The 142,658-nt window shown below is 45.9% G+C and overlaps 4 protein-coding genes across 10 annotated transcripts; 2 read left to right on the top strand and 2 right to left on the bottom strand.

The window, feature by feature from the left end:
• The first annotated feature begins 13,499 nt into the window (after positions 1-13,499).
• On the top strand, positions 13,500-16,984 carry WNT8A (Wnt family member 8A). The gene is made up of 6 exons (XM_074156145.1): positions 13,500-13,570; positions 13,664-13,697; positions 13,912-14,050; positions 15,000-15,125; positions 15,253-15,395; positions 16,418-16,984. Exons 1-6 carry the CDS (start codon positions 13,500-13,502, stop codon positions 16,982-16,984), a joined length of 1,080 nt encoding a protein of 359 aa, XP_074012246.1.
• A 17,760-nt stretch (positions 16,985-34,744) lies between these two features.
• Positions 34,745-46,420, bottom strand: NME5 (NME/NM23 family member 5). 2 transcript variants are annotated; one of them, XM_074156415.1, is made up of 6 exons: positions 44,459-44,882; positions 43,294-43,460; positions 41,190-41,395; positions 40,701-40,801; positions 39,552-39,670; positions 34,745-36,478 (listed from the first exon to the last, which is right to left on the bottom strand). In XM_074156415.1, the coding sequence occupies exons 2-6, from the start codon at positions 43,420-43,422 to the stop codon at positions 36,392-36,394; spliced, it is 642 nt and encodes a 213-aa protein (XP_074012516.1). In that variant the 5' UTR covers positions 43,423-43,460; positions 44,459-44,882; the 3' UTR covers positions 34,745-36,391. The 2 variants fall into 2 exon arrangements, with proteins under 2 accessions (XP_074012516.1, XP_074012517.1); XM_074156416.1 differs by lacking the exon at positions 44,459-44,882 and adding an exon at positions 46,373-46,420 and having other exon boundaries at positions 34,761-36,478; positions 43,294-43,449.
• A 7,115-nt stretch (positions 46,421-53,535) lies between these two features.
• HNRNPAB (heterogeneous nuclear ribonucleoprotein A/B) lies at positions 53,536-81,218 on the top strand. Of its 6 annotated transcripts, XM_074156380.1 has the most exons (10): positions 53,577-53,730; positions 53,861-53,935; positions 54,026-54,164; positions 57,215-57,383; positions 57,468-57,626; positions 58,029-58,160; positions 59,886-59,994; positions 60,088-60,240; positions 60,319-60,403; positions 78,985-81,218. In XM_074156380.1, exons 2-9 carry the CDS (start codon positions 53,899-53,901, stop codon positions 60,387-60,389), a joined length of 969 nt encoding a protein of 322 aa, XP_074012481.1. In that variant the 5' UTR covers positions 53,577-53,730; positions 53,861-53,898; the 3' UTR covers positions 60,390-60,403; positions 78,985-81,218. The 6 variants fall into 6 exon arrangements, with proteins under 6 accessions (XP_074012485.1, XP_074012481.1, XP_074012482.1 ...); XM_074156378.1 differs by having other exon boundaries at positions 53,578-53,730; positions 53,861-54,164; XM_074156379.1 differs by lacking the exon at positions 78,985-81,218 and having other exon boundaries at positions 53,578-53,730; positions 60,319-60,981.
• Positions 63,055-72,064, bottom strand: LOC141469956 (5-phosphohydroxy-L-lysine phospho-lyase-like). Its single transcript, XM_074155807.1, has 13 exons — positions 71,984-72,064; positions 70,166-70,284; positions 69,160-69,319; positions 68,506-68,580; positions 67,566-67,653; positions 67,355-67,471; positions 67,048-67,130; positions 66,524-66,749; positions 66,096-66,250; positions 65,511-65,600; positions 65,160-65,290; positions 64,681-64,737; positions 63,055-63,240 (listed from the first exon to the last, which is right to left on the bottom strand). The coding sequence occupies exons 1-12, from the start codon at positions 72,040-72,042 to the stop codon at positions 64,685-64,687; spliced, it is 1,356 nt and encodes a 451-aa protein (XP_074011908.1). The 5' UTR covers positions 72,043-72,064; the 3' UTR covers positions 63,055-63,240; positions 64,681-64,684.
• Positions 81,219-142,658: the final 61,440 nt, after the last annotated feature.

Genomic DNA, 142,658 nt, shown 5'->3' with positions numbered 1-142,658 from the left:
AAGCAAACAGAGGTGGCCAAGAGACCAAGGGAATATGACTCAGCCCCTCACCCCTGCACACTTCGAGGTCGAAGAGCCTCTGACATTATTTAAATATCTACTTTGACGACTGTTCCTTCATGGAGAGAGCATTCAGAGACAGCGCTTAAAGCAACAGCACCTACTGGAAACTCATGTAATTAATACCGTTCGACCAGATTTACCCGTTATTTTTCCACAGGGTGATTTTTCAAGCACCAGATTGCACCCAGCGGGTAAACCCGCAGACTAGACTTTCTCCTTGTTTTTGCCAGGAGACGGCGTTTTGTTCCACGTGACGAGCTCCCTCCTTCTCTGCCAGTTCACAGCATCTGCCAACTCGCTCGGCGCAACACGCTGTAAATCACCGAGAAACCTCTTTGGCACAACTGAGCCAACGGCCGGTGTCGGTGCCCCCAACTTCTCCCAGAGACTCAAGGTCTGGGCTGTGTCCTCAAGCCTGCACTTGGCAGGAGGAAGGGAAGGAAGGAAGGTCTGGCCAGAGCAAGAAAACAACAGAGATGTTCTCCTCTGGTGTTTACACAAAGGATTAGCAGCCATGTGAGAGATCAGAGCACTGTCTGCAGCTCTGGAGACACCAAAGATGTCCAAACACTTGGCTGGGAGCGGCTCTTGGTGCCACTGCAGGGCTTGCTCTGCCCCCATGGAACCTCCTCCTCATCTAACTGTTTGCATTTAAAGCCTAGCACCGTAAACCCGAAGTCTCTGCACTTTTATTCACGTGTCTCACCCCACTGAAAGGCTACGTCATGTTCCCCATCCCTGGGTCTCACTGCAAAAGCCATTGATCCGCAGCAGATGCACACCAGGAAAAGCTCCTCAAGGTTAAAGGCCAGATCTTCCAACCTCCACCCACCTACCGCAGGTAGAACATGGCTTTGTGGTGGGGTTTGAGGACCGTTTCTTCTGCCGTTACCAGTTAAGAGAGTCTTAAAGTTCAAGACACGTAGTTAGAGTACCCCAATTTGGGAAGCGTCCCTCTCTGCTGCTGTGTGAAACCACTTTGGCCCAGGAACTGGATGGTGAGATTAACGTTTGCCAAGAGCAGGGATGGGTCTGGCTCCCTGTTATCTCAATCAAAGAGCACCACGGCCCTTATCTGCAGGGCAAGCTGGGGACACAGACCAGGAAGCCGCTCATCATTCAAGGTCGAGACAGTGAATTTTCATCATTCCAGTCATTACACTAAGGAAATATTTGTTCCCGCCGTTGGAAGGGAGCTACGAGAGAAGCCAAACCAAACACTTCACCCGCACCGAGGAAACACCTTCGGGGTGTTACCCTGCTCCTGACCTTCGCTCCCGGGAAGAACATCCTCCAGCGCCGAGGCTCACCGACAGCCAGCCAGTCCAGGAGCCGGGGTCCTTCCCCAGCTCCATGCTGGTGGGCAGCTGAGCTGCAGACAACCCCACCAGCAAACTCAACCAGCTCCAGGTGGGAAACTTAAATATTTTTGCTAATTAGCAACAGCCCTTTGCTGTTTAGCTCCTTTACATAACGAGATGTTACCTTGCAGCTGCTCCGAAGGGAAAACACCTTCCATGCTGATCCAGTTACAGCAAAAAAAAAATCATTATATGTCGCTAAACACCACCTTTCTCGGCATTGCCGTGAAGCCAACCTTGTGCCCCGCATCCTGGGGACAGGGCCAGCCTTCCCGGGATCCTGGCTGAGTCCACCCGCCCCTGTGAGTCACCTCTAATTGCTCTGCACAGTCGCAGCGAGCCCCAGCTGAGCAGGGGAAAGCTGCATTCCCGTCGTTATTATACAGAAGAGAGTTGATTTACTACATCTCGTTAGGCAGGCGTTTGATAACAGTGAGAGCCAGGGAGGATGAACCCCGAACACAGCTTTCCTAGGAAAAGGGCACGTGCGTGGTGCATCTCAGTTGGAGCCCAGCTAAAACCCCCTGGAGATCCTGCTGATCCCAGCTGAGATACCACAGACCGAGACCCAAAGCACGTGTGGGGGCTTTTTCCAAATATATCTGGGGGTTTCTCTCCTATGTGGGTCACCACTCCCATGGCTGCTGAGGTGTCTCACAGCAAATCCTTAGGTCCAGATCTGCAGCGATGAGGGCAACCAGCTTTGGGCATAGTCTGGTTTACCCCAATGTAAGCTGAGATGCTCATGCAAGGCCAAGGCTGGAGAAGTCTTAGCTTTGGGGAAAAGACCTCTGTGTGTTTCTGCTCTGCTGTTGGTGGTTCTCCTGACACAGCAGAGACCTCTCCTACTGAGTGAAGAGCAGGGAAAGAAACAACGTGTGGATAGGAGGGACACAAGCTCATCAGGATCAGGGGTCTGAGCTGCAGCCGGGTGGGAAGGAGGAGGTCGGGGGGCTGGGAGAGCAGCTGGGGAGGTGCCCACAGCAACAGAAGCTCGAGGCAGAAGAAGCCAGGGAGGCTCTCGTGCCTCTGCCCAGCTCCCCTCTTGTTTTTCCCAAAAACACAGGGTGAAAACAATAGTCTTTTAAAAAGCACTAACCTTCTGGTGCCAAGCTGGGGGAGCCTCCCACACCGCACACAGGCAAACAAAGCCGCTGTGTCCTCCCGGAGCCCGGGCACCGGCAGCCAGCCCTGGCTGCTCCACCGGCTCCCACCCAGCGGGTCTGTGGGTCCCCGGTGAGCTCCGGCTGTCCCAGCCCGATCTTGGGCACCCAGACGTGTCCCGGCAGCGAAACCTGCTCAGTTTTGAACATGAAACACGGCACGGGGAGGGTTGGGGCTGAGCCAGGGTATGTGGGAGCAGGTGTGCGTGTGTGCGGGGGTGTTTCTCCAGCTCAAACCCAACGCCGCTCAAACTGACAGCAGGGTAAGCTCTCGCTTCATCTTCTGCGGCAGGGATCTGTGCCGGGAAAGGCAGATCCGAGTATTTTTTGTCTTGTCAGAAGAGCTGGCTTGGGAAGGAACAGTTGCTGGGGATGGTTCACACACATCTTGTGTGCTGTGCTGACAACAGCTCTTGACAACTCCTACCATCAACTGCAAATCTCCCAACACTTCGTGTTTGCTTCGAGGCCCGGCTCCAGAACTCATTTGATCGATGGAGAATTGGGAAAATAGGAGCGGAGAGGGGAGCAAAAGGGGGTTTCTAGCCGAAGTCATCAGAGATATGAAAATGGGGTCTTTTAGGGCTCCAGCAGTAGGCAGTGAATGAAAAGAATGAATTTTTTCAAAATAAAAACAACAATCTCAGGAATTTTAAGCTGGTCTCGTGAATTTAGTGGCCAACTCAGTATTGAAACTTTTGGATTTGGCAACAAGCAAGGAGGAAAAAAATGATGTGTGACTCCAAGTGGGTGTTTTCAAACAGCATCTTGTTTGGGGAAAATAATCCCTCTTGGTTTGCTTTGTTTTCTCGTGATGCTAGAAATAATTCTCCTCCTCAGAGGGAAGAATTGGGTTTTTCTTTTCCTGTCTCACCATGGGAGCTACCCCAGGTCATGTCTGACCATGGCTGGTCCCCCCGTCCCTGCTCGCACCAGAGTCACCCCTCAAAGTGTTGAAGAAACCTGTGTGGGTCCTACATCACACATTTCATTTAGCAATGAAGAAATCAGCCGTGAGATGCTCTGGGTGAAGGCGCACCCCTCCAGGGCCAGCCCCAGGGCAGGAGATGGAGGCAGCAGGGATGCCCTGGGGCAACAGCATCACTCCTGGGACCCTTCTCTTCAGGAGGCAGGAGCAGCAATAGCTAATAGCGCTGTGATAGCTCCATAATGGCCTTATAATAACTCCAGCCTCTACACCGCTCCTCCTGACTGGTACCATTTTATTTTTGTCCTGTCCAGGCTCCTGTTCTGGTGGGAGCTGGGTAACCCAAGCCCATGGTGCTGCCTCATGCCAGCTCCAGCATGGACCTCACCTGGTACCAGCAAAGCTGGCAAGGGGTGAGGGTGTTTGGAGAGAGAAGGCATCAGACAACTTCTGTGCCAGCTCCAGTTCTCCCACGTTGGCAGACATCCCCAGTAACACTAATGACTTCGGTGGCATTAATCCAGGTTGAGATGGGGGCAGCTAGAATTACGTCAGCCTGGGTGCGGGAGGGCTGTGGGCACCACTGGAGAATCGCTCTTGCCCACCCAGCGCTCCCCACATCTTGGTCACACGGCAAAGGGAGGTGTTTGCTCTACTGAGGGCTCCAGAGCGGGGAAAACCTGGAGGAAACTGCTCCCAGCGTGAGCGAGCGGGGATTTGTCATGACCATACGGTAAACACGGACCTGCCCAGACATCCCCCTGCCGTGGGGCAGCCCCAGGGCAGCACGGCATGGCACGGCACGGCACGGCATGGCACGGCAATGGTGCTCCCTCCCTGGGGTGTGCCACCCAGCCTGGGTCCCTGCTGGCATCGCCTCTTCTAACACACCCAGCTGGAATTCACCGTGTCCCTGTTTTAACATACCCATTTTATTATCACGCTGCTTTACCATCCCGAGTGCAATGAGCACTTGGCCGGGGCTCCAATTTAATTTTACGTCTCTTTCAATGTGTTTCAAAAATACCCAGGGAATTGGAAATATCAGGACACCGGCGTGGCTGTATCGGCCGCAGGAATCTGCCTCCCTGTTCTCAATAGATAATTGAAGATTATTTCAAAAGGGAGCTGCCTCGACGTGAGCGTTGGCTCCTCACGGCGCTAAACCCAGCTTCATTTATTTTCTCGCTGCACAAAGGACTAATAAAGCTTTAACTTACCTGCTTTTATAAACTTTATGTGTGAAGCTTTCGGTGGTGCGTGGCCAAGGCGGAAATAAAGGAGCTTAACAGAAAATAGCACTCGATTCAAACTGGGCTAAAAAATATAAATCCCAGAGCCGTGCTCAAACGGCAGGGATGATGTTTCTCCCGGTAGCTCCATCGGTGACTTCAGTCTCCACGTCAGTGTGCACCGAGTCCCTGGAGAGGGGTCCTGCTTCAGGGGACAGTGAGGCACTTGGACCCCTGAAAAAGGGTGTGTTGTGCCTTAGGATTAACACACACGCCCCCGGGCAGCGCTAACTCCTGCAGGAGCCAAGCAGGAACCAAAACACCCGTGGGAGCAGGGCTGGGTTTGCCCACAGACACCAGGTGCCTCCCAGCGCTCAGGACCAGCAGCACCCCCCTTACCCCATGGTTAATCTATATTAACAATATATATTTTATATATATATATATATATATATAAAAATCCCCCACAACCGCACCGTGGGGGATTTGGGCAAGGTGGGTTGCCAGGGAGGAGAATCAGGCAGGATTTAGGAAACCTCTGCTCCGGGCTTGTCCCCTTGAGCAAGTCTCATCATCTCGTTACACTTCGGTTTCACCGTATGTGAATCAAGACCAGTGACACCAGTTTGAGAGACGGAGAGGGACTCTTTGTCAGGAAATGTAGTGACAGGACAAGGGGTGATGGTTTTAAATTGGAGGAGGGGAGATTTAGATTAGATATTAGGAGGAAATTCTTTCCTGTGAGGGTGGTGAGGCACTGGAACAGGTTGCCCAGAGAAGCTGTGGATGCCCCATCCCTGGAGGGGTTCAAGGCCAGGCTGGATGGGGCTTTGAGCAACCTGGTCTAGTGGGAGGTGTCCCTGCTCAGGGCAGGGGGGTTGGAACATGATGATCTTTAAGGTCCCTTCCAACTCTAACCATTCTATGATTCTATGACACCGCTTTGTGTGCAAGAGATGCTTGGGCAGCCCCATTCCATTCACATGGGCAGCAGAATTCCGGTGCAGCACAGAGTCCCTGAATACAGTCTCCTTTATTTCCCAATATTTACATGCAGACAAGCTTCCCTGTCCCTGAAAGAACATTTTGCTAAAATACTGCTCCTTTTTGCTCCAAGCATGGCCAAATCAACCAGAGAGCCACAGTACAGATATTTTTTTTCTCAATACAAGTTGAAAAACCCAGGGATGGGCCAGGAACCTGAGCAGCGAGCACCAAAAGACCACTGGAGGTGGTTGTGGCAGGTGGGATCACTGGGTGGTTTTTATCCCAGCTGTCACTTGAGCTGCTCAGATGGGGGGACTTTGCAAGCCTGTCCCATCCATACATATCCACCAGCCACCCCAGTGCTGGCGGTGTCCCAGCCTGCCACCGGACACAGGTAGGTGCTGGGTTGGACTGGGATGGGTGTGTGGTGCGGGGACGTCCCACAGGGGGGAGCCTTGTCACCAGCCTGCGGGGGACACTGCCCCGGGACACTGTCCCAGGCATCCCCGCCGGCCACTGCACCCTCTGCTGAGGCTGCACCGTTGTGTTTGATCCCGACGCTGTAGGTTTCGCTCCGTTTCCACCCTCTCCGAATTAACGGATGCAAAATGCACTGTTTTCATCCTCAAAGGGACTGGGCAAAACTCCCTCCAAAACTACCGCAGTTCAGGTTTTCTGGGGGAAATATGATCAAGGAAACCTGTTTTCAAAGGGTGTCACTGGAAAGAGTTCATCCCGCAGAGGGTTCTAACAGCTCTCTGTGCCTGGAGGATGCTGACAAGCTGGACCACTGAGCCAGATCCCCACTTTACACGTTCCCATCAGGTCAACTTTAAACCAAGCAGTAAAGACCTAAAACTGATTTAGTAAAGCCAGAGACATTGCCACGAGTTGTCACCTCACTCTCAACTCAGGTAACACTGGAGATGTCTCCTCCCACCTCAAAGATCAATTAATGCATGGCACTGCCTTCATCCACAGACTGATTAAAGTGTATAACCACGACATCGTTTCCATTAAGAAGTAGAAATGTGCAGCTTGACCCCTGTGAAAAGACTGGAAGGGCAAGAGGAGCTTCCTTGGTGGGGGGAGAAGAGCAAAGTGCCGGAGCCGCAGCGGGCACCATGGGGGGAGCGAGCCCCCCAGCAGCGCAAATTCCCCACCGCCGTCGTGGGGCAAAGCAGGTGCCAGAAGCAAGTTCAGTCTTGAAGAGCTTTTAAGGTTGCTCTCTGGCCCAGGATCCCCCAGAGGAAGCCTCAGCTTTCTGCACTCGGAATCACCTCTGCCCAAAGAAATAAAAACGAGTTTTAAGAAAATATTCGTAGCTCAAATCACCATTTTCTTCTGCAAGTCTCAAAGCCTCCCACACACGTGTGCAGGACACAGCCAGCATGGACACACGTATCCTCCAGCTCAGAAATTAAAATCCTTGGGCTTAATCTGCCCCCTGTGATACAAAGCGGATGGGGGACAGGAGGGGTGACAGAGCCACAGCCAGGAAGGCACAGTGCGAGGAACCGAGCTGGGAAAGGCTGGGGAGCATCACATGAGCCAGGGTGTAATCAGTTAATTTAACTCGAGTTTGGCCAGGAATGATTAAGAAGGAGGTGATAATTTTCCTCCGTATCAAGTGCCCAATCTCTTCCTGGACAGGCTTTTATCTGCTGAGGTGACACATTGCCAGGAGATCTGTTCCCCTCACGCAGATGCCCGGGCAGTAACCTATCTGCTGCACTAACACCGTTTTGCATGACACTTCCTTTAAAGGAGGAGAGAAAAACAAAACACTTGTCCCTGCTTTGTAACGCTGCCGTGTCAACAGCCCTGTAGGCTTTGAAGGACACACCTAAAGGAGGCAGGTGAGGTGAGGCTGATCAGGTCATGGAGATGCCTCTCCGAGGCCAAGTGGGTGGCCGAATCCTCTCTCCAGAGCCACTGAGATCTGAAGGTTGATCTAAACGTTGGTGTTTTACTCTGCCCCGCTTTTCTGGGGCAGCTTGAGACGCGGCAGGACCAAGTTCAGACACGTCATTGCCCACAAGTAGCTTTGCATTGATTTTGGATGCTGTGGAGATGGAGACACGGAGTGGCTACTGGAATTTAGGAAAATCAGCCAGGATGGACCAACAGCCCTTTCCCATGGGTAGATGTGAGGAAAAGTTATGCTCCGCTGGATGGGCCAGGAAAGTTTGAGGGGGAGATGTGACCTCCCTCGGCAGTAAAGAGGGGATGTCCCTGCCTGTGCCTCCGCAGAGGGACGTGCCAGAGCTTTTATCCAGACATTTGTCTCTGCAGGCTCCTCTGCTCATTGCCCCATGCTGGGAGGGTCAGGGAGGAGCCCTTGGGAGTCTGGAAACTGGTGAGGACAGGGAAACAGAGGCTTAGGAGGGGAGCGGGGAATTCACTGGAGTGAGAAGATAGTGGAAAAGCACAGCTTTAAAGCACACAATGCGAAACCAGGGGGAAGGAAGGGGAAGAGATGCCCTTTATCTGCTCGCGAGTGAAATAGCCATGTTCTTCCCATCAGCAACATCCTGGCCCGGCTCCTGGGCTGTGGTTGATGCCTCGAACACTCATGTGAGCTTCTGCCTTCAGCTCAGCAGCACCCGCAGCCTCCCCCAGACCCTCTGGCCAGGGGTCACAGCCCTCCTGGCTCACCCAGCGCTGACAAGTGGCCGTCCTGGCCAGACAAGCCACTCGGCTCCTCACCCCAGTGGCAAGGACGGCTGCTGTACGCTGAGGGTGGCGGTTTTCCCCAGGGAAATGGGCACTGCTGCTCACAAGGTGAACGGCCCCCTCCAGCCGCTGCCCCCGAGAGCAGAGGAGCTGCCCATGGGGATGGAGGGGCCTTGACTTGCCCCCCAACCCGTCCCTCTGCCCTGCCATGTCACAGCTATGCTCGCCCATCTTATTCCTGACACACGATGGGCAAATTAAATCTCGCCCCGGCTGCAGCTTGAGCCCTTTATTCCTTGCTCATGTGAAAAAAAAAAAAAATTATTTTTTTTTTTCATCCTTTTGCTCCTCCTCCTCTTTTTTAGCCTAAACCCAGCATCCTACGCACACAGCTCAGAGCTCTGCAATGCTGCTGGGCCATTTCTGTGTCGCTCAGCAGGATGTTACGCTTGTCCCAAATCACCTTGACAGCCCTCGCTGGGAAGTGTCCGTGTCCCCAGCCAGCTTGTGGCTGGAAAAATCAGAATTTCATTCTAAACCCAAATTTTTTGCCTCCTGGAACCAAAAGACGTAAAGCCCAAACTGTGCAACCTGGAATCTCCTGTGGTCCTGGATCCTTTGGCATCCTGATGGTCCTGTGTTGTGTTCCAGGGTGTGTTTCCTTCAGTAGCAGAGCCTCTTACCTTGGACGTGCTCGCTCCTGGCCTCTCTAGTGAAGTTCACTGCTCCCCCCATCACTCAGGCTGTGTTGGGAATCAGGATTAAAAATAAGACAAAAAACCTGGTTGCATCGGTACAACTAAGGGAGGACAAACTCCTGCGGGGAGACAGGAACTTTTCGGGATGACTTTGTCACTAGGAAAGCACACCTTACACCATCACGGCTGGACATTTTAACCTCGTTTTCGGTGAACATCAGGCCACTTCTAACTATGTGCCAAAAGAGGAACGAAGAGGACTAAGCCTGCGGGATAGGAGTGGCATAAAACCTGATTTCAGTTTCACCTCAATTACCATTCATTAATCAAAACATATTCGTTATACAGGCAAAATTCCCACCAGCATCACTGGGTCCAGGGCTGGGTTCCTGCTGGGAAGGGGGAGACCACACAGTGGGCAGAGCAATGAGGAATAAGGGAAAGTTGGGAAGGCTTAAAAAAAAACAACGAGAAACAATTCCTGTGTAGAGCTGAGCGTGCAGGAGGATTGCCCCACGGCTGCATCCTCCGTGACGGAGTATTTTGAGGCGAAGTGACAAGTCCCCTCTGCTGAGCGGCTGGCTGTGTACACACCAAGGACACGGCATCACCCGCGGGGGCTCAGGCGGCTTCCCGGGGCGAACGGTGCGGGAGAGCACCATAAAATATCCTCCACCTGGCCAGCGAGGGGGTGGCTTTCTAATTACCCAGGTGGATTTTTATTGTAACGAAGCCAGCAATGCAGGATTTGACGCTAGGGGTCTGAATGTGTCACCTGCCGAGGACAATTTAGCAAGTGGTCTGTGCTTTATGTTCCTGTTGTCTGCAGCCACGGGGCTCGCTGCCCCGACAAGCCGAGAGCCCGTCCCTGGGGGACTTGCCACCCAGCAGAGTGTGTGGCATTTATATAAATCAATTTATCTCATGTCTGCCTTCTCCTAAAACCCATGTTCTGATGGGAAGAGGGTTTTGCGGGTGCGTGGGGCTGTATATACTGTTACTGTCTCTTGACTCGGGGCAGATACCAAAATATTTTAGGATTTCGATCATCCTGTGAAAAGCACTGGCTGTCTGGTCACGCAGCAAGAACATAAGGTACAAAGCATCAATATTTTATCAGTAAAGCCAAGGGGCTCCAGCTGACGTTCAGGACACCGCTTTCCAAAGAGCCTCCCCCGCAACAGTGCCTGGAGCCAAGGCAAACTCTGGTGATGCCACCGCGTCGGGTGGCTGATGGCTCGCTCTGGGGTCCGAGGTTGCCCAGAATGACCAACGGTTTTCAGCATAAGCGGGTAAATTCAACAGAATTTTCCGTTCAGGTGTTATGCGGGGATTTTTTCCCCCATCCAAGACCAAACCGACAGCCGGTTTCTAGGCAGCAGGAAAGCCAAAGAGAAACCCCTTCAGCATCATTTCACAGACGGCATCTCCAGCTCAGGTGACACAGGCTGTGACCCCCAGGCTTTTCCCACGGGAGACAGGGCAGCACCCAGCCCCGTTGCAGCCCTCCTGAGCCCGGCCGGGCTGTGCCCGCACATGCCCTGCGACGTACGGAGCAAAGCACCAAAATCAGCTTCCGAACAGCTACGCCCAGTCCAGCTTTCCACTGATTTACCCGGAGATCTCAAGACCTCCCGGCTCCGTGCCTCAGTTTACCCAACTGTAAAACAGACACAGCTATATTTAATCTCTTTTACTGCAAAAGACATTGCATGAAGCGCTCTATAAGTGCAAAATTTACTAACACACCAAGATGAAACTCTGCTTTTGGCTAAGGTGGGAAAGTCCAGCAGCGATAGGACTGGGATCGTTGCAGCCCCATCGGTCCACCGGGCTGGATAACCTGGCTCCCGCTCACGGGGACCGAGCTGCAAACACAGAAAAAAAAAAACCCTTCAGCAGCCCGGCGAGGCTTGTCCCAGCACGCTGCTTCGTTTGCTGACAGCTAGCGCAAGTGACAACGTTACAAGTGACTTTTAAGATCCCTGGGACTTTAATTGGAAGGGACATTTTTAATAACCCGGGCAAATAGCTGTGTGGTCCTGCCAACGGCCGCCACTGCTCGCGGCGGAGCTTCACACCCAGCGACGCTGTTATTCTTCTGGCGTGTGATAGGAATATCGTGTGTGAACTGACAGAGCAGACATGCCAACTTTTCTTTTTTTAGCTGTACAAGCTCCCTCAGCTCAGACAAGGGGAAAAAAAAACAACACCACCACCCCCCCCCCAAAAAACATCAATATGCCCCCAGGGACAGCCAGACACAAGCCCAAAAATGACCTGCGTGCATATGGAAAACGCACAGCAGATTTCCCAACCTTACGCGTGAGCTTTAATCAATGAACATCACTGATCCATGGGAAACACTTTATTCCCAGTCGTCGTCCTTTGACAGCTCTAACAAGTAGGATCTGCTCGGGATGGTAACGATTAAAATGCTGACTCACAGAGGGTTTTGCCGTGCCGGCGGGACTAACACCAGCTTTGTGCTCACTTGGAAGGTATTTTGCATCCCTGCTTTTCAACCAATCTGCAATTTTAATGCTCTGGCTGCAAAGAGCTGTGTGCGGCTTTGCCCGACTGGCTCCAGGTTTCCCTTCTCCAGGGGCTGGAGGGAGAGGGCTCTCCTCTCGCTCGCACACATGCTGATGGGCAGCAGGACAGGGAGAGCCCCTGTGCCTTCTGCAGCCAGGAGCTCGTCTGCTTTGCTCCAGGGAAGCGGGGGGAGAGGAGCGAGAGCCCCCCCAGCAGCCTGGGACCTGAGCTGTGACCTGTAAACCCACGGGGCAGGCTGCTGGCTTTGCAATTCTCTCATGCATCTCATGGCAAGACAGCAAACTACTTTGCAAATGTCTTTAAGACGCAGGCTCCTGCCTGACCATAGCCAGGACTGCTCATCCAAGTGCAAAGATGGGATTTATCCCCATCCAGCCCCTTTTGCTCACAGCACAGCTTCCCCCCTCCACCAGGTACCACATGCAGTCCCATTCCCTTGAACCTCACATTTGCAGCCCCTTTGAGAGTCCTCCTGTGGTAGCAGTGATTAACGCCAGCAGAGCGGCATACCCAGGGGTCAGGTGGGGAGCAGAGAGGAGGAGGAAGAGGAGAAGGAGGAGGGCAGCGCTTCCGCCATGCCACAGAGCCAGTGCAGGGCAGATGCTGCACCTCGTGCCACGGGACAGTGGCTGGCAGAGCCAGGGGGCTGCTTGGCACTGCTGGCATGGCATGGTACAGCTTTCAGGCTGAGCACCCACGCTGTCCTGCTCAGCAGGCAGGATCCCTCCCCAGGGCGAGCCAGACCCCGGTTGGGACCATTCAGCCACAGGAAAACAGACCGAGAAGTTTCCATGAGCACCATCTCGCCTATTGCTCCACCCGCAGCTCCTTCCAGCCCTTAATGACATCGGCCCTGACTATCAAAAGGCTTTTTTGGGGTTTCCTCCGATAAGGATTTTCCTTTCCTGGGACCAGGCGATGGCTCAGCGGCGGTGGAGGCCCCTCGCTCCGCGCAGGGATGCGGGCAGTGCTCCTGCCTGCAGAGCCAGCCAGCCGCCGCGTTCTGCTGGGGCAGCCTTCACCGGAGGGAAATTGCTAACCCCAGAAAACTGTTCCCCTAATTACAGCGTTGGAGCATGAAGCAAACCACATAAATGATTCACACAGTGTTCCCAAGCTGCAGCCGCGTAAATTAGAGAGTTTTCCAAACACTCCCGAGCCGCGCACGCTGTTATCAGGATGGAAATGCAGAAAGTTTCATCATAAGGAGGCGAGGAGGGAAAAAAAGCCCTGCCGTTAACCGCATCGCTTCAAATCAAGAAGACCTGGGAGGTCTATCCCCTATAGATCTTTACAGAACGGTTGTTAAAACTCCTCAGGGAGTTCTCATAGGAGGGAGCAGGCAGATAGCAGGGGAACTATAGAAATGCGTCAGCTTGTTATTTCGGAGGGACGCGGGGACTGAGCCTCCGCTGGCAAGCGGAGGATGAAAAGGAGAAGGCAAGAGGACTCGGGGCCAAGAGAAAGGGATGGCTGGCGGTGGGGAAGAGAGTTAAAAGTGTCCCATTGTTAGGGAAGTTTGCTCTGCTTCAGACCATCCCGCTCCCAGGGACACCGCGCCGCCTTTTGAAGTGCAACCTTAGGCGGTGCCTTGTCACCCATTGGAGCGGGAGCTTTTTTACCACATTAAGTCATTGGGTAGCAAATGAATGGGGGGGTTTTGACTATTCACAACTTCACCTTATAAATATCAGGGTTGTAGGTTCCTGCTGCTTTCCTCCGTCCCGACAGCTCACCTTGGGAAGGAGCGGAGGGAGGCGGCCCTGCTCACTCGGAGACCTGTGGTGCGGAGAGACATCAGTGAAAGGGACCCAGCCCCGCTCCTTGTGACAGTCATGAAGGGAAGCACCTTCCTCATCCTCTCCATCGCAGGAGTCTACGGTGCTGTTCTCCACGCAGCAGCATGGTAGGGTCCAACTCATTGGAAAGGGCGCTTTTTTAAGGGATGCTCTTCAGCCTGCGGTAAACTCTGCAATTCATTTTCTTTTCTTTGTTTCAGGTCTGTGAATAACTTTCTGATGACAGGACCTAAGGTAATTAACACATGGACCGTCAGGAATTGAAGTAGAGCAATTTTGTTTTGCAAATGGGAAATAGGACTTTTCCAAGGAACCAGATCTCCCAGGGTGTATCGGCTCCAAGTCCTGCCGAGTAATGAGGGAAAGGACTCGCAACCCATTTATGTCCATTTCCGTTGATTAAATGGTAAAAGGCGGTGGATTTTAACGCGGCTGTTTCCCGTACCAGGCTTACCTGACGTACTCCAGCAGCGTGGCAGCCGGGGCGCACAGTGGGATGGAGGAGTGCAAGTTCCAGTTCGGGTGGGAGCGCTGGAACTGCCCTGAGAGCGCCCTGCAGCTCTCCACTCACAACCGGCTCCGCAGCGGTGAGTGCGCCGGTACCCGCCGGCACCGGCATCCCCATCCCGGGATGACTTTGGGTACGAGCAGGGATGCGCTCTGCAGAGAGCTGGGGCTGCTAATTAAACTGTTGGAGAAAGGTTTCTGCGTCCCAAATACCACGGTTAGGTTTTCTCCATATGTGTTAATAGGATGTAATATATAGAGCTAACATTTTTCTAGGAGTCCCAGGCGCTCTCTGCATCTCTGAGAGCTCGGTCCTTCCCGCAGTGCTGCTCCAGGGGCTTGCTCCCACCGCTTTGTGCACAGCATCCCAGGCAGTGCAATGCCAGAGGCACCTGAGCTTGCAATGGGGAGAAGAGAAGAAGAGAGAAACCGGAGACGTGCCCTAAGAAACTGCCTTCATAAGAAACTTGTGGATATATTTGAATACTGACTGCTTCGACAAGCAGAAATCTCTTTTTTCCCAGAGCAGCATCTCTATTTGAATCTGTTAGGAAAGCCAAAAAAGAAACTAAATTAGAAGTGTGGGTGCAGACAGCTGTTAGCACAGGTTCAACCACTGACTGAAACAAGATCAATGACGATTTTCCCCTGCAGGCAAGATCAAAGCATGAACATACCCCCCCCCGAGCAGGAAAGGACAGAGATGAACCGAGCGCCAGGTGAAGCAGGCGATAACCAGCCTTGGCCAGAGCAGGATTGGGCATTGCCTTATGATCCTGCTGCTGCCAAGAGACTATATCCCATACACAGACACCTGCATAGTATTATGCCAAATTGCTGAAACCCTTGATGCCGAAGCCTGAAGAGACCCCCAGTCACCAGCATTTAATTTCTGCAGCCCCTTACCTTTTGCACAAAGTGTTCTTTTGTGGGTTTTTTTTTTTCCCCCCTCTTCTTGTACCTTTTCCCCATAAACTGGGACAAATGTCTATATTTGCATGTGACAGCTTTTTTTCCCCTCTCCCCCAGCCACCCGGGAAACATCCTTTGTACACGCCATCAGCTCGGCCGGCGTCATGTACACCCTCACCAGGAACTGCAGCCTGGGAGACTTCGAGAGCTGCGGCTGCGACGACTCCAGGAACGGCCGCGTCGGTGAGCTGCCGGCTCCAGAGGGGCTGGCATCCTCTCTCCATCCCCACACACAGTCACCCCCTTCTCCCCCCGGGATTTCAGGGCAGAATTAGGTGGTTTGGTGCTTAGGGTGCGTCTGTTCTTGTAGGTGGCCGAGGCTGGGTCTGGGGAGGATGCAGCGACAACGTGGAGTTTGGGGAGAGGATCTCCAAGCTCTTTGTGGATGCTTTGGAAACAGGACACGATACCCGGGCACTGATTAACCTGCACAACAACGAAGTCGGGAGACTTGTAAGTCAAATTAATAATAATGATGTCTGTATTGAAAACAAAATCCAAGAGTCTGGTAGGCTGTTCAGGTCCCCCTCTCCAGCCCTCTCTGACAATCTAGACCCTGTAGCGTTTGCGCAGGGAAAAAAATACAGCCCGAATCTGTCCCTAAACCTGAGCCCAAGGAACTGCAGTAAGAGTTATTCCCACTTCCAGCTTCTGCATCTGTGTGTAACACGGTTAACTACTAGCACACACCTCTTACTCAGAGATGCAGGGGCTTGATACTCACCTAGCGCTTCTCTGGCCTGTAAAACAAAGCAAGAACCACCTTACTTTTCTCGCAATATGCATTATCCAAGCTCTTTGGCTGGGGAAGCCAGGTGTGAGCTGGCCCCGCTCGCAAGCCGGTTGCCAGACTCACGCCCCGCTCCCCGCCTGGGCCGGCGGAGGCTCTCAGCATCTTGCCAAACCTCCTTGTCTGTAAAAACAAGGACGGCAACACTTAACATACCTATCTCATAGGGCGTGTCGAGGCTTAATCTCACATAGATACCAGCGATTGGGACCTTATAAATACCAGAGGGAGATAGGTAGATAGTATCTGTGAAGTGCTTGGCCTGGAGGAGATGCAGAGAGGTTGGATATGATTATTCCGAAGCAGTTTCACACGTTTTTGAATGAAACCTCTGAGAGGGATGGTGGGTTGATGCTCTGATGAGCCAGGTGAGCTGCAGACTGGAACGGCGTGAGAAGGGCATGACCCGACAAATGCGCTTTTTTCCTGTCCTGGAGAAACAGCTCCTGCAAGGGCTGGAGACAATCGTTTGTGCCCACTCGTTATCTCTGTCCTTTTAATTAGCAAAAAAGGGCAGATGTTTTCCAGGAACTGAAATAAGAGCATCAGCCCGTGTCTTGGAAGGACCTGAAGTCATTCCCAGCATGAGCCGCTTTTGACCCGTTGCCCCCTGAATTAGAAGAGCCTGTTTTGGGGGTTTAAAGGACGATGTTCTGCTCCTAATTTCTCCACCTTTTCCACCAAGGCCGTGAAAGCCACGATGAAGCGGGCCTGCAAGTGCCACGGGGTGTCGGGCAGCTGCAGCATCCAGACATGCTGGCTCCAGCTTGCTGAGTTCCGCGAGATCGGCAACTACCTGAAGATAAAATATGACCAAGCCCACAAGCTGGAGATGGACAAGAGGCGGATGAGAGCCGGCAACAGCGCCGACAGCCGCGGGGCCACGGCGGAGACCTTCCACCACGTCCACGCCACGGAGCTGGTCTTCCTGGAGGACTCTCCCGACTACTGCACGAGGAACGCCAGCCTGGGCCACCACGGCACCGAGGGCCGCGAGTGCCTGCAGACCGGCAAAAACCTCTCCCAGTGGGAGAAGAGGAGCTGCCGGCGGCTGTGCACCGAGTGCGGGCTGCGGGTGGAGGAGAGGAGGACGGAGGTGGTGGCCAGCTGCAACTGCAAGTTCCACTGGTGCTGCACGGTGCGCTGCGAGCAGTGCCGGCAACTGGTGGCCAAGCACTTCTGTGCCCGCCGCGACACGGCCGCCACAGCCCCCAACCACATCAGGAGGAAAAATAAAGGCCATAAGAGATAGAGGAAGGCCGTGGGACCCGAGGAGGACGCTTTGGTGTCCCCAAGCTGGCAGAGCTGGGGTGGGAAGGAGCGTCCCCGGGGTCTGGAGGGCTGAGCGGGGCAGTGCACGAGGCGACGGAGCCTCCTGTGGACAGATGCTGTGAGATTAGGAAGCACGAGGCATGGGTGCTGAGGGACCACGGTCCTTCTTGCTTCCATGGTTTTTCCTCAGTATTTACCAATAGCATCTTTTCGGGAGTCACTTTATTTGTGTATTGGACAGATGGAAGGATTTCCGCTTTTTTGGTGGACTCAACCCTTTGTACCACCATGGTCAGCGGTGGGACTCCAGCCCCACAGCGAGTGAGGTGGGACGGGTGCTGTGGCCAAAAGTGGGTCCCGCTGGGCACCTCCATCCCCGGTGCGGCCGTTCCTGCACGGCAGATGCTCGGCAGCATTTCTAGGGGAAAACTTATGCACTTTCTGATGTGAGAGGAGGTTTTGCAGTGTCGAGGTGTGTACTACAACAACTGCAACCTTTTGAGGGCTTTGATAGGTTTACAGCCAGTGTTTACAGATTTCATTTCCCTCTTCCCCCCACCCCACCTTTTTAAATTTTGTATTTTGGTACCAGAACTCCTACGCCCAGTAGACAGTAGCTTCATGTGTTTGTACGGGATGAAATTAAACAGTTTACAATTCCTATACTTTTTTTTTTTTTTTAAATTAGCAGATAAGAATTCAGAATTCTTTATGCTTAATGTTGTTTTTTAATAAATTGTATTATTGCTTAGCACAATCTGTTTTCTCTCTATATTTTGAAGGTATCCCTCAAGAGGTAGACTTTGGACTGTATTTTGCAATAAACACCACAATGAAAAGGATTGGTTTTTTCTTTCTTTTCTGGGTCCCTAGCAGTCTGACTTTAGGTGCAAAATTGTCCCTTTCTGTGTAAAACCCGGCAAGATTTCTCATCATTCATCCAAAAGCCACTGAAGCCGGCAAGAAGGTTGTTCTCCTAGACCTCAATAAAAGTTGGCTCCAGCCTTCAGTCCCTGGAGGGTTTGCTTTAATACCTATCACTGTAATATCTAACCTTTTTCAAGTGCTGAGTACGCAGGCACTGCCCGGCTAAAGCCGATTTTGAAGCTCCCGATGCCTCTTTAATTTGCCGAGGCCCGACACCCCCCAGACAATGCGAGGCTGCCCCGCTTTGATGTGGAAAGCATCGGCACTTGCTGCAAAATTCTTGGAGGCACGAGAGGAGCCCTTTGAACTGGGGGCAGGAGAGAAAACTTGGGGATAGTTGTGAATGTGTCTGCTGGTTCCCTGCTGCTCCGGCTGCGAACAGCCCCACATCAGGCCAGGGAGGGCAAGAGGGGACACGGGCTGGTTGATGTGGTCCCAAGAGGGTCCCACTCTTCTCCTGGTGTCCCCAGGGCTGTATTTCAGCCCGGATTGCTCCTAGGAGTCACAGCGCTGCTCTGGAGGGAGCCAGGGCTGTGCTACCACCCGAACCCGGGATGCAGGGGTAAGGGATGCTCTACCAGGTTTGCTTTCCAGCCAGGGGAGGAGAAGGAGAGACAAGCCAAAAAAAAAAAAAAGCCAAAAAAAATAACACCTCACCAAAAAAACCCACACACACCACAAAACTCTACCAGCATTACACCCACACTACAAATGCTTTGATGCTATTTTATCCAGGTATCCCTACCACTCCTGGTGCAAACACAGCCTCGACACACACTCAAGCCAAATTGAGAAGCTCAAGATGTAAAACACACAACTCAGGAAGCACAACTGACTTCCATGCACTTATTTTTGCAAAGAATGTTTTCATGAAAGCTGGAAGAGCTACACGCGCCAGACATTGGTTTGAGGGGCTTTTTTTTCTGCCTTCAGAGTAGTTATTTCTAAAATTCTCATCACTAATAGGCCACAGCACCAAAGCAAAAAAAACAAACCACAATTTTCGCAGTGTTGCCACAACAGGATTTGCAAACCGCCAAAATTTAGGCTGAGCTGAAAATGATAAAAACAGACAAACAAAACTTCTTTACTGCATCTTGCGCGCTGGCTGGCTTGTCTGCACACACACACACAAAAAATAAAACCAGACTCTACTTTTGTAACATCTGCTGCTGCCCCTCTGAGCTGCCCCGGGCCATCACTCGGCAGCACCAGCCCCAGGAGCTGCAGGCACAAGGAGCTGCCAAAATCCCACAGAGCCACAAAGGGAGGTTACACAGAGCACAGGACGGTTGCTGCTGATGTACACTCAGAACAGGGAAACAGTATTTCACCAGGGTAGCCCCTGAGCACATATTAAAAACGTCTTGCTGTATAGCAATAGCAGGGTTAATAAACTGCGTGGGTAAATCCTGGGAGATGATGACACCCCCCCCCCCCCCATGAGCAGGCACGCTCAGGACATGCTGAGTATCTTACATGTCTCTCTGCAGCATCTTTTCAAACTAACATTACTGAAGAAAATAAGAAGTGACGTGTTGGCAGGTGCCCATAGCACCAAACCAGATACCTGTCCCGGGGAAAGGGGGTCTGGAGAGGAACAGAGGTGCTGCGGCAGAGACGGATCCTTCTCCCGCTGAACCCTCCCATTCCCACCCACCGGCAGCCAGGGGCTCACCGAGCCAGCACTCGTACCCACTGCATTGCATTTAAATGCTGGAGATGAACTGTTCTTCCTTGAGTTTGTCTAATTGCTTTTTTTAAGTCCATTTACATTTCTGGCACCCAGACTATCTAAGGCAACGAGCGTGTCTCATGCAAGAGCCAGAGACCAAATGCAAACTGAAGCAAACTCAAGAGAAAGTTACGTACCATCCCATGATACAAATTTCCATTCTCTTTTTATAGCTTGCAGAGATAATACCAAGACTGAACAAATACAAAAGACAACTCTACTGCTTAGAGCTGCACCTTGACAGAGATATTACAGTCCTGGAGAAGCTAAAGCTCTCTCATCCTCCCCTTGTTGCTTGGATACAAGTCATCAATTCTCACTACATTCACTACAAAACAATAGAAATTCAGGATCATCTTAATCCATCAAAGCAGTGTCAGGGAACCCCTACACCCCTGCCCACTGGTACTCAGTTCCTGTAACAACACACACACAAACACCATGTGCCCAGGGTGGCACAGGGCAATAAACCCCAAGGCTGCTGAAGAACACGATCCATCAGGCTGATTTCATCATTTCAGTCCTGATTTTACCTGGGCAGCAAACTCCTGCACAGCAGCTTTCAAAATAAATCACAACACACAGTCGAGCAAAGTCCCACCACCTGCCAGCTTGCAAAGGCCCATTCTCTAACCACAGCCAAAGAGCATTTGAAGGGAATGATGATGTCTTCAAACCTGAATGTGTTTACTCATGATTACCCAAAGTTACCCAAAGCCAACTCCAATTGGAGACACTGATCCCAACCACCTGTAACTCGCTGCTTGGAGGAAGGGATGGACTGGCCCTGTAAACCCATGAGGAGGAACATGGCTGCCATCCCGCAGTGATAGTAATGACCCCAGTTACAACAAAAAACTAAAAATCTCAATCAGGGCCAGGCGCTGTATGAACTCAACCCAAAATCCTGCCGCCTGTCCCCAAAGAGCTGTCGGTGCTGCTTCTCCCCTCTGGGGACACAAGATGGGGTATCAGGGATGCAGAGGACCTGTGCTGGGGATGCCCTTGAGCAGGCACACCCCACTGAGGAGCCTGAGAGGGGGGCTTCGGGCAGGGTTAGAGCTGCTTGGACAGTCCTGGAGCAGCACCTTTGTGTTTGAATGGCCTTTGCCAGAGCCGCTGCTCACGGGGCTCAGCCGTTGCTGTGGAAGAGTAGCCTCTGTGATAAGAAACCTGTGGGGCAGCAGCTGGATTGGCCTGAAATCACCATCAGCTTTGTGAAGGCTTACCACCACCTTCCCAGCCACGTATTTGTGCCTTTATTTTTGGAAAAGACTGGTTCGTATTTAATTTTTGATAAAAAAGGGAAACATTTTCATAGAATCATAGAATGCTTTAGGTTGGAAGGGACCTTACAGATCATCTAGTTCCAATCCCCCAGCCCTGGGAAGGGACATCTCCTGCTAGACCAGGTTGCTCAAAGCCCCATCCAGTCCAATCCTTCTAAATTAAGAAATAATACAGTCCAGCTATAGCTTTACCGCAGACCGGGACAGGTTTATGTCAGAGCTGCCTGCTGAGCTACTGATAGGGTTTCAGAAAATTAGTGTTGGGATATTCGTACCAGGATGGTGGCCCAGGCCCAGGAAGGTGTCCCTTCCTTCCCTGCAGGTTTTTCCTGACCTTCCCACCTAACGCAGGATCATCACTGTCCCCATTTCACCCATTGCCTCTTGGACTGGCCGTGCTGCCATCCTAGCACCCTCACTGGGAGCCGTGGCGAGTGCTCGACCACTGCAGTGACCACCGGCTTTTCTTCTTGTTTCTTCTTCCCAATGGGTGGAAACACCCCCACAACCTAATCCCCCTTCAGGCAGGAAAACAGGCACAACTCCATGCACGGTGTTGGCTACCGTCAGCTCCGTCGCTGCGTGGAGGAAAGGTGAAGCCCAGGAGCTCACCAGGCCAGCGCGTATTGATAGGGAGGGATGGTGCCTGCTTGGGGCGCGCAGTTCACAGGGAGGCAGGCGGCAGCACAGACCCCAGTGCCACCAGCATGGGAGGATGTCACCCAGCTCAGAAACGGGATCCGTGCTGTTGTTTTCACTCCTTCTCCCAGAAGAGAGCGCAGGGACGGCTCTGATGGAGAACTCACACCATCGTCGCTGGCCCTGTGCCTCCTCAGCTTCTCCCCGCAGGCTGGCACGGCCGTTTGTGCTCGGAGGCTGATGTACCGCGGTGAGCAACACCTGCCCCGGTCCCCCTCCCCTCGACAGGTCACGTTGCTGTACGGTGACTGTCAGCAAACCGAGAATCGAGTTTATTTAATTGGCAAAGTGCTTTGCTGTTGATTACAGAGGAGCGGGACAGCGTCTGCTTCATGTAGTGACAAGGGCGAGAGGGAAACGGAGCCAGGAAGGCTGCCCACTGCTAAGCTGCTCGCACAGATGATCTTTGCAAAGCGGTCTGGAGGAGGACGGATTTGGGGCCAGCGCTGCTCCTTCCCACCCCAGCTGGGGTCTGCCCTCTCCCCCCCACACCCCGCAGCAGCCCCACCAGCAGCCCTCCTTTACCCCAGCCCGCTTCGCTTCACTCCTTGCCGGGTGGATTACCTTTAATTTATGCCGCCAGTGCCCTTTCATGGATTATAATTCTGTATGAGATGTTTGTGCTGTATCCTCCCCCCGTATTAAAGTGTCAGGAGTATATCCCCAGGCCATCCATCTTCAACGCTTCCGCACGGGCTTGGCAATTCTCTGACATGAATATTATGGCTCTCAATGCAGAGTCTCCATCACTCAAGCTGACAAGTGTTAGAATCTCCTCTCTTCAACCGGGTAAGTGACCTTTTCATATGCAGCGTAGATTCCCGGTCACTCTGCATCTGGTGCAGTGAAACCAGTGAGGGCCAGCAATTCCCTAAAGTCTTAAAAAACAAGTCACAGGTCCTTTTCAACTTGCAAAACCAACCCTTAGCATGACAAAGTTAAAGGGCCTTAATCAGCCCCTGGTTAGCCCCTGCTAATGCCAGTCCTGTAGAGGAGGATGAAAAAGCATCTGTGCGATGCCTTCTGCAGGATTTATTGGCAGGATTTTCGGGGAAAGATGAGGAATTTGGGTGTCTGGCTTGCTGGAGTGCATAGGAAAGATTTTTGCGACCAGTTAGTGACTTTGAAACCTCAACTCTAATCTTAAGCAAGATTTTTTTTTTTAAGTGAGGTGCTTAAAGTTAGATCCCTGAACCACACCAGCCTGATTTTCAAAGCTGCCAAGCACCTGGGCTTTCCACACTGCGTGCAGGACCTTCCTTCTACCTGTTCCTTGAAAGAAGATTTAAGGGAGAAAACCCTTAAATCCCTTCCAGCTCAGACTGTCATAGTTGTGCTGCAGCCAGGACACTCCAGTCCATGTTGCTCGACAGAAAGAGACTCCCCTGGAACTGAACTCTGTGGCAATTCAAGTTCCATCCCTCCTACAAAATTTATGTTACCCCAAGTCTTTGGCTAAACGGGTGCCTATTTTTTCCCCTCTCTAGAGAGCAAAGGTACTTTCATAGCAGCTTCGCCACCTTCCCCCTGCAAAGCTCCCCGTGGTGGCTCATCGCCAGCTCAGCGCAACAGAAACTTGTTAACACCTTTTCAGCTCCCTCTTAATAAAGTCAAGGCAATTAACAGCTTCACTATTTACAAAACAAATCCTCTTTGCAACACCTGAGAAAAAGAGCTACAAGTGTTTCCCAAACATTTCTCAGTTGGGGAGAACACCTACAATAACTGTCTAAGGGGAGATGTTGCATCTGCTCTCCCTGGCTGGAAAGGACAAGTCCATATCCACCAGGAGGTCATGCCGTGCTTCCATCCAAGGGGCCTGACCAGGTCTGCTAGGAAAGTTTCTTATCCAAGGGTTACTCCAAGGAGAAAGAGGTGTAGAGGGAGCCAGGGTGTGAATTTATTGCCCACCTGCTTGTCCTTATTTCTGCTACAGCCACGTGTGCTGGTGTACAGGAGCCACTTGTGGGTAAGGTAGGTTGTTGCCCTCCAAAGATGTCCCCACGGGTGGCTGGGGGAGGAATGGGTAACGTACGGCAGATTTACACCTCTGCAGAGGGATTCACAGGCTCCCCCCATGTTTTTCTGGTTCCCTGCTCTCTCCTAGGATACATCCCATGCCCCCCACTTTGCAAGTCACTGCCCTGGCTTACAGTGCAGTAAATTCCCCCTTTTCAAACAAGCCCCAAGGGGATGAGCAATATAACAGAAGATTGATGGATTAAAGACAGTCAAATAAATGTAACTTTCAGTGTACTTTCAAAATTAATTCCTTCCTCCTCTTGTCCTCTCCCATCCCACTCTCCCTTCCTCCAAACACACACAGTGGCCCAAAATTCACAAATAAGAAAGATGGCGTGTTCCCTTATTAAACTACTATTTGAGTGTTGAGGTGACTGCTGGGACAACTTCACACAAGAGCACTCCCCGCCAGAGTGGGCTCAGTCCAAACACTTCCAGAGTTTAGAAAAGATCCTTTCTAAAGCCCATATTGTGTCTCAGACCCAAACTCATCCCTTGCGGAGGGTCTGAAACGCACAGAGGAAAGGAGAGGGAGTTGGTGGGAACTCCAGGCACAGTAAGGAGCAGAGGCTGATGACCACAGCCAGGAAATGTTCACCAAATGCAGCTAGGAGGCAAAGAAGAGTAGCAGTCGTGTGGGACGGGGCCAGAAAATGAAAGATAATGTCTAAATCTGTTGTAGAAGGAGAAATAGAGGTTTACAGGCAGAAGGACATGATGGGAAATAAGAGAGGGAGATATCAAGTAGTATTTTAGCTTTTCTTTTCTTTCTCTGTCTAGTCTTTCTTCAGTGTCCTATGCAACGTTAATCGAAGCCACCTGTGGGCACGTCCAGGAGAGAATAGCTCGTCAGGGGACATATGACCACAGAGCCTGTATGGACAGTATACGGCCCTTAATTTCCTCCTCTGATGCTTTCAATAGCTCATGGGATGCCATAAAAGATGATAATGACGAGGTCAGTGGGAAGACTGTAAAACAGTGGGGAGAGGCACAAGCGTTACCTCACTTGGGCTCAAACTCAGGCCACGGACGGACCGAGTTTGCTGGTTGCAAGCTCTTCTGCTTCAGCTGGTGGCTGTACCCCACGTCCCACCATACAGCCTGGCTGCCAGTGCCCAAAACTGCGCTGTGACAAGTTACAGGGGTCTGAAGCACTGGGTTGTGGGGTCAGTGGGGCTCTGGTCATTGATTTAGATCAAGCCTGACAGTTCAGTCGGACACAGGCAAGGACGAGGACAACAGTTCTCACCTTTCTTCCCAGTTCCACAGACTTCTCTAACTCATGACGCTATGGCACCTGGCTAGACACTTCTAGGGGATCATCCATTGAGAATATCACTGGAAACTTTAAACACAATAATTTCTGTTTCTCTCCCTTTTGCCCAGTGCCTTGAAGATAAACCTACCCTGAGCCAGATCTCCATCCCCACTCCTGCCAGGCAGACGCTTCTGCTGGCCAGCTGCCATCAGCTATGATAGGGACAAGGCACCTCCTCCCTATCACTAAGTGGATTTCCAAGGCAATAAGCAAGAGAATAATTAAATTAACTCAGCCCTGAATACCTCCAGAGGTGCCGAGCATTCCCAGCATTGCAGCAGCACCGCAGGTGTCGGGAGAGCAGGTAATACCGGTTGGTGGCAGGCGGCAAACGTGGCTCTGGGGGACATCTCTGCTGGCACGGGAGCACTGGAAGAGACTCCCAGGATGGCTTTGCTTGAGCCAGCTTGGGTCCAGGAGTAAAACAGCTACGTTTAAATTTTGAAGTGCTTAAGTTAATGAACCTTATCCCAGGGCAAATGCAGTTGTACCTCCCAGCTTGGACTACTTCATCCTTCTGGGTCTTTCTTGTCCCACGGGCTTTCCTGCTGCGGGGTACCAAGGCTATCACCCCCAGGTAGCAGCCTCAGCCTCTGTTTAACCAAACAGCCTGCTATTTAAATTCCTTGTGAAACATCTACAGGCCTTTGACAGCAGCACATTGGGTTTTTTCCCCCTGACCTTCTACAGGCTGCGGGACTTGGGTCTGGATTTGAGACATCCCAGGATTTGGGAGTGATCAGGTCACAGCCTTCACTCAGCTCCATCATCTCCAAGGGGCGCACAGGGAGCCTGGGCTGGCCCTGGCCAGGGTTAGTGGCAGGGCAGAGGACATCCCCACTGCAGAGTTTTATCTCACCCATCGCCAGAGAGGTCACAAATCACCATCCGGTCCCTTTCAAGCAGCTGGGAGGCACTAAATTGTGCCTTCTGTATCCAGACACCACCCAATCTCCCAGAGCCAGGCCAGGTACGTAGATGAGGAGATAGCGTAAATGGTCAAACAGGATGGAGCCCAAAATTCACCACTTCCTGTGCCTTAACCGCCCGAGTGCTGTGTCTGGGGGATAGTCTAATTTAGGTCATTTTAAATTATCTCGCTTTCCGAAAGAGGCTGCTCTGGCCAGGGATTTGTCACCGTTCTGCTTTAGTGAGGAGGATCTCAGATTCCACGTGAAACTAAGTACGGGGTGCTTTATATATTTTCAGCACAAATTTATTTACAACTATGATTAAATAAGTATTTGGGAAGAGTAACAAATACCGCTACAAAGAGAACCGAGAGTGGCAATCAGCTCCTTCCAGCTCCTTCGAGGTTTAAAGCCCAGATGGTCTTTGGGGCATTTTCCACTTTCTCTGTTCTGTGAAGAAAATGTAATTAATTTCCACATGGGCAGGATTTATTCAGTATCGTATCAACCATCCTGCCTCATAACCGAGCTAACCACCGACAAACGCTCTTCAACTCCTGCCCTTGAAATTTGGCTGGAAGCGGACACTGACCTCACCCCAGGGAACTATTTCCCTGGAGACTTTTTCTAGCACTAAAAATGCAGTTACATCTTGGTAGGCTATTAAATCCAGATGTGAAAATAAACTCATCTATCATCTTGTGCATGCGCTTTAGCTTCCTTTTAAGGAGATATAAATGCACTAGAGCATCCATCCCATTAAAGCAATTTACACGTCTTGCTTTATTTTCCTAGGACGTTACTGGCTTTTGGGAAAATATTCCATCACTTCTTAGTTGATACAACAGACTTGTCCTTCAGGTGCTGCTCCCCGGAGCAAATGCCACCCTGGCCTGTGTTTTGAATGGTGGGCAGCTTCTCACACAGACCTTTTCACCCCCGAGACACTTCTTTTTCACAGCCACGTGGCGATGGTGGGAAAAAAAAAATTGAGCCCCAAAAGCTGGAAAAATGAAAGCAAAAAACAGCGAAGCACTGCTGAGACAGGCAGATGGGTGCTTACAAGGTACACGGAGACTTGCTGGGGAGATGTCCCCCACGGGAGCTATGTTCGGCAGCCGTTTGTCACTGGGGTCGCAGATGCCTGGGAAGCGAAGGGGGAAGAGCTGTGGTGGCAGGTCCACTCCCCAGGTTTAGCCCAGCGTTGTCCTCTGCTCGGTGGAGTGAAGGGGTTGAGTGAAGGGCCATCAAATCATCGCTCGGTGGCTACCTAACGATCGAGGAGCTCCTCCACAAGCACTCGGACGCTAGAGACTGGCAGTGAGCAACGGGGCGTGAGGTCTCCAGCTCACCCATCTCACGTTTCTGCGATGGACCAAAGACATATCCTTATTTTCTGAGACGCCAGGGAAGACACGCACACTCGTCTGCTTGCTGAAAGACATGGGTTCTCAAGGCAGCTAAATAAAGCAAGCCAGAAGAGGGCTAATGGTAAAAAAAACCAACAAAAAACTTTTAAAAAAGGTTTGGATGTGGTACTCTTCCTTCTTAATTCCAACTGTGTTCCACCACCACGGACATAAGGCTTTCAGCCTTTCCCTCAGAGGTCTGGCTGCTAATCCACCCACCAGTCCTCGAGGAAGAAACACTCTGAAGATTTGTTCTGGGTTAGAAAGAGTCCTCACTTCCTACTGACAGCCCAGCCGATAGGACAGCACTTTACAGTCCCAGCTGCTGCCGCCACGGCGTGTTTTCCATTGCAAGTCACTCTGTGACAAATTACTGAAAAAGTGGTGTTCTTTTGCCGAAATGCCTCGCTACCTTGCTGAAAGGTCTAGATACCTTCTCAGGAAATTCTTTCTGTATTTCCAGCCACTCAAGAAAGCCATAGCTCTTTGAAACTAGAGGGTGACGCCAAAAAAAAAAAAAAAAAAAAAATTGATTTCCACCAAGGAAAGTCAGGTACAAGAGCAAGGATGGCAAGGACAGGACTGCGTGGAGACTGCCCCAAGGCAGCCTCTCTCCGCTGCAACTGCGCTTTGAAGACTCCCCATCCCTTCTCTCATCTCCCAGAGCCTTACTAATTTAGCTGAACGGGTTAATTGTGACTCATCTTATTATTTCTTCCAAAGAAAAGATGCAGAAAGTTACCGCATTGCCCTTAGGTGTCTGCACCCCCTGCTGTGGCCTGAACTTAAGACACCAGAGGAGCTGCAATATTAGCTGCACTGGAATGTTTTGGTTTCCCTTGCAAAACAGGCCCATCTCTCCAAGTGTGAATGTGCTTCAGTTACCAAAACATACTTGAGAGGAGAAAAAAGGAAATTTCCATATTTTTTTTTTCATTTAACTGAAGAATTCCCATTTTTGTTGAAAAGGGCATGCCTCAACATGATCCCCTTGCTCTATATATCAATCTTTTCTGTAGAGATGAAACAAATTCCCATCAGCAATCTGTCATCTCCAGACCGGCGCGCAAATCCCACCACCTCTGTGAGCAGAAACAATTTAATGTTAGACACGTGTGCGCATAAAAGACACATTTTCTTTCTGGAAACCCCGCTTGGCACCAGATGCTGCTATTTCACACGCACAGGGGGGGCTGGCACATACGGACAGTGGCTTCTGAAAATTCTGTGTTTAAACTTTCTCAGCCATAAGGAAGAAAACCTGTAGCAGAACTAGAAATTAAAACTAGGTGACGATGAAACCATTGCTTTTCATTAGACCTGGATAGATAAATAAAGATTCGGTTTCTTGTCAGTACAAGGGAGTGAAAAATCAAAAGCTGCCAGTTTATACTGTCAGGAGTTATGGCCTCAGGTCACACCCAAATTGATATAATAGCATTCACCTCAGTAGAATTACACCAGGTTATAGTACCTAAGGCCATGGCTCAACAACATCTTCTGCGACAAATCTATAAAAGCACCCATAAAACTGTTCACTTACTTCTAAAATTAAACTTTATCTTACACCTTTTCCCTCACTGATGAAATCACAGCAACTGTTTATACCCAGAAAAAAAAAAAAAAAAAAAGGCAGTTAGAAAGGGGGAAAAAAAATAGCTAGAAAATTTAATTGTCTGTCAGCCTTTGCTGTCTCTGTCCCAGTCAGTCCTGCCCACACACACCTGTGGTCGTCACTGAGCTGGGCAGAGTTCAGTAAGGATATTAGTATTTGCAAGATGGAAGTATAAGGAAATATTTTATTGCAGTGTTGCAGAGACTGAGGAAGACCCAGGCAGCCGAAGCCGAGCTTGAGAGAAGAGGAACACACTTGTCCTCATCTGGCCTTTTCCCTACCTGTTCTCTTTGTTCCATGGCTCCAAAAGACGGTGTAAGTGAAACACACTGTGGTTTCCACTTGGATCTTTGCCTTTAGTGGCTGTAGTTCCACACGGAACAGAAAACCAAACAGTTGGAGATGCCACTAGAGCCGAGAAACATGGATCCTCCCGGTCACGGACTCATCTGTGTCGCTGGGGCTGAACTATTCCAGCCTCGGAGCCACGCTCTGAACCTGCTCATTCCATACGGACACGACATCGGGACCACGTCGGCCCAGCTCTTTTTCACTTCCACAGACAAAGAGAGACTTCTGACAGCTCCCCAGCCTCCCTTTTTTATGACTATTTTCAATTGAAAGGTTGCTTTGGCTTCAATTTATTCCCACTAAAGTGAGTTTACATGTACTTGTTAGTGCAATGCCTTAGCTAAAGATATGCTAGAATACCATAGAATACCTTTTCCTTTACTATAAGACATTCTTATAAGATGTTAGATCAACTGATTCTGCAATACGTATTATTTTCAAAAATAGTGGCCAGCTATTTTAAAAATAGTAGTCCAGCTAAGGCTTAATTTCTGATTTCAGAAGACCAGAAGCCATTAACAGAGTCGTAACAGGCATTACAACTGTGATAGCAACTTTCTGCATTAAAATATCCTATCACAGACACAGAGGAAATCTCTACACATACTCAGGTAACAGTCACTGTTTCCAAATAGACATTTCAAAACATGACATGCCAAATGATCCAAGCCCCAAACGACTGGCAAACCTCGAGAGCACAGCTGTTAAACTCCCCATTTCTACCTACAAGGGGGTACTTAAACGCGCAGATCCCAGCAGCGCGTAGGCAGTAACCGTCTGCTGGTGCTATCACCCCTATTTCCACTCCAAAGCCCAGTGCAGGCACCAGGTCCATGAGCACTAACACTACAAGAGATGGACTGTTCAGCCTGGAGCCTGTGAGGTACTGGAGGATCATGTGAATATTTGCTATTCGCCCACGTTCAGATGGGAAAATTGAGACGTCAGGCACACGGAAGACTGGTGGACAAGCCTGAATTCGGAGTTTGGTAGCCTTGACTTGTATGCTGTTCCCAAAAAGACAGCGAAGAGACTTCCTCCACATTAACTCAGAGGACATTAGACTGGGCTACAGCTCCAGCACACGGTGCCAAATCTCCTTAACTACAAGCAGGCGTTTTTTATTGAAGAGAGATACTGATCTACTGCTCAGCTGATACGGCACAAAGATGGAATTAAAGAGAGATGGGTTTTATTCGTGATCCTGCTGCTGCTCCAAAGGATGACATGAGGAGAGTCGTTTCCCTTCTCGGTCCCTGACCTTCACACTTGTGCCATTTGTGTAGAGCTCGTTCCCTCATACAGCATGCCATCTACTGAGATGTTATAAAGGAACTAGGTATCGTTATTAAAACTACATTTACAGATTACTCAAAATTGTTAATTCCAGGAATCCCATGTAGTCTTTAAAGGGAACATTTTGCAGAGAATGAGCAACTGGTAAAGATACATCACAGTTGCTTTGTAGTGTGGTGACATTCTTTGCCACACGTAATGATGAATTAATAGCAATTATAACACTAAGTTTGGAGAGTGCCTCAACACTGAGTCAGCGCTCAGGTGAGGCGAGGTTTTATTGCAGTTCATTAAAAAAAGGCAATAAAAGGCTTAAGAACCATCACAGATCCCAACTACATGAAGCTAATAATCAGTACGATAAACTATCATTTACATGAATAGGAAATTGAACGGACATTTCATTTCCTAGGCCTTTGTGGCTCCCATTCAATTGCGCTGATGGCGCTATTCAGGGAAGCCAGCGTGGTGCCTGTTTACAAGAGAACTTTGCAAAACAAAAGACAGTCACGGTCAAAACTTTGCTGGTCAATTCAGTACATTTACATGGAAGACCTCTGAAGGAAAAAAAAGTATTCTGAAATACCCTCATGGGATAGTTTAGTTGGAAGCGATAAGTAGCAGGGAATGAGCTTGTGGCTATGGAGATGTGTGGTGGCCACAGAAAAATCATCTGGTTTTCAAACAGAGGCTTGATCAACCTTTCCTTGTCCAGGCAAAAATACCATCACACAAACGCCTTATCAAAATGGCAAATGACAACGTGTTCTGCATGCACAAACCAGGATTGTCCAAGTCTGGCTCCAGAGAAACCTGGCACAAACTCTTTGCTTTCAATAGGAGCGGAGAACGTGCCATGCCAACGCCTGACAATACGTCTCGGAGATACGTATAATGTAGCAGCTGTCCCAGAAATGATCCGATTTTCCTTCTAACTAAGAGAATGGAATCACTCTGGATCTACAATGAAACAAACTGAAAGCACAGTTAGAGCCACTGTTTTTAAGAAGACCTTGCTATGCCGTAACTTTCCGCGGTTCGGTTACTAAATTACACATTATAAAAATAAGTAAGTGCAATTGAGAGACTGTGTTAATCTCAGAAGTTTAAACATCACCCTGTAATGACTGCTTTATATTGGCCCATAGTAAAGTACTTTATGGGGCATGCAGGAGGTTTATCCGCACGCGTACGTTAAATACTCCTGGGAATTTTCTCACATAGAGAGATGAGGCCTGCCTGACACAAAACTAAATACGTACAAAACATTGCCGTCATTCACACTGCAACAGGAATGCCACCCAGTAAGAAAAAAAAAAAAACCAAACCACAAACAACTTTACAACACCTAAAAGAGATAAGAACCAATAGCCAGCGCAGCAATAAGATGTTGCTTTTGGAAGTGCAGAATTTCCTAACCTGACAATCAGTGCAGATTCTGGAAAAATAACAAAAAACAACTGTCTCCTTCCAAGGAAATGGGAGCTCAGGGGTTGACTATAAATAGATTAGAAAGACGCACGGGTGGTTTGCAGAGTAGTTTACTAAAGCCAAGAGTATTTAGAGCCAAATTAGTTTCTTACACATAAAAATTCCCTGGAATTTAGGGTGAGTTCATACGTGATTTTTTGCCCAGGCAGCCTGGGGCTGAGAGACGGCACCCAACTGCCTTTTGCAATTCTCACCGGTAACCCAGAAGATCCATCCAGGCTGACTCAGAGATGCCAGGTGAGTAGACTTTTAAATAAAGTAAATATGATGGTAAAGAAGTTGCAGATATGGTACCAGCTTCTTTTTTTTTAAATTTTTTTCTCTTAAATAATCATGCTTCAGAATAGTACCCTAGCTAAGCATGAGTCAATCAGGTGTTTCCAAGGGACAAAATATGATGCCATACGACCCAAATGTAAGCATACCCAGCAAGGCACTACATGAAGTACTTCGTACGAAAGCATCGCCTCCCTCAGCTGTAAAACGCTCACAAGCAGTAAAACCAAAGAGAATTGTTAATCCTTCAGTGTTATCATTATTAGAGTATCATTCACCCACTTGTCTGAAAGCTGCCTTCTTCTCCCGCCAGCCGCTTCGTCTCACAACAATGCCTCCGTTCTGGCTCAGGAGCCCGACAATAGGCTCTCCCCTGAGCTTATGGCAGCATCTCCACCACCGCTCGGCAGGAGGCAGAATAACAGTGGTGTGACAGGCATCCTCCCGGGGAGACCCAACACATCGCTCATGCTGCTGACACTCTCCACACCCAGAGCGGCTCATCCTGACCACGAAAGATTCCTAGGTAGAGCTTTCTTGCTGCTCTTGATTGACCACCCAAAAGACAGTAGGTTTTTCCCTTTCACTAACAGCAGAACAAGAAAGTACCCGTTTCCCATGATGGTCCTTGCGACATTCCCACGCTGGTTTGAGCTAAGTCAGCTTGAGCAAAGCAAAGCAGCAGGTAAGAGGACTGAAGTCCTATTTCTAGTTCAACAAGTCTAGTGGCCAGCATCTAAAAGGAAATAGCACTGCAAACACAATTTTAAGTTACCTTCTTATGATGTGCAAAGAGTCTCTCTTTCCAACAAAATAGTTACTTTTCAGATTTTTTTTAAAAAGGAGATTGAAAAACCACAGTATTTTCAGAGGATGCGCTGTTGTTGGGTAGTGCCAGAAAGGACCAACATTTTCTGTCCAGAATATCACGAATTATCTTTATCTGGCTGCTCCAACTTAATGAATTAAAATGAACTAAGACCCTCGTATCTTTAAATAGAATCTCTCATTCTAATATGGCACTGAAAAAAGTAACAGTTTGAGTCACTCCTTCCCTTCATATAGTGCCACAAGATAAATGTCCATCAGTTTATCATCAATGTACCAGTTTTGCTCAGACAACTGTTGTTTAAAGAACAGTCAAGATTAATAACTTGAATGGAGGAAGACAAATTCTCTCTTCTTTCCCTATGTGAGAAAGACAAGCGTCTGCAAATCTCCATGTAACACCTTTTTTTTTTTCCCTCTTCTTTTTTAATGCTTAAAGTTGCTGAATGAAAGTCCCAAGCTCTGAACAGCAACTCATTTCTGAAGGTCAGCAGGCTGGAATGTTCTGACTTATGTAGGCAACGAGGAACTGGCTTTGATTGAGGTTTCTGCCATCTTTAAAGTATGTTCAAGGTTCCTGGCAGTTTAACTGCTCTTAAAGATAATAAATCCCTTATGAGACAGGAAGGCTGAACAATCACATACTTCAGACTAGCTCAATTTGTATAGTTTCAAGAATAACTTGCAGTGCAGGTGATAGCAAGCGTACGATAAGCAAAGTTCCAGGAGAAAGTTTGTTGAAAAAACAGAATTATGGGAAACAGACCGAACTGCTAGTTTTATGAACATCGCTCTATTTCAGCACTGAGGCAGTAAAACTAAAATGAACTCCCTCGAAGTTAAAAATACGCAATAAAACTCAATAGGCAAGGTAATTATTTTGAGTCAACAGAGGGAGAAGACAGGTCACTTGTTCCCACAGAGGGTACTTACCGTGCTGACACCAAACAGTAAGACAGCTTTCAGTTCACCTGGTTTTTTTTTTTCCCAAATCTATGTTTTCTGTGACATAAATTTACGCCACTGGCCAAGCCTACACCACTCTGGGCCAAATAAAACCTAAAGACCAAAAGAAACGTAAGCAGCACGTCCTCTGACAGCCTCTCCAGTGGTGTCACAGCTCCCCCAGGGGACCAGGCTGGTTGTCCGTTTTACATTCCCAGGACTGACCTTCTGCCCACATCCTACTTATTAACGCAGGTTCCTCAAGAACTCAGCAGTGAGATTTGCTGGATGAACACTTGTCCTAGGTGTCCAGACACGGTGAGTCAGGATGGCACCCAAGGGATGAAGGAATCTTTTCTCTTTCTACCCTTGCCTTAGAAAAATGGAAGTGAACACCAGTTGGCAACTGAAGGTGTTAGCTCTGCTATTAGAGAATAAATCCCTGAGAGACATACACTTGAATGACTGAAACTTTGTATTGCACGGGTTATAAAGGTAACATTTGCAGTATCAGCTGCTTTTGCCCTTTCTTCTGGCAAGGACCAAAATATTCTCTATGGAAGTTACAATCTTCTATAGGTACAATATAACACAGATTCTGTCACAAAGGCAAAACTGAAAACTCCAGCAGGAATATCTCCTTTCTATTTATTGTCAAGCACTATCATATCAAAATAAGTAAGCAAATACCATAGTAACTAACAAAATACAGAATAATATCTTGTGAATTCACTGGATTTTAGTTTCTGGCATCTTCAGAAAATAAATTTTTGGTTTGGCTGACAGGAAACCACCAAGCACAACTGTCCTGTAATTGGAGCAATCAGACACATATGGGGACAATAATTATAGCAAAATAAATTAGTTGTAAACAGATCTGTTTACTGTATTTCTAACCACCTCATATTTTATTCTTCATGTTTGAGGGTTTGGGCTTGCTTTTTTTTTTTTCCTTCTCCTAAAAGTCCCAAGATTTTTAGGTCTTGTTAGTGTAAGGACCAGTTTTCTAAATGTTTATTCTCTGAACTGCCAATAGTGGTTTATTCCACTGAGAAGATAAACAATTAGCTTAAACAAAGTTTAATGTTACAGACAAATGACTTATGATTCTGGTAATTACTCGAGTTGGGGAAGCAAGTTTTCTCACGAAACAAATTAAGAAATTGCTTGTTTGTTTAGTATTAGTCAAGCATACTAATATTTCAGAGTTGTGTAAAAGCCATATTGTTGTCTCCATCCTCCTCGCCAGTCAAACCACAAGAGACAGAGCCTGAAGTTACCAGTACAAGTACAGCTCTTAAGAATATTAAAAAGCCCTCCCAAAAAAACAGTCCAGTTACTTCAGAAAAGGTAATAGTGCAAGATTGACCCATTGCCTGTTGAATAGCATGGCTCCTAACCCATTCGTTTGAAATTTTCAAATACAACCCATTAAAGTTCAAGGGTAAACAACAACAGGAGCAAACAACAGAAATCAGCATACCTTTTAAGAGCAGGAGAACACAGAAAACGCCCTCAAGGTGAGCTGTTCCAATTAAGCACCTTTCTTTCAAACAGATGTTGGAACACAGCAGTAGTCCTTGACTAAAATACACCTTCTTGCGACTTTTAATGGAAATCAAAGATTTATTTATAATCACTGTGCCTTTCACCACTAAGATGGGACAGATACATTCATGTACCTTGAAAAAAGGCCTTCAAATTACATTCTGACAAAATACATCAGGCTCAAGTGGATCATCTTCAAGAGTGACCTTAGCTGAGTGATGTAATCAGCAATAAAAATTCTAAAATTGTTAATATGCCTCCAGTAACTGTTTTGTAAGTTACATCCAAATAGCTCCCTTCATAATGGAATTTGTGTCTGCTAAAAAACTGCAGAGAGACAACTCAGTCTCACAAAACACAGGCCAGCTCAGATGTATGTCATTTGGGAATCTGCACTGGTGTAAATAATTTTGTTCTCCCCATACAGCCAAACGAAGATAAATGGGGGAAATAGCAGTTAAATCACACCTGATGATAATTTTGTCTTTTTCTAATCACCTGACACTAAATTTCTCAAGTAATTCTACATTCACTATGTCAATAGAAAAGTTACTAGAACTATTAAATCCTGGTTAAGCATAAGGTTATGTATCCCATGAAGACACGGGCAGTTACAACAGTAACATTTACTTCAGATAATATTGATTACAGAGCCAAGGGATACACTGAAAATGATAATATTTATCTGTAACTTGGAATGCTTGAGATGGTTTCCACTGAGCTCTCATCCCTGATGCTCTTCCTCAGTGATGTGATGTTGTAGCCTGGGTTTATTAGGATTCTGTTCAATCAACCAGTCAGCAAGCCAGATCTGTAGAGAAGAAAAAAAAAAAAAAAAAAACAAAAAACAAAAACAAATAAACAAAAAAAAACCACAACAAAAAACCATCTTCAGTTTTCTGTTGTTCTCTATTAAGAGTACGGGAGAATATTAAAAACATCATTCGAAACCTCTGATACAGACACTCTCCTACTGTGCTGTGAAACAAAGACCTTTCAGAAAAAGTGGACGTACAAACAACTTGTTTTTTTGAAATGTTCTTTTAAATCTTCACAGCTTATACTGCTTTTGAACAATTCACGTTGACCTTTAGGAGAACAGCTTTTCTGGGCAATGTCTATCATTGCATATGTGTAAGAACATTTGAGCCATTACTCAAATAATCCAGACAACTGCTTTGGAATGAGACTGTACAACATGCATTAAACTGTTTAATGAAATATTACTCCTGACAACACTTACAGATGCTTGTAATCATAGAAGATATCATACAGATACCTAGTCACTAAAAATGCAAGCCTTCTGCACTGAAATCACTTTATAGTACCCAAAACTTAAAACAAAAACATGGTTACTTTTTGAAATTCATCTTGTAAGTTTTCCAGCAAATTGTACTTAAATAAGAATGTAGGAGGTAGGAATGCGGTGAGTCCCAACTTCATCTGCCAATGTCTCGGCCCAGCCTTAGGCAAATTAACCCTTTGCCTCGACTTCTCCACTTGTGAAGAGAAGAAGTTTTTAACACATACTTATTTACTTCACAAGGCTGTCAACGATTATTTTCTGGAATGCCAAGTACAGCAAACTTCATACCATACCCTGAAGTGAAACAATTGCTAGAATAGTAGACCAGTAAGGTAAGCAACACTCTCCTTTTGTTACCAGGTACAAAAATAACAGTTTGCACAGAAAGAAACAACAAGCAGAGCACTGCCACAATCCTCACAGAAAACAGAAACAGCAGAAGAACAGTAAGAACTCAAGACAGAAATGGAAAACAAACAAACAAAAAACCCAAATCCCAAGAACCCAAAAGCCCTTAGAAAGACTATTCAGGAAAATGAGAAATGTTTAAATCATTTGAGTTTGGTTAAATTTATCCTGTGTTAATTAGGGAATTGGCTGAGACAACCTATGTGCTGCTAGCAATTATGTCTATGTGGACAGATAGTTTCTGATGCCATTTTCAGAAAGGAAGAGAGAAGAAAAAATTTTTTTTTTTTTTTTAAAAAGCAAAGATACTAGAAAAAAACTCCAACATACCAGCAGATAACAAACTGAAAAGCAATAGCCAACATATATTTCTGAAAAAAAAAAAAAAAGTTGTACCAAACCAACATTATTTTTCTTCTGTTACAGGTCACAGACATTATGGAGAGGGAAGAAGGAGCAAATACCACATTTTCATTTTAGTAAAGCTATTGACACTGCCTCACATAGCTTTATAGCTTTCTTACAAGCAAGAAAGGAAGGAAAGTGTGATCTCAAAGTTACTACTAGTTACAACATAACTGGCCTGCAAATTGTGCTCAGAATGCAGAGGTTAACTGGAAGCAAAACCAAAAACCAAACAATGAGTTAGAGAAATGTGACTTATAAAGTAAGAGCAAAAAAAACAGGTTTTAATACAGTGAAGAGAAGGGGAAAAAAGATGGTAATGCTATTCAAATATGCAATAGGTTGCTGCAAAAAAAAGGGATATTACATTGCCTCCAATGTCCTCTGGGGATAGTAAAAGGGAAAAAAAAAAAAGTAATGGGCTAAAAATTGGAGCACAGGAGATTTAAGCTTTTCAACAAAGTATAAGTAAGCACTGAAACAGATTGCCTAGGGAGACTCTAGGTTCTCCATCATTTGGAGTGCTAAAGAACAGGCCAGACAGACATTTGTTAGGAATGGTTAGATACAATTGGTCTGGCCTTTGGGCAGAAGGATGGATGAAAAGACTTCTTCATCCCTGTTTTCTAGATTTCTATGGTAACAGTGGCAGACATACAGATAAAGCGAACAGGAACAATCACAGTCCATTTAATCTGACCCCATGTATACTACATACTTCATAGAAACACCCCTGAATTATTTTTTCAGGCTTCTTTTCTCAAATGTATCTTTCAGAAAAATGCAATGTTGATTAAACCTGATAATGATGTAGAATCCACCACAACTGCCAGTGAGTTGTCACACTGATTAATTATCTGCATTCTTAAGGAAGTACTAGTGTGAACGACTTGAACTTTAAGAATACACAAAACATTTACCACATTTTTCCAGATGAAAGAAAGCTAATTTTGTTTAGGAACTGAAAAAAAAAGCCAAACCAAACCAAAAAAACCTAACAGGAAATTAACTCTAGTCGTTCCACTAAGAACTGTAATTTGAACGACACCCATGATTAAAAGGAATAATACGTGACAGGAGGGCAAGATGCATCAGCTTGATAACTAGAAAGGAGTCACAAGAAGACAGAAGAATTTTCTGTAGGTCAGTTTGACTATACAAGATAGGTTTCACTCAAAAGAATCATAAATCATTTTCCTAGTGAACTGTGGAGCAATCCAAGTAAATGCTGTATAGTCAAAATAATAGTTTATCCTAAAGAAGGTTTGATAATATTAACTAAACATAACAATGACAAAATAGAAAGACATGCTAAGAACTCTACAGTATTTTACTCAACTGTGGAACTACTACCAGCATGATTAGCATCTCATGCAGTATCTATTGTATGAAAGCTACTTAATCTCAAACTCACCTCAGAAACAGTAAATAAAGTAAGAACTTGTATCTGACATTATATGATCGTACCCACTTACCTTTCCAGCCATATGTAACAACTATGTGTTAGAAAGAGTTTTATAGAAGTCACCTAAAAAACCTGTCATTTCACCACGGCTGATTTCATTTAGTCCTGGCCCTCATTTCATCTGTTACCAAACCAATCAACTTCTTGAAAGGCAAATGTTATTTGATTGACTCATTAGCAGGTAGCTAATGAGCACAGCTCTGTAACAAAACAGTAGCTTTCGTGTATCTAGGGACTTTACTAATACAAAATAAATGTGTCACAAAGCATATAACACAACACTGACATAACTGTACGTACCATCGGATCTGCCGGCTTCTCCTTACAGAGTGCAGTGAGCCCAGCCAGCAACGTAGGCTTTATGTAAAGGTTCAAGTAATCCCTGGCTCTTTGTCCAGCTGGAATCGGCTCCAAGATCACTGTAAAGAGTAACCACAGGTGTTGGAAAGCAGCTTGTAGTGTGATTAAAAAAGACATTCTTTCAAAGGTTGTTTATGTATGAGCTGCTGTTTTCCTTAATAAGTTAATAATACATAATAGTTTTTAGAGCTTCTCTCACAACAAACTGCAAAGAAACTACCTAAACCCCTTTACAATGTCCCTGAGGTCATCTTACTAATTATAGGCAATTATGAAAGGGAGGAAATCAGATCATCTGGGGAAAACCTATATCCTCGAAAATGCACTGGATGCAGGAAAGAAACAATATATCCCATGTTTAGTACTTCCTTCTTGCAGTGTGAAGCTGGTTTCTGAAGACCCTCATCTTAAGTCCAGCTTTGTCATTAGGGTGAGGAGAAGAGACGTGGCTTACAGTGGGTAAGGTTTGTAGGGAAGTTCAACATCTTATATTAAAATACCTGATACAGTTGACAGAAACAGACAAGTTTTTCTAGCAGAGTATCCTTTACATCTTTCTGTGAAAGAGCTAAGTAGTCTTTTACGGTTACATTACAAATGAGAGATCCTCTACCAGCCTTTCCAGGTTCAATGGCCCATTTCTCTGGCACTTAACTTTGGAATTGCACTACCATGTGAGCACCCAGCTGCTGCGGAACAGGAATTATTCAGCCTGAGCCCAAGAAGAGAGTCCATCTTCTCACACCAACGGGAGTTCCCCAGGCTGACGGTGCCAGAAAGACGCGCTGGAGTGTAATAGCTTCCCATTTCCTCTCATTTACCAGCTTTGTCTGCTCCAATTCCCAGACTAAAGAGTTTGAAAAGTAGAAGCAATCCGTGTAACTATAATGGCTCTTCAGATACACTTTGGTATGATTTTCATAGCAGAAAATATCAGCTTACACATAAAGAGACTCACATTGTCATAAGGCAAACAAACCCAACCTCTTCTAAATCCAACTGTATCTAGAGACTGGACAGAGACAAGAAATAACAGGGAAGAACAGTATCCTTCCAAAGATCGTTAAGGTATTATCTGCACCATTTTACCTTCTGGAAACATGAATCGAATTTCTCTTTCTGCTGTGGAAATGTTGAGACTGCCGTGAAGTGCATTCCTCAGTTCATCAGTCCCATAGAGTGCTCTTAAGCTAAAAACAAAAGAAAAAAACTGCTTGGTAGGCAACTGCAAATCCCTTCCAGGTCTCTACAGTCTGAGAGCTTATACAAGCAATATATATGGACTAATTAACAAGCCATTGGTTAGATTTTGGGTTTTTTTTAAAAAAAAAAACAAAACACACTGCTACCTAAAATTTATGTTCATGCACTCGGTGTTCTCCAAAAAATGGATGAACTTTACATACTAAAAAACAAAGGTGAAAAGCTGTTACACAAAATTGAAGAGATAAGAGGCCACTCCTAATCTGTATTTCTACTGTAAAAAATAAAAATAAAAAAAAAAGGTGATAAATTCTGATTGCAATTAAGAGAAAGACAAAATCCTACTAAATTCACCAAGACCAACCAGTGAGTTACCTGTGAGGATGAGTTCTCCGAGCTCTTATGCTGTTTGATGGTCCAAGCAGTTCCTTCCAGTATGAGACTGCACAATGTCTGGCAAGAACCATAGCAACTAGAGGTCCAGAACTCATATAGGCTGTTAAATTGGGAAAAAACACTTTTCCATATTGGTCTGCATAAAAGTTGCTACATTGCTCTGGGCTTAACTGGAGCTTCCGTTTCTATAAAGTGCAAAAAAGAAAAAAAAAACACCTTCTAAATTTAGATAACTTGCTGGCTCAGGTGGGATACAGACCTCTGCTGCAGTCGTATCTTCGAGTGCAGAACAAACACAGAATAACTTCCCAGCCTAATCTGATCCTCCCAGATCTGATCCTCTTTGAGATAGAGAGCAACAAAAAGCAAGAGTTTTCCAAGTAAATTAAGCAGACAAACAGACCATTTGATTAAGATGTGATTTTAGCCTACATAAACTATAGCATTTTATAACTGCTGAATGACTTAAAAGTACAGTCAGGGCACTGTACAGAAGAAGTGAAGAGCATTACAAGGGCAGGATTTAATTACTCAGCTGCTCTAGCATAATGTTCTACTTTTAAACAATTTTCTCTTCAGCCCACACCGTTAATTATGCAATTGTTCTATTTTTCATTCAGGACTCATGCTTTATGACTCTCACAATAGCTGCCTAGCCTGCAGGTGGCCAGGATTAGGACAAGTTTGGGAGGTTATCAGAAGGCACAGGGCAATCACAGAAAAGAGAAATAAAGAAATATTTTTAAAGTACATTCTTTGAGCCTGAATTTATGCAACACAAGAGTACCACAAATTCAGACTCCTAATAACTTTGGTGCCAAAAGTCATTGAAAACATCAGAAGATGTTCAGGTTTGGGCCCCTCGCTACAGGAGGGACGTTGAGGTGCTGGAGCGAGTCCAGAGAAGGGCAACAAAGCTGGTGAGGAGTCTGGAGAACGTGTCTTACGAGGAGCAGCTGAGGGAGCTGGGGTTGTTCAGCCTGCAGTAAAGGAGGCTGAGGGGAGACCTTATTGCTCTCTACAACTACCTGAAAGGAGGGTGTAGCCGGGGAAGGGTCGGTCTGTTGTCCCAAGTCACAGGCGATGGGACAAGAGCAAACGGCCTCAAGTTGCGCCAGGGGAGGTTTAGGATGGATATTAGGAAAAATTTCTTCACAGAATGAACCATCAAGGATTGGAACAGGCTGCCCAGGGAAGTGGTGGAATCACCATCCCTGGAGGTATTTAAAAGACAGGCAGACGTAGTGCTGAGGGACATGGCAACTTGACAGTGTTAGGTTAACGGTTGGACTTGAAGGTCTCTTCCAACCCAAACGATTCTATTACTCTACAAGACACTATAAACATCCTGTCATTAAAAAAAAATAAATAAGTAAGATCTCTCTCATATTCTGATACATTTTGCATAAATAAAACAACCAGAAAGGTAAAGGAGGAAATAAAAAAAAAAAAAGAAAAAAAAATTTACAAGAATACGAAAAAATATTACATTCCCAGGAGGAAAAAAAAAGAAAAAAAAAAAAAAAACCCAAACCAAAACCAGAAAAATAAAACCTTAAAATTATATCTAGAAGCAGGGTTTTCGCTCACTCAGTACCACAGCGCCAGCTACCACGGGCAAGGGCGCTGCCGCGGGGCCGGCATGAGAAGGCGGAGGATGATGATGAGGAGGAGGAGGAAGAAGAGGAGCCGCCGGTGCGGGGGGGCCCCGGTCGCGCGCCGCCGGCAGGCGCGAGGGCAGAGCGCCCCCCAGCGGCCGCCCCGCCGCCCCCGGGCAGGAGACAGCGCCCCGCAGAGTCACCGCCGAGCGTCCCCGGCTGCCGCCGGTACCTGCTAATTCCCAGCTCATTAACGAAGTCCGTGTTTTCCTGGGGCCAGCAAAAAGGTCGGGCTGTTCTGTTCCACCCCATGCACCACCTAAATGTACCCCTGCAGACTCTGGGTGGTTGATGACGTTCGAAAAACACAAATTGATTTTTGGGCGCACTAGCCTTTTAGTGACTGGCTTGAGCGCTGAAAGTTAACGTAAATATTCTTCTGACGTACAAACTGCAGTTATTTTCTCCGGAGCACAGCCTGTTACCTGGAGGATCAGGAATCCTGATCGGAGAATGCAGTCCTCTATTTCTTCTTCCTTATCAACGATATCTGGTTTGATGAGGGCCAGAGTTCTCTCCACAAAAATCTGAGGTTTGGGCATTAACATCTGCATCTTGGCTTCTAAATTAGAATCCACCTGCTCCTTTCGTACTGCAATGACATCAGATTATGATTTTTTTTGGAGTCTGTCCACCGTACTGTCACCTGCGGTGACATTTACCGCACACCCCGGGAGCGGAGCAGACCATCCCCTTTCCTGGAGATGTTCTCCAGACTAGTTAGTTCTCGGTAGTCCACACTCTTGTTTTCAGCGCAGCCATATTTTGCAGAAAATAAACCAAAAATTAAATGTTGTTAGCCAATCATAAAGTGTAAACTATGCTAATATTTCACTAATTAACTCAATGTGTGACAGAAGCATTAATCACACGCCTGGCTACATGCCAGAGCGAGCCTGGCTCCCCGCGCTCCCACACCCTCCATCCACCAAACCCCAAATCCGTGCTCTCGTGCATGAAGACTGTGGTGTGGGACTTATTACTCGGAGCTAGTCCACCTCTAAGCCTCAGGGTATTTCTCAATTGTTATTTAATTCTTATATTTATGGACTCAGGACAAAGTGCCAGTTTTCTAACTGGCAGATCAAGGCCATTAGCAGGCTATTAATGTACAAGATTGTTCTGGGTTTCCTACAGATTTGTGGCCACGTTGTTCTTTATCCCCTCTTCCCTCTCAGCCCCCAGTTTCCCTCCACCTGCACTGGACAAGACACAGAATCTTAGAAACGTTTAGGGTGGAAAAGACCTTTAAAGATCACCAAGTCTGACTGTTAACCTAGCTCTGCCAAGTCACAGAATCACAGAATCATAGAATGGTTTGGATTGGAAGGGACCTTAAAGATCATTGAGTTCCAACCCCCCCCGCCATGGGCAGGGACACCTCCCACTAGACCAGGTTGCTCAAAGCCCCATCCAGCCTGGCCTTGAACCCCTCCAGGGATGGGGCAGCCACAGCTTCTCTGGACAACCTGGGCCAGGGTCTCACCACCCTCACAGGAAAGAATTTCTTCCTGAAATTCCACCGCTAAACCATCCGACTGGCCAGCTCACTGCTGCAGAACCCATCGATAATGGCTGAGTTATACCTGCCTTCTCGGTTGGGATGATCTTCTCTGCACCGATACCTTTGAGCCTCCTGGTTCGCTTTTAACTATGGTTGAATGGGCTGCGGCCTCCCTAGGGGAGGAGCGATGGAGCTGAACACGGAGGCGCCGGGGCTGGCTTTGCTGGCAACCAGGCTGAAAGTACACACACTCCGGGGCGATCGGAGCAGCCGGCCTGGAGCCGGGGCACCCGGTTACGGACACCGACGGCCCGAGGGGCCCAGGGTTCGGCCGAGACCCTGGAGGCGGCTCTGTTCTCTCCGCGCACCCCTCCCCACCACCCGGGCCGGAGACGGGCTCAGCCTCGCATACCCTGAGAGACCCGCCGCCACGCCACCAGCTCTGCCGGTCCCCCGGCCTGGCCCGGTACCGCTGGGCCTCCCCCGCCGGCCCCGTCTCGCTCCGCCGCCGTTGCTAGGCGACGGCGGGGCCGTCTCCCCGGGCCGAGCGGCCACAAGATGGCCTCCGCGGCCCTCGGCTGCCTGCTCGGCCGGGGACGGGGGGGGCAAGATGGCGGCCGGGGAGCGGCGATGCGCTGGCAGGGAGACGCCGCCGCCCTCGGAATGCGCCTCAAGGCCCGGGAGAGCCGCGGTCTGCGGGCGGGTAACCGAGGGGCACATCTGCCCGCTTATGGACACCTGGTGTGATACGGGAATAAGGAAAGGAGCAGGGGAAGCCACCAAAAAAATCTCATTTCTCCCTGACAAATAAAAAGCTTTATGGCGGTTTTTACCTCACACTCAGGGCTGCTGAGGGAGGCAGGATCTCACAGCAACCGTTCACGAAGTGAGGTAACGCTCTTTATTGGGAAACGGAATATAGGGAATATAAACACAAGCTCTTCTTCATGTTATTTAAGTATCAGTATTTATTGTGGGAGCGAGCACGAGGTTTCCTGTTTACGTGCCTGAGCAACACCAGCGGGGCTGGGAGCCTCCAGTACCCAACCTTCCGGCATTCCAGGCATACTAACCTGAATCTACAGTGCGCTGATACCATTTTTCAGCATTTTGGATTGAATTATGGTGTGTATCCAGCGCTACTTCACTTTTTAATCACAAGAAATAACGTATTAAGAAACGCTCACTGTTTTCTGAGTTAAACCATCTTGAGGTGAGCCATGAACAGAGCTGGGGAAGCCATGTTCCCTGGGGATTTTTACCAGATTTTACCACCATCGCTCCCTGCACACCCCCTGTTTCCCTCCGAGCAATGACAGGGCAGCCATCATCCATCCCACAGGCTCTCCCCTGCCGGTGACCTGGAAGCCGAAGTGTTGGGTGCCGCGGCGTCACCTCCCCTCCGCCCTGTTTACCCCGGGCAGGCCGTGGCCATCTCCCCGGGCTGAACGCTGGCCAGCTGGCCCGGCACTATCGGGGTGTGGACCAGCACACAGCCCTGATAACTGCTGCTGAGCTCCCTCCCTGGCCTGGCCACCGCTCCTTTGGGCCTCAGCCCCTCTAATTAACGATTTCTTCACAAATTGCAGGATCCGAGGTGCCGTTAGGGCCTTTGCCCCGCCGGTAAATTCAGCTGAAACTGGCCATTGCTTTCGGGTCCGTGAGGTGAGGCTGACAAAGGAACAAAACCAAAACACAGGTATACAGGCTTCAATTTTTTAATGAAATCAGAACGGAAGTAAACGCAAAGGAGAAAAGACACCCCCCCCCTCCACCTTATGAGTCATAGATGCTGACACCACGTACCCTGGTTAACGGAGGAAATAGCAAATTTACTGCAAAAGCTGGTTTTAGCATAAGAAAAAGTCACTTTGCCTTCATCTTTTTCATGAGTAATATAAATAATGTAAAAATAGAAACTTGAAACAAAACTATGCAATTATTTCCTTGCAGCCAGTTTGAATTATGTTTAATAAACAAAGATTGAAGTTTTTATTCACATACTTTAAAAAAAATAAAGGTTCCAAGTGCATAAGACTGAGTAACTCAGATACAGACTTTCCTTCACTGATACAGGCACATGGTGTTTGTTTCTTTAACAGAGAAATCTTATCCAATATTTAATTTGAAGACATTGTAAACACTGCAACTAATGAGTAAACATGTTTTATTTAAAAAAAAAAGCTGATGGAAAGAGTTCACCAGTTTTTTTAGTTCAGAGTTAATGTGGCAAGAGTCATTTCTTTTCAAAGTCAATGAGCTTAAGTGTGACAGCCCCAGCTTAGACTGAGTTCAAAGGCATCCTCAGCCCTCAGAATCATTATTACATAAGAAATGTTAAATTTAATATCTGTGTAAAACACTGCTAACGTTAATCTCTTGCAATTTCTTTATTGTGTGCATTATTTTTTTTCAGCTAATGAAGCTTAAAAAAAATAATAAATCATGTATCTTTCTGTGCATCCTTATACGCTGCAGCTTTGCCAGGAGCAGGGTCCAGTGCACTTCACTCCCCACCACGGGCCCTCACTCTGTGTCAGAATTTCTCCTCCTCGCTGTTTCCAGAAGCATTTCTGGAGGGCGGAGATTGTCTAATTTTAGTAGCTTGGAGAATCCTCCGCTCTCCAATGAGCGGGCGGCTGCATCTGGAGCTGCAGCCAATTACCCCGGGTTTCCTCCTGCTCCGCTTCCCACGATGGTTTAATAATGCAGACTTACAAATTTAAAGCGGCCCCACGCGTTAAGAGAAAATAACATTATGTCTTCCCTAACAAAGACATATCTTTTTACAGTAGTAGAAGCTCAAAGATTTTTTCTAAAGCATTGCATTCCATAAACCTGACCTTACAACCCTGTGTTAATATGCATAAGATAATGATATTATCTTTATGGTGCTTGAAAAAAAAAAATTCTCATAACTAAAAGGCTGGTTTTGAAGCATCTTCCCTAACTTCAGTAGATCAGGGTTGTGACTTTAAGAAAAGGAACAAAAAAAAAAAAGGAAAATGATGATTATAATGTAATGAACCATTACGGTTCTGAATACTTCTCCGGGCATAGCTTTGCTGCTGTATCTTATCTGTTAAGCGGTTTAACAAGCCTTAGTTGTCTCTCTTATTTTTAGCTGGCATGGAATATAGTAACACTGAAAGAGTGTGGCTGCAGGTGCATTTGCATTCTAGTAACAACAGATAAGTAACTTTTTGAGGAAAAATATTATTTCAGAGCTTTGTACTCCAATACTGCAAGAAGGTGGAGAAACTAATGTCTTGTAGACTGTTAAAAAAAAAGAAGAAAAAACAGAATGATGACAATAACAGAGTGAAGAAAAGCTAAATAATACCAGCTAGCTGCATTGATTAGAAACGGAGCTTGCACTTCTTTGAGCTTTATTTGCTTTTTGACCTTAAGCACAGAAAAATGTATTTACTTTGGTAGTAATTTATTAGCTATACATTTACCACACACACAATTTTCATACACCACTGACTTTTTTTTCCACTTCTGTCTCTCATGATAAACTCATACCTACCCACAGCACCAGCTCACCTTCAGCACTTGCTCCATCCATGCTTGCTTTTGCAGCCCAAAGCGTCTCTGACGGAAATCCTGTGATCAAACTGACTTCCTCTCCTGCAAAGCCTGCTCTCTCCTCCATTTCTGCCTCCCTGCAGCTAAACAACTCTGCTTCTGCAGCTTATCTGGGGCCTGTAATCCCAGCTAGCTTCTCATTGCTGCTGACTAACCCTTGTCAAGCCTTCCTTTCTGCTTTCCTTTATTTGCTTTCTCACCCTTTTCTTTAAAGATAAAATTAATAAAATATTCTCTTGATGCTTCCCCTTTCTACAAGTCTCTAAGTCTTTTATGTTCATGTCTTGTAACTCCATCACTTGCCCTATTAACCTTACCCTATTTCACTTCCTGATCTTCCTCACACCCACTCCCTTCGTTTGTTCACAGCTTTAGTCATTCTGTCTGCTCTAACCCTCCCCCCCCAGCACCCACAAAGATATGCTTGTCTCTTTTACATTAAAAACAAACAGAAAAAGCCTTTGGTAGAAGTGCTCCTCGTCTTCTCACTTTTACAAGTCTTCCAATCGCAGCTCTTGTCCAGTTCTACCTTAAGTCCTCTTCGAACTTGGTTTTCCTTCCTCTCATCATCTGAAAGCTTCTCAGCCCATCACCAATCTCTCCTCTGGCCTTCAGTCACATTTACGATAGCCAGCTAGCACCCTATCTTAGGTTTTCCAATTCATTATTTCACCTATAGCTCCTCCAATCACAGTTTCAGCTTGGCTTGTCAGTACCGTTCCTTGTGTTTCCTTCCCTTCCCTACAAGAGCAGTGGCAAGCACAGGTCCTGACTCTCCTCCTTTCCCTCCCAGCTCATAGCTCAACATCCTAATGGGCCAATAAAGATGTGATTGCCTCGTTACTGTCTCCTTTCAAACGTCAGGTGTCTCCATTGCCATTTAAAGTCTTGGTAATGAGCATGTGTTAAACAAATGGTCTGCCTGAAAACCAACCACTTTTCTTCCGAGTTATTTTACAGCCAACTGTGCAAAGGAGTGGGTGGAACCTTACAGCCAGGAACGTGGGCGCCTCAACAAATAAATCATTCGCTTCCATTCAGAAAGCTCTGCAACATGTTTTTCTTAGTTCTTCAGTTTAACTATGTTAGTTCTCCACACCTTTCCAAAGAAAAGTCTTCTCTGTCATACACAAAACTGTTACTCTTCCATTGCAAGCCCATTCACGCGCTGATCTGGTCCTACCTACCTCTTGTTTGACACTGAAGGGAGATCTCCTCTTTCCTGCCAGCCGGTACAACTGAATTCCGCTCCTGCGCTCTCGAATAAAGACCTCCCTGCTTTATCCCATGGCGTTGCTCAGGATGAGCTTGTATTGAACACCTGTAGAGTGTTGACAACTTAACTTACTTTCTATAAAGCTCCTCCTCATCTGTATATAAACATTGTGTATAGATACTGCAGATGATAGATGTTAGGCTTTTACCTAACCCTCTGGAGCAGAAACGCTTGCAGGCGTTTGCTCTTTCATTGTTCCATGTAACGTTTAACATAATACTGGCTTGGATTATCCCTGAGGCCACTAAGCTCAGAGATAAGTATTCAGTGTGTTACTATCCACAATGAATAAATTAATGTATGAATAAACCAATAAAAATCTTTTATTTGGCAAATTACAAGAGGCAATCAGTTAAATAAGGCTTTTTTTTTTTAAGTTATATTGTCAATGCTTCCTTAAATTCATCTTCTCTTCATCTTAAGTCCATGTAGCAGAAGGCATCCTTTCTGCCATTCTCATTCTGAGCAGTTACTTTCAGCCCTACCATTAAAATCAATGGGATTACTTGCATAGTTGTTATTATTACTAATAAAATTTGTTTATACTGTGTATAAAGACTAACTCAGAGAGAAGCTTCCTGTATCACAGTATTTTGTATGTAGTAGGCAGCCTGTGACCTGAGATACTTACAATCAATTCAGACAAGACAGGCACAGGGTGTGGGAAAAGGATAAATTACATCAACAATTTCAAGGCAGTGAATGATATGTTGGTTCTCTTTTTTTTTTTTAATAAGAAAGGAACTAGAAAAATCAACACAATAGAAATAACGAGGAAATAGAGAGGCTAAAGAAGAAAGGGAAGGAGGCGATGAGGACAGGTATGGGATAAAAGTGGTGTGAACAGACAGCAAGGGCGGGGCTTGGAGTAAACAGCAAGTTTGATAGAACAGCAAAATTAGGCCCAAGATCAGAAAGTCCATACGCAAAAAAAATTAAATTAAATTTTAGTAAACTATTAATAATCATAGTAATTACAGGATTAAAAAAATGGCAAACACAATGATAGGTTTTTTTCTCAGCAGAAAATGGGTCATGTAAAGAGAATGACCCAAGAATGTGTATTTTTCTTTGATTAACCACAGGCTTTGAGTGGGGAGTGAAATGCAAGATCAAAACCCAAGTAACAACCCGGAGGAATTCTTTAAAATTACCTGTGGCATGATGGGGCCTGGTGAGACTAATAATCCTAACAACCCATATTCTCAAGTTTCTCAGTCTTCGATGTCTAGATCTGTAAGGAGTGACTTTGTTAGTCATGCCAGTGACAGTTTTCAAACCAGGCTGCTTAGCCAGACTACAACCTGTTATCCTGCTGTTGGATATGTACAAGGCAACAAACAGCTATTAAAATGGGGCAACTGGGAATCACAGAGAGCCTTGGCAGTAGGGAACTGCTGTGTGGAATCACCAAGATGAGAGATTGAGATGGACCTGACCAGGAGAAACGGGCAGTTGGAAGAGTACAGCTTTAAAGAAAGCACTGTTAGGCAGGAAAAGGATACCACGTGCCGGAGTACCGGTGCAAGGGCTATGGAAGGAAAGATGGAAAGAAAAAAAACTGAGAAGGGAAAAAAAAAAAGGAGAAAAAAAGAAAAGGGAAACGTATAGAGAAGTCCAAATGAAATAACAAGCATTCAAGTCCTTAGCAAGGCTTGATGAAATATAAAGGAGCTGTTTGGGGCAGTGAGCCTTGCAAGGAAATTAAGTAATAAATATATCATCAAAAGCACTCAGGTTACATCCAGCAGCTGAGCCTACACTTACATGACAGACTCATAAGCACTGCTGCCAATTTCAGTTTACTCTCAGGTGCTGCTCTATAAACTCGTAGCTTCGGTGCAGATGTAGTTCTGCAGTCAGCTGCCTCAGGTACCTGCATACATAAAAACCTGCAAAAAGAAGGTGGACAGGGCACAAGGGTGGTAGCATTCACCGCTTCAGCCATCCCAGTTAGGTCAACCTGCAAATATCAGTTTGGCCTTAGTCACCTGTAGCGACTTAAGCAGATGTGTGATATTTTCCAATAGAAGCAGGCTAACAGGACTCTATAAATGAATGCAGTCAGCTCACAGACAGTGGCTTTGTTGTTTTTAAGCAAAAACTGTACCTTTTTGGTACAGACCTGGTATGTGTACAATCTAAGCCAAAGCTGCCTAAAAAAATCAAAAGACATTCTCTTGCTGGATGTGGGGTAAGTTTCTCCAAGCAAGGGATTTAATTGAACAAAACCATGTAGGTAAGTACCCTAAATTAGGATAAAGAATATCTTATGAAAAATTTCTTTGCTTCTACCACTTTATTTAAAGTTTGATACAAGAAAAACAATTTTAAAAATATATTCTTGAAGATGAGTATCAGATAACATATACAAACTGTCCCGCAGACGTTATAATTTTCAAGTGTGCTGGTTAGGTGCTCTTTGTACTCTCTTTACTAGACCTGACCTCGTATAACATTCTTTCACAAACCTTAGCCTGAAGAGCTGGTTGTAGGGCTTGTCCATAGCGTACCCTACCCTGTCAGCACACTAGAGTGAGATAAGTATCTCTAAAGGTAAAAGTTCTGAGCTATTCTAGCTTGTGCTGAAAGTGTGGCAGAATACTTACAAATTAATTATCCTTCATGGATAAGGCCCCTGGCTGAGACATCACACATGTTACACAACGCTTATGTATTCTTCAAGTTAATCGTGTTGGGCACTTATTTTTAGATTGCTTTAATACTTTTCCGCTGGTGAGCAGCAAAAATGTGTGTGTGAAGATTTACAAAAGCAAATAACCACTATGGCTGCGGATTTAAAATCCAGAAATTATAAGAAAATTAGTTGCAAGTTCAGTAACAATTATTCTGCAGTCTTGCTGTATGTCTGCACGGGCATCAAAGCAGAAAGCTCAGCTTGGACCAGTTAAAGTGATGCTAGTAACAAGCACCATAAGCACCAATGCAAAAGAATGGCTTGAAATTCCTGGCTGTAGTGAGGGGTTATTTTTCATACAATTTCCCAATTCTTTTTTAACTATTCCCCTTAAAAGGTCTGCCTTATAGCCTGAAGCAATGGAGTTTTTACTAAAAAAAAAAAAATCAGGCCCTTAGCCTCAACGTACCACATTGATTTTATTTCGTGTCTTTAATGCTCTGCTTGTTGTACTGCTACAAAGCTTTCAAAACCAAACCCAATGGCCTGTTTTACTAAGTTCCTACTTCAGAAAATGAATCCTTTAGAGAATAAAACGTGCTCCAAAAGCAGTTCACTGAAGGACATTCTGGACCCTAGACGAGATTACTCAATAGCAAAATGTTATCACCCTTTATTTTTATTCATAAGTACCTATGTGCACTCCTGAATTGTACTAGCAGATGAAAATATGCATACTAAGCCAGGAGATATTTGAGAGAGGGTGGAGCAAGCAAGTAAAGACCTATGCATTCATTATTACAGAAAGTTAGGTAATAATTGCTACTTTTTGCCCACAAGCGAAGGACTGGGGTTTTTTTTGTGTGTGTGGCAGTAAACTTTGGCTATCTATCTAAAAGCTAAACCATCCCTTTGACGTAGACAATTTGGACATGAGGAATAGCATACTGTACAAGAACGTGAAGTATGATTACAAGGAGCAGTTGTCTTCTGCACTTTTCACACACAACTTTGTCAACAACGTTGATATATCCTTGGGCAAAAGGAACTAAGGCCTAGGCCCACGCTCAGGGCTCTAGCTCCCGGAGTTATGTAATACCCAAACCTAACTTTCCATTAAAAGCAACAAATTCTGGCCCTCTCAGTTGCAAAACCAGCAGAGCTGGAAACATCAAGTAAATCTCTGGTACTGGAGTAACTGACTCAGTGTACATACCACGCCTTCAGCTAAACATGCGCAGCGGCATCGTGAGTGAACGCCGCGCCTCCATAACTTCACCGCGCGGGGCCGTGACCGGCCCGCGGCCGAGCCGACTGACTCCCTCACCCGGGCCCCGCGCCCTCAGGGGTTGGTCTTCCTCCCTCTCACGCCTGTAGTTTTTCGTGAAGCGCCTGGCGAGGACGGTTAACGTCCGCCGGAGCGGGCCCTTCCCCGCCCGCGAGAGGGCTGCCCCGGCGATGGCGGGGAGCGGCAGAGCCACTCTCAGCGCTGAAGCAAAGGGCCTCCGCGCGCCTCGCCTTCCCTCCCAGCCCAGTCCCGCGGGCCGCCATTCGCTTCACCCCGCCCGCCCCCCGCGGCGCAGCCAATAGGAAGCGCCGAACGGTATGACTGACAGGCGCCAGCGACCAACGAAGAAGCGCCTTATTGCTGTGTGGCTGAGGCTCCGGCGGTATAAAGGCGGCCACGCGTTAAGGCTCCGGGCCGGAGAGTACGTGTCTCAGGGGGAGGAGAAGGTGGCGGCGGGGCCGGTGCGGAGCAGCCGAGCGCCGCGGGGAGGGGTGTCAGCTCCAGCGCCTGGGGCATTTTAATCCGATTCCGGCCGGCCCGGATTTTATTGCGAGCGGGTTTTAAAGTGAGTATGAGCGGGATGGCGGCGGAAAAGGGATGGGGGGGGGGGGGGAGGGGCGGGCCCGGACCGGATCAGACCGGCCCGGCGGGGGGAGCCGCCTGGCTGACCCGCGGGCCGCCCTCCTCTCTTGCAGGCGCTTGTTGTCCCTCTCGCCTCTGCGGACAGGGCAGCATGTCCGAAGCGGAGCAGCAGTTGGCGGCCGCCGCCGGCGCCACCCAGAACGGGCACGAAGCGGCCGAGAACGCCGGAGAGCAGCAGGCCGAGACCGGCGGGGCTCCCCCGGCGGCGGCGGGCGCAGCAGCGGCGACGGCGGGAACAGCAGCAGCAGCGGCGGCAGCGGGAGCCGGCCCGGCGGCGGGAACAGCGGGGGCGGCCGCCAGCCAGAACGGAGCCGAAGGCGACCAGATCAACGCCAGCAAGAACGAGGAGGACGCGGGGTAAGCGCCGCGCCTCCCGCGGCGGGCTGAGGCGGGAGCAGGCCGCGCCCCCCCCCCCCCTCCCTTCTTCCCCCGCCATCCCCGGGCGCCATGTGCGGCGGCAAGGCCCCGGCGGCAGCGGAAGCCAGCCGGGGCGGTCGGGCGGGCCGTTCCCCGCTGCGGCCCGCGGGGGAGGGCGGCGGGCGGCCCCGGAGCGGAGGGATCGGCGGGCGGTGAGGCGGCGGGGCCCGCAGCGGCAGCGCGTCCTTTGTTCTGGAGCTGCCTTTTGTTGGCGCCATGTGGTGGCGGGGGGAGGGGCGGGCAACGGGTTTGTTGCCGTCTCACGCTGTAAAATGGAAGGGGATTTACCTCGGCTGGCTTCGCCTCCCGCGTTTTTCCTCATCCTTCCCCCCTTTCTAAGGAAAGGAGCGGGTGGAAGGAGTTGTTTTCTGTCGGGGGGGGGGGCTGGGCTGGTTCAAACTTTGTGGGGATCGTATGAGCCATTGCTGCCAGCGTCGGTGTAAATGCGAACACGTTTTGTGTAACGCATCTTAAAAAGAAAATATAAAAATAATCCTAGCTTTAGAAGCTAGTCGGGGTAAGCGAAGTATTTTTAGAGGGGGTAAAAGGAAGAACGGCGTGATTGAGATGATGTGCGGTGTGTTTAAAGCAGTAAGAGCGATTTTGGTGTACTTCTTCGCAGCATTGTCGGAAAACAGCTTATCTCTTCCGAGTGATTTCTGGAGGAGTCAGTGTAGTTTCGCTGTGTTTTGGTAGTGGCATCCTTGTGTACAAAACAGTCATTTTTTTTTTCCTATCGTAGTTGGTCTGTTGATAAATACAAGTGCTTGACTTAAAAATTACCTGCCTGTTTCTCAAGCAGGTCTTTGTTATTCAAGCTGCTCCGTGTATTTAAATGGAACTCCCTTTGTTAGCCCCGAACCAGAGGGTCAGGTCCCTCAAGTTGAACAGGGAGCTGAAGTGTCGTGTTTTTAGATTTTGGCTGTAAGGGAAGGAATAAAACTTACACAAGTTTCCTATAAGCTATGGCCGGACGTACCTTTTGCAGACACTAGAAGGATTAAGAACCAGGCCTTTTAGTTGTGTGCGAATTTTCTTTTTACTTTTTTTAGTATTTTGCCTGAAAGGTGGGTGATACTCTTTCCCTTTCTCGCATAGGAGGTGACAAGTTTCAATCCTAAATCTGTGTTAAATGAAACTTCTAAGAAAAACAGTTATTTAGAGGGATTGACTTATGTGGAAAACTAAGCGCTGTGCTAAAACAAGAGCTGTCCAAAGCAAAGTTCAGGATGCTGACGTTAAGAGTATTCTGTTAAGAGCTGAAACATGCCTTGATTTAGCTGCATTGATACATTCAGGAGGAAACGAAGAGACTAGGAATTTGGCCTTAATTTCAAAGGCTCTCTATTGTGTTACTGAGATATCTGTAGGTATCAATCATTCCAGTTACAAAACAAAGGACTGTAAATTACAAAGCGTAGTATCCGCTGCTGTGGTAAGAGGTGAATTTAGCATGCGGCAATATCTGTGTGTGCACCACAGCCCCAACCTGATGGCATAGAGTGGCTAAAGCTGCCTCCAGACAAATTCCTGTCATCCCCCAAACATTGAATTTCTCTTCATCATTCTGTAAGTCAATGATGACAGGGGATGCTGTGGAAAACCGCTGTCAGACTGTACAGATTGTAGCAGTCCTGTTTGGTCAAGTAAGCTGTTGTGATGAGAAGGAATCCATCAAGTTACCTTTCTGTCATCTGTTGTTGAAGGGCTTAGTACAACTTCGTAAGGCTTTTTCTGTAAGGCTCTATTGCAATGGCTGCGGGAAGCACACAGACTTTACTTGAATCCTTGGTAGTTAAGAGTACACAGCTTGATCTGAAAAAAATAGGGGTTTAGCCTACAAAAGATACGGTTTATCCAGTTTAAGGAAAAAAAAAACACAGCACCTATAGTTTCTTTTTCCTCATGTTGCCTTTTGAACATAAATGGATGCTAGTTTTAGCAAATCAAAGTTACACATAAACACAAAAAGCCAATTGCATTTAAACATAGTCTAGTTTCTAAAGTGCTGCTGGCTTGTAGTGCCAAATCTAGGTTGCTCTAAACAGAGTAATGATAAATTTAACTGCTTTAGTGTATAGTTAGATAAAAAGGCTCGAATGCTTTTAAAAGCTTAGTTTGTTACCTTGGAAACTCTGAAAATAGAAAATACAGCCATGTTATTAATGTTTTAATTCGAAGAGAGGCATTTGAAACGTGCCTTATTGACTGATCTCAGTTTTGCTTGTTAGCTTCACTTCTGTATTTCGCTTTATGAGGATTTAGTTCTTTGAGAGACTTCAGAGAATATTTTGTGTGGGAAAATGGGTAGGAAATACTGTATTTGCCTTTCATGAAAGAAATTAAAGACTAAGTGGAGATACTTCTGAAGTACTGATGAAGATAGAACTAGATTCAGTAACTAAACAGGAAGAAATGCACAACATAGTAGTTGAGGCAGGTCCAAAGTCCCATCTGTTGTATGTGACTGTTCTTGGAGGTTATAGATACCTAGTTTAAATTTTGCAGATCCTTTTTAGGACTAAAATTTTTACAGCTGTTTATCCAAATCCTAAAAGATCTCAAGTGCTTTGCTTTTGATGCCTTACTCTATCCTGAATGCTTTCAAAGCAGTAGGAATGATCCTAGGTTCTTTTGAAAAACTGAACTGGCAGTACTTTATAATCAATACTGCTTTGTTGCAAATAACAGAATATTGTTGAAAGAACATAAATTACTGGCAAGGGTATTTTAGGCCATTTTCTTCTAGCCTGTAATACTTCAGGGTGCATTGTGTCATTCCCTCAAAAAGAGGGGGGAGAAACCCACCCTTGTGCACACCTGTAGTATTGCTAGATTTTGACAAGATGCAAAAGTGTTTTAACTTTGAACAATTGGTCCCATTTCTGACAATGCTGCTGAGAGGTGTACCACTATGAGCATCTTGCTGCATGTGTTTTTCTGTGGTACTTCCTGTATCTAAATAGCTCTTTATCTCTTTGGAATTTCAGGAAGATGTTTGTTGGTGGCCTCAGTTGGGATACAAGCAAAAAAGACTTGAAAGATTACTTCACCAAATTTGGTGAGGTAACTGACTGTACGATAAAGATGGACCCTAACACAGGAAGATCCAGAGGCTTTGGATTTATTCTCTTCAAAGAGCCTGGGAGTGTTGAAAAGGTGAATTTAAACTTCATATTTCAGATTCTTGACTTCTAGGGGAAACTTTTCAGCTTGAGTTAATCCTATCAAACTATCTTTCAGGTTCTGGAACAGAAAGAACACAGGCTAGATGGACGACTAATTGACCCCAAGAAGGCCATGGCAATGAAAAAGGATCCAGTGAAGAAAATATTTGTTGGTGGACTAAACCCAGAAGCCACAGAAGAGAAAATCAGGGAATACTTTGGAGAGTTTGGAGAGGTGTGTAGTGTTATCTTAGTAAACACTAAAACAGTTGCTGTTTAGTTTAATAACTTGTAAGTTGCAAATTAAATTACCTTCAGATGTATCAAGCCTTCTCTAACTGATCCAGAGGCTTGCCATCTTGAGAGCAAGAAAGGCACACATTGCACTAGCTGCTTCCATTGCTACTTAGATACCCTTGCCTTTAACTCAGATCATTTTATCTGATGTTAAAATTGTTTTTAGGAGTTGTAAAATTGAAATCTCTGGTCTGAAAGCCAGTGTTAGTATAGAAAGAATATTGCAACTTCGATGTTGCATAATATGCATAAGTGGGAAACTTTGTTTTACTTTCCCAAGTGCTGTGCATTTAAATGTTCTGCTAAAATACAAGTCTAAAATGGTATTTCATGTCTTCAGATTGAAGCAATTGAACTTCCAATGGATCCAAAGACCAACAAAAGGAGGGGCTTTGTGTTCATCACTTTCAAGGAAGAGGATCCAGTGAAGAAGGTTCTGGAGAAGAAATTCCATAACGTCAGTGGAAGCAAGGTAGAAACTTTGACTCGTAAATTTTTGTCGAAGTTATTAAGTATAATCCACTACACCTACAATCTGAAAATTATTTTGTAGACCCGTGATTTCAAGGTACTCAAATTACAATAAGGACAGCTTGCAATTTACCACAAGGTTGTGGGGTTTTTTTTTTCCCATAAGTTCAGTTGCAGAGGCTACTGAGGTTCTTTGCCAATATTTGTGGCTTTAATACTTGCTATGTTCTAGGGGCTTTTGTATGTGAAGTATCTAATTGCATTCATTAAATACATGTGGAAAAAGTGGCTTATTTATGTATCAGTCTAGCAATATAAGCCATTTCAACAGATAAATACCTATTTTCAGCATAGAGCACTTGGATAAATTCAAGGCTTACAGCCACTAACTTCCTAAGCAGCTGGCTGAAGCTGGCTCTGATGTGGGGGCAGCCTCTGGTGGCTTCTCTCAGAAGCCCCCCCTCTGCAGCCCTCTCTGCTGCCAAAATCTTGTCACGTAAACCAAATACAAGGATCCAGAGAGTAAATGTCTGCTTATGGCAACTGGTACCTGGTCAGCTGATCCTGTGAACTACTGTAAAAGCAGTGTGAGGTGCTCTAACAGCTGACACTACTCATCTGTGGGAACAGCTAATAGAGACTCATGTGTTCAGCTAATGAGGACTGGAGGCAAATGACGTGTGCTGGCTGGAGGTGTTCCTTTTCTCTTGCTCCATGGCCAGCGTTGACCATGTGCAAACTTCAAAGCCCTATTAGATCCAGTCATAGTGTCTGGCACAGTGATTTAGACTACATTTAGTTTAGGACTGGTCTTGGCAGCACAGAATAAGCTTCTGTGCAAACCTAATATGCTGGTAGTTGTCAAGACACTGTAGTCAGTGATAAAGTTTGTTTTTAGGAGAGATGAATGCTTATGTGCAAAGGAAGCTGAGAAATAGTATCTGTGTATCGTAACTATGGCTTGTTTTTGTGTCACAGCGATAATAAAAAGAGCAGGTTACCTTAAAGCTCCTGTGTGAAGAATTCCAAGCCAGGCTTGCTCAGGTGCTGCTATTACAGGGAGTTGTTCCTTTTGCAGCAGCAGCAGCTTTCATCTCAGATTGCACAGATTCAGGAACTAGGAAGCTGGCTGACAGCTTGAACTGCAACTTGGGAACCTGTCTTGGAAATATCAATTCTGGTTGTTTTTAGCTGTTCTTAGTTATTTGATAAGTAATGATTTCAAGTGTTGGTAAGTGTACTTCACAGTCCAACACAGATGCTCAGTGTATAGGGTGTACAAAGGCTACCAGGAAAACTCGTTCTGGTGCGTTTCTCAAAGCCTTGTTCATTCAGTGCAGCTCAGGTGAAGAGGTCCAACAGCAACAGCCGTGTCATAGAGGTTGTGCCAGAACAGAGGGCAGCCTTGTGGCTCCTATAGGAGCGGTGGCCATGCTGAGGTGGCCTCGGCATCTCTTCCATGGGGGAGCTGATAGCAGAGAATAGGCAGTATTAAAATACTTTGAAAGCAGTGGCCTGCTTTCAGTGGCCAATAGTGACTTACCTTTGTCCAGGTGGCACAATAAATCAGATGTTTCTGGACATGCATTAATTCTGGTCAATGATGGAGCGCAGCACGTATTACCTCCTTTGCCTCCAGAGTAACCTCTGGCTTTCCTAGGTGATTAGGGTGGGTGCTGCTGCTGTAAGGCACTATACACACTCTTCCTTGTTCTTTTATTTTCAGTGCGAGATTAAAGTAGCACAGCCAAAAGAAGTATACCAGCAGCAACAGTTCAGTAGTGGTGGAGGAAGAGGTAGCTATGGAGGAAGAGGCAGAGGTGGAAGAGGCGGCGGTAAGTACTACATGCACTACTTTAGTATGGACACATTCTAAGTAAGTTGTGTGTACTAAAATGGGATTTTGTGGATGGTTTTCCCTTCTATAGCTCAAAGTCAAAATTGGAATCAAGGTTATGGCAATTACTGGAACCAGGGTTATGGGAATCAAGGATACGGCTATCAGCAAGGTTATGGTGGCTATGGAGGCTATGATTATTCAGGATATGGGTATTATGGATATGGACCAGGCTATGATTACAGTAAGTAAAGAGAACTGTATTGGGTATAAGCAAGCGTAACTAATTAGCAGTTTAATGCATTTGTTCTCTTGTTCATAGGTCAAGGCAGTGCAAATTATGGGAAGACACCAAGACGTGGTGGTCATCAGAATAACTACAAGCCATATTGATCAAACTTATTCAGGTATGCAGTGGCATGGTCTCTTTTGGAAAATGACTGCATAGGTTTTGTATACAATGCTGTAGATGGATATTTCAGTTCTGTACCAAATTTAACTTTACAATAAATTTCTATGGCCTGTTAAATGTGCATCTTACTTGGAAGAGCTCCCTGGAAATGTTTTACATGTTTAATACTTACAGATAACTAGTTGTCTAGACAGTGTGGTGTGTAAATTTCAGCCTTGCTGAAGATATTAATTAATGATTTTATTAATAGGTTAAACTGAAACTGATTTTGAGGGTCTGCTTAAAGCTGCAGCTCTGCATCTAGGGACTGCCTCTTGGAGTTAACTATGGACTCTGCATTACTCCAGTTGTACAGAATGAGATGCATCTTAGGGAACCAGTGTCACTTTCCACCTTTTTATTTTGTATTGTTTTTGTGTCATACATTTCCTGTAATGGAAGTGTTAATTTTACTGTACTTTTTGGTACCTTTTTGGAATCTAATGTATTGTAAGGTATTTTACATGTGTTCTGATTCACCATGACATGGATATTGAAGCTATCCTAGCTTTTGAAATAAAAAAGGCGTAATCTAGTGTCTTGTGCCATTCTTCAGCTTATGTATTAGTAAAATGCCAGTATACTGTTCCCAGAACTTAGTTCATGGCAGTACCTTGATAGATGAAGAGTTGTGCTTAAATGTTTTTAATCTTAAAACTAGAAGGTTGTATTGGTAGTTGTGCTCACTTGCAGTTAAGCGGCAGCTAAGAACTGCAGTCACTTCTGCCTGGAGGTTATGGAGGACTCGGGCAGAAAGCCCCGGCTGGTGTGGAGGCTGTGCTGGTGGCTCATGTTGTAGACAAGCACAGAGGCTCAGCATAATAATGATGTTGGTGTCTGCGTTTTAGGGCTCTGCTAGGAGAGGCCAGAGGCACAGGTTTCAGGTAGGACTTGGGAGTCTAGACAGCATGGCAGGAGGGAGCCAAGAGGTGTGTGAGAAGCTGGCTGCACTGCCTGCATGTTTCACTGTTTTGAATCTGAGACTTTTCGAAAAGTTCTTGAAAGACGGGTTAGACATTAAATTACTGATGCAAAGTCTGAATTCTTGCAGCCTTTTTGTGTATTAAAAAAAAAGGCTAAAGAAATTCCACTAATGTTGTGGGAGGAAAAACAACAAAGCTGCCTCTAAAGAGGCAGCTCTTTCTCTAGAGATGACCAGCTAGAAATATGCTCTCCTTTTTTGACTGGCCTACTACTATTTTAAGGCAGTAACTGCCATACGATTTGCCTGTCTTGCTGCAGAACAGTCACATTTTCAGATTTATTAATAAGTAGCAAGTGCTGCGGCACAGAAGTAAACTTCTAATCTTTGTTGCAATAATAATTTTTGATTTTCACTTTCCCTCTAAAGCTAAACCCTGACAATTTTTTTTCTTCCAATAAATTCTATTTGAACAAATGGGAACCAAAAGTGGAATCAAACCAAGTAACTAAGGCAAGATGTAAACAGATGTTAGTAGTGACCTTCTCAGTTTTTTTAACAAGGAGTGCAGCTATCCCTGCAGGGACTATAATATGCTGCTCCCTGCTGGCTGTCCTTGGAAAGAAAAACTTGCTGTAAAGTTTAAAGTCTGTAGGGCTTTTTTTGGGTTAAGTGGAAATCCTGAGTATAAAAAGTTGAATCAGATTTTAAATCTGATAGTTTTAAAATTTCCAGTCTTTACAGCTGGAATGTGCAACCTGATGCCCAACTTACTTGCGAATAAAAAAAATATTGCAGACCACTGAAACAAATGAGTACAGTATTTTAAAGTATTACTGTCTCAAGATTTAAAACTGAAATGCTTTATTGCATACTTTTTTGCTTGCTTTCTTATGAAAAAAGGGGTAGCAGAGTATTTTTCTAACAAAGAGTTTGCCTTCCAACAGGGAATTTGCAGAGTATCAGGACCATACTGCTGCAGTACTTGTGGCTGGTGTATTGTTTGTTAGCTGGCTGTTATGTTGGTGTTTTTTGGAAGTAGGTTCACTTCCTTGACAAGTGATGTGGCCTTAAGCAGAAATTGAGGATACTGGTACTTAAATGCAGAGCTGGCTTTGCCTTTCTCCTTTGCATGAAGAGTCTGTGATACAAAGAACATATAATTGTCTGGTGAAAGTAAGGGCTTGTACGTGAGGCTGTAGCTTATGGCTGTAATGTACTCTCAATTTGCTAATCCTACTTGGATATGTCCTGAGGACAGACTATTTCTTAAGAACTGGTTTGGGAGCCGTGGCCCTCAGCTGTCTGTTCCTCGTGCATTTGATGTTACAAATTTGGGACTGAAGTTTTTGACTTGATCCGGTCGCTGAGACCATTTGTTGAACATAGGGCTACTGGGGACCTTGTTAAGAAGCTGGATACTGAAACTGGTCAGAGGAGCCTGGGAAGGATTGGGTGTACTGGCAACTAGAATGGCATTTGCATAGGTAGCAGCAGATACTAAAAAAAAAAAAAAAACCCACCAAAAAACCAAAACCCCGTTGGCTCATCTGAAGTTTTAAAATGTCATAACCTGAAAAAGCACGAATTTAGAAAATGTAGTTTATAGTAGCTACTAGAAATATATTCCTTTATAATCAAGTTTAGATAAGCTGTTTTAAATAAAAGCCAATTCCACACTTCTGCCAGAGTTGAAACATGCTCTTGTAAAATTTATTTCTCCTAAAGTTTTTACTAATAACAAGATAACTGAAAGTAACAAAATCTAAGGTAACTTATCTGGTCTAAGACATGCTAGGATGAAGATTAAATGTGCATTATTATAGTAGAATAATGTTTCTTAGTAGTAGATCTTGAACGTTGTTTGAAACCTATGGAAAGAAAATAATGTTATGGTTTTTTGTAAAAGCATCATTAAAAGGAATTACTTCATTGCCTCATTTTCGCTTACATTATATGTAAGTGTCCTACTAATACTGTACTTAAGAGGCTTTTTGCATTCTTGGTTTCCTGTAGAAAATAAAGGCATTTTTCTTGCTTAGTTTAGATTGTGGACAAGCAGATTGAGTCATTAGGCCTCTAAGTTCAACTGGCACTGTTGAGTAATCTTTCTGTTCTCAAGAAAAAGTAGTATAAACAGCTGTATGTCTTTCTATTAACTTGCTAAATAAAATATTAACACATTTTTCTTGTGCCTGCTATACTAATATTGCACTGAACTAAAAGCATGTTTCTCCTTAGCTCAGGGCCATAGTGCTGTGAATCTAGGATGGTGGTTGAGGCCGCCAATGATTACATTAATTACAATGATTACATTAGGTGCATTCCTATCCAGGTACTTAAGAGTGTTTCTGGGCACTTGGTTAAAACACACTTGGTTGTCTTTTAGTCAGAGTAGATTGAAGAAGTACTGACTGTACACCAAAGGGTGTTGTTAATCTAAGGTGTTAACTGTAAGTGTACACTGTGCTCATAAGCATGTGGCAAAATGAGTTGCAGCTAGATGTTCTATATGTTCTTGGTAAGCAAGCTATAGAGGCACTTCGGTAGACAGCAAGGTTTGCAAGGCCTGGAAGACTTAACAGGACTCAGTCTTGATAATGCCCACAAACTTCTGAGTATGGGGGTAAATTGATGCTTAAGCATGAGGTAACAGCCATGAACCTGAAATGATCCTATGAAGTAGTCAAAAATGCTCAAGAGAACATTTGACTTCAAAATACTATTGCCTTCTGTTAAGTAAAATAGGAGCGAGAACATTTGACTTCAAAATACTATTGCCTTCTGTTAAGTAAAATAGGAGCTATAGTAGTAACAGTACTGTTTATAGCTCTTCATAAAGCTATTAGCATAAGTGGAGGTTCCCAAATTGTGACATGCAGAATGTACAGTGCTCCTGCCCTTAAGGGCAGTTAAGGGGAGACTTGCTGAGAAAGTTATGCAGCTGCAATGACTTCTGCGTGGAGACTTAATGCACTGAGCAGCTAACATAAAAACTATGTTTTTGTCTTGTTGCGCGTGTCATCTGCCTGCCAAGGGTTAAACCTTTCCTCTTACAGCTTCCTGGAGAAGCACAGTATGCTCTAGTGGTAGGCATTTCTGGGACATGTTGGACTTAGCTTGCAAACGAGTACACGGAGCCATAGTAGAAGTGTCAGACTCCGATAGGAGGTAGCTATGAATGCCAGATGTACGCAAGTCTGGTCCGTGTTTCAGTCTAGCCAGAAATTCCTACTTTGAAGTAAAATCATCTCTGAGGAAACTTGGTTCGGCTAGCTTTTAAACAGTAAAGGGTGAATATAAATAAATACCTGCTTAGGTAGAACAAGTGCATGTTTTCTCTTGGTTCAGACATTCTTTTTCCATATCTGGAGAGAGAAAAAGTAACAGTTTTGCAAACTCATGACTTTGAGACAAGTTTTTGGACTAACTTGGTTAATACTGAGCATGCAGAAGTTGTATAAAAAGCTAAAGTGGCAAATGCACACAGATTATGGCTGTCAAGAATGAAATTTGGACAGCTTTTACCAGTCCCCCTTGTTCAGATAGGTAAACACTTCAACCTCTGTCAAAGCAAAGCTATTTTAAAAGGCATATGCATCTGTGGAGTAAATAGTTTGGTTAGAGAACTTCAAAACAGAATAATTTAGGAGGGAAGGCTAAACTTGCACTGACTAAGACTAATTTTTGTGTGTGCTCAGCATCTATCGTCTTGGCTCCATCAGGTTCGGTGGTGACCTTAAGGCAGTCCAACAGCCACCCCCTCTAAGTCTGCTTTGATCTGTGTTACCTGTTAGGAGTTTGTCAATTGTGTCCACAACAAATTTTGCATCCTCCTTGTTGAAGCACATTGGGGGCTTGAATTTAAGCACATTTCTTCCTGGCCCATCTGTGCTCAGTAGAATATATTCTTCCTTAAGCCTGGAAAGAGCAATTAACAAAGACTTAGGTTTACCTTTGCATGTATGTAGTTCAGAAAAACTGACAGCATCAGCACAGAGGCTGCCCAGACAATGCCTTTCTGCACTGACTGGTTTCTTTTTTCTGCCAGTTGGCTATATTTTAACAACTATTGAGTGGCAGGGTTACTTTGTAATTGTGTGCTTGCCTCACACATGGAGAACCTAGGCCATTAATGCACCTTGTTATTAGATGCTCCGCTTCTGCTGTGGCCGGGGTCCTTTCTGCTTGATCCTTGATTAAGTCCACTCCAATGAATAAGCCAGAACCCCTTTAAAAGAAATAAAACCAGTCAGTCTGTGTCAGAAGAAGGAACTGCAAGTGAACTAAGTATCTGAGAAAGGTTTTTGTGAGACCAGACCTTTACAGCATGAGAATTGCTGATGTTTGTTAGGCAGTAATAGAAAAAGTATTGCTGTTGTGAAGAAATGTGGTAATGGAGTACAGACTTTTATCTGCAGCACAGGACATTATGTTAAACGTACTTTCCATCCAGTTCATTAATTCTGTTCTTCGTGCACTTGAAGTAAGAGTTCAAACAGAAAAGAATTTTAGCAACTAATAAATCAGTAAAGCAGTACTGGCCTAGGATGGCAAAGTATATCAGACTTCTGGTAAGCTCAAGCCAGTGTACAGCAGGCTGTTGATTTTTGCTGAAAACACAGATTTGATGAATTTAAAACCACATCAGTTGGATTGAGTTATTCATGACTGACTGAACCAACCAAAAAGCAGCTGACATTGTAAATAAATAGGGCACTGATACCTGACATCTCCAATGATGGGGTGCTTGATTTTCTGCTCCTTGAGTAGCTTCATCAAGAAGTTTCCTACTTCTGTGGCGTGAGCCTGAAGGTGTTCCTTTTCAATCACATCTAACACAGCCAATCCAATTGCACACGAAACGGGGTTTCCTCCAAACTGAGTTCAGGAAAGGAGCATGCATAGCCATGGAAAGGGAAGAAAGAGGCAATCTTGTCACTGAACACGTAGCCTCAATGACATAATGAGCATACTGCCATTTCTATTAGATAGAGCCAGTAAAAAGAAAGATACATACTAGAAAAACACAAATAATATAAACAGTAACTGTATGGGTGATAAAAGATTAATAAAAAACACTGCATGATTATCTAGTTTTAATAATACTTAGAGTCTGGTAGAGAAGGAGAGCTCGGGCAGCTTTTTACTTACTGTATTAAAATATTCCACTCCTGTGGCTGCAAATGCTTCTGCAATTTCTTTTGTTGTTGCTACACAGGCAAGAGGGTGCCCATTTCCTATTGGTTTCCCCATAGTGACAATGTCGGGTACAAAATCTTCTCCCTGAAGCTGGAATGCCCAAAAGCGCTTGCCAACCCTGCCAAAGCCAACTTGAATTTCATCAGCAATAAATACACCTCCTGCCTTGCGCACATGCCTGTAACGTAACAGATTTTATTGTCTCTTAGGAGGAAAGAGAACATAATGTTTACTGTTTAAGAACATGCAGAAAGCATTACTTAGCAAAATTCCAGGAAACACTCGAATAGGCCTATATTCCATATCACATATTTAAAAATAGGTCTTTGCCATACAAAGTTTACATTCTAACATGAAGGCACAGGCCATTTCCTGCCTATCAAGCTATATGCTACAGCAAGCAGAGAAATTCTTTATCGGCTGTATTTAGTAAATATGTTAAATGCAAAAAGTTAAGATAATGAAAGATCACTTACTCTGCAACCTTCTGGAAATAGCCTGCTGGGGGAATGATTTGACCACCCACACTTGGCAGAGATTCAGCAAAAAATGCAGCAATCTGAAACACGTGTAGCATGTAATGTTTCGAACCCAATACAGAAAGTTGTGGAAACCATGTTAACAATTAACAAGCTCTTTGTCATTAGATGGTTCTTGTGTGATTATGCGATCTTTGCTTTTTGGCAAGTTCATTCCACTTAGCTCAGTCATGCTGAGTGGCGTTGCCAGTCAGCCATGCTCATTTCTAAGGCAAGACAAATGGGTAAGGGAATCACTTTTTACCTTTCTGCCTCTCTTATGTGCTTGCTCAATAATATTTTTCACTTCATTAGCATAGGCTGTTACTGAATCTTCGTGGTCTTCTCTATAAAGTCCTCTGTACGTGTCTGGAACAGGAGCCTATGCAAGGGAACAGTATCCTATATTCAGTATATCATAAATAAGACTTCATTAAATTTACAAGTAGTTGATAGTTTCAGGGTGAAGTACATACCACGTGGACCCATTCCTTTTGTCCTTCTAGATTTCTGAATTTATATGGGCTTATGTCAATCAAGGATGTCAGATGTCCATGGTAAGCACTTAAAAAACAATTAGCAGAACTAAACAGTGATTTCCTCAATATTAAAGAGTTCTTTAATTACTGAAGCTAAAGAGTAGCTAGGCTCTGTCACTTGGTGGGAACACAGTCACTTAAGCTGAGAACAGCTCTGTGGTTTCTATCAGTCAGTTCAGTAGTATTTGGAGGGGTGTTTTTTCTTGTTCACCTTGACTCTAAGGGATGCAGAGGGACAGTGCTCCTTGTCACTGGTTTACCTGGGCCACTGACTAGGACCAGAGCAGTGTAAGTCCTGAGCAGTATTACAAGATTGCAGAGCAACTGGAAGGGATATGTCTGGCCTGCTTCGGAATAACCTCCCAACAATGGAGCTTCCAGTCTCTCTGGGCATCCCATTCTAATTTTTGACTACCTTTCATGGTAAAAGTTTTTTCCCTGTGTCTCATCAGAATTCCTCAGATTCCAACTTATGTCTGTTGTCTTTTCCTGTCACCACACGTCTTCAGGCCTGGCTCCATCTTTTCTGCTCCTTCCCCTTAGTTGTAGTTGCATTAAGATCTCCCTCTAGCTGTCTCTTACGAACATCAAATTTAAATCCAATTTTCTTTAACTCTACATCCTGTGGCTCCCAACCCATTAAGGCAGACCACTGCTGGCCTCCTTCCAGTATGGTAACGTCTGTCGTATACTGGAGAGCCCAATCTGGACACAGTTCTCTGGGCTGCTCTCAAAAGTACTGTACAGAGAGAAAAATGACTTCCCTCCACTTCCTGGTTACAGCCTTTCTATTACAACGGGGTTTCAGAAATGCTCCGACCACAGACCAAAACTGAGCCTTGCTCCCCCCAGTAGATAAAACTACCAGTATACTTACTGGTCTAAAACTACGACATCTTCATGTTTCGTGTACTGCCGTGCCAGTCTTAGGGCAAGATCGTTAGCTTCAGATCTACAGCAGAAAAACTTGATAAGTGTTTCATTGGGGGTGTCTGAGTTTTGAAATTCTGACCTCCCTTGCAATGCAATTTGTGTTCGCAGAGAACAGACACAACTCAATGCACAGTGCCAACGGATCCCTCTTGAAATCTGGAGTATAGAGACTACTTTTGAAGCAGTTCCTTTTTTCTTCTTCTTTATACACCCTCCTCCAAGCAGAAATACGCTTTTTTTACATGTATTTTGAGAATATAAGTAATTCCAAGTTCAGAAGACAAGTCATAAAAACTAATACAGTAATATTTACTGTATTATATATTATTACATATTTCATAATCCAAGGCCTTAGAATTAAACCCATTTTTAAGTAAAGTGCTAGTGTAGCTTCCCAACAGAGTTTGCTAAACATGAACTTCAGAGTCATAGAAGTCCTAAAACAGACCACAATTTCTTCAAAAACCCCAAACCATGTTTTTTGTCAATATATAGTCATTCACACCAGATCACGCGATGGCTGCTGCTAAGGAAGTATTATACTTGGCTGCATGTAACTGGTGAAAACACAGCACCGATTATAATACACCCAGCTTACCCAGAATTCAAAAAATAGAAGATGCATAACTTCTCGGGTAGCGTTTTTGAAAGTCTCTCTGCATAATCGACCAGGTTGTCGTGAAGATAACGAGAATTTGTATTTAACAGTTGATTTTGTTCGTGGGCGGCTTTCACTATATCAGGGTGACAATGTCCAACTGGAAGGGAGTGGAGAGAGTGGTTTGAGAGTTCTTCCGTATTACGCACGGTGGGCATTCACATACTAACTTTTAACACTTATATTTCTCTAATAGTACAGAGCTGTTATCACTGATGATCGTATTTCATCAGTGGGACATTAACGATACTGTCAGCAGAAGAGAATGTCGATAAACCTTCTAGGCTTTCTCTGAAAACTTTCTTTTTCCCCCCTCAAAAATTGGGAAGCCGCCGGCTACTGTACTTTAAAGTTTGTAGTTAATACTGGCAATTAATAGTGTCTGATTTGGTGTTTGGATTTAGACATTTAAATAATTCAGGGATTTGGGAATGTGCAGGGAAGCTTTACCGTCAAAGAATTATGAAGCCTGCTGAGGGTGTCAGTGACAGCAGTGACCGGTTAAGAGAGATCTCAAATACGCTTAAGAAAACAGCAGGTACTTCAAAATACACAAACAAGGCACCTCTCAGCAGTGGTCCTGCCACTGTGCCCTTAATAAGTTTTACAAACACAACAAAATATCAAGCTGTTGGCTAGTTTTAGAGTTAGGTCCTTTACTTGAGCTGTCATGGAAAAAAAAAAATCTCTTAAGTTTTAGACAAGTCTGTTTCTAGGAAGACAGAACAGGAAACACGTCTGGAAAGCCCGTTCGTGCACACAGAAACTCAAACGTGAACTGTAATTTCCCAAACTACGGGCTCCGGAGAGGTTTTCTCCACTTTGCCAATTAAACAGCCCCTGCTCCCAAACACCATGCAAAAGAGGCAGAAAGTACTGATTGATTGTTCCTTGTTCTGCTTACAAAAAACCACCACGGTATGAAATAACATGTCTTTTAACTTACCGTGAGCGACGTTATTTATGCAGTCAAGGTATTGTCTTCCCTCCTCATCATACATATACTGGCCTTTGGCCTTTACGATCTTCACCGGGTCGTGAGAGAAAAACAGCTTGCAAGAAGAGCTGTGGCAAGGACCAGAAAGCAAAATAAATCTTAACGAATCCTAAAAGTCACAAGAGTTTATTTATTCTGCTGGGAATATTTTCAGTTAATCAAGAGGCAGATGTTTCCCCAGTTTGCCGGCACGTGCCGACGTCCTCCTTTGGGCCCCTAAAACAAAGCCTGGGAGGGGGAAGAGAGCAGCCCTTGTGCTCTGACAAAATAGTTAAGGTTTGTTAGACTTAAAGAAAAAAAAAACAAAACCAAAAATCCTTCTCTAGGAATTAACCACAGCACACAGGCAGGATTTACCTCTGTAGTTTGATCCAATCTTTACAGTTCCGTACTATCTATCCGCTCTTCTCTGCCCTTCCTGGTCTTGAAACCCTCCTTGGTGTCTTTCTCTTACCTTGTGATTGTTTTTATTACATTCTTGCTGAGACGTGGATTTTCCAGGCAGCACGGTGCGGGTGACTCTTATGTCCGTACAGCGCTTCCCGAACCTTAGCTGAAACCTTGAGGGGATTTTATGAGGCTGGATCTACTTAAGTGCGTTTGTTTTATTTCACTTTTTTTTAAGTAAATTGCCAAACGAGTTAAAATTAAAGCACATGTCTGCCTAAGTAGGAGTTGCGGAGATTTGACTCTGAAGGGTGATGCCAAACCGTCACGCTTCATTTAGTAAAAGATTGCTTAAACAAAAATACAATAATTTGACCATAAACACAAAGTTATTGTCAAATGAACAACAAAAAAAAAAAAAGAGAAAATGAGGAACTGTTTCACTCTCCCTCTCCTAGAGGAATCCTGTAGTGTCCGTGTGAGCTGGCAGTGGCACGGTGAAGCAGCCAGGTTTTTTGTTAGCTTACCCTGAGCGTTCAACAGCGCTCACGGAGCCCGGGGCTTTATTCCCAGGGACTCGTAAAAAGAATAAATACACCAAAATACACCACATTTCAGATTTAATTACAATTCTAATTCCAGCTTTTACTTTCAGCCCAAATTTCTAGGTTCGTAAAATATTTACAGATTAACGTAGCCTGGATTTTTGGATAGATATAAAGTACAACGCGAAAGCAATTCCAACAGTTGGATTAACACGTAGAGTTCTGCTGCCCTTCCTGGTAGCGACCTACGGAAGTCAGGATTTTTTAGGTCAGTTGAAACCACTCAAATAATGGGAAGTTTGGAACCGAGTCTCCTGTTGATTCTACCAGCCTGGGCAGACGTGTGTTGTTAATTCTGTCGCGTTTCTTGGTGTCAGAAATAAGTTTTCTGAGAGATGGGCGATAATCCCTGGGTCAGCCAGAGCCTCTGCCTGGCCCAGCACCTCTGCCGGGCTCTCGGCTGCGACGGAAAACGCTTTTATGACCGGTTTAAAGTTTAAACGGAGGTGATAGGTCTCGTACGGGTTTTATACTTTAGTTTCGTAACCCCCTCCTTGGAAAATGCTAATTACTGTTAATTACACCAGTAAAATGAATCTTTGCACGCGAACGGCGCCGATTTCCCCGCGATGTTGTTAGTTTAAACCTAAAATCCTGGCGAAGGAGCTGCGGGGGGGGGGGAAGGGAAGGCGGTGGCTGCAGCTCCGGGGCCACAACTCGCCGCTGCCGACGTGCGGCGGCCCGATGGGGCCGGGCAGCCCGGTCGTAGCGCTCCACTCGCCCCGGTGGCCGGCGGTTGCTTTCCCTTCCCTCCTCTTCCCTCCCCGTCCCTTACCCGATGCGCTGCCGCCGCAGGGCCAGGGTCTCCCCCCGGGAGCGCTCCGCCGCCCTCATGGCCGCGGTCGCCGCCTCGGGCCGGGCCGGGGAGGGGCCGCCGCCCACGCAGGGGCCGGGCCCGCCCCGCCCTCTGGCGCCCCCTGGTGGAGCGCGCTGACCCCGCGGCACCGAACGCGCGGCTGCGGGAAAACCGGCTTTCTTGGGGATTTGGGAGAAGCTGTATCTGCTCCGGCGGCACGGCCACCCCCGCGCCTCCCTCATCCGACAGCCCGGCCCCTGCCCTCCCAAACACTGAGTTCACAGGGGGCGGGACAGTAACTCACCGGTGCCTTGGGCTCCTCCGGCTGTCAGGCTGGACTCCTCTGGACTCCTCGCTCACAGCATCAGGGGTGGTGACTTCATCCCCGAGGTCCCGCAGCATCCACCAGGGTCCTGCAAGGCTGTGGCAGCTCACGTGGAAGCTGTACCCCCTGGTGTTAGTGGTGGCGGTGGAGGCATTGGGCCCCACATCCCATTCCGTTACCAGGTGGAACAACATGTTCTTGAGGGCTCTTCAGGATCACTATTACAGCTCTATCATAACGCTCTCCCTTCTGAAATACTTACAAGGAAGTTTCTTTTACATATACTTACATACTTGAAATACTCAGAAGGAAGTTTGTTTTACAGTTGGAAATAATTTGAGGTGGTAGCCAAGGGGTTACAGCTACTAATTGTTCAACACGTACTTTACTATTTAAGCAAAAGTACAAACCAAACCATTTCTTATTGTTGCATTCTTGTGTTTGGTCGGTGACAGAGAGGTAGACCTGAGTGACAATACTCAAAAGCCAGCCCTAGGATAGGCAATAGTTAGGATTAAAAGAGGAAATGTTATCGTCAGATTAGAACAGTCATTCCTCCGTTCCTGTTTGATTGGAATTACTTAAGGAAAAACAGGAAGATAATCAGAAAGGATGGGTTGAGTCCTCTGCCACTGCAGATGTTGTATTCCATAACCGAGTTCATGAACTCATCAAGCTTCATTCTAAAAAATGCCAAATTTTTTCTTCCTTCCGAGTACACATTCACATTCTTTTAACTGACAACATCTGCTAAGAAGACGCTAGAAAACGTAGCAGACCCTTTTAAAACTACACGCTTGGCAGACTTTGCTGACTAGATAGAGCCACCAATAATTATCTCTAGTGGCAGTTACCTGATAAACACAGGAGCAATTTAAATTTTGCGTAATATGGAAAATCCAAAACTGAATTGCTATGCACTTAAAAGCTAGATTGAATTTAGGAAGTCAGACTCGGTTGTTGCATAAAAGTCAGGTTTTAAATAACAAAAGACAGTGGAGAAAAAGTTAATAATGGCCGTTAATCTTTATTTGAACTCTTGTCTGGTTAAGATATTTAGTAGCTATTTATAATAACAACCTGAACATTTACAATTTGGAAAGTTTATTCTTGGCTACAAATGCAGAGTTCATTATACATATTCACACAACTGTAAAAGCAATCTGTACAGAGAGACCATTTTTTAAAATCCAGTCTTTGCTTTTATTACACAAAGCACAAGAAAAAAATCTTTTTGGAGGTCTCATGCTAATGTACTGTCCATTACAGCTTTAAACTAGAAATACATGATGCAGTACTAATAATAGCATTTTAACATGTTAAAACAATGGATAAGAAATACTGTTATTAATGCCTTCATTTTTAAAGTAGTTGTTCCCCAAAGAGATGAGTAAATAGAATACTTCTCATGGCACATACATGATTAAAAATCACAAAGAGTTTGCAAATAGAGATTTTAAGTACGTTTTCTGTATTTTTAATGTCTATATATATTTCTTTTTAAAAGGTGATACATTTTATAGAGATTTAGTCAGCTTTGTATAAAATACCATGTAAATACATTCAAAACCAAACCAATTTTTGCAAGGTGTCCAAACTGCACACCCCAACGAATGGCCCTTTCTCCTCTGAACAGCCCCCCTGGAGCGATGCAGCCCCTCACAGAAATGAGGGATGCTTGGATAACATGGGAGAGGATTAAGCCCTATCAGCATAATTTCAAAACAAATATGGACAGATAAAGCACACATTGCATGTATTTTTCTGAACTGTTTACAAATTCAGTGAGATATAGATTTTAAATGCCAGCAGGTGCAGGTTCTCAGGTTATGTTGTTTCAGAAACGCCAGCCCACGTGCCAGTTGGAAAATATTTCCATATCCAAAGTAATTCAGTGCAACAGAGCAGGTGGCTTTCAGTTCTGACTTCTGACTGTGGTATTTTTCAACATTTATGATATGGGATATTTTTGATTTTTTTTTTTTTAAGATACCAGAAAAAAGAACCCCAAATAGTAGAGCAGAAAGTCTCTACATTATGAAATTGTCTGTGAAACTGCACTCCATGAGCCTAACCAGCAAACACAGCAGGGCTCCAGCTCTCACTCTAGCTGATGGCAATTTACTACCCCTTCTGCTTAATTTAGGAATTCAGTGGGTAACGTGGGTGCTTTTGCTTTGCAAAACCAGGTCCCAATGTTTTTTATGTAATTGCAGAAACGGCAGTTCAATATGCACCCACCTTCACTTAATAACATCACGCCAAATGCACTTTTCAAACTCAAGCACACAATGCAGCGCTTAACGCCATGTAAAAAAGCAGCAAGTGGCCTTAGTGTCACTTACGGATACTTGGGACATCTCCATTTTAAGTTTTTGTTCCTTAATATCTACATTATATAAGAAACCACACACAGACACACAAACGAGCTGACTGTTCCATCAAACCGCGCAACCATGAGGCAACTTCTACCAGAACTTAGCGAACAGGGATCGATTGTTGTCCTAAGACGTAGGAAAACCGCAAACGTTAATAATGTATTCCTTATTCCACTCTGCTGTCAATAATGCCACTTCTTACGCATTGAAAACTCATGTTTCCCAGCTTTCCTGTGGTTTTCCCCCAGGCTCTCTCCAGCAGTATAGAGCCACACAATCTATTAAGCCCTTCTTCCATTCATTTCTAACTGACAGGTTTTCGGCACTTAAACTTGAGCTGCAGATGACACAATAGTTGGCCACCCCTTTTGTTGTGCCATCTAATGGTACACAAGCGTATGGAAAAGTTCCAGCAGTTCACCTGGGGACGCGAAATAAATGACTAGAAGTAATTTTTAGCTTACAAATGCAAATAATAATCAAGAAAAACAAAGGTTAGGAAATAGATTTTTTACTCACTGGTTTGCTTCGGTCTGCGACAGATTCCCCAAAATGGAGCTGTGAAATATTTCAAACTGTACTAATTATGGTCAGGTTCACAATTAAAAGGCAGGTGACTCCAGTAAATGACAGTCAGACTGGGCTAACTGGAGTGACCAGATGGTTTGGGTTTTGGTGTCACTATTGCAAAAGGGTCCAAGAAATATTCTTCCATAAATGCTGTCCTGAAGGATGCCAAGGTCAGTGGCTGCCTTGGCATGCTAAACTGTCTTAGGCCTCTTCAGATCTATCCAAACATTTCACCTTTCACTTGAAAAATCTCCCTGGTTAAACAGCTGGAAGGCTGGCTGTGCCACTGAGCGCGTCAGGAGCCACTTAACTTAGGAGCTTCAAATGAAATAAAGCAGTACCGAGGTTTTATTCCATCCTTGGGCGCTGCCAGCTCTGCTAGTGCAGGTTGGAACCAGTCTCACCGATCTGCATTCAGCCAGATACCTCCAGGATTTATCCAGGATAAGTTGTTTGGGACATGTAAATTTTTTTTCGTTTTGATAATTTCTTCTTCTTAATAGTTTTGCATATCTTAAATACAAATCTGTTGTCTGTACAGAATACAGTTCAAAGTTTCCTTGCTCTAAAATTTAAAAATGGAAACTTGGCAGGTAACCTACAACAGATAGATTTTATTTGTGTAACACCTTAAATTATCTGGGCAGCAAATGCTCAGCAAGAAGCTTACTCCAAAAGAAGTGAGACTATGATCATATTTTCCAAGAAGGAAATACCAGATTTGGAAAAAAGGTTTAACATTTCTACCTATATGCTCTCATTTTACAAATATCTATTCAAACCCTATAGTTATGCAGAAAGTGTGCTGTCAACTAAGGGACAGTGTCATGGCATAAAATTTACGTAAATTTTGTTTCTCTGGATTAAAAAAAGATCTCCCCTAGAGGGCAGCATTAAATCAGTGTTCAGTGACCGGGAAGCCTAAGCTCTAATACTCCTTTACAATACATCCTACATTTACAGGCTAACAAGGCACAGTTACATTGACCAAGGATGGTTATTTACCATTATGATAAAGCTAGAAATATAATCTTAATAGTTTAATGAAGCCATGCATTACAGATGTGTGAGTTCTTTAATTCTGGCCCAAGAGTCCACGATATTTGGCTGATTGCAAACCCATGTGCTACCTGTACAAATCCACGTGGGGGGAAGGGAAAGAAAGCAGCTAAACTAGAACACAGGCTTTCTGGTGTGAAAGCCTTGGTCATCGCAAACGTGCTTCCCGGGCAGTGGGTTACTCTAATAATCTTAAAACCACAGGTAATCCCCCATGGATTACTTTTCATCAGTGCCAGGATGAAACTGCTGAAACCTCCCACGGGTTTCACCGCTTTGCTTAAGGATTTTAGCTAACTGAATTTATGAAGTTACAGAAGGCAGAAGCTCACCTAAATATTTAATCTACTGGTTTCCTAAAAAGAAAACACATCAGAAAATTCCTTACCGTTAGAAGAAACATTCTTGTTTTTAAATACGCAGGAAAAGAAATCAATATGGAAATAAATTCATCACCATTATATATACAGGAAGGGTTAGAAGCAGTGGATACAAGAAAGGCAACATCCCCCATGAGAAAAAAAACAAAGCATGGGGCAATTTTTTCTAAAAAAAACTAAAATCCCAGTGCATTGAGGCTTGGAAACGGTTTCAGTTTGGAGTCAGACTGGGTTTTCTCTGCCACCTGTTTCATAACCCAGCAAAATATTCCTGAACTCACTGGCCAAGCTGGTTTCATCTGCCAAACTCTTTAATTAATCTCACCTGCCCCTGTCAGCACAGGCCAAATCACGGGGTTCCCACTCCAGCGAGGGGCCCCCTGAGCTGCCAGCCCCCTTTCACATGCACTTACAGACAGGGGGGTTATTTGGCCACGTTCCCCCCAAAGCTTTAGGGAGCGCTCCCCATCCTTACAGCGGGGTGCAGCATCACGAGCACCCGGTGCCAGCTCCAGCCATGGTCACCTAATGCAGGTGCCACGTCTTGGGGCATGGTGGCCCTGCCTGCAGAGACTTGGGGCTGCAACACATTTTAGGGATTTCAAGTGAGTTCTTGTGCCCTTTGGACTCAGTTTGGGAACTTTGCTTCCAAAATGGATGCGGTGTGTTAGAGAGAGGATGTTGGTAATAACTGGAATGATGATCAATAGCAACAATTTTAAATAGAAAAAAGCCTTAAAGGCAGCCGGTTCTCCTCTGCTCCTGGGGAGAAGGCAGACGTGGTTATCTTAATATAATGGAAATCACCACGCTTTCCTGGGGGGTTAAATTAGACTATGGAATTTTGTTTTGTAAATTGGAAAACAAAGATAAAACATATATTTGGCTGGGCTTCAGACTCCCCCAAGACCAGTGTGTTATCCAGAATATCTATTGATGAATCCATGAAGCCAACGTACTTAGTATTTCAGTGATCGAGATGAATCAATTGCTGGGTCTCAGTCTGACCTTCATTTCTTAAGCATTAGCAACTTCCCTGTCAATCGTCTTTATTGCTACTGACATCTAGCGGTAACCTTCAGCTGCGTTTCTGAATTCCTGTAAAACAATCTTACATTCTCTCAAACCAGAAAAAGAGAGCGCGGTTTCCTGGGGGGACGGGGGGAACGCAGGAGGCTTTGTGAGAGGCTGAGATAATGACTGAGTTTAGAGCGAGACCGCCAGTACTACCTACTAGTAGAATTTATCTTTGTGAGCTATTTGCAAACTCAAAAGTATTCAAAAAAGACCCACATAAACATTTTCATACGGAAGGAGAAAATAATCAACTGATCTGGCATGAATTTGCTGAGCAAAGCACATCTTTTTTTTTTTAACTCTTCCCACTAAGACCATGACTGCTCTGAAACAATTTAGCATTGAACAACCTATTCTTGGGAACACGTGTGTGTGGAAAGCACACGGAAGTCTGAACGGATTTCCTCTTAGACGCCGTGCAATCGATATAAAACCCAAGAGTTCCTCTGATACAGCTGATGAGGAACAACGAGTTCAGAATAAAGCCATGTCCGCTGAGGACCAGGAAGGTCTTCGCAGCCGCGTACGGTACCCCGGGGTTGGTACCTCCTTCTGCTCCCAGGAGCTCCGCTCCGGTGATGGAATGGGTTGGTAGATGTCCCACCAGCAGATCCTCGGCGATCTGAAGTGGCCATAGGCACAGGATCCGTACCTGCCAGCGTTTCTAATGGAAATGCCAGCGGCGGAAGCGTGGAGAAGGTCCTGCAGACGGGCTGCCGCGCTCCACGCGCCCAGTAAGTCACCCCTCCTGGACACACCAGCCTTGCTGCAGGTGCGTAGATGGATCTCCTTGCTATGTGCTGGTCTCCCTGTGTTCAGGATGCAGAACAAAGCGATGCAGAGAGGGCTTTTCCCTGGGAATTTTCAAGATGATGACTGAAGCGTTTGGCGTCTGAGGCGGTAGCGCCGATGGGTGTGGATACCAGCCGCCGTCCTGGGCTGGGAAGATAATTCTACCCTTCCTCCTTGTCTGGCACGGAAATGCCGCGAGCTGTGCCTCAGGGACGGGGAGGAAAAACCACAGAGAAGAGGTTTCGTAGGTTCAAAAAGAACTCTTTTCCTTCGTTACGAGCGAGTGTGTTGGGTTCTGTGGCAGCAGAGGCTCTGTGCTGGGAGGGGGACGGCTGCCTGCAGGGCGGTTAGAGCAATAGGTAAAGCACTGTTCTGGTATTCTGTATCAATGTTTTGCAGGCCTGGCAGTGGTCACAGTTGATGCCTACAAGCACTGGATATTCCACAAGTTGAAGACGGAATACTGACTTGTTTACCTGAAGATAATAGGACTTCGGGGGTATTTCCTCAGAGAAAAATATAAATTTTAATATAATTTCATAAGCTTTGGAGGTTAGCTTGTCTTGTAGCTTCAGTGATATCAAACTTCTTCAAGTAGGAGCTAGATAGAAAGCTGTTTAGTTTTTGCCAGCGTATGTAAAACAAGACTTTTCTATCTGCATTGTAGATTGTTTGTGGACACTTCCAGATTCTTGTGCTTTCTGCAGTCATTCTGAGGACTGAACTCTCATTGATACCGATAGAGGTTCCATGAACAGGACACGTGCAGGAATTTTGAGTGTAGAAGCCCACGGTGTGGTTTGGAGTAGTGAAGTGCTTTTAGTTTGGAGATGACTGGGGGAGACGGGAAGAGCAACTGTACATTAAGGGAACAGATCTTCTTCCCGGTCACGTCAATGAGAGATTTGCCTTCAACCTTCCACAGAAGAAGATTTTTAGCTTTAATTTGGGACAATGAAAGGGGTTTTCAAAAGCACTAAAAGCCAGTGGGAGCTTGTTCAGCTGCTCCTCATGCCTTTAAAAACCCCTACACCAAAAGTGGTAGCTAACAACATGAAATGGAAGTAAATAAAATGCATTTTCATTGCTGTTTTGAGTTACATAATTGTTGTTTCTTGATTTGTTAGTTGATCTGAATTTACACTGATGTAATCTATACGGTGACCAAGAAAACGGTCAGTAACTGGTAAAGATGCAAAGCGTAGCCACAAAGCAGGCCATGGGTAGGTGTAGACCTGAAGCAGCCAACAGCGACAGGTGACAAAAGTTCACTGCCTACAGCTGTAAGTCTTTTGTGTGAACATCTACCATGCCAGATGGTCATTCCAGCATTTACCAGCAGGTAACAAACGCTCCCAGCTGGATAAGGATAAGCTCAAGGACAACTAGGACCCAGCCCCAGATCAGCACTCACAGACATCAGTTGAACATCACCCGACCTGTGTGGAGCACTACACGCGTTCCTCCTGTTCTTCAGAACATTGGGGCCAGAACTACCTTAGCGCCAGGTCAGCTTGTGCAGGGCAGGTTGTCCCTGGTCAGTCACATCCCTCCCTTGAGTCCTCTCTGGCAGTAGCTGCCCTAAGAAACCCAGTGGAACAAGGATCTAACAGAGGGTTCAGATCTACTCAGTCAACAAAAATGACTCCCTTCAGTATTCTCCCAAGATCAAGGCCACAGAGCCCTTACATCATCTGGTTTGATACCATGGTCAGGCTCTTCATTTCAGTTAAGACGACTCCACAGAGCCTAGCAACTTGTACTGGGCTGAAATAGTTCCTCCAGAAATGATCTGTTAAGTCAAAACGGCGTTAAAGTGCTGGGAATTACATCACTGGTCTGGTTAGGATTAACCAGTCTCACCATTAAAAATCCATGGCTTACTTTGTTTGATTTTGTGTAGCTTCAGCTTCCACACGTTGGATGGATATTTGTACATCTTTCTCTGTTCACTTTAAAAACTTGTTAATATAAAGCATCTCCTCCCTGTAAAGGAATCTGATTTTCTCTTGATCTTCATTGTAAGCTGAACAGACTCAGCTGTAAGCCATTTTCTTCGTCCCTGAATTAATTTTTTATGGCCTTTTACTGCACAATCTCTGTTAAAATTTTTTCAACATCTTTAAAAACGAACAGTGGAATAGTTTGCAAATTTTTTAATTGATCTCACTTAATGCCATATGCAGGTATCAAAATTGTAATCTTCCTTTTATTCGTTACCCTGCTCTGCATGGGATGTGCCCGAGATGAGATAATTTAAAGAAAGAGACTGAAAAAGGGGAGAGAAGGAAGAGGACAGGAGGAGTGTGCAGAGTTACGAAGTTTACAGTTAAAACCCACATAAGCCAAGAAAAAAATCAAACGCAAATGAACCCTACAAACCAAGACAATTAAATACTCCAAACTCCCAAGGTTTGGGAACCCCAGCCAGCAACATTGTGTGCTCTGTTGTTTAAGGAAAGGCTTCAGCAGAGCCCTCCCCATCCGGCAGCTCGACACGGGAAATATTTACTAGGGTTTTTGTGTTTCCAATTTTGCAGTGGAGGTTTCTTGGGGAATTTGGGTTCCGCAGTAACAAAGCGCCTGCACATCTTCAGCCACAGACCCCAGAGCAGGACCCAGAGGTGCTTCCTCTTGGGAAGAAATAAAAAAAAAAAAAAAGAAAAAGCTTTTCTTGATAGTAGTGGAAATAACCACAGGTAGTCAAGGGTGTTCTGTTTCGCCAAAGAATTGCTCTTCCCATCCCATCAACAGCAGGGAGCGATGAATGGAGCTTGGCTTTGTTTCCTCTGCGAGTTGCAAGTCTTTCTGCTGTTTGCCCAGATGTTACACGGCGGCTTCTCTCCTTCCTAGGGCTGCAGCCTTTTTTTCTTCTTTGTTTTCAGCCAGGTTTTTTCACCCTTTTAACGTGCACGTGCAATGCAAGTACAGAGGTGAGAGCCAAACGGGGACGGGGATTTCTCCCTCCTTCATGCGATAACGGCACACCAGGCAACACCCTGTCCCAGTCCTGTTAGTTCACACAGCAACATCAGCAGCGAATACTGTTCATTCCCAGCTGCTGTCGGTGGCATCTTTATCAAATCCTGATGTTACCATGCATATCTTACGGGTTTGGGAGCTTTACAATATTTTCAAAGTCCATGAATGACAGAATCCAGTATAAAAAAAGGTCAATATATTACTGTTGAAAGTTTTTTTTTTTTCCTTTTTTTATACAAAAATTAAAAAGATCCAAATATATCAACATTATTTACATATTGTGCTTCATGCTTAGACATCACTGAAAAAGAACATACAGACAAAGATTTTAATCAAAGAGAAACGGTCCATCCATTACGCTTACTAATCTTATTTGTTAATACTGTAAGGATTGGCATTCAGATTTCTTTAAATATTAACAGCACATCCCAAATGACTTACCACAGAATTAAAACGCTTTTATCCGCTAAGGGTGCTCGCGTTCTCACCCAGGGTTTGCAGCCAGTTAGTAACACGCTTGCTGTTAACTCCGACTGTGCGCACAGACCACGGGTCTGAAACGGGGTTAGTAATTCCTCTCAGCTTCAGTGTCGGACCCTCGCCGGAGAATGAGGTTACAGCATCCTCCGACAGGTCTGCATCAAACCCTCATCTTATCGGGGGGGGACGCGGATCTCCTCATTCTCCTGGGCTGCCTTTGGCACTTACAGCTCCTGGCTCTTCTGGGTGCGTGAGACAGCACGAGTTACCCATCCACGTCCACCCCGATTTACTGATTTGAGCACCGCAGCAGCGTAATTCTTTTGGGTTATAATTATAATGGCAGAAAAGTCTTTGTTTAGAAATAAAGCCTGAAAAACAGGCGTTGCCACCCACAATATTAACGAGAATTTTTACACTTGGCCAGTTTTTGTAGGGGTGTTCCTAGCACCAGCCGTGGGGAATAAGACACGAAGCTCGATGGAATCCTGCTTTCCCAAGGCACGGCGTTACGTCTGCCGGGCACGTAACCTGCTGCTTAAAGGGCGGGCAGCAGGACAACCAACCGCCACGCAGCAAGCAATTACTCACGACCTGCCCAAGGACGTGCAGTTATTATTATTATTATTACTGTACCTTATGCCAACATCCTGCTACTGGCAGTCCGTCTGGTCCCTGCAAAATGGAAATTACAGATTTCATTTCTGGTGACAAGTGACTTAAGCGTCAGACCCCAAAACCTGAAGCTCAGTCCTCACAACGATGGAAGGTTTAGCAGCACCATTAATTACCATGCAAAACCCATTTACTGTATATGCACAAAACCAGATAGGCAGGCAATGTAACCCGTGTGTCACACACGACACAAAATTAAACACATCTCAGGATTAAAAAAAAAAAAAAAATAATTAAAAACTACATTTTCTTTTTCCTTAAAAAAGAAAATGTGAACAAATACAAAAATTTGAAACCACAGTTAATTAACTTTATAGTCTGCTTTATAAGGTGGCGTTTTTTGCAATCAGACATACATATGGAAAGCACGATGTGGAAATGTATTTTTTGTTAACAGACGCTTTTCAGTTTGGAGGCGGTGATGTAATATTTTTTCCTTTTTCTGGATGATGTCCTAGTTGTGTTTGATCCTGCAGTACTTAGTTTCTTTAAGAAATCTTTGAGTTGCTGAACTGATTGGAATAGGATGAGTTGTGGACTATGCAAAGGGAGTGAAAATATTTGTCTTTTTCTGGTGGAGACACAAGAAACGTACAGAAATCAGAGAGCCAGAAGAGCTTACTCTTACCAGGAGGAGAACCCTGAAAAGGAAGGAGTCCCTTAGAAGAGGAACAGATTATATCTGGCCAACTCTTTCAAGATACTTCAGAAGAAATAGCTGACTTCAGCTGCCTTTTCTGATGCTGGATTTTTTTTAAGGCCCTGGGATCTCCGATTGCATGAATTCCTGCCTGTAGAGCCACAGGGAGCACTGACCCTTCCCTGAGCCACCTCCAGATTAACCGGGGGTGAGCAGCCACAGGGACGCGTGCGCAGCGGAGAGAACTGCTCGTGCAAACGTAGGTCAAAATGCATTTTTACATTTTTTTACTGTAAATGTCAGTCATCACATTTTTTGTATTCTGTATTGATTTTATATGTAAAATAGCGGATGCCCAATAAAACAGACGCAGTGAAGTAAGGTTTCCCTCTCCGGCTACTCACAGCGTAACAGCTCAAGTTATTTTCACATGCTTTCCTATACCATTAGTTAGAAAACACACAATTTTCTGTTGACACCAGTAAATATTTTGGTCTGTAACTATTCATAAAAAAGAAAAGTGCAATTTATACATTTGCCAGAGTTGCCTCGGGGCGAAGGGTAAAGGGGACAGGGCACAAGAGAAGTTGTTTGACCTAGAAGGATCCTGACCCGCTGGCAAAGCGCATCCTAACACCGATGGTCACGGGGTAGATTTCTGCCCTGGGCTTTTTCTCCTTCCTTTGCACTCAAAATACTTAATTTTGGCCACTATAAAACTCCACGCCTTTCTACCGTGGTTCGCTCGAGTGATTCCAAGATGACTTGTCCACTTCAAAAGAGCTTTGCAGCCTGGGTGTAAGGCTCAGGCTCATGCTCCTGGACTGAAAGCCATCACCGAGAACCCATCGAGTCTCCCACCGTGTGGTGGGGTGGAGAACAAGGACGGCACTTCCCAGCCAACGTGCAACTAACCCTCACACACGAGCGGGAAGATCTGCAAGTGCTTTACTAACTCGTCACGTATTGGAGAAATCACCTACTGCAGTTTACAAGGCCCTCACCACAGAGAGCTCTTGGGTTGTCTATACAGTTAAGATGGGAGAGACTTGGTAAAGAGAACATCTCCGGGGAGTAAATACGAAGAGTTGAAGCGGGGCTGCTGCGAGTAATTGGTTTCTTTGACACATATGAAAGTAATTTAACTTTTTGAAAGAGAGGGAGCTTACTGCCCTTTTGTTTCTCTGAAGACAACTGCAAATCATCTAACATGCGGCATTTTCTGTGGTTAAAAAAAATGAAAATAAAACAATGACCTCTTTTAGCTAGTTGTGCAGAGCCCTGTTGGAAAGCAGAGCGCGAACCTTCCTGCATCAGTGCTGGACTTCAACCTGAGCTCCGGGGGCAGAGCTGTGTCCTGACCCAGCAAATGCCCTCCCCATGCCCAGAGTGGCCACGACCCCCTCCAGCCACCCCTCGGCAGAAGTGTTCGGGTGTTTGGGGAAAGCTGTTCCAAACCCAGCTGGGAACCAGGCTCCCAGGGCTGCAGCAGCACAGGCACGAGGGGAACCAAACTGGGCCGTAGGTGCTGAGAGAAACCAGAACTAATTTTCAGCATCTGTTACCATAGAATCACAGAATGGTTTGGGTTGGAAGGGACCTTAAAGATTATCTAGTCCAATCCCCCTGCCCTGGGCAGGGACACCTCCCACCAGACCAGGTTGATCAAAGCCCCGTCCAGCCTGGCCTTGAACCCCTCCAGGGATGGGGCAGCCACAGCTTCTCTGGGCAACCTGGGCCAGTGTCTCACCACCCTCACAGCAAAGAATTTCTTCCTGTTATCTCATCTAAATCTCCCCTCTTTCGGTTTAAACCGTTCCCCCTCGTCCTATGGCTCCACTCCCTGATCAAGAGTGTCCTCCCCAGCTTTCCTGGAGCCCCTTTAGGGACTGGAAGAGGCTCCAAGGTCTCCCCAGAGCCTTCTCTTCTCCAGGCTCAACACCCCCAACTCTCTCAGCCTGTCCTCACAGCAGAGGGGCTCCAACACTTGGAGCATCTTTGTGGCCTCCTCTGGACCCACTCCAACAGGTCCATGTCCTTCTGATGTTCGTGGCCCCAGAGCTGGACGCAGCACTGCAGGTGGGAGCTCACCAGAGTAGAGGGGAAGGATCATAATCATACAGAGACAAGTATCCCCCGCGTGATCTCCCATTCCTTACACTCCTTATCTAAAGCAATTTTAACTGGGAGGAAGAAGGCACAACACACCGGTGTCCTTCCCCGAGTGCCAAAGTGAAACATCTTGTTCCATCTCTGCTGCCGGGTGTCCTTCCTCTCCCCTGGAGGCATTTGCTCCTCGGGACGGGTCCACAGCAAACACACACGAGCCATGCAAGAAAGCAAGCGAGCAGATACCGTACCAACGGGCAGGGCGCGCTCAGCCCGACCAGGGCTGGTACACCTGGGTCCCCTTTGCTGCCTGCCACGCTCCCATCTCCCTGTTTGGAAAAATAACTGCTTGTTGAGAATGATAAAGGACACGGGAGCTCCTCAAACGGACACCCGTGTTTCAGCAGAGGAGGAGGAGGAGAGGCCCAAGAACTTTACACCTCCATTTCTGATGACACGGCAGGTCAGCAGAGTTGGTTTATGGCAGGGAATTCACAGACACGTAGAGTCTGTCATCTGGAAAAGATCCTCTATGCTCAAACCAGAGGTTCACAATTTTAACAGCGCAGTGAAAAAGATGAGGGTTAAATCATGCAGCATGTTGAAGGAGGAAAGGTGACCCATCAGAAACGAAATAATTAGTTGGAGTTCACGCTCAACCTCCGAGGAAAATAAAGCATATTGACTGAAGGAGCTTTTTGCTGGTACAGCGGAGCTGTACGGCAGCAGCTGAGATTCTTCTCACCCTGCCAGCACAGCGATGGCAAAGTCACACATTTAGGAAAGAAATAGGTCTTTTGGAGCATTCTGGAGGAGGCACCTGGCAGTACCAGTTAGGTGCAGCTCAACTAGGGGCTACCAGCTGCATTTAAGTAGTTTTGGTTCAGTAGCCGATACAAATTCTTAGATCCTGCACCCTCAAAGCACTGTAAGGAAAGGATCTCTTTGGTTTTAGTCATTATATGAAAAATAGTAATGAAAAGGAGGAAAATTTTACCAGGCCAGATAACTTCTTATAAACCAGTATAGGTCTATTTTTTTTTTTTCTGGGCCCTATCAAAAGAAGGAGAGGTTCTGGAAGGTGACTTGGGAGATCCACCTTCCTCAGGCTCAAACACCGGGCGGTTTCCTGGAAAGCCCCTGTGTGCCTGCATGGGATGAGCCCAAGAAGGGACAGAGCTGAGCCACGAGCTGCTGTCTCAGGTGGAGAAACACACGGAAGTCTCTTCTCCCTCCCGGAGGCATATCTTGGCAGCCGGGGGAGCTCCAGTTTGTACATCACTGATCTTTGGCAGCACAGAGATGTTATCAACTCCGATCCGCTTCCCCAACCGGGAGAGCCGGAGCTGGGCTCATCCCTCGCTGGGTTTGGGGAGACGAAGGGATGGAGCTGACCTTGTTTTCAGATCACCTCCCGCCATCCGCTGCCTTGAATTACTCCCCGGTTTCAAACGTACTCGGAAGGCAGGCCGGCAGCTTCACCAGGACACGCTATCTCCCAAAGAGCGTTACTGAAGCCCATTGTTCCCCACTACAATAAGAAGGTCTTTCCACAAAGATTCTTTATTTTTACTGCTGTGGCTTGCTCCCATCTGGCCAGAGAGGAGCCCTTACAGCCAGCAGTGAACTTCCAGCAGTGCAGATAAAACAAACCATTAAGAAAAGTGAGAAAACAATAACCATCTGCTCTGATTTACTGCGAAATAAAGAACTACCAAATCCTCCCTCCCTTTCCCTGGCTGCGAAGCCGCGTCCCCTTTCAGGCCCGGCACCGGGTGCTTAGAAAGAGTGAAATAAAAGACGTACCACGGGACAAGGCTGATCCAGTCCGGGAGGGCCTGGTTCCCCCTTCTGCCCTTTGGCTCCTTTTCTCCCCGGTATTCCTCGCTCGCCCTGTTGGCACAACGGCAAAAATATCAGGAACAGGAAGGGAAACATCTCGGCTTGAACTCGCACAGCAGAGTCCCCCAGCTCACCCAGAGCAGGGACATTTGAGCTAGTGTAACCTCAACTGAGTGATTAAATCACTGTGAAAATCTTCAGTTAAAGCTGGGTGGAGATATTTTAATAGATAATTTTATAACAGAATTACTAAGTGACCGGTTTCTGCTAGAAACCAGGTTGGTATCTGACAGTAACTGGGACCACTAGCTTCAGCCCCTGCCCTGCGCTCAGCTGGGCTCCGGCCTCCGACTGGGCACCCTTTTATTTAAGAATCCCTGTAACAAAACCTTTGACTTGGATCCATTTTCAAGGTCTATAAACCAAAACTTAGTGATTCTTCACAACCCGGAGCTGCCAGCCTGCTCCATCTCCCCACAATGGTTGTGCTGGGGGCGGGAGGCCAGGCTTACAGAAAGCACTTCCAAGTGGGTGGGAATTAACTGCACGTCCTGCCCTATCCTGGGACCACGCAAATCCTCGTGCCACAGAAAATGCCTTGCACCTGAGAAACACTGCCAGGCTGGAGAGGGAACCGGCACGCTGCCAAAAAGAGCAGCCAGTCCTGCCCCGTGAACATCTCTACAGCCATAACCCACTCACCTTCTCGCCCCTTTCGCTTCTCTCTCCTTTCTCTCCTCGGAGACCTGGGAAACCCTATCGCGGCAATTTTTAGGTGGGGGGAGGGGGAGAAAGATTTGTAAGTTTAGTGTGCGAACGACCCAGCATCTCAGTTCAACATAAGCAACCTCCAGCACCAACCCACCCTCCCATGGTGAAGAATATGACATTTTCTTCCTGTTGACTTCCTGCGTCAGCAGTTTGTTGGGAAAGCGAATGCTCTACCTACCCCAGTGACATTACACCTATCAGAGACTTTTGTTTCGCTGAGTCCAATACAAACATTCTCAACTGGAAAGGGAAACCCCCTGCGACATCTTCGTTTGGCAACCGGCCTGAATTAAGCCCTTTCCTACAGACATCGTTCTGCCGGCACCGTGTTTCAGGGACAGCAATGTCTCCAGCGTTAGCTGCATATTTTTCTGACAATCTCAAGCGATTTGATGGCTTTTACGTGCACGTTGTTCACGTTTCTACATATCGCAATTAACGTTTTCCATACTCACATCCAATCCTGGCTCCCCCGGCTTTCCCTGCAGTTGTAAAAATACAAATTAACACGCGCCCTGGTGAGTTTGGTGTTGCAGGCAAACTTCTATCCAGTTGGTGAAATACTACAGTCGTGACAGCGCGGGTTTGCCCAACACCCCACGGGACTGGAGGGGAGCTCCTCGCCACACGTCGGGATAGTGCCGGTACGCCCGGCTCTGCCGCTCTGGCTGGACCCATCGTGGCAGGGATTTTATCAACCCTTATTTTGGGATTACGCCACATCATCACAGCTCCTTTCCCACACCGACAATTACCTTCTCTCCTTTGGTACCGGGTAAACCGATGAGCCCTGGGGCACCGGGGAGACCCTTAAGGATAAAAGGAACAAGGGGTTGGGATGGTTGTTGTAAGGCAGGTTTCTGGCGATGGCCACAAATGAGATAAGGGAAAACGACTCACAGCGGGTCCAGGGTCGCCGTGGTCCCCCTTCTCACCGCTGTCCCCTTTTTCTCCCTTTGCACCATCCAAGCCCTGCATAAAAGAAATGGCATCAACCAAGAAGCTGGCAGCTCTGCCTGACAGCCAGTCACGCATCCCCCGCCTCCTCCCACATCTCTGGGATGCTTATACCCGCGCTGCCATTAACGTTTTCCTCTTGTCTGGACCGTATAAGAAAACAGTTGAAAATAACATCTTTTTCACTCTGGGTTTGGAAACCCTGACTCGCATGTGCTGCCGGCCCTCAGGACTCCGTGCTGGAGGAGGGTTTAAGACTGTAAATGTGTTTGGAAGGAAAAAAGGCTGGTTTTCCAAAACACCAACTGCTGAACAGCACAACCAAGGGATGTGTTGTCACAAACAGTGACAAAAAAAATCAGTTCCCAGAGCTGACAGGCCTTTGTGAGCCTGTAAATAATGCACTGGCAGCCTGGAAACAGTGAGTGACATTTAATTTATTGACTTACTTTAGGCCCCTGGATTCCTGGAGGACCCTGCGGGAAAGACAATGGTGCATTTGAAAAACCAGAATTTAAAAACAAACCCCAAAGTTTGCTTCCCAAACCATTTCTTGCTCAAATTATGGGCTGACAATGGCCAAGTATTTCTTTTCAAGACAGGTGGCGGTTCATTTGGTTCTCCAAAGTCAGATCAGGGGGGAGACGAACTGGAAAGGACCACTTTGTGCAACAATAAAGCTCCGCAACAGGAGCTTTGGGGAGTTTTGCTTTGCTGAAGCAAGTGACAGTGAGCTCCGGAGGGTGGCACCCCTCTGCCACCACAGCCACCCGAGCCCAGCAGGGCTGGGGACACTTCCCGGGTTATGAACGCCACCTGGTTTTGAAGCGTGGTGCATCTCAGACACAGCAGAGGCATCTTGACCTTCCCGATGCCCTTGATGGCTCCTCAGCCTTTTGGAGCATCGTAGGTACCACACAACTCAGGCATCTGCATCAAAAACGCTCTGCGTGTTCCTCACCGCCCGCTTCCTCTCCCGTTGCAACTGATGGCAAAAACTTACCAACTTGGGCAAATTCATGGGAACACGGACACCATCACGGAGGAAACTCCCATCCCACAAGGTTTTACCTTTTCTCCACCCCAAAGAGCAACTTGGATACTTGCAAAACGTGCCACAAACGCTGATACACTCTCCTAAATCAGGTGCTTCCATCTCTCTGAAGGCAGCACCCAACGCTGTAGGCGTTGATTTTTTTCCTAGTTTCCCAGCAGCCCACAAGAATTAAAGAGAGCAAACCACCCTCATCCTTAACTAATCACATACGATAACAAATCTGCAGCGACACCCAATTACTCAATCCGCTTTCCCGAGTCCTACCATAGGGCCAGGTAATCCAGGGGGTCCGGGCTCAGGAATGATCTGCAGAAGGGAATTAAACAGCACATTAACAGGGCTGGGCACAGAGAGAAGACAGTTTGGGAATGGAAACCTCACCCAGCCCAGAATCTTGATTTTTATGCCCTCTGATTAAATGGCTTTAATCAAAATATCTGCTAATCAAAGAGTTGCTTGTAGGATTTGTAAATAAATGACTCTTAATAAGCACAGGAATCAAGCTAGCCTCCGAAATGAGAGGCGTGACCCACCCTACTCAGTGTATTTGCCAGTCGCAAAATGGATGTAATGGAAAATAATGTAATTTTCTGCACAGACTAGAGGAAACCAGCCTTTTTGAATAAAATAATTAAAAAAAACCTCCCCAAAATTAAAGTTCTTGTTTCATTAATAAAAAAACTATGAAAACCCACCGCTTCTTTTATTTTTAAGCAAAAGGCATGATTAAGGAAAAAAAGGATGCAGAAACCCTGTAAAACTGCAAGGAGCCCAGTATGTTTTTAGAACAGAACACAGTCATAACAGCAGCAGCCAATATCTCAGCCATCAATGCAAAATCTAAAGTACCTTTGTGGTGCCGAGGGTGCAAAGTATTCTTCCCTAACAAATAAACCCCATTTAGACAAATCGGAAAGTTCTTGTAGAAGACAGCTGGGTTTTGCTCCCCTCCCCTCACGGATACAGAACGGGCAGCTCTGGCTGCATCCCCCGACTTTGCCGGACCCAGTGTTGGGAAGAGGCTTTATGATGCCAGGATCTTACGTGATTATTCTGCAAACACGGTGACCCAGTGTCTCCTTTTTCTCCTTTGTCTCCTTTTGGCCCTTCTGGTCCCTAAAAGATAAATGCGTAACGCTGATGTGGTGCATCTTCCAGGAAAGCAAAAACAAGAGAGAAAAATACCATTTGTCTTCCTCTGAACTCCAGCCTTGGCTCAAGCAAAGCTCTTCTTCATCCCCCAGGACTGTCTGAGGAAAGGAGATTTTTCTCCTCCTTGCTACCAGCTTAGATCACCTTCTGAACAAGCCGTTAGCAGCGGCAGCAAAGGAAATTCCAAGCTCCCGCATCCTCCAGCTCCGCAGTAACGTGGTGTGGACAGGCCATTGCTTAGACCGGCAAACCTGGCCACATCCACCGAGCGTTTGCAGAAATCAATGCATCAAAGAACCAAGCAGCAGATGTAGAGGGACAGAAAGAGGGACGTACCGGTGGGCCCGATAAACCTATTTCTCCCGTCTCTCCCTTCTGTCCCGTGATCCCCGCGCTGCCCTGGTCCCCCTTCGCTCCTTTGGGACCCTGGAAGTATACAGAAAACGACTCGCTTAGGAGAAAACTTAAAAAAAAAAACAAAACCCACCACCAAACCAACCCCAACAGCCATTTCTGCCTTTCTGCTGTTGCTCTCCATGTTGGAGGACGAGCTCACGAAAACATGTTTTAACGTTAAAACTCACATACGCCAGTTTTGCAGGCGCAGCAGAATTTGGCTGGGCCGTGGCAGGGATCGCAGCCATTTAGCGTTGGGAAGTTTTACAACAGAATTTGAGGCAGCGTCTGACGAACCGCTCGTAAAAGGAGCCCCCTTAGCTTGGCAGACGTGGCCACGAGCGGCATCTGCCTCGCTCATGGCTGAGCAATGGGTGATTAATTCGAGGAGATGCAGCTGAACATTACGGGGCAGAGCTTGCTCCCGGGCAGGCTGAGATTTGTTTTTCACAGTACCAGCTCTCAGGGACACACAAGTAAAACAAAAACTCCTTTTTAACTGTGCTCCTGGCAAGGTCTCGCTCGATACAGCCGTGCCCCACGCACCTTCTCACCATCCAGCCCAGGTGGACCCGGCAAGCCCAGCTCTCCCTGGAGCGACACAAAGAAAGGGGAAGTTAAATCAAGAAATCACCTCGGGAAAGCATTTTGCAATGAAATGAGTTATTCACGTGTCTCAAATATTGCGGTTATGAGTTTGGCATTGCCAGGCTCAGGAGCAGCAGCGAGGAGCTTTCAGCGATGTGCCAGAATTACCAACTCATCCTAATTTGGGCAACACGGAGACCTCAAGAGGCACCAAAATCTTGCCCCATCCCATCCTTCTAAGAGGTGCTTTTCTGCAAGTTAAATTCTTCTTTTAAAGGAGAATTTATTCTGGCTATTGCTTGTGCAGCGGGAGGACAGTGTGGTCCCACCTGGACATGGTGCTGGGGCAGCAAGAAGCACACGGGGAGGGTGGGATGGAGGGCAGCTTGGCACAGCCTTTGGGACCACCGGCCCCCTCCTCACAACGGCTTCTCCCAGTTACTTCTGCCTCCCGCTGCCTGCAACAAGGAAATCTGAGGGGCTGGAATTTCACCCGTCGGGGTGGGATTGGGAGCGGATTAATTTCTGGGACAGCATCCTCTGGAAGAGTCTGGAGACAAGAGACAGGTCAACAAAACTTTGCCTTTTGTGTGAAAACCTCTGTTATCAGCCCAAGGAAGCACTAAACAGTATTTCCTTTACCACGTGTAGTCTCAAGCCCCACAGCCACCATCGCCTGCCTAATTTTGGCTTGGAAGACACTTGCTACGTGGAGAGCTGCTAATGAACACATCGCTCGCTAGGAAACACCGTCTGCATGGTAGGGGTTGGGCTCACCTTGGGACCTGGAGAACCCTGGGGGCCCGGTGGCCCTGGGGGACCCGGCGAACCCTGAAACACAGCAAACAAACTGGGCATGAGCGTGACTAACATGAACATGACACACTGCCAGGGACATCCCGATGCCCACACTGCCAGGGACAAGTCGGGAGCAGCTCCCGGCTGTGATGTACAACCGACACTGGTGTGACCCCCAACACCACAACGAGCTCCGCTGACACGAAACAACCCCAGGGCCCCTCCGGCACAGGGGATGTTCATGCAAAAGAAAACAGGGCTGGAGCCAGGCAGGTGCAGCAGTACGTGTGTTTAAGGGGCAAAATGCCTTTAGCTGGAGATGTGACCCCAAACCAGGTCTTCTCTTTTTGCATTCTCCCCCCTCCATCCAGCTGGGCTGGGGAGAAGCATCCTGCTGAAAACAGCGGCAACGGGCCAGGGAGGTGCAATTAAAGAGGGGAAACGAAGGAGTTTGTGTGAGCACTAACAGCAGGAAAACCTTGCTATTTTTTCCTGGGCACTGCTGGGTGCAGAGACCGTGAACTACCTTGAGAAGAACAAATATTTTACAACTTGCAAATTATTTCAAACAGCAAAACTCATGGTCTCACTCAGCTGAAAACCAAAACCATATCACACCCCCAAGCACCTCTTTCCGTGACTGTAAATGCTGTTACATTTAATCACACTGGAAGCCATGTAAAGCTACCCCTTTCCAAAGCTCTGTCCGGGAGACAAGTCAGCGAGCAAACACCAAAACCAGCTAATAAGCAGGGAAACGGCAAAATTAGCGATGTTTAATGAGCAATCTCCACATGCAGCACACAGGAGAGGGTCTGGGCCCAGCAGATGAAGTCTCCAGACATTTGATGGAGCCTCTCCAACCAGTGCACTCCACAAACTCCACTCACAAAGCTGCATGCCGTGCAGACATCTGGCAAACGGTAATTACCATCACTTTGTGTATCCCTGCAGCCTGTTATAAAACAATTAGGATGGTTCTCAAATGTGTCTGTAATTAAGTATTTATTCTATTCGGCTTCTTTCATCTTAACGAGAATGGCAGGGCGCTGCTGGGCCGGGCAGGTTAGGGCTTAGGGACTAATTTCCCATCCTCCCGCATCCCGATGGCTGCTTGCAGAGAAAACTGCTCCAGAGGAGGCGCAGTGAAAACGGTGGCTCCACACTGGGCTGTGGCATGGCAGGGGGGAAATAACACCCCACGGCAGCAGCGGTTAAGCTGTAATTTGGCTGAAAACACTCGTTGCATCAGGCATTTATATATCACGGGCTGTGTTGTGTTGCTTTTACCTGCGGAATATTAACTCACATGCCACATCCTCGTCCCACGAGCCTGGTACCCACCCCTGAGTTCACAGACTTGAGTTTTGCCACCGTTTTTGCTGGTACACCCTAAATATCCTCAGCCTCCAGATGCGATAAGCTCTTCCTTCCCAGTCAGCCCTGTGCTGAGACCAAGATCTCGGGAAGAATCAGCAGGACAGGGACAGACAATGGTGCCACAATGTCACCGTGCCAGAGCCCAGCAGTTTTCCCAGCCCCTTCCCGTTAACCCGCAGGAATCAGCGCTGCCTGGTGTGGGACTTACCTTGAGGGCATCCAGGATTCGGCCGTCGTAGTCGATCACTACGGTGTCACCCTGTTCCCCTTTCAGGCCGGGGGGACCCTGCAACCGGGGACAAATCCTACTTAGTTTTTGCAGAATCTGAGAAGTCGGTGGTATGAAAGCAAAGACCTGACACTCGGGTGTTTGGGGAATTATCACCTTACAAACACCATCAATTTAATAAATCCCTAGTCCGACAGCTGCAACTGTCATCCAACCAAACCTCAAAAAGGCAGAAATTTGTGTGACTGAGAAATGCATAGAAATCTTCACTTGGTTACCCCTATTCACAGCTTCCCTCTTGCAAAAAAGGGTCGCAGGATGGTCATGCTGATAAGAAAATTGGACTTGACTGCACTTCCCAGAGCTACCTCCCATGGCAGCGTCTGGTACCTCCATAATGATTTGTTTAAATATGCAGCATCTCTATTTTCTAGCACTGAACTGATGCTGAAGCGATTCAGCCACATACGAGGCAGGAGGAGGTAGCGGGGAATAGCTCTGGTCACAGCAAATACACAACTCCAAAAAAGAAAAACCCTGAGCATCCGTACCCGGGGTCCGATGGAGCCGATTCCTCCCTTCTCACCAGGTTCACCCTGAAAAATAAGGTCACGTTTTTGATTCAAAGAGACCAAGGAAAATATAGGATATTTATGTTAAAAATACCATAACTACACAAGATGCTCAGATGTGTTTTAGATTAAGAAAAAGTACGGCACCAACGAGCAACTGCTTCTCCTAGCAAAAGGATAGATTTGACTTCAGAACAAATATATTTTGAAAAAAAATAGCGTTGGTGTGAGCTAGTTGACCAGTGGCCCTGCTCGGGGCTGAGCTCCCGGTAATGGGGATGTGCCGCTCGCTCCCTGGCTCCGCTGGCTGCTCCGAGCGTGCCAAGCTCTGGCTCTTTGTGCTGAGGTTTCACACAGCTCTCTCTTTGCTTTAGGCTGAATTTTGCGTGTGGAAAATTTCAGCCGACATGTTTAAACCATTTTTGAGGGCGAGTTTAAGGAAAAGGGCTGTGCCAAATTTTTCCTTTTTTTCTTTTTCTTTCCCTCTCTCCCCTCCTTTTTTTTGGGGGTGGAAGTTGGGAAGTTTTGGAAAACTGGAGCACTCCCGCAGCAGTGACCTACACCTCAGTTCAGGATTCAAAAAAAATGTACCTTTTGCCGTACCCATGAAAACCCATTTGCTGGCCAAATTAAAGCCCTCCAAAAAGTAAAAAATGGTATAAACGCATAGACTCTCCGTAAGAAAACTCAATTCAGCAGATTCCAGGGGGAACAAACCATTGCTGCTACTATGGTTTTAGGAAAAAAAATAAATAAATGGCTAAGGGTCACCCGAGCCCATGTTTCTTCATCATATACAGCTTCCTGCCCAACAAGGAGCCCCGGCTGTTCCATACAGAAAACACGACTGGATACAGATCCTACTAAATAAGAAGCAGCTGAGAGGGGAAATAACATCCCGCAAATGCTGTCCGGGTCTCATCATCACCACTGAACATATCAAAACTGTCTTATTGCATTTCTTGGCAGTCACGAAGGTCAGCGGAACAGGACGGCACGTAAGCGCTCTGGGCTTTGAAGCGGTACCGCAGCCAGCGATACCTCGGATCAAAACGTGATCAGGGGTTTAGCTCTCTTGGGGGAGGGGGGGGAGAAGGAGGCAATTCAATGAAAAGCACGCAAGGAGACAATTCTAGAAACTCTTATACTGATCTCGCAAGGAGACAATTCTAGAAACTCTTATACTGATCTCGCAAGGAGACAATTCTAGAAACTCTTATACTGATCTCTGCTTGAATCCAGCTTTCATTAATTCACCAGGAAATTTCATTAAGTCACTCTTAACTTCCCACTGTTTTGTTTCAGTTTGAGCATTTTATGAGCCTTTTAGAAGGCAAAGGCTTAAAACACCTACTCAGCTGAAGCCCTCAGTAGCCTTCTGCCCAGCTTCCCGGCTAATGGACTTTTATTTACCTTGGGTCCTGGCAAGCCATCTGTGCCGTTCTCTCCCTTGGGTCCCACGCTTCCTTTTTCTCCCTGAAAAAAGACAATTTCAACAAATGCTATACAGGTAGAATGGAGAACAGATTTCTTCAGGTTACAATTTTCTTGCTTAGCTACAACTAAGTATCTAAGCAACTAACTTCTACGTACATGAGTGAGCAAAGCTCTGCTTTCAGCCTGAAATACTTCACGTTGCCTAGGTGCAAAAGGGGAGGTTTTGAGATAAAAATGAAGCTTTCAGGCTTAACAGTTTGGCTGCAGGTGGTATGTTCAGCCATAAAGTTAGCCCCCAAACTGCCACACCTGCAGAAGACTCCCGCAGAGAGCCCACTGCACCCTGATCCGGGCAGTGCAAACCCACATCCCCCAGCTCCGGGTCACCCCAACGGAACACCCCTGACTTACTTCTGCAAGAGGAGCCTCTAAATGGCAACTCTCCGCCGTAGTCAACAAGTCACATTTGCAAACTTTTCCTGGGCAAAGCTACCAAGAGACGGGGGTGGGTTATGCTTCTCTTTCTCTTTTTTTTTTTTTTTTCTTTTTTGTTCCTTTTTCCATGTAAGGGGAGAAAATGTGCTTCTCAACCTGCCCCAACTGTGATACCATGCCAGGAAACCAAATAGCAAAAGCACATACATTAGATGGACACAGAGCAGAACATACCTTAGGGCCCAAAAGTCCTGGTTCTCCGGGGATCCCATCATCGCCCTGATGAAATAAAATATAAAAGAGCTCTTTATATTTCACCTTAAGACATACATCGTTGGGACCCAACACGTCATTTGACCCCACTGAGTGTTACACAGACCCGAGACCCACTCAATGTGCAGGAGGCTGGGGAAAAGCTGCAGCAAGGAGCCCAGAAGGCTCCAGCATGGTCCTCTGCTCCCACCCAGCTCTGCCTCCCCTGCCCCGAGGGTGGCCGATGGGCATCTCCCAGAATTTGCTTACAGCAGGCCGTGGGGAAGGTGCTCTCCCACCTTTAATAGAAATTAGATATTTAATCCATTTAGGCTTTTTGGGTCCCAAAGACCTCTTGCAAGCTGCCACCCCATCCTCGTGCACTTCACCACAAGTCACCAGCACGCCCATCCGCCAGCAGGAGATTTTCTTGTTTCACTTGTCATGCTTCGTTGCTCTCCTGGAGTAAAACCACTTCATAGGTGCTGAAGTGGTTAATCTTACTGGCCAGTTATGAAACTTTTAAGCCAAATTCTGGCCTGAAAAAACACCCACGTCCACGTCTGTTTTGGGGCAGGGCAGTAAGAGGGAAAGACTGGGCCCTGTCAGCGCTTTGGCTCCAGTTAAAGGCAGTGATTTATCCACTCCTTGATGGCATTGCCAAAAGAAAACGTGGAGAGCTCAGAGACGTGAATCTCCCGCAGTTTTCAATGTCCAACCCAAGCAGGGCGCCTGTCCTTACGGAGTGGGCAATCCCCACGAGACCCAGGTGCTGCACGGCGATGCCCATCCCAGGAACCTCAAGCCCATCCCGGGGGTCCCTGGGCAAATAACAGCCTCCAGGCACTTCTCAGTCCTGCTTGAATTATTGGAGCGAAAGGGCTCAAGACCTACTGCTTTGTTTGGCATCTGCTATTTCATTCTTTGTCTATTGGGCAGATGTGATTGCAGCTTCTGGCTTGCTTGTGGTAATGAAAACCAGGCTGCAGGCACAGCCGTGTCCGTGCTTCAGGGTTGCACGTGCGAGAAACCCCAGCGAACATGAGGATGGGCTTGGTATGGACAGCCACGGACATGGCTTCTCCATCAGTCTCTGGCAATGGTCTCCCTAGTCAAGCACCGAGCAAAGCAAAGAGAAAGAAAGCACCACTGTTTTACCTTTTTCCCTTGGATGCCGGGCTCACCCTTCAACAGCAACACACACGGAGAAAAAACAAGTTTAAGGACATAACAGAAAATAAGAACAATTGTAAGGACACTCAAAATTAATTGTAAAGTTAAAATACTCGGGTTGTGTTGATCTTCTTTACCCCACCTCCCCTCAACGTAAGAAAGCACATTCCCACGGCACACCAGGTTCCAGCCCCATTTCAAGGTTTTAACATGGAAAATGGTTGTGCTTTCTGTGTAGGTGGCACATTCAGACAGACATTTGCAGCTCCAAGTCAATGGCTAATCTGATACCTTAGAAAGTCTATATCTGATCAATACAGATGAGTACAAGTCCAGTGCGAAAGACGTATTTTCATCTCCTCCCCCCCTACACAGCAATATTTCAAGGATTCGTGTTAAAATTAGACAAATAAGTTTATAAATACTTATTACCCACCTTAGGTCCTGGAGGTCCCCTGGCACCCTGTTGAATATAAGAGTAGTTGGTATATTTGTATGACAATAGAGTATAACAGGATAAAAACATTTTCAAGAGTACTTCAATTCACATGAAAAAAATGACACAGATGCCGATTTCCCTTACAAATACAGCTGTAAGTTCTCCGTGCTCCCAGTAAATAGTAAATATTCTTCTGTGGCTTGTATATTTTAATGTATAATAAGCAATTTTTAAATCCAACCTAGGCCTTAGTGAACTGGAGCTACAATGCCGGGAGGCTTCAGAGGGGCAGAAGAGGGGATACAGGAGCAGCACATCCCTTTGGAAAAGCCCAAGGGCGTAAGACTGGCCCCTTTTCTGCTCAGGACACAGGTACCCCTGGACAAACATCCATTTTAGGGGATCCATAATTTCCCATGGGTTTTCCCATAAGCAATGACACAAAGCCACTTGCTGCATCGAGCTGAAGAGTGATGTAGAGCAAGATGGGTGAGGGACACACATACAAGGATGCCGCTGGACAATACTAACCACAAGGCCGTCCTCTCCCGGCTCGCCTTTGAAACCCTGCAAAGATAAAAAGGCCAACATCGAAACTATTATCCCTCATTCTCCAAAACGCTCAGCAATAATTAGGACATTCAGTAGTATTGTGTTGCAGCCTATTTTTTTATTAAATGAATTGCCAGCGAGCTAGAGATTTGCAACAGGTCATCTGAAGGCTACAGATCAGGGAAGAGATCTCCTCTGGGCTCTCCGAGTTACAACCAGCACCCACAAATACATACTCCAGGTCCAGCTCTTTGCTCCAAAACTGAAGATAGAAGGTCCTCTCCCGCTCCCTTGGCCCCACGCCCCAAAGCTTTGCTGTATGAGAGGTGTCATGGTTTGGGTGGCCATCAGAGCCCAATGGCTGGCCCAGCCTGGGGACCCAGCTGTTGGGGTGGCAGCACCAGGGAAAGGGACACCCTTCACCCTCCTCTCCCTCGCAGGGGTGGGAACTGCCCAGCATGTGCTCGCTGCACATATCCCGTCCTTACAGGGGGGCCTGGAGGTCCTCTTGGGCCATCTTTTCCTGTGTCACCAGGAGGCCCCCGGGCACCTGGGGGTCCTGGTGGACCAGGGGGGCCAGTGGCTCCATCTCGACCTTGATCACCCTGGAAGAAGTTCACACAGACATGGTGAGATGAAGTGGCGTCAGCAAGTGGTGGCCGTGACACATGCACTGCATCCCTGAGCCATCCCAGAAGAATTTAATTAGAGCTGCCAACTGGGAAGGCTGGGAGCTCACGGCCGCTTCATGCCCTTTGGGTCTGGTTCCTTAACCAGGATTTTGCTCAACGCCTTCCAACGAGTTTTTATCTCGTTAAGCCCTTGCCCAGCGACTGTCTGCATGGAAACCACCAATCCGGCAGCACCCAGAAATAACCCAGACCCAACAACATGCTGGCATGGAGCATGCACACACTTCCATAGCTTAGTGCACCACACACATACACAAAAAAAGTAGCAGTTAGTAGTATTCTTTAAATACAGCCACGGTCATACATCAACATCCAGTGTAGCTCACACCCTTGGATGCAAAGAAAAAAAGCAGGAGCCGTATCTCGGTGTGACTGTGAAGGGTGCCCGCTCCAGAGGAGAGCACCCCATGGGGCTCCACCACCCAGTTATCTGCTCCCGACCCACCACTGGCCACCGCAGCCCAGCCCCGGGGCTGTGGCCGGGCACATCCATGAGGCTGCACAATGGAAAACCTCATGGAAAGGCCATCTCATAAATCTTTTAGCAACATCTGGAAGGGTTACCACTGAGGCAGTACGAGGACTGTGTTTAATATGTGGTCCACCCTCAAATCAGGGACAAGTGTGGGATTTTCAGAAGTCCTTAAGTGACTTAGCAGCACAAATCCCATGGCCTTTCAACAAGATCTGTGCTCCTAAATCTCTTGCATGGTTTTTAAAAAAATCCTATTGCAAATGCTGAACACTGCATCCAATTAGGTCAAGTCAGGAGTCTCCCACTGAATTTTGCCTAATTAAAACATCACGTTCAGAGCAGGAGGATTTAGAAAACCCCAGTTTTAATGCATTTTATTTTACAACACCAGCACTGTTCACATGAATATTTATAGGACTCTGCTGCTCGATTCCCAGTTCTCACAAAGGATCAAATGCTAAAACCCATCACTTTTACATCTCTCTGCTTTGACAATACTCTCCCTAAATTCCAAAGGGATTTCACTCAAGCATGGTCTCAACAAGCACCTCTGCCTCTGAATGTAGCCACGGTAGAAACGATTTAAAATAGCAATAGCGCACAATCAGCCAGAAAGAAATAAGAGCAATAAAAAGAATCACAGCAAACCAGTGGCCGCAGACCCCAGGCGTCTACCTTGAGCACTCGCCGGCTAAAGACAAGCTGATCGTTAGCCAGAAATCCGTGATTGAGCCGGGGAAAAACCATCTAGCCAGGTAAAGTGGGAGGCAGAAGAGGGAAGAGCAAGAATTTAAGATGAAAGCACAGAAGAGCGAGTTTTAAAGGCTGCAACGACATATAACAACTTTTCCTTCATAATTAATTGATGCACGAAGAAGAAATAATCTAGGTAGCCAGCAGTGGTTGTTTTAACATTCTGGATTCACTGGAGCTTGGTAAGCAGTAAACGGAGGGAAACGAGTATCTTTTCATTACTTTGCTGCACAATAGGACATTCCAAGCATCTGGGGTACAGAGGATTCCCCTACTGCAGGGCTTTCTGCAGAATAAAGAGCATTATTCCAGTAAACCCCACAGGGGATATATTCCAGCATTTCTCCTGAGACCAAATATTATAATTTTTTTTCAGGGGCTAAAATGAATACTGATGTATTCCCCAGCCGGCAAAATGCAGATAAATCTCTCAGATTTACATGATGCAAAAACAATGTATTCAGACCATGTCAGTAGTCATTGCTATTGTCTTTTAGCCTTTCCACTTATCTGTCTAGGGAGAAGCAGTAAGACATTTCCTTTCTCAGGACACTGCTTGCGTCTCCCTTTCCCCGTCCACCCCTGCACATGTCCACAGAAGGACCTGAAGGATGTAGCAAAGTCACGAGAAGCCCCACGGGAACACACAGCACATCCTCCTTGAGGATTTTGGAAGATTTCTAAGGAACCAACCTCTTGCCCAAATTGCTCAGGGAGCTTTTAAACCTTTCACACAAATAACAGATAACTCCAAACCTCAATTTTGGGGTAAATATTGCATAGACAAGCCCACCTCCTGCCCACCTCCCAGGACAGGCTTAGCAGCAGGCGTGTGCAGGTACATTGAGCATGGGTGCTCTAACACAGTCATCTCAGAAAGGGGGGAAGGGGGAAGCAAAGTCAGATTAAAAAACAAAAAACAACTAATCAACCCTGGAAAATAAACCCTTCCCCCAGTAATTTTTCTTTCAAGCTGTGGAGAGAAGTTTTAGCTCAGCCCTTGCTTGAAAACAGCCATTTTTGGGGAGGAACAATGCTGAAATCTCAAGATTTTCAAAAACCAAGATGACGCCACATTGAAATTAACGGGGACGCAGAGCCCTTGAGCTCAGCCAGGCCCTCCAGAGACTAGAGAAACCACCAGAAAGGCTCTACTGAGACCAAAGGGGTTTGTGGTACACACAAAGGACCTTGGTTTACGGCTTCTTATGGGCATGAAGATACACAAGAGAATTAAGTGGGATTTTTAGAAAAGCCCAAGAAGCAAGACAGGAACCGAAACTTTTTTCTTCCCCCTCAGACTGCTGAGCACCATCCAAGTACACATCTCCCAACCCCAGCCCTACCTGTTTCCATGGGAAATGACAATTTGCATTTGCTTGGAGGCCAAACACGCTGTATCCTACCAAATCCAGCCGTCGCACGTTTAATTTTAAACCATTCCTGTTAATGATGGGACCACAAACGGAGAACAGCCCTGAGGGCTATTAAATACAGAGACACCATCTCTGGCTCAAGAAACGTTCAGGGCATGGATAACCAGGTTCCAGGAGAGCAGTTAAGTGCGACGGAGTTAAACATTCCTGCTCCACATTCACACTCTCCCAATCCATCTGGTCACAAGGCACTGGCCACAATCCAGTCTTAGAGCACAGGAACCTTGAATGCCGGCAATTTCCAGTTTTAGAGTACTCGATTTAGCCATTTCAACATAATGCTCCAAAATAAGACCAAAACAAAAATAAAAAAGATAAAAATAAAAATAAAAAAGACCAAAATAAAAGTATTCATAGGTGTCTCCGTTGACGGTCACTGTGACCTCTGCAGGACACTTTCTGTACTGAGCTTCTACCTGCAACGTGAGCTTGGCAAACACTTTTTGCAGAAAGTAAGAGAGAAAAAGCTACTTTTCTATCTGCAGCCAAAACTCCAGCCCGTTGCTACAGAGCCAGCTCAGCCACACCAGCAATTAGTCCCCCAGCAGCCCCGGATACAGGTGCAGACGTTACTGGTGCCATCCCCATCGGCACTGGCTGTTGAGCAGGAACGTGCTGCCGCTGGAGACAAGAGCATTTCTCTCACAAGCTGAAGCCCCTTTTCTCCCTCTCGAGAGCAAACCCGGCGCTGCTGCCACACGCTCTGTGCATCCGCCATCCCAGATGTGTAAAAATTCATCAATCCCCACATCTGTCTAAACATCTGAACTGTCAGTAAGAACAAGATTGCCCAAGCTAAGGTAATAAATCCAGAGTGGTCACCCCAGCGCCGGCTCAGGGAGCGAGTCTGGCTTAGAAAAACAGTCCTTTTCAGAGGTGTAGCAATTTTAAGAGAGAAGTACAGGCAACAAGTATCAGGGCACAGCAGTCCCAGCCTTGGCAGCATCCTGCTTCGATTCCCTCTCTCCTCCCCACAGCAGAGGGAATCTGCTCTTCGTTTCCTCCTGTACGTACACTTCCATGCATTTTGTCACTATATTTGAGTCTGTTCATTCCCCATCCTGGTCAGGTGAGGCTGTGCAACCGCCTCCTTAATGCTGTTTGCAAGCACTAGGGTTCAGCACCTAAGACAACCCGATGTGAACGCCTTCCTCAGCTCTCCCAAATCACCCTCCAGCATCTGCATTTGGCACACTCCCACGTGCAATAACCTCTTTTTTTTTGTCCACACTGGCAGCAGGTGTTTATTAGAGACAGAAAAAGAAGCAGCGAAGACACAAACATATTCAGTAGCTCAACCCTTAATTGCCTTCATCCCACTTCCACTGCAGACGGTCTCTCCAAAGCTGCCCCAAGCATTACCCTCTTTTAATCTATCATTCCCAATGATAGTATTTCTGCGTTCACTGACACACACTATCCCCACTCCACCTCCCGTAGACACACACATTTACGAGGGAGGCGGCACTGGATACATTCCTAGTTATTTATCCTTCTGTTGATGCGATGACTTGCTGTGACACATCTTTCAAAATCAGTTAAACAAAGCCACCGCTGAAACTGGAGGAAGAAGATAGATTAAATTAAGAAATAAAAAATAATCTGGGCCAGATGGTATTGAGAAGTTTCGTATCCCATCCACAAGCCAAATGTCTGGAGACACAGTCAAAGCTATTTTCAAAGCCAGGCACCAGTTGTTAGACCTACTTGTTCAAGGTTCTGCCAGGCTTGTTTCTACTTCTTTCCTCTCAAATTGTTTCTGAGCCTCTCTCTTACTCTTGTGCAAAAAGACATAAATAAATCTAAAAGTAAAGCAAAATCCAGAAAAATGCAGATCATGAGGAAAAAAAAGCACATATTTTTAGTGGTAGATTAAACATAGGGCAAGTGTTACCTTAGGAGGTGGCACCTGTCCCTGTGAGTCCAGAAGGAGCCTGGCCCCAGGGCATCTCCCACAGGGCAAAGAGGAGCCGTGTCAGGAGGTAGGTTCCTGCGTTATCCAGCAGCACAAACCACTGGGCTTCGGCGCCTGAACATCTCCTCCAGCATCGCCCGAGTCGCCAGCTCCAAAGTCATCCACAGCCCCGACCAAGGAGTGAAAACTCACACCCATGTGCCACTGAATCACCTCTTAAAGCCTGTTCTGAGTACAGGGGTGGGCACTTAAGACAAGGTTGAGACTTTACCCTGAGCCCCTCCTTAGCCACGCAGGGTATAAATCTATTGGAGAAGTTTTAGGGGCTCTTGAACCCCGAGGGTGACATTTCCAAAGGAGCCCAAAGCATTTGGGAGCTGCTTCAAAAAGTGGCACCAACTTCAAAAAGTGACTTAGCCTCTAGGGGAAAAAGAAAAATGATTCTGAGGCGTCTCTGCCCAACATTAACCACTGAGGTCCTGGCTATGTTTCCAGCAACGACATCTAAATGCATCAGCCAACTCGTGGCTGCCAGCTCCTGCATCCCCACCACAGAGTTTCCAGCATGTGCCCATAACCCACAGCCAACCACATCTCCATTACTGCGACAGAGGCCACCTCGGAAATATCACAGACCTCATGGTGAGCCCTCCCATCTCATCCCCAACACAGGAGACTTCACGTTATCCCTGCCATCGCCAATAGAGTTTTCCTTCATCATAGAGTTATTTTAAACCCTTTATTTTCAATCAAAGGCAGCCTACTTTCCCAGGTGGGTAGCTCAGGAACTTTCCATCCTGCACAACACCATGCCGGGCCTTTCCTCAGGACACCGGGTCTTACCACTATGTAGCGGTGCTTTAATGCCAACAAATAAGGAGCACAGCTTCATGAGAAACACAGAGTCTGTCTCTGACACTAGAAGAGGGGACTGGGGATAGAAAAGCCCAGTAAAAGTAAAACCCTTCATGAGGTACCCAAAGGTCTTCAGCTCTTGTTTCCCCGTGGTCAAAGTTAGGAAAACCACACCACAAAGAGCTCCAATGGCAAAATTAAATGTTTCCAGAAGTTTTACCATACCTCATTTTGCAGCAACAAAGCTGCACAAAGCCTTGTTTAGTGCAGTGACCAACCCAACCAGATTTTAGAATAAATCAATGTGCCGTGTCACTACTTACCCTCGGGCCGATGTCCCCTGCTTCACCCTGTGCGTCAGGCAAAACAGCAAGGGTCAGCTATTAGAGTTCACATTTCAACCACGAAGGACCGAGCGCAGGGTCAGCTGGACACGGGAACAGCACACAAGGGAAGTGGCAAGAGTCCTATTGCTTAACGTATTCAAAACCAGGGAGGAGAAGGGCTTGAGACAACACAATAGGGAATGATTCTGCCCTGGCAGGCGATGAAACAGATAATAAATCAGAAATAGAGGATTGTTTCCAACTCTAAGGCTCCCTTAGCAACTGCTTATGTCCTACACATGCAGGGATTAACATCACTTTCAGTACAGCAATGACCTTCTTTGGCTGCTCTAATGTCGTGGGAGGATGTCATGCAAACAGAGCGATGGAGGCCACAGCCTTGCTCTTGGAGGAAAGCAAGGAGAGAGCTGTGCCACTCTCCTAACCCTGAGGGGGCTACCAGGAACCCTACAGCATGGATGAGCTCTAAGGTCAAATTTATTCCTCCTACATTTGTGCAAATTCTTTCCATCCTCCGCTTCTTGGGGCTTTTCCAAGAGCAACCTTAGAACCTGCTGTCACGGCTTCACATCCCAACAAAACCCAGTGGTAACGTCATGCTGGCATATTGGGGTAACCTGAACTGAAAGAATTACAGCAGAAGGAGGATATACAGCTGCTTCCCCACATTAGTGCAGTCTTTACCTTTTCCCCTTTTGGTCCTGGAGGTCCCTGGGAATACATAAGAAGGATCCGAGTCAAGAAACAGCAGAATCGTCAATGCACACATCGTCAAAACCAAGGAGACTGCAGCCATCAGTTACGAACTTGAGCCACATACGCAATTATTTTAAGTTATACATGCTATTATTTTAAGTTATACACTGCTTCACATGAGCAGCACGCTACCAAAAAGCACCAATGAGGTCCTGCCTGGTCTTGCCAGGACAGAGGAGCAGAGAAGGACCGGGGCAGGGCAGGCAGCGTGACAGCCGCTCACAAACACGTGACTCCAAATGGATGCAAGAGATTTCTTGAAGTATTAAATCACTTCTAGAAAAACACATGCTCAGCATATCATTACAACAATTATACATCTGTTTGAAATAAACAAGGAGGATGGGCTGCTTTCTTTGGCCTATTTGCTGAAGACATAAGTCATCTTCCCTCTGAGCAGCTTTCTGTAAGACGGGCGAGCAGAGACACGCTGCAGCCCCAAAGAGAAGCCGCAGAGCCAGGCTTTGACGTGCCTGCTCCGCATCCTCCTTCCAGCGCAGAAAAATACTGAATCTTGGGGTTCAGCCCAACTCACGGTGTTTTGCCAAAGTGGGACCCGGTGGGGTGCAGTGGGGAAGGTCAGCAGAGAGGCCGACAGTGGCAGCATCTGCATCCCCGTGCAGCATCCCTCCTGCTGTTAATTTGGCTCTAAGCAAGGCTGCTGGCCCCTTGCTCTCATGGAAGAGATCATGAACAGTCTGGTTTGAGTTTGGCCGTTTGATAAGTTTGCTTTTTCGTGGAGATTTTCCCTGCCTCTCACCCAGAGGTCTCGCTCCTGCCCAGTGCACGACTCGCAGACATTTGCATCCCCGTGCCTGCCAAGGGCAGCGGGTGCAGGAGCCGGGGTTTGTGCTGCTCCCCTTTGAATTGTGCTAATTCAAAGCCAAGCCCTGAGCACAGCTGTATGAGCTGGCCTTCCTTTTTAGTTTTCTAATGCTTTATTTCTAGACTTCTTTTCATTCACGTTTGTCATCTTCAAGGGTAGGACAAAAACCAACCACAGCAACATGCAGCTATAAAAAAAAAACATTCCCCAATAAGTATCTGGAGTAACTTTTTGATTGCAAAGACTGAATGACTTCTGTCCACTTTGAAAATCAGAGTTGATTTAGGACCAGAACTTGAAAAGATTTCAAATGGTGCCCTCTAGCGAACGTGGTGGAATAGAGTGGGATTTGGACACAAAATACAGAGCTGCGACCTCCTGCAGCATCCGTCCAGCCAGAGGAATCAGATCTGGTCAGTGTTCAGCTAGCGTAAAAATAAAAAAGTCTGTCTTACTCTGGAAAGTAAGAAAAGACTGGAGCACCTGAGTGTCCAATGGGCTTCCGAGCAAAAACAAAGTCAAACAAACAGCTCATAAAACGAAGTCCAGGCCATTACACAAAGCACTTCATGGACATGGGGCACTCTCAAGCGCTTCCCGCCTGGGCTCCTTTGGAGGCAAATGCACCCAGTTTAGGAACAACTATTCTTATGATACTACTTTGTAATGCCAGGAGCACACAACCACAATTATTGACTTTGCTTCTTCCAAGGCGCTACTGGAATTTATTTCCCAATTTTGGCCTGCCACCCATCTCCAAAGTCTCCGCTAGCTGAGCTGGCACAGGAGGGGGAGAAGCAGCCAAGATGAGATGACAGATTAAGAAAAGCTCACCTCTAGCTGTGCCAGCCAGCCCTGGCTCAGAATTTAAACTTGCACGTGTTACAGACCGCAGAATAATTTTCCTAAATGCAATTTTGTCTCCTAAACAGTTATATATGTAGTAATAAACAAGTAATAGTTGAGATCCTGCCTTGCTATTGCAGAGCAGCATGAATAAAGACATGTTACATTTGACACTCGGTGCTACTTACTGGTTTGCCATCCAAGCCAAGAGGCCCCTGAAAAGGGAAGGAAAAGCCAGTATTATTAAAAAAGAAATAATAATAATAGCAATATCAATTTGCAAGCCTAGCAGCATCAGTCATGCTCTAAAAGAGGCTCTACTTACGCACAGTACAATCTTTGGCTATGTTGTTTATACACCTAATCCTTCATCCATGCAATCCAGCAGGAAGGTTTCACAGAGGTACAGTGAGAGGCGTCAAACAATTTGCAGAGTATGAAGGAGCGTGAGAGGAAGCGACAGGATTAGTGACAGGGACAGGGTGACACTGCTCTGGCACAGCGCTCGGGACTCCCTGAGGTTTTATATAGACCCTATAAGAGCAGCAGGAAAATATGCCTGATTTGGTTAAACTGAGCAGGTCCTGGGAGCGCGTCACATCTACCTCAGACCTGAACCATTTGTTTTATCAAAAGGACTTGCTGAAACTCTACCACTTTACCCACCATCTTCTCACATTACAGCCCTGTAAACCTGGAGGACCCACTGAAGCAAATGTAGTTTGGACTATCATGTAATGCAATGATAAGGCATCAAAGTTTTCTCTATTTCTCAGCTGATTAGGGTGAACTGTTTTCCATCAGCTTAAATCTGTGATAGTGAAATCGAGCAAAAGAGAGAGAAAGGTGTGTAAGAGAAGCCCAATGGCTGTATTAAAAATAGCATCCTTCCAGCTCACAGCTCTGGCCATCAGTAAGGAATAAATCAGTCTGCAGGGGCTGTGGTGACTGGGCTTGGAATACAAAACCCTGGGACACACAGCTCTGTTAGGAAACAAAGGTAAATCCAGGCGGCTGAACGCTGGGCAGGGCATCGGTACCTGTGCTATAAGGACTGGGGGACCTGAACAAGAGATGTTCACCTGAAAATAAACAGGGATTTCTTTACATGTGAGATTTCTGAAGTGACCAAACATATGCTATACTGTTCACATGATGTGCATCGCTTCTCACAAGGAACTACCAGTACACGACTGCTATGTAGCAGTAATGAAAAATATAAATGAATGAAATGTAAATGAAGTTGTGTCCGTTAACACAAAGGCTTGCAGGTTACAACCAAACTACTACTTTTTCCGCTAACACCCCCTCCATACTTTATCTCACCTCGATTCCTTACATTATAACACCTGGGAAAGGTGTCAGGTCCACAGAGCATCTTTCCTGAAACTATGACTGCTTGAGGTGGTTTCACCTGAAGCTCCTGATGCAGCGCTCTGACCTCCAGAGGACAAGATGCAGGACCTGAGCAGAGAACTGGCAGCACATTCAACTTCTCAAGGGAGTAGAAGTCCCAGAGATTTTTTTCTATTTTATTTTTTTTTTTTAAATTTACAATACCAATTCATCAGTTTTTAGCTATTCTTGTATCAGTCCACAAAGGGACATCCAGAAGGAAAAACAATGGCCTATTCAAAGGATGTTTGTTTGAGGGAAAGCATTTAATGCTTGAGAGAAACAATATCCATTGGGCTTTCAAGAGGCTCTCAGCCAGCCGCGCCGCTGAATGGACAAGACTAACTCAGACTTTTAAATCTTTTGTTAGTCTGGGCTGGAGATTTAATTGACTCTGCTCTACCTGCCCAGCCAAATGTCTGCGTGAGCAAAGGCAGGGTTAGGGGATTGCATGTGGAAAGCAGGAGAGAGCATCGGAAATCTGGGCTTGCTCACTTGATTGTCTGCAACTTTCAGGAGCACCCATGCGTTGAGATCATTACTGTCTTTTATTTGACTTCTGCCCCATGTAATTTTAATTAAAGATGAAGGAATATTTAGTTTATTTGATAACTAAGGAAAAGGAAAACAACAAGTAAAACCCTATTCTCCCGGTCAAAAACCACCTCTATAGAAGTTTTCATGTTGGGGGGACAAAAAAAAAAAAATAATAAAAAAAAAAATTTAAAAACTGCTTTCACGTCAATGACCAGACCAAAGTGTAAGAAAAAAGGTGAGTTTTCTGGACACCCCATTACAGGGCCCAAGTAAGAGAAAGCATCGCAGTGGCCTCATGCTGCGCTTTTCACCCAGGGATAAATTTCACTCATGCCTTTGACCACTCTTGATTACAAGCCTTTCGCTCCGAATCACACACACAGTGATCACTCTTTACATAGTTAAGCACTCACTACATCAAGAGGGGATGAACTTTCTGCCTACGACAAACCCGATGCTTTAAGACAAGGTAGAGAGAAAATTCATTCAAAATCCCCCAAAACTTGGTTCTGACCAAAACCATCACTGCACCAGCCAAGCGGCACAAAACCCACCAGGTGCTTTGAGGAAGACGACGCTAATATGGTCCCATTCAAGATTGTTAGGTGGATCTCGGAGACCAATCCTAGCTGTAATTAACTAAGATCTCATTTTCTGACACAAACACACCATTAAGGACCGCCTGCATTTCATGCCAGGCCTATATTATTTATATAGTATATATTTTATGGTATACATAAATGATATATTATTTAATGATATATACGTATACAATGATGCTGAGGATGCAAACACAAGTCAGATAAGCCATTGGGGCTAGAGAGAGCTTGTTACTACGTCATGCTCTCTTGCTGCAAAGCCTTCGTTTGGCCACGCAACATTTCAGCTTCAGCAGAATGGGCTACATTCAGAGATGTTTTAAAACAAATTTTGATGGTTTCGTTTTGTTTCACAGTAGGAAGCTCAGAAGCCTTGAGATGTAGCACCAAAACATCATTGCAAAACTGAGATTCAGCCAATGCTGAAAGCAGCTGGAGGCTTGGGAACAGAGTTTTAGGTCCACCAAAGCGTGAAAACCCTGAGTTTGCAAGCTCAGACTCACATGCAGAAGCTCTTCCAATAAATAATAAGCGTTTCCCCTGTACATCCTTTATCCCTGCTCAGAGCAAGCCCAGGTGCCAGCCTGGCTAACTGGCCCTCTGCCTTCCTCCTCCAGTGCCATTACTGCTGCTGGCAGGGATGTACTTGCTCTAGCAGCGTTACAGGAATTTTAAGGAGGGAAAATATCTAGTGAAAACAAAGCCTAAGATTATTAAGAGGACAATCCTTCTGAATTGGGAAATATTCTCTCATGGTTATTTTTAATGTTTCCTGTTCTGCTAAAAATTAGCACAGGGGTCGGAAGGAACCCTGCAGTCAAATTTTAACAAATTCAAAGGGCTGCCTTCAATCTCTGTCTCTGTGGTTTCAAAAAATGGTAAAATCTTACAGTTGAAAAAGAGGAAAGTGTCAGAACAAAAAAGCAGGACAATATTTTAGCATCCCCGCACAGGGCCCTGGGTCATTAGGCAGCGTGGTCTGCAGAGCTGCCAGGGAGCAGGGACCATCCTTTCCTATAGGCTACGCTGTAAATCTTCGCAAGCGGGACAGGGTCTGCTGGCCATGCAGTTCCTCAGCACATTTTTGTATGAGAAGAAAGCTCTGTCAAAAGCTGAGGCCAAGTACACCCTGCCAGCCCCGTCACAAGGAAAGAGGAGAATGGCAGCCAGGTTGCTGTGGCTCCTCCAAACTTCCCAGCTGAAGGAAAAGGGGAGAAGAGGGACTACGAAATAAAATGCAAGTCCTCTAAATAGCAACTGAGAACCACTGGCGCTAGCTGCGAATGAGTGGAGTACAAGAAGGGCTCTGGGATGTTGCCTCATCCCCAATCACTGCAACATCCTCCTCCCTCCCTAAAGTCCTCAGTGCTGAAGGACCAGAAGCCCTTATAAAAAACCCCAAGTTCCTACTCCATCCAATACCACCTCTACTACAGTAATAACTTGCCTTTCCAAATAACAGCTTTTAAATATCTGTTTAGAGATAGACTCTAATATGAAATTGGGTCATACGTGGAATTATCCCGCACACACACCGACTGCAATGGCTGTGAGCCCAGACAAGTCCTTGGTGGGAAGCTCCTCCTGCATCTGCCATGACCTCTGGGGTCCCCAGCGTGAGACCCCAAAATAGCGTCAGTCTGTAGCACGACATAGTGTTGGAAACGTTCCTACCAGGACCTACCATATTTAAGCATTAAGATTACTAAAATCACGATAGCTTCATGTTTAACTGTATGTAGCGTGGATGGTCTCACTGGGATGGGATTTGCTGCATAGGGGAACAGTCCTACACTTATAAATAAATAAATAATTTTCTTTCCGCATGAAAATGATTATTAGCAATCCTTTGCTAATAATTTTTTGTTTCTTTGTTTGAAAAAAAAGCTATTTCAGCATTGTCCAATGCAAATTCCCCTTTGGTCCATGACTACATTACCCAAAAACTACTTTTTCATTACTAGGTGATAGTTTTTTCTTCTTTTTTTTTTTTAAAAGCAAATACCTTCTCTTATAAGCACAAAACAGTGATGTTGATGAGGCATGACTTTTTAAATATTTGTAAGACTAATTATTTTGATTTGGAAAACAATTTACACTTGTTATTCCACACATAAGTATATTTGTTTAAAAAATCAAAGCAAAGAATATTTGAAAAGAGGGAGGCTTAACTACTTTGGCTGCCCCATAAGGGATACAGGTATTTTAAACATTTTTCTGGGTAAATCAATAAAATGCCTTTTTAAAAATTTCTTTTATTTTCAAAACCGCTAAGAAGTGCAGAGCTTTAAAGCGAGTCCTGATAAAAAACCTTTTGTCAGATTTAACAAGGAAACAATTTACACATGACATTCACCAAGGTCCCAGATTTGCATGAGTTAAACTTTAAATACATCCAACCTTGGTGATTTAGCTAATACCTTTTGGCAAACAGATGCACCTCCATCAGGGCAGGTCCCCCCAGGCCACGGTGGCAGGTAGCCCGGGGGCTACTCTAACCTTCCCAGGGCTGCTGCCACCCCCAAATCAGTCTTGATGGCACCTGCATCCTAACCGAGGCGGGCAGCAAGGCACCGAGAGCACAGCTTTCTGCATGCAAGTATCAGCTGATTTATAGTCTTCTCCAAGAAGGTGGCAAGATGTCATAGAACTAAAAGATAAGCCAGACATGGGTATTTATTTAGCCCTTAAGTTGTATTCCTGGATCAAAAACTACTTTAAATGTCAGGCTTCACCAGCACATTTATCAACAGAACGGCAGGTAAGAGAAATTACTATTATCAGTGTCAGCTCCCATTTGGGACATCTCTGGATTCAAAGCACAGCAGGAGGCACCCGTGTAACAAAAGATGTCACACAGCATTTTCATTTGACTTCCCTCAATAGATCAAACCCTACACATGGTATAGCACAAGGTGCAAGAGGACTCTGAAACCCAAGCACGGCCGCTTCTGCCTATGCACGTGTATTACCCCATGTCAGACAGCTGGGGATCCAAAATTTTGGAGCACAATTGACTGCCACTGAGTTCTTTTGAAGGTTTAAAGGGAAACCATCTTCTCATTTGTTTCATTCCCTCCTCTCTCACATTTGTTGCCACCATCCTGCATGGCCTCAGAGCCAGGTTCTCCTCCTTTGGCTAGAAAACCCTATTTCATTTTACAGGAGAGGGTAATTAGGGGTTCCCCCAAATCCATCTCCCTGCAAACTGCAGCCCTGCATGTAATACCTGACCCCAGTTTTGGGGGGGGATCCCAGTGGGGCTGCTCTGGCCAGCAGGGCGAGCTGATCCCCCAGCTCTGGCAGCTCTCACCCCTCTCACTAATTTTTTTCCAAAAAGACCACCTGAGCGCCCCCGCCAGGCACTGCTCACAGCATCTGGTGGGGCTCAGCATCCACCAAACCCCCAAAAAAGCTCCTCTGAAACCTTTCCTGCGCTGGAACTGCGTCCCACAGCCCGAGCTGACAGCAACAAATCCCCCAACAGAGGTATCAGGCAGAGCCGCAGCCGGATAAGGGCCAAGTGTGTGTTAACAAACTAAACCAAAAAAACCCCACAAATCTGTGCTCTATTCCAAGAAAAAGATCTGTCCTCAGACTGCTGGGCGGCCTCGGCCCATTCTTTGATGGAAACGGAGCAGAAAGGAGCAGTAATTTGCTAAAAACTTCACCCATAATACAAACCAGACTGCGGGGCTCTGCAAGGGAGCAGCCACCTCGGAGGCTGGGCTGGTCCACGCAGGGCATCCGGCGGCCACGCACAGCCAGCCCCGGCCACAAGGGTCCAGCACAGAGGGCTGAAATCCTTGGGAAACAAAAACAACACAAAAAAATGAGGGAAAAAAAAAAAAAACCAACCCACCAAACCCTATCCTGAGAATGTTTCTGGGGCAGCGCTGGGCTCTGCCCACTGTTCAGCCCTTCCTTGGAATCACCACTGTGGGCTCACAGGAGGACTTTGATTCCCAGCTCTCTTCCCAGAGCTGCCAATCACATTCATCTGGGCTTTGCTGTGGAGATAAGGCACCTTTTTTCCTTAAACACAACATGCACCTCCTTTCATCCGTTTTCAGAGCTCCCTCCTTGTTTTACCGGATGTCTTCTCCAAGATGCTCAAGAAAAACACCTGGAAGCAAATTGAACACTGACTGGTCCAAAGAGGTGAAAAGCAAATGCTGGAGCTGCAGGGGACACCGCTTGGGTTTGTGAGCAAGGATATTCCGATCAAACTCAAAGAAATGCCAAACCAGAGCCGGTTCATTCGCTACTCCTGATGCAAGGGGAAAGGAAGGGGTCGCCGCAGCCAACTGCTGCAAGCAGCGCCCCAGCATCTCAGATCAGCTTATCTGCTGCTCAGCACCATTTCAGAAGCAAGAGCTCGCTCATCTGTGCATCACATTGCACCAGTTTCCTTCCAAAACAACAAAGTGCTTTTATGGAAGAAAGAGTCCCCCGACTTCCCCCAAAATTCTGAGGCTTAAATGAGTTCCATGTGTGCTGTGCAACTGTTTGTTTCAAGCATTTGGTGCCCAATTGGGTTTTGGATATTTTTTTGTTTAATGTCCAACTATGAGAGAGGAGATGGCCTCTGTGGTGGGGATGCAGTTTTGAAGTTGGTAAGCAATTGTTTTGGAGGAATATCGACATTTCAAGCAAACGCTTCCAGCCTCTTACTGCTTTTTTATTCTTCCCCCACTAGTGCCATCCCTGGCTGACAGCTGCTGTTTGGATCACCTCTCTTTTGTGGTTAATGAGCAAACTTCTTGGTTTTTCTCAGTTTTCCTCTGCCTACAAGCCAAGCCTCGGTACCACGCAGCTGTGCCCAAATTCACTGGCAACCAAGACGCAGATGCACCAGCTGCACTCGCACCCGAAGCGGGGAACCAGAGGAAAAGCAGCACGAGAAGCCAGAAACCAAAGCCCTGCTTCAACCAGACATTGGGTGGTGAAGGACCTTTTCCACCATCCATCCTCATCTCCAAGCCTCCCCCTCTGTGTGAGCCAGTTTGGGATAAGCTGGCCAGCTGAGTCCAAGTCATCACCCGAAAAGCCATTTGTGCCCTGTATCAGAAGTCTGCCTCTACAGAAAAGTCCTTCTTGCTATTTTCATCTGCTCCTTCACCAGGCCCTCTCCTCTCCCTGGCCAGAAACACTGGAAGCACAGAAGATAAACAAATACATCTGCAATTCCTCTACTGGGTGGGATACAAGACAACTTTTTATTTTCCCCCTGGAAGAATTACCTCTAAATCAAAAGAAAAATAAACTGCTGCCATGAAGAGCTGGTCTTTACAAAATCATTGTTGTCTCCACATCAGAGAACCAGCAAACGGACGTAGCAGGAAAATACGCTGGATCTGCTTTCCCTGATTAAAGAGTTTTTCCCCTCTAGGCAGATAATTACGTGAATTGGCCACAAAACTGATATTAAAATAAAATGAAAAAAGACTAGAACTACAAAGTTTGCCTTGTAAAATAAATAATTGTTACTTCTGTCTTTTGGGCTCTTACTGGGAGAAGTATGTGTGCAGAGGACTTCATTCACAGGAGACTCTCCTTGAAGTCTGAATATTTATGAGCAAAGATACTCAAGAGAACAAACACAGGACCGAACCGAAATGACAGCTATGACCTTGATGAACCTAGCTGAGAAAACTAAATAGCCAGCTTACCAACAAAAGCCTCCATTTTGGGGATGGATACTGATCACATGACACAGTATTTAAAAATATCTAAGTCTACCGATGCCAGATGTTAAATATGATTTTTTTTTTATTTTTAATTCTGTGCATGTACAACCAACCAAAACACCCATGCAACGTACAGGCACTCCGTGTCTGTGCATGAGCTACCACCCAGGGTACGGAAAGCATCCGCCTACTGCGAACAAACAGTAAAAAAGTCTGAGATCCACACGCTCTTCCCTACAGCCCAGGAGATCTGACCACATAGCGTGGTCTCCCATCTCTCACATGGGATTTCTGGCAGCCCTCCTGAAGAGTTAAACCACTGCTTGTTGCTCTGGTTTGGGCACGGAGCAATCTCAAGCTATGTGCAGCTTCTCCTGCGACTCTCCAGGCTGCACCCGGAGCGTGCCCAAGCAGGGCTTGAAGATAATTGCATAGATGGAGGCAACTCACCAAGTCATCAGGCAGCCCAATTCCAAGTTACTGCTATAGTTCTCCCATAAAAGCAGCTTATTAATGTCACATCTGGTTTTCTGGTGTCACCATTTCCAAAACGCCTGGCTAAGTGCATGTCTTGGAGCTTTCTGGTAAACTCTGTGGGACCGCAACTGGATGGAGGAACTGCCACCAGGAACAGGCTCGGGCACGTGTTCCTCATTTCTCACCCATCAGCCTGTCTGCAATTCATAATACATTTGTGGGTCACACACAAAAATCTTGCACAGGCTTTCCCTTGCTAAGTTATCTACACTAATTGAAATTCTTAATTGCTGAGGGGAGAAAACCCCAAGCCCTGTTGGTTACGGCCAAGGTCTAGAGCTGCCATCAAAGTCCCTGTCACACTACTCCCTGCACTGGGGTCTTACAAGTCAAGGAACCAACTTCCCTTCTGCATGTGCTCCTCCAGCCCCTCTCCCAGACATCAGCTCAGGAAAAAAAAAAAAAACAACCACATTTGGCTTCACTTTATGTCTTGAAAATTAATTAAAAACAGAGTTTATCATCCTTACAAGTTGATTTCCGGCTATACACATTACAGCTGACTTCAGTGGATAACTCTGGATTTACAATGCTGTAGCCAAGGGAAGATATTATCTCACTGCAGGGCTCCCAAAATAAGTTTCTGAAGATGCTGAGCAGCTTAGCTCTAACAGCTCCTTAGCGTGAGGTGGACTTTAAATACATGAAAATGGCCTGTTCAGAAATATTTCAATTTTGACTGAGCAATTATTCCCCAAAAGGTGTGCCAGCATTGAGCAATGCCTGTGTTGTGTCTCTCCTTTAGCATAAATCTATTAATTGATTATAGTGGTGTAGTTACCTGTCATTAGAAAAGGATGCTACCACTTAACATTGAAAAATTTTGAGTAACAAGCTGCATTACTTCTAAGCAGGCAGAACTTGAAGGCCCTTTCTCCCCACCTTCTCAAAGAGTTCCCGCCGTTGAGAGAGACAGGCAGGACGATGCCTGGAGTCTTTCAGACAACACAAGAGTGATTTACAAAATTCAGAAGGCAAACATTCTATGCTGGAGGAATGGAATGAGTAACACTGCTCAAGTAAAAATAGATGCTAATATACCAAGGAAAATTTATAAAATAGGAAACAACTCTGTTTCATATCATACTTTTTTTCTGCAAAGTCTCTTCCCTGCTCTGCTTTTTATTAATGAAGACATGCACATAAAGTAATTCCCCTCATTACTCAACTTCATTCTTTTGGTTTCTTCCCACTTGAATTGACAACCCTTCATTTGGGATGTCACGTAGCGGCGTAGCAGAGACCGATTCTTAGGGAGGGATGAGGAGCAGAGGCAGATGAAACTCTCAAGAAATGGAGACTTTGGCTTCAAAAGGCCTCTCTGGTAGAAGGAAGAAGGGAATAGAATGGGTTCTGGTGAACCGCAAACGCAGCATCTCATTGGAAAAGAGGAGAAATATCATGTAGAAGGACAGCTGAGTAGTTTGAAGGCAACTATAAAACCATCCTTGTGTAGGGCAGGGGAAGGGATGGGGGCAAGGCTGCTAAAAAGCGAGAATCATCAACCACTGCTTCTCCCCTCTATATGTTATTGGACTCCATTACTACATAATGGGAAGATCTGCCTGCACTGAAAGGTCAGCTGCAAAAAGCCTACTTGCAGTTCGGCTCTTCCATCTGCTCCTCATTTTCTCTTTTTTTCCTCCTGCCCACATGCAGCTGCCCGCCCTGCTAACGTAAGCAGCCCAAAGTCCCGCTGCATCAGCCCTCTGCACGGCCAAGTCCTCTGCTCCCCCCTCCAGCTTTACGAGGGCAAATGCCCTCCGACACGCTGATGCACTGACAGCACGTCAACTCAAATGGAACCGCTCCGCAGCCCAGATGCTCCTCGCTGCAGAGAACGCGGCTCAGGACAAGTCCCAAGGGATCCCAGCCCCAGCGCCTGGTTCTGCCCAACAAGAAACACATTTCCATCGGCGCGGCGGCCGAACATCTGCTTCTCCTCTGCTCCAGCATGCCCTCATGCAAACCCGAGCTCCAACTTCAGGGCTGTGCTTGGGTCTGGGGATGGGCCGGGTGGTCTTTTGGCAAAGGCTAAAGGTGTCACCCAAGTTTTCCTCGTCAATCTGATCTAAAGGCTGCTGTCATCTCTTTGGAAAGGCTAGCGAGGGGAAGCCCCAGGACAAAACAATGCAGTCAAACCAGTAGTGGCTGGTGGCCCTCCCTCAGCAACACCCTCCATGGTAGCAGGGAGATCTCAGCACGCACTTGGACCTGTGCAAAGCCCAGAGCCAGGACAACCAGGACGCCACCACCATACTCACAGCCACCAGGCAGGTCCCTGAGCTGCAGACACAGTGATACCACCAGCCACGGTTAACCAAAGGTAGATCAGGTTGCTCAGAGAAACCTTGCTTGTCTAGAAAAACATCATCTTCTCTCCTAAACTGCTCATTTTTCAGCCTTTTTATCACCGTTTTTTCCTTAGAGATCACTGCATCTCTAATGAATCAACGGAGCCCTGTAATAAATCTGTAATTACCAATTATTCCGGGATTTCTGTATAAAGGAATCATTTATCCTGTAGTTTTCAGTTACCAACGCTGCTAGTTCACACCATCCACTACACACCTACGTGTTACTCCAGCCCACCACCACCACCACAGAGAGCCAGAGGAACATCATGGTGTCCTGCAAGAAGGACCATGCAGACATTAGATGAGAAAAGCAACCTGATGGTTCTCCTCCATCTTCAGGGTAAAGCACTCAGCTTCTCCCCAGAAGTTGTTTTAGGTAATTTTCTCTAAAAAGGACCTCCAAGATTAGTGTTTTGGCATCAAAAAGAGTAAAAGCCTCCCCACTCCCTGATGCCTTCATTTGAGTTCTGGCAAGCTCAGGAGGTGCGAGGCCGGCTCTCAGTAGATTCGCACTCCAAAACCCGGGAGCTTATGATGATCACTGCCATGGTTACTATGTGCAAATTGCACAGCCAAGATCTATGCTGTGATCCATGTTCAATGGGATGTCAAAACCAAGTCAAACAAGACCCGAAAAGCCACAAACCCCCACATTCTTCGTAGCTGTTACAGTAATGTTAGCAGGATATGCCATAGTCCTAAAAATAGAAACTAAACCCTCTCTGGGGTTTAAAAAATAATAATGAACCTACAGAACTTCATAAAGAAGAAACTGTTTCTGCTATAAAGTTTTATTGTAGGGCACAAACCCCTCCCCTTAAGATGTTAACTATCAAAATATTGAAAGCATCTTATAAAAGCCGTTTTCTCTTTGGGCCCCATCTCCAGAGCTCTGGTTCACTCATCCCTTACAACCTTCCATTGCCTGCAGCTTGGTTAGACCCCAGCAGCTCACAAATAAACTCAAAGCACCGCTGCCCAAGAAATGCACGTTACCACACCTATATCCGACAAAAAACACCCTTTAATATTTACTTGTTACTTCTGCATTTGCACCACATCTACCTCCTGAAACAGCTTGGAGTTTATCTGATCACCCCGAAGGGAACTAAATAATTAAATCAATTTGACTACGCAACTGGATGTAATAAAGCCCATCCATATGCTTCTGCTGAATAAGATTCTCAAGCCTGCTTTATGTTTAGTTTCCTCCTTCTTCAGGTATACATATTGTTTTGGAAATGCAATTATCATCACCTCCTTACTAGATAAAGCTATTTAGTGTAGCCACAGCTGTGTGGATGCAGGAATTCAGTGTTTGCTGGGTTTGGCTTGGACAGTTTTTGTAAAGTCAGGAATAAGACCAGCCACACAGCTCGCCTGGACTGCGGGTCCTGGGGGGGAAAACTTTTCAGTGATATTAATGCCATTTTCCCAGGGCAGATGTGGCAACCGAGCCAGAGGTCACTGCCAGTCCCCAACACCATCCAGGAAAGCTGGAGCAGCACCAAAATCCCTCACTAGTAGCTGGGATGGGCACAGTGCTGGGGCTGCTGGGACTGGCTGGGGGTGATGCTCCATCCTAGGGGAAAGTCACTGTTTCCTCCCAGCATTTTGTTTTTTCAGAGCTCTGCAACTAAACCACATGCACAAACTTTGCCAGAATATGACCCACACAGAGAAGAAGGGGGCAAACCTGCCACAGGCACTGCTACTCCAGAAGCGATTAGCTACATCCCTCAAAGCCATCCTAAAGCTGCCTTTAAAGAGTCCAGTTAGAGCGAAGTCTCCCACCTTAATTTCTATTAAATCAAACTCTTCAGGTACCGCCTGAGGGAGACAAACCACCACGCTGCGCCCGCCCCAGCCCTCCTTTCCCTGGAAATCAGCAGCCCTGCTGATCAGCCTTCAGCCTTCTCCCGCTGTCACGGATGCAACGGCAGCACAGGCTTGTTCTACAAAATTACCCCAATCTCACATCTCTCCCTTTCTGGGGCCGGGGCCACCGGGGAAATGCTGCTGTCTTCCCCAGGGAGGCTCACAGGGGCCCAGGGGAAATGAAAATTAAAACCAGCTCTGTTATTTCCCTTCCAATCCTCCTCCCTTGAGCTCCCAGTCCATCACACATAGAAAATTCAATAGATGTTTCTGTGGTTTCATGGTGTTCAGGGGGAACCATGCCAGGGCACAAGATGGCCCAGACAAGGAGTGAGTTCTCCTAACACACTCCTTCAGGAAAAAAAAAAAAAAAAAGAGGAAAAAAAAGAAAAAAAGGGCGCCAACCACGGGAAGGAGAAGGCTAACTACTTTTCTTTACCGTATAAATGGAACAGCAGGGCAAATAGCCAAGAAGCCCCTTCCAGAGCATCAGGCAGTGCTGGACTCACTGTGTCCCTTCAAAAAGCAGAAGCAGAGCTGGAATTGTGCTTTGAACATGGAGGATCTACACAGAGATTTTTACCAACCTGTTACACTGAGTGCTTGGACAGGAGTCACTCCCTGACGAGCCTTTGAGCCCCTCGGAGCCGGAGCACCACGGCTGCATGAGTGCATTAAAGGGGACCAAGGGAGCCAGCCACCAGGCCGCAGCTTGGGACCTGGCCAGAACAAGGTCTCCCCTCCTCCTGCAAAAAGCGGCTCAGAGCCAGAGACATTTCAGTGGTGCCCACATAGGAAGGACAGCACATCCCCAGTTATGCTTTCAAGCCTCTGCAAAATCTCTTCTTGCGGACAGGCTTGGCAGGACACTTCTGTCCCAGGGAAAAAAGTTCGGAGATGGGTGAATGAGGACCTGTCTCAACACCTGATGGTGAACATCTTTCACCAGTGTCCCCCAATTTGGCCACCTATAGCTGTGAGTGAAACAAGCCCCAAAACCTTCACTAACTTTGCAGTCCAGTGAACTCTAAGGCTGGAGTGTGAATAATACCATGAAAGGGCTCCAACTATTTAACAGCTCAATCATCTGCCACCAGAGGGGTGGTAGATGCCCCATCCCTGGAAACATTCCATGTCAGGTTGGACGAGGCTCTGAGCAACCTGATCTAGTTGAAGGTGTCTCTGCTTATTTACAGGGAGGCTGGACTAGACGACCTTTAAAGGTCCCTGCCAACCCAAACTGTTCCATGATTCTATTTCATCCCTATAAACATTAATGAGGAATATTGCACAGGCTCTTGAGTTTTAGGGCTAAATCCGTCAAAAGCTATCACTGATGGTAGGGAAGAAGGAAAAAAAAAAAAGAGACCAAGATAGGCAAAGAAAATCAAGTGTCATGGAAAAGGAAGAGGACCACGGAGTGCAGATTAGAAGAGAATAAAAATAAAAGGAATAGCAGAGTTACCGGGTAACCATCGCGTCCTGACTGCCCCTGTGGTGGGGGAACAAGTGAGATAAAAGTCAGTCAATGCACCCGTAGCAGCGTGACAACACATAGCAGGCAGGAGACGGGGCCATCGGCTCCCCAGCCGGCCCCAGGACTACACTCTCTCCAGAGAAACCTTTCGGGGCAATTTTCCTATCAGAAAGGTCACACCTACAGCGTATTTTCCCCAGATTTTCATCTCTTGCTTCCCTTTAACTACTTACCGAGGCTTTTGCCAACTCACACCCACCCCTTGCTGCCCGCCCGTGCTCAGTCCCTGCCACCCCTGAAGCCACGGATGTGCATGATGCACACCAGACCCTGGCCATAAGCCCACCCTGGGACACAGGTACCGAGAGGTACAGGAGCCCTCAGGTACCAGGAGAGGCCCCAGGACAGCCCGTCTGCCCAGCAGCAATTGTTGAGCTTCAAACTCCCAATTCCAGCACCTGATTCAGGAAAGGTGAACCCATCTAAAGGGTTTCCCCATCTTAGATCCGTAACTTTCCTCGCAGGATGCAGCTCTCCCAGCTCACCTCTAAGCTTTGCTTTGGTTTTGCAATGAACTGGAAAGAAAAGTTGATGCTACGGGGAAAGACCTTAACTGAAGTTAAGAAACTACTGAAGTTAACCTGCAAGATCAGCGGAATAAAACACGGCCCAATTCAGGATATTTCACCTTTTCTGCTCTCCTCAGGGGGGGTTCCCAAAGGCGTTTACAGCTCGAGCTGCCGTTAAACATGCCATGAGCTACAGCAGAGCCTGCTGCAAGCCAGACGTAAGGCAGATTCCCGGGAAGGAGCTGTTAAGTATTAGCTGGTACACAAGTAGGCAGTAAAGCGTGTGTCTGGTACAGCAATGTCATCTGCTACCATAAACATAGGTTATGTCAGCGTGCTGTGGATATACAGCCAGAATCATACATTTCTTATGGCATGAAATAGCTCTGGCAGCCCCCTTCGTACCACGTACAGGGGTTCTTCCTTTCGCTAAGTGCTCCTGCAGCTTTTAATACCTCCCGCAGCCCCATTGATTCACCCAGAAACAACATTGACTTCAACAACCACCTATTTAACAAATTACAGTCTTGGGATAAAGTGTACAGTGAGATTTTTATGGAGACGTATGGCACTGGAGCACACACAGATAAATAGGAAACACTTGTAACTCCTAGCCCTCGCTCGCTGGTGAGTTCCCCAGCCAGCATGCTAATACATAAAGTGTTGGTTAATATCTGGGACTGTAAATGTTTAATTACAGTCTGTGGTAAGTCTATCCTTCAATTGTAGAAATTTCCTACCCAGCATGTGATTTTAATACCCTCCGAAACAGAGGTTTTATAGCACATCTGAGCAGAATACCCCTTCCTCACAGACAGGACGATCAATCATCCAACAGCCACAAATCCTGTACCACAAATTCTAATAATTTCATATACACAACTAGCTTATGACAGCCAAAAAATAAAATACCAGAACAACTGCTACTAGGGAACAACAGAATTAAGGATACAGTTTTAGCAGAGTGCGATGCTGTACATGTAACATATAATCAATTCCTTATGGCCAAAATCAAGAAACAGAAGAAACTAATAGAGTTAAATACAGTACTGTTGAAATAAAATAATATTGTGGTTCTGTGGGTTCTAGGACTTTTATTATATATTATGTTTAAAGAAGTCTCTGGCAAATGCTACTTATGCTAAAAATGCAGGATTATTTTTTTTTTTTTTCAAATGAACTAAACCAGGAGTTGTCTTTTAAAGAAGGGCAAAGGGAGTGAAGAAAAAAACCAGTCTTGTTTGTGTTAAATCTCCCCTGTGCTCCGTTTGCAATTCAATAGTGCCGTGGGAACCAGGAAATGAAACCAACTAGAGACAAAGAAAAATTAATAGTGCACCATATGTTGCCTATGTCGAATCGCATACAATAAAAGTGAACAGAGAGCACACGTGAGGAAGCGTAACCCAGGCGGCTGCGTGTGGGCTGATAACAGCCTCTGAGCAGGAGCAGAGCCGAAACGGTTAAATAAATCCATTTTAAATAAGCCAAAGTACTTGAATCAGGAGGAAAACATCCTTTAGAAGATGCGTATGTGGAGTTTTAAATTGGCAGTATCCTCTTCATTTGTAACCTGCCACTGAGCGAGAAATGTATTAATTTTTTTTTAATAATTAGGCCAAATTGCATGAAATGCAGAGAGGAAAAGATTCCCCTGGTAGAAACCCTGTGGGGACAAGGTCTCGCACCCGAAAAGGGCTCCCAGCTGCAGACGCCTGCGCTCGGCCTCAGCAGATGCTCTCCTCGGCCTCGGCATCTCGCCCGTGACGTTCCCGTGCTGCGGGTTTTGGTGAAGCTGGGGACCAGCCGGGCTGCGGCATCGATCCGGGCCAGGCAGGCGGGAATCCACCTCCCAACGGTGCTCCCACAGTCACTGCCCAAGTCGCTAATAATTCAAAAACCCACGGGTTCACTTTTATTGTGTGGGTTGGAGAGGCTGTGTTGCAGTTGTTAGTTACAGACTATTTACAGGAAAATTAATTTATTGATGGACTACATTTCTGAACACAAACTAACAGGAAAAAAATCAATTTGTTTGCATTTCTTGAGCCAGAGCTTTGGATTTATTGCTAATGCTGGGCACAACTTTTAGAGCAAAAGCATTCTGATTTCCTGTAAGAATGGTTAAGCCAAAGCCATTAAGTCTTAAGTTTTCCTGATTTGCTCATTCAAAACTCAGCCAAATAACAATTTTGCTCAAACTCCTCTTCAGTCTTTACATCAAAAAATGAACTTGAAATGGAAGGAAAAATTCAAAGGGTAAAAGCCATTAAACTAAAGCCACTGGCAGCGCTGTCGAGCCCAGGAGAACCAAAGCCACGACACTGTGACAACCCCCACACTCCACGTGCATTTCCTTGTCACCATTTGGCTTTTAAACAGATTTACAGAACTGGAAATTAATTAGCCCAGGAATAGTTAGCAAATTTATTTCTCCAGAAATGATCCCTTTTGAACCCAGTGAGGCTCTATAGGAAGAGAACAACATAAAGAAACATCTCTGTTAGTGCAACGATGGAGAAGGAAACACGTGGCTGCAAACAGCCTGCGCCCTCTCCTCCTCCTCCTCCTCCTTTGGGGGAAGGTAGGTAGAAAACCAGAAGCACCTCATGCCCATAATTTCTTCTTTAACAATCCCTCAGCAACTTGGAGAGCACAAATAAAATGCTGTTTTCTTGCTCCAAAACCAGCAGGAGAACATCAGATTTGGACACGGTGGTGGCACAGCCAAAGGCACGTCCGAACATTTGGAAGGAGGAGTTGACACATTTTCAACTATTGCCCCTTCAAACAACAAATTCCCCATAAATTTTCTGTTAGTGTTGGTAGGAATGTTTGTTATTCTCCCCAAGACTTCAAAGAGAGAAGCAAACAAGCTACGGCTTTCCCTCTAGCCCCCCTTGTGAGGCTACCAAACCCGTATTAAATGATGGAAACACAACAGATAAGAAAAGCAAGACAGAGTTTTAGAACTAAAAAACCCCACTAAAATGTTAAAATATTAGTACAGCACTCTTTCAGCTAAATGGAAATGGACTAAAGAACTCTTTAAAGGGAAATCTCTTTTTTACTGAATATTTTCTGGGTTTAAAATTACTGGAAGTCCCTCAGGGTAGCAAGTTAAACGTTTTAAAACTTCTTTTCCCCGTTCTATTTGTCTACAATCGTGAAAAAAATATAAAATACAGCAGCATCTGGTACCAATTTTCTTCCAGACACACCTCTACCAAAAAATGCTGTGCTTTTGCAACACCACCAAAAGGCAGGGGAGGGGGGGAAGGGAAAGCCTTAACTTTGTTGATCCAACAGTAAAATCCACGATACTTACTGCAGGTCCTGGAAAACAAAAGAAAAACAAAGAAAAGAAAAGTCACTCACAAAGAAAAAGCACAATCTGATAAAACAGCACATAGCAGGAACCCAAATCAGAACGATTCAGTACTTTTTCAGTTCAATTCCAATGTGATGACTTTCCAGATACACTCAACACCATCCGCATCCTCCCGTTATGGGACCATCTTACCCGTGCTGCTGGCACGGCAGCGCTTACTCGGTGTGTAAAACCACCCTTGTCCCTCCTTTACCCCAGCGTGACTCTGTTCCCTCTGCCCCCGCGAGACCCCAAGCACCAAGGCACATCACAAGGCATCACCTGTGCTCAGAGCCTGGGGCATCACATGCAAGCGCAGGGCATCACCAGCAAAAAGCAGACAGACCCAGCCGGAATTTTGTAAGCAGTGTCCAGTTCTGGGCTCCCCAGTTCAAGAAGGACAGGCAACTGCTGGAGAGGGTACAGCAGGGGGCTACAAAGATGATTAGGGACCTGGAGCATCTCTCTTGCGAGCAGAGGCTGAGGGACTTGGGTCTTTTTAGTCTGGAGAAGAGAAGGCTGGGGGGGGGGGGGGATCTGATCAATGCCTATAAATACTTAAAGGATGGGTGTCAAGAGGATGGGGCCAGTCTTTTTTCAGGGGTGCCCAGTGACAGGACAAGAGGAAATGGGCACAAACTTGAACATAAGAAGTTCCACCGAAACATGTGGAGGAACTTCTTCACTTTGAGGGTGGCAGAACACTGGAAGAGGCTGCCCAGGGAGGTGATGTAGTCTCCTTCTCCAGAGACATTCAAAACCCGCCTGGACAAGTTCCTGTGCAACCTGCCCTAGCTGGACCTGCTTTGGCAGGGGGTTTGGACTAGATGATCTCCAGAGGTCCCTTCACACCCCATGTGATTCTGTGAGCAAAAAGTATGTTTTCACCATGGAGCTCATTTCATGTTGTGCAAGAGGAGCTGGAGATGCAGTGGCAAAAACCAAAGGAGCAGTGCAGTGATGGGGACACCTGGCAAGGATGTTAGAGCTGCCACAGATTCAAAATGTCGCTGTCATTTGGTCCCCATCCCTCTCTGACCTCAAAACACGTCACACAACCTGGCTTGCCCTGTGTCACCTCTGCGTGGCCCCTGCTCCAGGGCTTTGCCGTGCTCAGGGCCAGATACATGGTGCCTTAGATCCGGGGGAAAAACCCATCACATCTCCAATATGCTTTGGGTACCGATGCCACAGTCTGAAGCTGTGATTAATGGCAGTAGAAAAGAAGTCCTCCTACATTCCCCTGTGGTGGAGGGGTCTTTGTCACCCGCCACACCGATTTCTACAGCTTTCCCACCGCTCGCCCAGGCTGGTGCTAAGCAGAGGTGAGCGCTGAGCCCCTAATCTAATGCAATCCACATTTCACTCCCGTTCGCAGGGCAGCCTATAGCTCTCTGTTTGGGGCTTCTTCATGCTCCATTTCCTGCCTGATCAAAACCAGAAACTAATCACAATTAAAAAAGGAAAAAAATGTGGGAAAAATTAAAATGGAGGAAAATAAAATAAATCAGCTTGGTTCATCTTATATTATTCAATAATATAAAACAAGCAGCATATTTCAAGCTAATGCATTTTCAAGGTTTTTAAAATGCGTTTAAAAATTAAAATGTTGAAAAGTTGAATAACAAAACCCAAGAAAAGCCTAAGAACGAGGACTGAAAGCAAGTAACGACAGGCAGTGCCCGCTGCCAAGAATTAGCCCGTTAACTTGCGTTCATCAGCTTTAACGTGGTCAGTTCTGCGCACAGCCACGGCCCGGCGCCCGGCCGGCGTGGAGGGGAGGAGACAACCTCCAAATCTCCCTCCAGGCCCCCAAGCCTATTTTCTTTAGCGCTAAAATTCACACAGGCTCTTGGTTCGCTTTCCTTGGTTTAATTTCTTATGAATACAGAAGTCGATGGCTCTAAGCCAATTTATTAACTGAGAATCATAAACCTGATTTATTAACTCACTTACGCCAAGCTAGCCACAAAAGGCCTTTTGTAGAAATGTCAAAACTAAGTCTCGACTAAGAAGTGGTCAGGAAATTATTTTAATATGGGATTTCAATCATGTACCAATTATAATCTCCTTGGAATTTGTTGCCTTTTTCCTTTTCTCAGCTACTGTTTTCTCCCAACACATGCAGGCAAGTGCTCTTTGAGAAATGCTTTTCTCTCAAATACGGGAAATCAAAGTTTGATAGGGGGTGGGGTCAGGATATGCCCCATGGGATGCTTTCCATCCACATCAGTGGAATTACACTCATCTTTAGCTGTGCTGCTGGCCAAATGGGGCCAGATAAATCTTCATTAAGGCATAAAGTTAAACCTGGAGAACTGATCTTTCCTCCTCCTAAGAACAACATAACTTTCTGGCTTGCTGAACATGTTTTTTAAAAGCCTCGCCACAAGACACTTGTTTCCTATGGAAGCTAACAACAAATACGAAAGTTAACAGTATGCCCACCCGCCCATCTCCTCGCTGCAGGCACATTGCACAAGAGACACAATCTTTTCACAGAAATTCCGTTTCCAGAATTTACTGCTAATTATTTTGACTAGTGAGAATCAGTTGGAGAGCTCAAAAGGAAGAATGAAACTTGTTGGAAATTCTTATTATAACGAATAAAAGTTGGAAACGGCCTCTGTGTACTTAAAACTCCGTAACAAATTAACTCGGGGGCTTATTTCAGAAGGATGAGGAGAACGACAAAATAACGTGCAAATGCACAGGTTTTGGTCTAGGGTTGATTTGCTAAAGAGAAGGGAAACATGCCATGCTTTTCTATGACCTGTAGCACTCGTTACTGCTGGGAGCAAACACGCAATACCTGAGCCTGCAAGGGGACAAGGATATTTGGAAACACTAAGAGATTCCTTAAGAACATGAACCCTGGTGCTAGCGGGAGGTGAAAACAGAAACTCATTAAAAATAAGTGACCCAGATTTCCTGATCAACTAACATCAGTGTTATTTTATATATCCAAAGACCTAGCAGGTCATGATGGTATTATCCCCAGCTATACACAAGCATATGGGAAATGACAGGTCACAGTCATTTATTTCCAAGTATTTTTGCAGCTTGGGAATTTTGGGAGAAGCTACCATTTCTGTTTAATCTAGAAATCACTTATCATCTAAGCTTTCCTGCCACGACAGGAGAGAGCACTGCCAGGCAGGGGAAACAAAACCAGCCAGACTTTTCCAACAGCCCAGGAAGAGTCAGAGGGCACTTTGCTGCTGCCCTTAACAGGCAAAGGACCCATCCCCAAGGTAGCACACACACATCTGTGGCCACATAAAACCATAAAAAATTATAATTAAAAAAATACATATACACACACGTAAATATCTATATAAAAAATGTGTATTTATACACACACAATATGTATATACATACTCTCCTGAGAGCATCCTGGATTAATAACTCTGTGTGTAACTAAGTCATGGGCTACAAGGAAGGAGGACAACTGCTACAGTTGTAAGAAATCACAGAGATTGGCTCTACATCAAGTCTGAAGAAGAGTACTCGTCACTGCTCATTGACCTCAATAATTCCTATTTGTGCCTCAGCGCTGGTGCGCACGGGGAACACGCTCTCCTAGCAGAGAGGCTCATTACTGAGAGCAAATATGGGACAGATTAGATTTTTCCTAAAGTTCAGTAGAAGCCAAAGCAGTCCTCGGATACAAGGGTATATGGATGCAACTCATCATGAGAAATACAGCAAGCGAGGAAAATCCCCAAATAAATACAAGTTTCTGCACAACCCACGTGCACACACGTGCTTACCGAATAACAACAACGAGACTGTATTAACACTTGTCCACACTATCACATGGCCAAGGGGTTTGAAAGGGTCTTGATGTGTGAAATATGGAGTTTAAGTACATGTGGGGTTGGGAGAGAAATAACATTTCCCTGCATAGAAATTACTTTGCTTTTGTTCCTTAAAAAGAGCTTTGGATTCTTCCCTGTTCCAAATCAGGGTATTTCTGTAAACAGAATAGCTGTAAGAAAAAAAAAAATAAAAAACTTTGACTCAAAACTTTGTTAGAAGTTAAAATTAAAGAAACAGTTGTAGTGTAATGTAAATTTGGAAATCAAAAGTCATGGAGGGGGTGTGGGGTGGGTAGAAGACTTTCATCCCATTTCAACAATTTCAAAACATTTCCCCTACAAGTGTTTTTGAAATGGAAAAAATTTGTAAACAAAACTTTTACTGCCAGAAACAGCAATTTTGCCAAGTCAACATTTTCCAATAAAATAACACTTCATCAAAAAAATGCCCTTCCAGGCCTACCTGTAAGGGCAATTTTGTGCCTAAAATGGCCAACGTTTATTCCCTTCTGCTGAGGTTGCGCACAATTCACGCAAACAGGCGACAACCAACCCTGCAGCTTTGGGTGTTTATGTTCAGAATCAGCTCTTGCTTCAAGCGAGGAGAGTGGAGACATACTCGGAGACTTCCCAGACTTCACATTTCAGGTGTACTTTCTCCTGTTTTATTTCTTGTGGGATTTTGAGGTTCAGATCAGTTTTTGGATCAATCTTCAAGCCAGGAGAAGAAAGCAGCATGGCATTACGAGAGACACGAGCATCATCTCTCACCATCTAATTGTACAGAGACTTTGAACCAAAATTTAAACTGACTTAATTCCCAAATCCCGGATCTGATTCATCCATCCTTCAGGAACACCCTGGCATGGATCAATCTTTATAAAAATAAATGTAAAGCCCCGGCAGGGCTGCACGGCCGTACCCCATCCCACTCACGCCGTACCAGCTGGCAGCAAGAGGGGAAGCAAAACCTCCCAAGTTCCCTGCTAAAATCCGTGTTATTTCACAAACGCTCACTACAACAGTCAAACTGTGTCCTCAGTGGGACATATCATGTTGAAAAAATAAGCTAACATGACATTAAACACAGTTTTGCCTTTGGCATGGAAAGGGAACTGTATCTGAGACGTGCAGGCTGGCTGTCAGGACCAACCGCAACAGCTAGTGCTGCAAAACCTTCCTTCCACCTCACGCCTGGAGAAGGCTGCAAATCCCACCTAAGGTTGTATTAAAGCGTGTTTTTCTTTTTATACGCCGTTTCCATGGGTGGGTTTCACATGGGTCTTCAAGGCTGTGCTTGGTTTCCAGCTGCATAAGAAACCACTGATGCTCTTGTGCGGGAATGAGGAGGATGTGATTTGCGCGTCGGTCCTGGCAGGATGGGATGGAGCTTGGGAGAGGCTGGAGTAGAGGTGGGTGCAGACGTGGCCACGTTGGGAAGAACAACCTCCCCAGGGAGGTCGCTGGTGTGAATTTCCTGGCCTTGGGATAGTAATAGCAGAATAAATTGGTTTCTCTTCCACACTGGTAGCACTCAGGTGACTGTCACTGCAGCAACTCCATCCCTGTGACCAGCTCCAGTTTAAAATTAATCTTTTATGGTATGGTGGCTTTTCTATGCTAGAAAGCGGTTGTCTCTGCATGCTTTCAAGGATGATGAATTTTTAGTTTAGAGAAACAGAGCTCTTGATTTTTTATTTTTTTTTTCAATTATATGAATCCATCACGGCAAAAGAAAAAAAGTAAAATTCAGTCTCGGTTTAAATCAACAAGAAAATGCGATTGAAAAGGGACAGAATGATCTCTTAAAAGTTTCTCTGCTTCCTTCTAAGAGATGCATATTGAAAGTTTCAATATAAATCAGAAAAAGTTTTTCAACATGACCACTTCAACAATTGCCAGAAAAAAACACTCTCCTTGGCAGGGCTGAGACCAGCGCTGAGTCTTCTGGCTCTACAGCAGCATCTGTCTGGAGGCTGTAAGGCTGTAACCACACGGCGTCCCTGGGGATGGACACTATCATACTACGCAAACAAAGTTTTATTCACATTTATCAGCTGCAGCGAAGGAACAAGGACCTGGTTTATGTGTGGTCAGGTTCTCAAACAAATATAGAAATATATAATTCAAGCTATCTATGAAAACAAACATCTGGCAGCTCGGCCAAAACCAATATACAGAGGGACGTCTGCTCTGTGTTTCTACCTGCAGTGCCGCGGAGCAGTCCGCAGGGGCTGCGCTGCACCAGATGGATTTCACTGGTGTGCCCCATCGAGGGCGTGCGTGTTTGTGTGCATGCGGGTGCCTGCTGCACTCTCCTCCATTTCCCTCCACAATTGCAGAAAAGTTCAAAAAAGATCATAAATTGTTATTTCATAATGCTTGTTTTCCTGCTGGTCCTGCACCGATTGCCTAGCAGCTTTCTGCTTCGTCACAGGGATGCTCAAGTGGCACTTGTGGATGTGCCACAGCACAAGGGCAAAAGTCACTTTTCAGAAGCTCTTGCATGAAACAGGGAGAAGGGAGCGAAGGGGAAGGGCACGCTCAAGCTCCGTGCTACCTCCCAGATTTCTGTATGGGCTAGAGAGACACCTCGGACAACATTTACATTAATGTCTGCATATGAAAACCAAATTAATCAGCTGACCTCACCAGCCAGGGGTTTAATTCACCACTTGGTTGCATGCTGTACTCCACTAAGGGCTTTAAGAAGTACGCTGATATTTAAGAAACAAGAGACACAAAAAAAAAAAAAAAAAAAAAGAATCAAAGCTACCTAGTGGCTATTCCTACAGCCCAAGTACTAGGAAAGCGGGGTACAATGAAGCCGTTTGGGGTCATCACCACCCCCCGTAAACCCCATGATGCTTCAGGAGCAAAAAAAAATAAATCTCAGAAAACACATGATGCACCATGAAATACCATCAATGGAAGAGAGAAGGAAAATACCTGCCTGCCCTTCCTGTGGAGGTCAGCCCACAGCCCAAAACCTGTGATTTCCTTACCCCAGAGTTAAAAAAAACTGTTTAAAATACTGGTGATCAGAAAACTGCAGTGCCTTTTTTGAAAGCCCAGCTGTGTATTTGCCATAGCACTAGAGAACAGCCTCCTCGCTACATAAAAAAAGAAAACCAACCAAAAAAACCCCAAACCAACCCAAAAATCTATCTGGTCCTCAATCCATTCTCTCAACATTCAAGAACCTAAGAGTCGAGGAGCGTAAAATTTCGTCTGCTGCTTTCCAACACGTAGAGGCAATTGCAAACTGTGTGGCTTTCTAGGTACATTCCTCTCTGTTTTCCTTCGAAAGAGCAATGCCAGCTGCATCCCTCCCCTCTCCAGCAGCACTTCAGACCTTACACCAGAATGTAAACAGCACTCCTCCCCAGCTCAGACGGGATCGGTGCTTTCCCATTTCACAAGACCAGAAGAAAAACCCTCAACCCACCAGATACCAAAACGACAGAGGCATATAATTAAACATTTAGACCAAATAAAAATTCCCAGTGAGGCCAGTTTGCAGTTTCACCCGGTCCAAGGGTTCAGGGGATGTGCCCAAGGCTGGTGGCTGAGGTTTGGTCATCCCCAACCCTGAAATGTAGACACCATCCATCCCACACGTGGGACTACTGGGCAACGTATGGACACGTCCACATGCAGGGAACAAGCCGGTGCCCGCCTCCCATCGAGCACAGCTCCAGGTTTTTTTACCTTTTTGTGCTAATTCACAGTCCCACTTCACTGTCAGGTGGGATGATAATGGGCCTGAATGCTACCAGGGAGAAACGGACGGACTGATAAAATATGCAAAAATCAGTGGTTTTTTTATTTGAGGGGTTTTTATTTATTTTTTCTGGGATGTTTTTTGGTTTTTTTGGGGGGGTGTGCATTTGTTTGTTTTTAAGATTTTGGTTTATTTTTTGGTTTTTATAAAATCCTTCAATATCTAGCACTCAGGGACGCGTGAAGCCCCCATCCCACAGCCCATTAGATGAAGGTGACCAGAATCGTTATCGACAAGGTTCCCACCCCGGCCCAATGACACCCATGAGCACCCAGTGATGTCACTGGGTACAGGCGATGCTTACCGGGTTCTCCGCGCCGGCCAGGCTTCCCCCGCCTCCCCGGAGGGCCTGCGGAAAGCAGAGAGCAGAGGGTTAGCGATGCCCTGTGGGCAAGTTTGGGAAAGGATCCATCACGTGTCCTTCCTTTTGGATCCAGACCGTCTCATGTCTTCCCTCCTTTCCCAACCACTGAGAAAATAGAAGGCCACATATCTTAAATACCACCTTTTTCACAAAATATATCATTTTGGTGAAAAAGTTGAGGTCAGGCTCCCAGGCAAGCTGGGAAGCAGGTTTTGGGAAGTTCTTGGTGTTGCCCACGTAATAGAGGGAACCAGGTCTTAAACGGTCCAAAATTCTGGAAAAAACACTTTGCAGAGCGGCTAGCAGTGCTGCGCACTCCACGCACCGTGCACGTGGCTGTTACAGTCTTGCAAATCACAATATTTACAGCATTAAAATAAGGAACAGAAAGCTTTTGCTAATAGCCGCTATCTGAGTCAGAAAAAGTTTTTGTGCAGACCTGGACACCCTAGATCCGATCACACATTTACAATTTCAGACCTGGGTTTCAGATATAAAATTCGCTTGTATTCTTACCTTTCTGGGTAGCAAAGGCTAAGTGATTGACAAAAATAGCATAAATGACAAAATACCCTTAAAATCAAGAAAAAAAAAAAGCACACTTAAGCAATAAACACAGATGCTGAACACTGCTCCTGCACACATTGAGCACCCAGCTCCCCGACAAAGCCACGATGCCGTGTCCTTTGTGCTGGGAGTTGCCGTGCTGCAGCCTCTCGGCTGGAGCAAGGCTTCCCTGCCTGGGACCCGGCAGCATCCATGCTCCCGCAGCACCCACGGGGACAAACCCAGATGGGGACAAAACCCAGCTTTTATAGCCTTCTGCAGCAGGTCAGCCGGCTCCGGGGAAGCATTTACTGGGTGACAGCAACGTTAACAACAAAAAGCAAAAAGCTCACTTTTTATCTGCGAAACCATGCTGTTCCCCCTCCTTTCCACTGCTCTTATTTTAGCTTTAAGGGAAAGAGATGATAAACAATGATCATTAAATATTTCTGCCCTCCTATCAAGATTTTCTTCTGCATAAACATCTCCTTGCCCATACGTGTAGTTGCGCCTCCAGCCACGGCCTGGAGTTCTTCTCTTTAAAATCAGGATAAACTGTTAAAGTCAGGATAAACTGCGCAGCGCTCCCTCTCCCCAGCCCATCTGCACGTCTCCAGCAGGCAACCCACCCCTAGCAGGCGGCCACGGCAGGAGCTCTGAGCCTCCCGTGCTCCTCTCGCTATGGAGTTGGCAACTCGCAGCCAGAAGCCCAGGGTGCCCTCACAGGGGCTTGGAGAAAGCGTCTATCAGAGCTCCCTAAGAAACTTGCTTGCAATTTGCTAGAGGCTTGGCAAAAATAAAAAAAGGCATATTTTCAGCCTCCTTATTTCATGAAATCAGGCAAACGATTATGCTGCATTACAGCCAGGAGGAACGCTTACTCCTTCTAGCTTGAAGTCAAGCGGTTCCAACCACAACCCTGATGAAGCACCTTTTCCAACATCTGAGACCAGGCTGAGACCAAGCAATTAAAGCTGATCTACCTGTACCACTCTCTTGGCTAATTGTGGTGGTCTGATCTCCAGGCTGCCGCCTCCCCCAGCACCCACTGCTCCCCCCCAGGGTGCGGGGGCTGCTTTAAACACCATCCTGGCTTAATCCTTCGGTGTCTTGAGATGGACTCCTCCTGGATGCATTTAATCTAGGGCAACTCTTTGCTTTACCTCTTCTGCTAGCAGTGATGAGAAAGCCCAAGGTTTCTTAGGGAGGAGGAAATGTCCTAATGAAATTGTAGGAGTGGGAGGGCAAGTTTTTAAGCAAGTGACTAATGAGTGACTTTTAAGCAATTTAGAGGAAGGCTGATATTGAAGGGCAAAATAAGAGAGCACAGAGCTCCCGTGTAAAGCTCAGGTTGGAGCCTTTCAACTGAGAATGTGAGAAACATGCAAGAAACCAAAGATTCTGCTTAAAAAGAAATTTAAAACTTTTTTTGGTTTTTAAAAATTTCAAAGATTTCTTAATACTTCATGCCAAAAGGGAAAAAATGACTATTACCTACACCGGCCCAGGTTGCCCAGAGATGCCCCATCCCTGGACACATTAAAAGGTCAGGTTGGACGGGGCTCTGAGCAACATGGTCTAGTTGAAGATGACCCTGCTCATTGCAAGAGGGTTGGACTAGATGGTCTTTACAGGTCCCTTCCAACCCAAACTATTCTATGATCTTGTAATTCTTTCTGTACAGTCTTCAAGGAAATCTTTAAGATGGGTGCAGCACATGGAATCCCAAGTATAGCATGCTTGTGGCAACCATGAGATAAGCCAAAATTGAGACTGGACTTTTATTCTTTTTTCTTTCTCATTTGTTTTACTTACTGTTTTTATCTGAAAGAAATTTGGTAAAAAAAAAAAAAAAGTAGTAATTTGGAACAACATCTAGAATCCTGCTGCCATTTATAGCTGAATATGGAAACATCTCTAGGAGAGAAAATTTAAGTGGGGATTAAAAGGAAGAACTTCACACCCAGTATCCAGTTTGGGCAAGACTTGTGAGTCACAGTCCTGTGACGCAGATGTGGGCGAGCAGAAGGACCTCCCGAGACCTCCCGGTTCCCCGCAGCAAGAGGGCAGCGCCCAGGAGTAACCCAGGAGCTGTTAACGCCATCTGCAACCTCCTCCTGTGCAGATGTGATTAAGCCCACGGTCTGCAACGATTGGAAATGATTATTTTAGCAATTCCTATCCCATGCTGAGGAGTCAGCTTTGGATACAGCTAAAAGGGCTGGGCCATAAAGTGAATCCATATTACACCTCTCATTTCCAACGCCTACAAAGAAGGGGACTACAAAGGAGACTGAGGAGGCCTGGGGATTTGTTTGAAGATAAATGTTCACTGTAAACTGTTACCTAATGACTCCATCTCCTAAGACCTTGCAGACTGATGCTTGTTCAATATAATTAAGATTTATGTTGCATTAATGTCAATTGGGTAATAGCTGAGCCTTTTCTTCTACCCGTGCCAGCTCCGCTGTATCAGTTCTGGGAGTTCTTTATTTACATTGTTATGAAAGACAGTTTTGGAGAGGAGAATGAATGCAAGGCATAAACCAGTCTATTTTTAAACAACTTGTCACGTTCAAGCTAAACAGCCTTAATCCAGCGCATAATATGCAATTTCTGACAACACCGTAAGCTTTCCAGTGAGATGATAGATTTAGTAACCCAAAGACAAAGGAAGAGAATGAAAAATACTGCTATTTAGAAGCATTACGAGGAAGAGCTGATGGGTGTATCTAAAGAATAGCTACTCAGAAACAAGGTAAAAAGTTCACAGTAAATAGACTCAATGGACTTAGCTGTTCTGCTGGGTAGTAGCCACTTATGTCATCTACTGTCAGCGAGTAAGTGAAATATTAAAAATCAACACCACTTTGTAGTTCTTGGGTTTGGCTCTTAACAGTATTTTACCTGTACTTGTCCACAGTGCAGTTAAGCGCTTGTTTGAAACTAATTTCCCCATTGCAAATTAGGCTGCTCGTTGAACTCCGTAATCCATCAATACCAGGAAAACAGGTCTACGGCACTGTATGTGCTTAACATCTTTTTATCCCTTATAATTAAATCAAATCTGGCCCTTCACCCACATTCCCAGGCTTGGGAGGCTATACTGCTGGCTCCTGTCCTGTCAGCTCGATGGGCATATCGCCACCTGCCTTACTGTTGGGCTTCAGAAGGGTAAATCAATGTTCATCATGAATAAATGGAGTTTTAAACAGCATCAAGAAAGAGAGCCCGATGCCACAGCCTATTCCTTTTAAATAGCCAATGGTTTTTAAGCATTGTTAAGCCAGTGAAGCACGTTTTTCCCAAGAACTTGCGGCACCAGGCTTGAGCTGTCTTTTCACTTGCACTTCTCCTACACAGCACCCTTTTCAGCTGAGAACATACACAGAGACATACTAACCATAAATCTGTGCCCGTCTCTCTTCAAGCCACAAGCTGCTGGGGCTCCCGAGGACTTTTATTTGGGTACGTTAATACAAAGAAATAGTTGAGAACTGCATTCAATTAAAAACCTTGGCCAAGCAAAATGAAGACCAATCTCACTAGACATTTTTTAAATCAGAGGATTTTTTTTTCCCTTTACAAGCACAACACCTTGAGCTGATGATGTTGTGAACTCTTAATCACAACTGTTGAGCTTAATTTTAGGGTCTTATTTTCTAGATGAACTCATATCTAACTCATCATGGTCTAACATGGAATTAAGTTTTACACCATTTTGGAGGGTCTACCCGCTCATGTGCTTGACTTAATTTTTTTTTTTTTTTTTTCTGAGCTTGAAATGGTTTAGATTCTGTTTCTCCTTCCCTATCGGCATTTTTCAAGTTGCCTTCAACATCAGTGGTTTTTTCAGTTAAAAGTGAGTCAACCAGAAGAATAGCTTGAACAAATTGGTTGGTTCAGCCAATCTCAGAAAAGAGGATTTTTTTTTTTTTTTCCCCTTTTTTTCATATGGCTTCACTTAGAAGGAAGGAGAACTTCGCAATACCATACCACGGGGTCTGGTATTGAGCACGAGGAAGCCGTGGCCCCGGTCTAGCTGGCTGCTCCCGCACAAAGGCCAATTTACTTTCTTGTTCCCTGGGGAAAAGGTTTATGGTTCATGGGCAGAAGTCAGATTCTGCGATGCTTGCTCAGCTGATACTCATCAGGTATTTAAGTCAGGCTGTGGGCTCTGAGACTGCAGATCTAAGATTAAACAGTTTTGGGTCACAACACTTTGTGTGAACCTTTTTGGTTTTGGATTCCAACGGGCCCAAAGATTCAAAGCAAATACCAGATGCAGATTGGAAACATGCAGCACCTACAGTCTACGGATGTTGTCCAAATAAAACAAAAAAATATCTAGATTCATTTCAAATTTGGCCCAAGTGTCCCGAAAGCTCTGCGAAATCTTGGGCTATGTTTTATGTTAGTAGAAAAGCCACCCAGAAAGCAACCTCTGGTTGTTAGCTGAGGAAAGCTCCTTGTAGTTCAGTATGTGATCCAGTTGCTTTCAAGATACAGAACAAGCAACAAATTGTTTTCCTTCTTATACCTCCTTGCAGCCTTTCTGAGCAGGGATCCACACAAGCATCCTCCTCGCAACGCTCCAGGGAGCTGTGCTCAACCTTGGGGAAGAAAACTCCTGCTCCAGAACCCAAACTGGAATATTGCTATTATTGTTGGAATAAGAGACAGTCAACCTTTAAGGTATGTTTTGGTTAAAGCACTTCAGGACCTCACCACTAAAGATTTACAGCCGCAAACTCTCCTTCGCCTACAGCTGAGCTAAAATGAGGGGTTACCAGTGATGGGATGAGGTACACAGCTGGGGGGCACAGTCTTAAACCTTCCCAACAAGATGGGGTAGAACAAATCCAAGTCCCAAATCTAACATTTATCAGCATCAATGAAACCCCCACACAGGGTATATTAGCTTGAAGTGGCGCATCTCTTCAAGACCAGAGGCAAATTTGGGGTGTTAAAGTGTTTTCCTTAATAGTAGCCAACGGGGACCCTTCTTCCCTTGGGTGGATGCTTGTTGCAAAAGTAGAAAAATAAATATTCAAGGTTATTCAAAGAGTGAAGTGATATATACACACATACTGAAACCACTCAAAGTCCTGATCATGCTCCATTTAAAACAACTGAGATGGTGCTGCTCGCTCAGTACCCTGGATTTCCCTCCCTCCTCCCTTAAATCATTTTTTTCTTTTTTTTTCCCACACCCAGAGACAGTTTCTTCAAACAGTCAAGTGCGTACAGCTCTTTTGTTTAGTCACCAGGGCACGAAGATAAACTGAATTTGAGATATAAATTAAGAAGTGACTGGAATAAAGCCATGATTGCACTTACATCAAACATGGGATTTTTTTCCCTGTTGTTATGGCTGGTCTTACTCAGGCCTTTTCCAGATAATACGCTGGCACAGCTGCAGCACAGTGCAGGGCAGGAGCAGATGTACGCCGTATACCCCCCTCTATTTTTAAAACAAGAGGATGCATATTTTGGCAGCTGTAGGGGCTGCTATATGCAAGGTAGGAAGGTTTCCATGGCAGATTTCAGTTTCCCACATCTGCACCGAGACAGCTGCTTCAGTACGAGCCCTGGACTGAGACGGTAACTTTGAAAGTCTTTCAGAGAGCAAGCATTTATGTACAAACACGCACACGGATTCGGTTTCACATTTCTTTATGAGAACAGTGAACATCTCTGTGCATCGTACCCATATGCTCCTACACACTCAAAACACCTAGAAAGGTTAAAAAAACCAAAAACCTAAGCGAGTCACAGTGTCTTCTTTCCAGAGACTCACTGGTTCGACAAGTCAGGCACAGTTTCATCAATATGAAGCTGGAAAATGAATACAGATTCTTTTCTTTTTTGCTATGGATACAAGCTAAAAAAACGTGTAGGGATAGAGGCAAGGAACAGAAATGATGGCAAACACACTGGAGAACTCTGGTAGCATTTGTCTGAAATTCCTCACCCTTAGAGTATCTTCAGCACTAGATAACTTAAAGCATCACTGCCTGGAACAGACGAGCAAAGGGATACCCTCAAGGTCTGCTTTCTCAGAAAGCATTTGTAAATTAGGCTTTTTCCTGCTCAAATAATTGCTAACACAAAGCCACCTCCGGGAAGAAGCAAGAAGTCACCAGCAATCAAGTTGCACAGAGTTATTCAGCAGATGGAGACGAGCATTGCTCTGCTTGAGTCACTAAATTTGCCCGCGTGAAACACCAGCCTGTTGACAAACACAAGGAGCACATGCACGTATTGGGAGCGCCTCTACAGCATAGAATAGTCACTTATTTCTTGCAGAAATAAGATAATTTTTTTTTTTTCCAAGAACTGCAAGACACTTCTATAAGGTAAGCAAGATAATGAAGCACTTATTGCTTCCTTTGGTTTTCAGTTACAATCTCACATTTAAACAAGTTTGACATGTTGGATTACAAAATCTCTTGTGAAACATTCAGATCTGACACAAAGTACTTGGGGTTTGATGAATTGCAATTTTGGAGCACGGAAGTACTCAAAGCTAATGCACATTATCTACAATCAGAATTAGCCATTCCAGAGCCAAGATCCCACAGCAAAAAAAAAGAAAAAAAAAAAAATTCTTTGTCATTTTCAATATTATTCAATAAGGAGAAATTGTAAGAGAAAAGAAACCAGCAAGTCAAGACTTCGAGAGCAGATGAATAATGCGGTTTCTCGTCTATCCAGAAAAGATCCCAGCAACTATAGAGAAGTGTATACATTAGAGACTTTAAGCAAACAATCACATACTTTGTATTTAAATGTTATTCTTGCATGAACACATTTGCGGACACAGCCTATGGTTAATGCCCATTTTGGCAGGATTTTCCACCCTCTTTGTTTCTCAGCTTCCTAAAAAGGCAAGTGCAAGCTGCCATGTGCAAGCCATAAAGCATCTGAGGGATGGGGCCAAGCCCATCCTAAGAGCAAGCCCACAACCATCACGCTAATATCACCAACAGATTTCGCTTCCATGTTACAAATCAAGTTTAACATAAAAATCAAAGTTTTCCTGTTTCGAAACTCATCCAACACTGCACTATTACATGTCACAATTTCAGCATCTTTTAAAAAAAAGCTGTTAAATTCTTCCTCCTGTGGCCTTCAAAAGAAACATTTTCCTCCTGTTTAATCCTCTCTCCTCCCCGCAAGTTTTTTTCTGCATGCAGAAGGCATTTCCTCCACCTCTTTAAGAACTACCTTGTTTTCTACACATTGCCCCATGCGCAACATCATATTTATAGAGAGAAGGTCAGAAACAGCCTGTCAAAGAAAGATGAAGTCAGCTTCTGGAGCTGTTTC

Source organism: Numenius arquata, chromosome 11 (genome assembly GCF_964106895.1).
Source record: "Numenius arquata chromosome 11, bNumArq3.hap1.1, whole genome shotgun sequence".
NCBI classification, from domain to species: domain Eukaryota; kingdom Metazoa; phylum Chordata; class Aves; order Charadriiformes; family Scolopacidae; genus Numenius; species Numenius arquata.
This window is presented reverse-complemented; position numbering and strand designations above follow the sequence as displayed.

Excerpts from the sequence above, each read along its gene's own strand:
- WNT8A (XM_074156145.1), top strand. The coding sequence starts at position 13,500 with ATGAAGGGAAGCACCTTCCTCATCCTCTCCATCGCAGGAGTCTACGGT. Across the intron at positions 13,571-13,663 it reads GTTCTCCACGCAGCAGCATG|GTCTGTGAATAACTTTCTGA; the intron begins GTAGGGTCCAAC and ends TCTTTGTTTCAG. Across the intron at positions 13,698-13,911 it reads TTCTGATGACAGGACCTAAG|GCTTACCTGACGTACTCCAG; the intron begins GTAATTAACACA and ends TTCCCGTACCAG.
- NME5 (XM_074156416.1), bottom strand. The coding sequence starts at position 46,405 with ATGCACTTGGAACCTTTATTTTTTTTAAAGTAT. Across the intron at positions 43,450-46,372 it reads CTTTATTTTTTTTAAAGTAT|CAGGTGGATTCTAATTTAGA; the intron begins GTGAATAAAAAC and ends GTACGAAAGGAG. Across the intron at positions 41,396-43,293 it reads CAGGATTCCTGATCCTCCAG|AAACGGAAGCTCCAGTTAAG; the intron begins GTAACAGGCTGT and ends TGCACTTTATAG.
- HNRNPAB (XM_074156378.1), top strand. The coding sequence starts at position 53,899 with ATGTCCGAAGCGGAGCAGCAGTTGGCGGCCGCCGCCGGCGCCACCCAG. Across the intron at positions 54,165-57,214 it reads AAGAACGAGGAGGACGCGGG|GAAGATGTTTGTTGGTGGCC; the intron begins GTAAGCGCCGCG and ends TTGGAATTTCAG. Across the intron at positions 58,161-59,885 it reads ATAACGTCAGTGGAAGCAAG|TGCGAGATTAAAGTAGCACA; the intron begins GTAGAAACTTTG and ends TTTTATTTTCAG.
- LOC141469956 (XM_074155807.1), bottom strand. The coding sequence starts at position 72,042 with ATGAGGGCGGCGGAGCGCTCCCGGGGGGAGACCCTGGCCCTGCGGCGG. Across the intron at positions 69,320-70,165 it reads CATAAATAACGTCGCTCACG|TTGGACATTGTCACCCTGAT; the intron begins GTAAGTTAAAAG and ends ACTCCCTTCCAG. Across the intron at positions 67,131-67,354 it reads CACATAAGAGAGGCAGAAAG|ATTGCTGCATTTTTTGCTGA; the intron begins GTAAAAAGTGAT and ends CACGTGTTTCAG.